The sequence below is a fragment of the Orbicella faveolata genome, unplaced genomic scaffold (genome assembly GCF_042242905.1).
Source record: "Orbicella faveolata isolate gen_17 unplaced genomic scaffold, um_ofav_v1 contig_5, whole genome shotgun sequence".
Taxonomy (NCBI): domain Eukaryota; kingdom Metazoa; phylum Cnidaria; class Anthozoa; order Scleractinia; family Merulinidae; genus Orbicella; species Orbicella faveolata.
In genome coordinates this window covers 655,804-780,000 of record NW_028301580.1, presented here as the reverse complement: position 1 = coordinate 780,000, position 124,197 = coordinate 655,804, and the positions used below count along the sequence as shown (strand labels likewise).

General features: G+C 39.5%; 7 protein-coding genes, 2 long non-coding RNA genes and 2 pseudogenes across 10 annotated transcripts in view; 4 read left to right on the top strand and 7 right to left on the bottom strand.

The window, feature by feature from the left end:
- Positions 1 to 4,615: 4,615 nt before the first annotated feature.
- Positions 4,616 to 17,648, bottom strand: LOC110066129 (collagen triple helix repeat-containing protein 1-like). The gene is made up of 3 exons (XM_089281849.1): positions 17,547 to 17,648; positions 16,877 to 17,296; positions 4,616 to 5,120 (listed from the first exon to the last, which is right to left on the bottom strand). The coding sequence occupies exons 1-3, from the start codon at positions 17,646 to 17,648 to the stop codon at positions 4,770 to 4,772; spliced, it is 873 nt and encodes a 290-aa protein (XP_089137975.1). The 3' UTR covers positions 4,616 to 4,769.
- On the top strand, positions 7,313 to 7,858 carry LOC149095650 (uncharacterized). The gene is made up of 2 exons (XR_016204797.1): positions 7,313 to 7,589; positions 7,729 to 7,858. It is a non-coding gene; the product is annotated as an uncharacterized LOC149095650 (long non-coding RNA).
- Positions 17,649 to 22,905: 5,257 nt separating the features above from the next.
- Positions 22,906 to 56,769, top strand: LOC149095648 (uncharacterized). Its single transcript, XR_016204796.1, has 2 exons — positions 22,906 to 23,546; positions 56,740 to 56,769. It is a non-coding gene; the product is annotated as an uncharacterized LOC149095648 (long non-coding RNA).
- LOC110066155 (uncharacterized) lies at positions 32,534 to 37,141 on the bottom strand (annotated as a pseudogene). Its single transcript, XR_016204794.1, has 3 exons — positions 36,829 to 37,141; positions 35,639 to 36,095; positions 32,534 to 33,262 (listed from the first exon to the last, which is right to left on the bottom strand). The product of XR_016204794.1 is annotated as an uncharacterized LOC110066155 (transcript).
- Positions 43,997 to 51,741, bottom strand: LOC149095649 (uncharacterized). The gene is made up of 3 exons (XM_089281773.1): positions 51,534 to 51,741; positions 50,874 to 51,293; positions 43,997 to 46,427 (listed from the first exon to the last, which is right to left on the bottom strand). Exons 1-3 carry the CDS (start codon positions 51,648 to 51,650, stop codon positions 46,074 to 46,076), a joined length of 891 nt encoding a protein of 296 aa, XP_089137899.1. The 5' UTR covers positions 51,651 to 51,741; the 3' UTR covers positions 43,997 to 46,073.
- Positions 55,416 to 62,992, bottom strand: LOC149095647 (uncharacterized). Its single transcript, XM_089281783.1, has 3 exons — positions 62,741 to 62,992; positions 60,949 to 61,332; positions 55,416 to 56,688 (listed from the first exon to the last, which is right to left on the bottom strand). The coding sequence occupies exons 1-3, from the start codon at positions 62,843 to 62,845 to the stop codon at positions 56,332 to 56,334; spliced, it is 846 nt and encodes a 281-aa protein (XP_089137909.1). The 5' UTR covers positions 62,846 to 62,992; the 3' UTR covers positions 55,416 to 56,331.
- A 2,073-nt stretch (positions 62,993 to 65,065) lies between these two features.
- Positions 65,066 to 67,218, top strand: LOC110040496 (uncharacterized). Its single transcript, XM_089281848.1, has 2 exons — positions 65,066 to 65,151; positions 65,829 to 67,218. Exons 1-2 carry the CDS (start codon positions 65,066 to 65,068, stop codon positions 67,216 to 67,218), a joined length of 1,476 nt encoding a protein of 491 aa, XP_089137974.1.
- Positions 67,219 to 81,802: 14,584 nt separating this feature from the next.
- Positions 81,803 to 87,556, bottom strand: LOC149095646 (uncharacterized). Its single transcript, XM_089281768.1, has 3 exons — positions 87,324 to 87,556; positions 86,268 to 86,861; positions 81,803 to 83,133 (listed from the first exon to the last, which is right to left on the bottom strand). Exons 1-3 carry the CDS (start codon positions 87,426 to 87,428, stop codon positions 82,780 to 82,782), a joined length of 1,053 nt encoding a protein of 350 aa, XP_089137894.1. The 5' UTR covers positions 87,429 to 87,556; the 3' UTR covers positions 81,803 to 82,779.
- Positions 87,557 to 92,534: 4,978 nt separating this feature from the next.
- On the bottom strand, positions 92,535 to 98,039 carry LOC149095645 (uncharacterized). Its single transcript, XM_089281774.1, has 3 exons — positions 97,789 to 98,039; positions 97,129 to 97,548; positions 92,535 to 93,548 (listed from the first exon to the last, which is right to left on the bottom strand). The coding sequence occupies exons 1-3, from the start codon at positions 97,903 to 97,905 to the stop codon at positions 93,198 to 93,200; spliced, it is 888 nt and encodes a 295-aa protein (XP_089137900.1). The 5' UTR covers positions 97,906 to 98,039; the 3' UTR covers positions 92,535 to 93,197.
- A 20,419-nt stretch (positions 98,040 to 118,458) lies between these two features.
- On the top strand, positions 118,459 to 119,543 carry LOC149095644 (uncharacterized; annotated as a pseudogene).
- A 3,810-nt stretch (positions 119,544 to 123,353) lies between these two features.
- LOC149095643 (uncharacterized) overlaps positions 123,354 to 124,197 on the bottom strand; it is a 6,509-nt gene continuing 5,665 nt past the window's right edge. Inside the window, exon 3 of the mRNA XM_089281770.1 lies at positions 123,354 to 124,197. This exon is cut by the window's right edge and continues 512 nt beyond it. The gene's annotated coding sequence lies outside the window, so the exon portion shown is untranslated.

The following is a 124,197-nucleotide window of genomic DNA, read 5'->3' as shown; positions in this document are numbered from 1 at the left end:
GCCTTTACACGAAATGGGACTCCTTCAGACCTCGCAAGTACAAGATAAACCTCATCCGCACCCTTACTTATCGTTGTCTTCGCATCTGTTCATGGTCTTCCTCATTACAGTCTGCCTTGGATGATCTCAGGAAGCTATTGTCACGCAGTGGTTATCCCCGTGGTATCATTACGTACAACATGAACGATGTAGTGAATAGACATCAAAACAAACCTAAAGACCCTATCACTACAGTTCCCAAGAGAGAAATCTTCATTGTTTTACCATTTTTAGGGTTCCAAAGTAAAGTAATTACCCAGCAACTTAAATCTTGTATCTATAAGTTTTATGGTTGTTTTAACGTTAAAATAATTTTCCGAAACACCTGCCGAATTAAGTCTTTTTTCCCGTACAAGGACAGGTTCAGCCGTTCTCAGATGTCTAAGGTGGTTTACAAGGCAAGCTGCTGGGACTGTGATGATTTTTATATAGGAAAAACAAAGCGTCGACTACACGATGGAAAAACTGAACATTTTAAGGCCCTTGCTAAAAGCGGTCACACCTCAGCCATTGCGGATCACGTTACTTCCACGGGTCATAATATTAAATGGGACAATTTTGATATCTTAGCAACTGGTAGGTCAGATATACATTGTAAAATTAAGGAAACATTGTTAATTCGAGATTTAAAGCCAGCCTTGAAATGAAAACGTTGACAGTGAAAAACTTTTTCTTTACTAACATTTTGTATTGTTATTATTATTATGGTAATTTTTTTTTCTCTCCCGCAGACTCATCTGTTTGTTATTAACTATTAGTCTTGTTACATATTATTAGATACCAGTCTTTTTCTTTTTCTTCGCGTTTAAATTTCGATTGTAATCTAGTTAACGGTCACTTCTGAAGATGTATGTTGTACATACGAAACGTCAAGGAAATTAACTTTGTTTAACATGCGTTTTGGTTCCATGTTTGTCACCACGGTTTGTGTTTTGTCTCTTCTATTGCTACGCATGTTCAGTTTAGGCAGTGTCTATACTAAGGCCCAGTTCAGACGCCGAACTTTTCATGAGCCGAACTTAATTCGAATTTGGACCGACCCAAATTATCAAAATTACACCTGTTGATTCGAACTTAATTCGCCGAACTTTATTTAGTTTAAACCAAATTACATCGAGATGTCAGCGATTTTCAGGCAAAGTGAAAACTGCTTGTAAAATACGTCTTAATAATTTATGCATTAGGTTCGGCTCATGAAAAGTTCGACGTCTGAATCAAAGCCGTTCCAAGGCCGAAATTTCCCGGCTGAGCTAGGCGGGAAGAACGGCTGGGCTGATCCAAATTCAAATAACCGTTCCTAATTGATTCAAACGCCGAACTTTTCATGTACTTAATTCAATGTATTTGGTTCGGCTCATGGAAAGTTCGGCGTCTGAACTGGGCCTAAGTAATGTAACTTGCCTTGTAAAGGCAAGTGATAAACAAATTGCGAGACAACTTGCACGAGACATTCCCTAGCGAAACAGCGCCTCAATCAATCTTTCATCAGCCACAAAAAGAAAACTGGGGACTGATCTGGAAGTCATCCCTGAAAGGTCTCACGGATTATAAGAAACAAACTAAAACTACAAACTAAAACGGATTACACAGCGCTGTGTAATCCGTTTTAGTTTGAAGTGTTTTAAAAAGTTTCTTATAATCTGTGGAAGCTTTCAGGGATGATCAGATCAGTCCCCAATTTCACCAAGTTATTTTATTATTATTATTATTATTATTATTATTATTATTATTATTATTGTTATTGTTATTATTATTATTAATTAATTTGCTAATATCGAAGGCAGAGGTAAATTATTGATCTGCAGGGCCTGACAAGTTAAGGACGTTCGCGAAAATTTTCCGGTTGATAGATTTTTTTTAAATTTTTACTGTAGTCAGATAATGAGTTACTTGTGTCAGAAATGCAAAAAAAAAAAAAAAAAAAAAATTGGGAGTCACTGACTTCGATTCAGAGATAAAGCATTTGGAAAACTACCCTGATTTGGAAAAATTGGCGCACGTAATTCAGCATGGTCTACAGGGCTTATAGTTAAAAATATCGAAGGTGAGTCAACTATCTTAGTCATATTTTGTAGAAGTGGGTCTCTTTCGTAAATAATTCCAAATGTTACCAACGTTTTCAAACTTAACCCTTCAAGAGGCATTTGAAACCGTCGCACAGATAAACGAAGAGCTAGAGAAAACGGAATTGGATGGTGCATTTGCAAAAAAATCAAACTTCTAGTCGATAGACTTTCTACATTTTTTCGCTAAACGTACAAAATCGGTAGCGAAATTGATCCATCAAAAGAAAAACAGGGGTCACCGAAAGTGCAAGCTCGTTAAATCCAAGTAAAGCTATAGCAAAAGCCATCTGCCCTATCATTGTTTATTTTATCACTTAGCGTACGCGCGCTCTCATGCATGACGTGGGGGGTAAATTTGCGTGCGCAGTAAGGATGCGCAGAAACAATTAGCACGAACGTCCTTAAATCAACTTAAGTATTGGTTTTGTCATAGAAGCTACATTTTAATTTGAGAGCTCTTAAAATTAGCGACCTTGTACACACATGCACTTGCAGAAGCAAGGATTTGGTCCCTGATTTCCTTCCTAGAGTTAAAGAAAGAGCATGCAGTCAGGGGTTTATTGTTTTCCGCACTTACTAAAGCAGTTTCTACTGTGTCAGGAAAGCACGCGATAATAATGTCTTTGTCATAGTTGAGAAATATTCCTTTAAAGCTGATGTTTTTTATGTAAAATGTCTCCCGCTCGCTAAAACTAAGAATAGCTAGTTATGAGAACATTCCTCGTTTTCGCCGAGCGGGAAACATGATTCGAACGACAATCCTGCTTCAGGAAACAAAAAGAAAATATGTTTTGGAAATAATTGACAAACAGTTTATTATTTCTGAAAAACAAGACTTTCGTTGGAAACGCTCATTGGGAAACATCGAGTTGTTTTGCACGCTGATGCGCATGAGCAGATTCAAGAGAGCAGAATGTTCCCTCATTTATCGGTTATTCGTATGTGATATCCTTTGACCGATCAAGAAGGGGAAAATTATAGTCGAATGACCTCAGTATAACAATGATTGTAGATGATCAACCCTATTTTCAGTCTAGCGCTCGTTCCATGTCCCGCTCGAGAGAGAACGTCTGTCACTGCAGCCGAAATTTTCAGTGCTAATCATGCTGATGACGTTTTACTAGAGAAGTCCATAGTTGGTTGACTGAACAGGCGTATATGAGTTCCCTGGATCAGAGAGAAAATAATACTGATCTAGAGAACTTATTGAACTGGCTTGGTCGGTCCGTATTGGAAAATATTGGTTGAGTTCTTTTTCTTTCGTAATTTCATGGACTTCGCCGTCCATGAACCTGTAAAATAAAAGAATTCGACCGATATTTCTAGTTTCTCACGCTAGTTTTTTAACAATTATCATGGTGTCCAGCATAATGTAAGACCGCTAAAATTTGAAGCAGCTTTTATCTCCAAGATGTCTCGTGATTTATCTCCAAGTTTTCTTGTAACGTTCATGGGGGATAAACGTGCAAAATGTTTTGTTTTCTTAAAATCTTGGCAGCAGGTAAAACGGCTTAACAACAATTTTCCAATTGACTTTTTTTTGTTTTTTTTTTTTCTATGACTTACCGCGTGATTTGGAATGGTTTCTGAACCTGACTGACCAGTAAAAATAAAATAATTATCTTATTAACCTCGTCTTCTGGCAGTCATCAATAAAAGAAATTTGTAAATAAAATGTTTGAATAGCTGGTATTGCGGTTATCAGCGGTTTGACACACAAACTAGGCAAAAGGGTCAATTCGGCATTGCATTGACCCTTTCGCTTCGTTTGCATGCCTTTTAAAACAAAAGAATATTTGACCGCAGACTCAACTGCAATACGCCGAAGCACGGTAGAGAGAAATAATTAAAAATAAATAAAAACTCTTAAATCATCTGGTGTTATCTTTCATTGTCGATAAAAATCTCTAGAAAACGAACTAGGAAGAAGAATTACGCGCACACTTTGTAAAGAGTGAACACATTTTATTCTATCTATTTAGGCACTGTTTAAACTGCTTAGCAACAAAGTAAATATATATCAATATTTTACGGGCGTGGTCAATAGCATAACTTCCGTAGCTTCAGTCTGTGAGTTCATCTGTTTTCGTTTTAAAAAAAGCTTAAACTTCCAGTAACACGAATCCGTAGAATGTAGCTAAAACTACCAAACTTATTTCCCACTATATTTTATTTAATACGTGATTCCCTGTGGGCTGCATTACAAACAAATAAACAGAATTATTTGTGAGAAATGATAAAGTTTGGATATGCATATCAAGTTCTTCCGTCTATTACATTTACTGCCTCAGAGGCTAACTTTTTCCAAGTTTTGAATACAAACAGCACCACTGGGATGGCAGTACTGCTTCAGTCATTATCCAGACACTGGACCCCATCTTGCGTCATTCAGTGTAAGAGCGCGTTAGCGTCAATCAGCTTAGTGGGTACCCAGAGTTCAACGCTAACACGCACAATTTCTCGCAAAATAAGGGCGTGGTCAACCGCATAACTTCCGTAGCTTCACTCTGTTATTTCATTTTTTTTTTTTTTTCAAAATAGCTTCAACTTCTTGTTACATATGAATCTAAAGAATGTAGCTTTCATTAACTACCACACAAGGCATATTTCTTCAAAGAAGCATTCTAACATCTCTACAGATCAAAATTTAAGTTTCAAACAGCACTATTGGGATGGCGGTACTTCTTCAATCATAATCCGGGACACTGAATTGAATCCTGTGTCAGCGTTACCCAGTGGTTGGCCATAGCATTTGCCTATCCAGAGTTCAACGCTGACTGTGCCCCGTGCGAGGTTCTCACAATAACCTTCAAAGGAATGATTACGATAAATATTGGAACGCCCACCAGGCCAGGAATTGTAAACGACTGAATCGATCGGCAAGGGACCACTACATTCATTGCCGTTAAACTTAAAATACCATCTGTTACATTTGGCATTTGCAAAGACATTAACGGTTCCCTGGTAGGAGACTTTAAGAGCGGTATTGTTGTGCAGCTTAATGAAAGAGCACTCCTGAAATAGTAAAAAAAAAAAAAAAGTGATTAAAGATGTTTGAATACTGATACAGCTTACAAAGGAATATTTGCATGCATGAATTAAGGAGGTTTAGACAAGAGTTGTACTACCACGTAGATAGCTTACTATTCGAGATAGTTCCTTTCACGCTCGCTGAGCTGATAAGAGATGGAGAAACGACCCGAAACAATAGCCAGTACTCAAAAGCGAAACCCAAAACTTAAACTAGAAATCCAAAGCGCTATGTAATTGTAAGGGAAGAGGGTGTGAATAAAATATCGAAAAGCTGCCAGCCCTTGAGTGGTAAAAATAGGATGAAATACTAGGGATAAAGGCACATGATTAAGGAGGAAAAAATGGTGCAGAAGAAACCCAGCCAAGGGATGGCAGCCTGAGCGTCACTGAGTAATCCGAGCAGGGCATTAGACACCCTTTCAGGCTACCATGGGAAGAGGGGAAACGATGCAATAGCACGTGCATAATAACATAATTCCAAGGTAATTACACGAGTTACAAGAACAAAGGTGTACGCAGTAAAAACAAAACAAGGGAACATATTACTGAATAGTATAATCCAAGAAAACAAACGTGTAATAATTACGCCTGAGTTAAAGGAATAGTGCTTCACAAGACAGGCATTTGCGAGGCAAAGCAACCTGAACAAAAACAGTACTGAATAGTACAAAACTTAATAAAGCGTACGACTTAAGGGAGCCAAGGGAACAGCACTGTACAGACCTGATGTTTATGAGGTAAGCACGCGTACGAAAACAATACTGAATGTAACAAAGCGGGCAACTAAAGTGAGAGGAGGGAAGAGCACTACACAAACACAATGTTTGTGAGGCAAAGCGCACATACAAAAACATCCCTGGGCATGAATGTAGCAAAACCTGCAAACGTGAAGGGAGTCGAGGGAAAGCCGGAAAGGCACTGCACAAACCCGGCGTTCGTGAGGCAAAGCCACACGAATGAAATAACAAACAGTTCTGCAAATTAACAGTAAAAGCGTGGAAATACTTAAAGGGCGTACGGGAAGGGAAAACGGCGGATACAGGCCAGGCAACGGAATAAGGAACATTACGTGCGCAAAAACAAGCTTGTAAACGACTAAAGGCAACAAACCACAAGAAATAGTTCCCGTTATACCAGTAAGGGTGTCGGATTTGGGTTGCCATTAACTGGACCTGCTGTACGGGCTTAGTTAAGTTGAACGAATCAGGAACAGTGCAAGCAGCTTGATCATCTGACATAGGGTACAACACGTGAGATTACGAAGCTAAGGATTCTTGCGCAACCTGGGCTGAAATGAGATGCAGTACCCTTATTTATACTAGTTTAGTAAGGGACTGGAGCGAATAATAGACTATCCTCTTTTTTGATAAGAATGTATTTTATAAGAATAACAAGGAGATTGTGAAAAGAATGTAATATTGTGCTTTGAAAATGTGTAAATACAATACAATAAGTTGTTTTTAATTAAACCATATGCAATTATTCGTTTCTCTAAAAGGTAAAACTAGCCAAAAAGCAACAACAACAAAAAAAAGCACTAGCCGTATATTCGATATGCTAATAGCATTTTTGAAAGAAGTTATGTGCGTCATCAAGAGAAAATGAGGTGGATCGTAGTCTCTTGGCGTCATATAAGGCTTTAGCGCCCGTAGGCTGGCTCCAAAATTACTTCAACACCAACCAGACGGCAAATACATTTGAAAACAGAAATCAGATCATACGCTATAATCTACGAATATTCACTAGAATATTTTCAATCTAAAATCGGCAGAAAATAAATAATATTTAGGTGTGCGACGCCTTGTTGGAATGTTTATCTAGAAATCTTTGAAATCGAAGCGTTGGAATCGCGTCACGCACGCCGTGATGTTCTTGCGATTCTGCCAATAGGCTTTGAAAGGAGTTTCAGAATCTATCAAGGGTTCTGTTTGGCTTCGACCCCAAATGCAAGTGGGTTTAGTGATTTCGCCGCTCAACAGCATAATCGAAGAACAACTCAGTGAACTGACTGAGCTTGGTCTTTCTACATACATCATACATACATACATAACTTTATTTAAGCTCGAATTTCAGAGTAGCTTGACAAGCTAATATTTCCGAGAACAAAATATTTGATAACGAAAAATTAAAATAGAAATTGCTATTTACATATTTACAATTGACTTATATTTGTTACTTTCGTAACTCGTTTTCCTCTTTGTTTTGTTTAAATAACTATTACTTATTAACGATTATGTACATTTTTTAAGTTTTGCTATTCATGCTGTGATTGCTGTGATCAATGCAAGTTTCGCAATATAACCTTTGGAATCATGTAATTAGAGACACCACATTTTTGTCAGTTTAGTTACGCCATCTACGTTTTCGTTGTTATTTTATGCTATCGCTATCATCGCTATCGTGTTAAGCTATCGTTCCTACCATTGCTACCCTCGCAGGAGCAAGATCAAAGTAAGTCTTTGCTACATATATTTTAGTTGTAATCGTGTCGTTATAGTTTAAGATTTATGTTCATTGGTATCCTTGATTTATGTTTTGTATCTTAACTAGTATTAGCTTACATAAGCCTTTTGTATCGTGTTGCTTTTAGTTCGAACCACACAATCACAACCGTTACTACGACTTCACATCACAAGTTCATCTCTATTTTGTTATCCTGATTTCTATATTGTTGATTCATCGCTCCTTCTAATAAACGCTAACTATTGATTTTACTGTGACCTGGTTTCTTTGAATTGCAATGTGCGTTCGAGTGGTTCAAGCTCCTGTTAAGGCATAATCTACACGTGGCTTCGCTCCTGGAAAGTCACAATATTAACTAATTATAAAATTGTCATTTACATGTTTCATGAATTGGCTTTACTGATGTGCTTTGAAGTATTAGGCCGTCCTAGGAAGAAAAGAAAGCCATGGATAACAGAAGAATCATGGGCGCTTATTGACCAAAGAAAAGAGATAAGCAAGAAGATTCTAAGTACTCGTTCAGAGAGGATCAAAAAACGACTAAGAACAGAATACAAGGAAAAGAGTAAAGAAGTTATGAAGAGCATAAGGAGTGATAAAAGGAAGTGGATGGATGGCATCGCAAGTGAGGCAGAGGATGCTGCAAGAAAACAAAAAATGAGAAAATTATACGGATTGACGAAAGTGCTATGCAATGAAAGACCTAAGAGCAGCACAGCCATCCTTGATAAGAGCGGTAATCTCGTGAGTGGAAAGAAAGAAATGCAGGCAAGATGGACAGAGCATTTTAGAGAAGTACTGAACAGAGAAGAACCAACAGATCCTATAACAATGGAAGATGAATGTGACTTCGAGCTAGGCGAATTGATTGAAGAAATCGCGATCACTGAACCAACAATTGGCGAGATAAAAGTAGCAATTGAGCGTTTAAAGAATGGGAAATCTCCAGGCGTCGACTCCATCACGGCTGAATTGTTAAAGGCGCACAAGGAATTCTCGGCAACGAAAGTGCATCAGCTACTGAAGAAAGTATGGAAACATGAAAAGATCCCGGACAAATGGAAAAGAGGGTTGATCATCAAATTGCCAAAGAAGGGAAACCTCAAAGAATGTAAGAACTGGAGGGGAATTACTCTACTTTCAGTAGTCGGCAAAATACTTGGACGGATTGTGATTGATCGAATACAGAATGGAGTTGATATCAGACTGAGGAACGAGCAAGCAGGGTATAGAAAAGGCAGGGGAACAACAGAACAGATTTTCATATTAAGGAACATCATTGAACAAGCAAACGAGTGGCAGGCAAGCTTATATATTAACTTCATAGACTTTGAAAAAGCATTTGATTCCATCCACCGTGAAAGTCTATGGTTAATTATGCGGAAATATGGAATCCCGAACAAGATAGTAAGGATGGTAAAAGTGTTCTATGAAGACTTCAATTGTGCTGTAGAAGATCAGGCAGAAGCATGTGAGTGGTTCAGCATCAAAACAGGCGTCAAGCAAGGATGCAATATGTCTGGATTTCTATTCTTGATAGCTATGGATTGGATTATGAGAAGGACTGTAGGAAAAGGAGAAAACGGAATCAGGTGGAACTTTACATCTAAACTCGATGATTTAGATTTTGCAGATGATGTGGCACTTTTGTCTTCTACTAAACAGCATATACAGAACAAGACTACTAAAATGAATGAGGAAGCAAGACGGGTCGGGCTGAAAATCAACAAAGGAAAGACAAAGGTGATGAGGATCAACGGGAAGAGTCAGGAGAAGGTTGCAGTAGATGGGCAAGATATCGGCGAAATTGAGGAGTTTAATTATCTGGGGGCTACCATTTGTAAGGAGGGAGGAGGAATGAAAGATCTGAAAAACAGGCTGTCCAAGGCGAGAGGGACATTTGCCAGACTCAAAAGAATATGGAACTCAAGGAACATCATGAAGAGGACCAAGCTTAGACTGTTTAAAACCTTAGTTGTACCGGTGCTACTGTATGGATGTGAGACATGGAAGATGAACATGGGAGATGACCAACGAATAGATGTGTTTCACAACAAATGCCTCAGGAGGATTCTCAAAATAAAATGGCAAGATCACGTTACCACTAGAGAGCTCCTTCAGAAGGCAGAGACGAAGTTCCTTAGTGAAGAGGTTAAGAGGAGAAGATGGAAGATGATAGGGCATGTCTTACGACAAAACAGAAACAGCCATACCAACATAGCCCTATCATGGACACCTGAAGGAAAAAGGAAGAGAGGAAGGCCTAAGACCACCTGGCGAAGAACAGTTGAGAGAGAGAGGAACAGCGCAGGATGGCGTACATGGGATGAGGCAAGAGCTGCTGCAGCCAACAGAGAAAATTGGAGGCATTCTGTGGAGGCCTTATGTGCCACGAGGCACAAAGAAGCTAAGTGAAGTGAAGTGATGTGCTTTTTGAAGTCTGAGAAGTTACATAACCTTATAAAATTGGGTAGAGAATTCCATTCTTTTGTTGCCAGATAAATAAAGGAGTGGAGACCAAAAGTTGTAGTTTTAGGTTTGGGCATTTCCAGTATATTGTTTCCACGCATGTTGTATGAGGTAGAACGGAACGAGAACATGTTTCTCATATAGGCCGGATAGCTAGTGAAAAATAGACTTTTGTACAAAATAGTAAGGAATTTAAAGATGCGCTGATCATGATGTTGGAGACAGTTTACCCTGTCCAGCAGCACATTATAAGGCGATTGAAAATCGCTTAGAATGAATCTCAGAATCCTTTTGTTAAGAGCTTCTATTTTGTCCCTATTGTTTGCACTGCAAAAGTGCCAAACTGTTGAGCAATAATCAAAATGAGGGAGTATGTGGGCCTGCCATCCATTTGAAAGATTGGATCATTTTCAGTGTTGTTTCAAGAGCAGTCTACCTCTCCTTCAGAGTCAGTCTCGGGAGTGACTAATCAACGCGGGTCGCGGGTAAACAGCGCGGGTCGTGGGTAAATTGGCGCGGGTCGCAGGTAAACTAGCGCGAGTCCCGGGTAAACTGGCACGGGTCGCGGGTTAATTGGCGCGGGTTAACTGAGACAGTAATGTCTCATGCAGTAAGATGTCGTGAGTTAAGTACATTATCGTAGTAAAATTCGCTTAGTTGTCATAATATTTTTTTATAATTAAGTTTCCATTTAACGCGCGCTCTGATTGACTGAAACAGCGTGCTTTACCAGACAACAGACGCGGGTTGATGACGGTACGCTGGCTTTCAAATTGTTGCTTCAAAATTTTGACAAATTTGGCCCCAATTAAACATCCTCTGTGACTCAGACAAACGGAATTGGAACGAGCTATATTGTCTCCAGTAAATATTAATATCGCCGCAGGAGACCATTGTTAAGAACAGTAGAGTTAAAACTGCACTAAAATAACAAGTTTTTCTAGATTCCGACGAAACACGTAGCGAAATAGACCAATTCGCAACCTAGCGAATGCTTCAATAAAAGACATTGTATTTGCTACGAAGGCAGAAATTATACTTAAGGCGGGGGTCTACCTGAATGAGTGAAATTTTAGGACGTTTAAAGAGGGATTAAAAGGAAAAAAAAATAGTTTTGGAATGCCAACAGACAGTTGATTGCCACCGAAAGGGCACCCTGGGTTGGTGGGCAACTGTTTGGTGTGTCTATACCAATTTTTAACTTCAAATTCTAATTTTAAAACAACATCAAATCTTCCAAATTTCCTATTTCCAAAACTTTTACTAATCCTTCGAGAAAAACTATTTATCCCCAAATATTTCCCAAAATCTCCCAAAAATTTTCAAACAGCCTAAAACGTAGATATGTGGGATGAGCAGAGAGATTTTTGACTGCTTGAAACCTGAACGAGATATTTGCGTTAAAACCGTACTACCCAGCCAAAATACGGTCTTCATGTTAACCCACGCCTTGTGAAGTAAAACAGCGACAGAAAACACCAATTGAGCTATTTCTGTTTATGATGAGAAGATTTATTTTTGTAAAAATGCTCAAACAACACTTAAGCTTACATGCAGTGTAATGAACGCTCGTTTGCTTACTGGCGATCTCTGGCATCTCAGCGAAGTAAGCAGGTGAAAGCTTGTTCTGATATTCACTCCTGCACTCGGAGTAAAACCAGTGGGAGCAGTCTAGTAGAGTGTTTCCAACTTTGACGCTAGTTCGGGCAATCTTGCTGCAAGCAGCTGAAAGCCATAAATAACTGTAGCTGCTTTACAGTAACGTACAAATTTTATTAGCACTCCCCAAAGGGGCTTTCCTTTCAAATACAAGTCAGCATTTCGGATTTTCCATGCGCAAGCTTTTAGCTCATTGTTTCGTAATTTCCATTGCAAAAGTTCTCGTTTTCATGAGCCACAATGTGACCGGATTTCTCTGGACTAAAACCTTTAGATCCGAAACTAAAAAGTGAACTAAAAGGGGATCGTTCTTCTTTCGAAAGCCACTAGAAACTGAAAGGCTACCTGAAGGTTAATTTGTGATTGACAGCTGTCGTCTCGTTAGCCAATCAAATTATTTACATAATTCTAACAAGAATTGTGATTGGCTTATTTTATCGTACTTTATCAGAAAACAGAGCACGCTGACGTCACTTTTATTCGTTTGGAAAATAAATGCAGTCGAATGCTTCGGGGAATCAATGGATTCTTTATCATAAAACAAATAAAGAAACTTCGACAGCTGTGCTTAAAGCACTTAGCAAGCGGTAGAGCACTGAAGAAGTAGGGAGAAACACTCGAATACGTCTAGTGTTTTCCCCTACACTTCTTTCGTGCTCTACCGCTCCCTTTACAGAGGGAGAAGAAGCCTGTTCTACAGAGCAGGCTTCTTGATTTGTTACATTTCCCAGCGAATGGTAGTTAATCTTAACTTTAACTCGGCCTTCCTACGCTTTTATAATATTGAGAAACTAGAAATTAATGTTTTGAGTAAGACATCGCTTTACTGGGTCAACTCGTATTTGAAAATGCAAAAGCAAGCTGTATCCGTCAACTGGATTTTCTCGATATTTCCCGTGTAATGAAAACTATCACAAAATCTTCGTACGTGATTGGTTATTAGTAGCCCGTTTTAGCACCAAGAGGACAGTTTACTGGTCATGTTTGTAACTCTCCCTCTGTTGTTCAAAGGGTTAATTAAAATTAAGCGTTCTCCAGCCTGCGTAGACGTGTTTTCTTTCCAAAGCCCTTTACGCTCTCTCACAAACCAGAAATCGACTGTCACGAAGGTTAAGCGTTCCCAGGGAAAATGATGGAAGCGTCCGAGGTCATTTTCCTCAGCCTGTTGCAAACTAAACTCGTCGAGTTTGGTTCATTGGAAGGCTAGCACTGCAACAACCACTGATAAGAGACATTGAAAATTTATAGGAAGAATAGCTGGTTTTCACATAACGTCACTAAAATTCGAACTACAAAACTATTGATCTTCCTGAGATTTTTATAATTTACTTAAATGATGTATAAGAGCAGCTGAAAACTAATATTCATACAAATTTTCGCTCCGAATGGGTTCTTGGTTTTGTGATAAACTACGCTTGAATTTCTAAGCTTTTGCGTGACGCGGCATTTACATGACGGCCTAGAGAGCAGTCATGATGGTTAAAAAAGTGACTTATTTCGGGGAACTTGGCTATCTGAACAGTTCACGTCTTAGAAAAAGTATTATGTTAATGTTTTAGAGTTCCTCGAGGGATAAATTCACGCTTTTGTGGCAAAACTCAGTGACAGATGTTTCTGTTGGTTTCCTGCCGCCATGTTGGTGCCCATACGGATGGGCACCAGCATGGCGTCTCCATACAAATCTCTATAAATTTGGGTAAAAAATTTCTCCGCATATCTCGCATAAGAAAAATTGCTGTGACCAGAATTTTGGCGAGAGTCTTTGCATATTTACCTTCTTTCATTTCCCAGATTCTAGACTTTGTCTATTGACCGGTTTTGATTTTTATTTTGATCTATTTTGAATTGCGTGACACTGAAAACCAGCAATACATTTCGTTCCTCTTATTTAATTAAGTCTTGATAACTTTTTGATGAATTTTTCGAACACTTCAGCTGGCTTTTAAGTGTCTATAAATCCTTTTAAAATAAATAAACGTACATCAAGCTGAAGCGTTCGCATGCCAGAATGTCTGTTGATGAATAAGCTGTAAGTCTGGAGCTAACCATGACCGAAGACCAAGTCTTTTCGCGCCTCGAGACAAAGGAACAGGTGTTTTAAAAATATTGAAGATAGGTCTACTAAAGATCATCCTTTATTGGTCTATCAAAACTTTTATTTCACGTTTTTTGCTCATGATTATTTTCTGCGTGACCCGCGATGTATACCCGCGACCCGCGCTGTTTACCTGAGACCCTCGACCCACGTCCCGCGCTGATTGGACACCCCAGTCACACTGTCACTCACACTGAAGCTGTGTACGTATTCGTTAGGAGATGTAAAAAGTAGTCTGCATACGAGCCTAGTGGCTCATTGGGCCGGAGTTTATCCCAGGTCCTGAAGCATGAAGCGACTAGGAGTATTTCCTCTCCCCTCTGGATGGGATGCTAATCCATCGCAGGGTTACCCCCAGCATAAAGGTCGCCGGTACCCATACATACACCTGGGTGGAGAGAGACTCTGTGAGAGTAAAGCGTCTTGCCCAAGAACACAACACAATGCCCCCGGCCAGGAATCCAATCCGGACCGCTCGATCCGGAGACGAGCGCACTAACCATGAGGCCACCACTAGGAGACTCTGGTGGTAAATTTGAACATAGTTAGTAGATTGAATGAGCCGGCTCATTACTTTCGCCTGGAATTCTCTACGCGTTACAGTGAACTCAAATTGACTGGTTTCAAGACCGTTTCAGCTTTATATAAGCTCAGAGGTCAAGTACCCGCCATGTTCATTGTATTGCCTTGTTTGGCATTTCTTTGTCTAACAACGGATTAACCATACTCTCACAGTGCCCAGGCCCTCATTTCAGCTTGAGCTTAGCTTTGAAATTTTGATGCGAGGCAAGGAAACTGTATGTGATGTTGGCGGTTTTTAATATGAATTTGGATGCGTCAGGAGCTTAATCGGGGTTTCCCGATTAAGGCTCCTGGATGTGTGTAGTATGCTGCAGCCCACTTAGAAAAATTGATGTGCCAAAAATTTCATATTCACACAATGTAAATGTCTCTAACAACGTGAAGGTTACGGCATGCTCATTTTCAACATGAGAGGTTAAGATCGAGTACCTCCACATACGATCTCATTTTGTAACCTGGAAATAGTGACAAGTCGTGCACATGCTGAATCTGGATAAACATGCTCAAAATTGGCACTTTTAAGGGGCTTGAAACATTTTCTGACGTTTCTCGATCCCAAGAAATAAGTGATGCCTTCACTGCTCATGGCTACAAAATGCTTGTCTCATTCACATTTTTGACATTTTTTTCCTATTCCCAGTGATCAAATCCCAGTCCTAGTGACCTAAATCCCATTTTCCAGGGCAAAGGCAGGCCAATCTCAGTTCCTATTTTACCCTCTCTGTTGGATACGGTTAACAAATTTAGTTAGATATTCACATCGAAAACTCACTCGGCCGGCATTGGTCAAACTCTCGGGCTTTAATTCTCGTGGTTTTGTTTCGCGTCACGCACGACGCACAAAACGAAAGAGGACTACTTGTAGTCTTCATTAGCCTGCGGAGCAAGCGTTCCAGTAAGAAGAGCCTTCGCGCATTCTGGCCGCGCATATAAATTAGAGCGAGAGCAAAAATTGACGAAGCAGGGGCGTGGTGCGGCGAGAGAGGGAACGCTTGCCCGCAAACTCCTCGATTTTGAAATACGCCCACTGGTTTTCACGGTTGCGTTCATTTATTGATTGACAACTTATCACCGAGGGCTAAAATTTGACAGCAAGCTTTTTTGTGAAAATCAAATAACGGATCAATTTACCGGGCGCTTTATGGTTTTCTTTTGACCGGCAAAGTTGCTTTTAAAAATCATAATAGTGCTGTCTACAAACTCTTTTGTAGGGCTATATCAAAGCCAAATGTTCGGCTTAAGACTAGTTCATTAGCTTGACAGTCACTTCATTCTCTTGCTGCTAGAAAAATATTTAACCGTTGAATTATAGAACCGACCGGAAAGCGCAGGCCTTTGTCAGTGAAAATTATCATTGCGACTAAATTCAATTCGCAGGGAAAACAACATCCAGTTGCTGGCTTCATTCGGTCTCACGTTATCTGGGCACTCAGTAAAGCTAAGTGAGGTTGCCAAATGAGACTATCAAAGATTGGTTCTCCTTCTCTGGTTCCGGTTTGATCTTCGCGCACTATCGATTATTAAACTGCAGCTGAAAGATTTAAAAACTTTCGCCGAAATCCAGCGGGTAATACAGCCACCAAGTCTTTACTCTTTAAAAAATGGTGTCTTCTGAGTAAAATCGAATACCATTCACCTCAAGTCTAATAAATATTTGCTGAGGCTAGCACGATCTCACAAACCTTCCTCCACGACATTGTGCAAGTCACACTGGAGTTATTTCTGGAATCATTCAAGCTGTTTTTAGGAGTATCCAGTTAAAGCATTAAAGCGATGACCACGCCGCACCAATCAGGAACCCCGTTCGTGGGCGAACGGGTTTTTCAAAATCGAGCGTTTCCTCGCTCGCCCCACCAACCCCTGCTTCTTCGATTTTTTTGCTCTCGCTCCAATTTCCGAGCGGCCAGAATGCGGAAAGCTCTTCGTACGGGAACGCTTGCTACGAAGGCTAAGTCAATCGATTAATTAATCAATCAATCAATCAATCAATCAATCAAGCAATTAATCAATCAACCAATCTTTCGAGCAATCAATCGATCAGTTGATCGATCAATCCAACACTCGATCGATCAATCTATGAATGAATAAATCGATTAATAGACAAGTATAAGGAAAGGACTTCAATTTTAGCATTTGTAGTGTAAACGGACAGAGTTATATTAAGAAGACAAGTTGCTTTTTTTCATCTCGGGGAGCGTTTCCATCTGTTTGTGTATTAGTAGTTCTAGTTCGAACACTTGACGTGGTTTAAGCTTCCAGTGCAGTGCGACTTGGTTTTACCTTTCAGCGACAGCGGTTATCTACTACGGAAATAATCTTTTATCGATTTTACTAAGCTTCCTACCTCTACATAACGACGGAGAACTTTAATAAAACGCAATATGCCCTAGAAAGATATCATAGCAATTTTACCTCCTCAATCGTAGACCGCAAGCCAAGAAGTTAAACAGATCCTAATACGATGACGTACCTTTATTTTACCGTTGTCAAGACCCGTGTTTTGTCGCCATGCGCATTGTTTCCAATTAGCTCTCTGTCTTGGATCCATATTTGCTGCGTCTCCTTTCTCTCCCTTTGTTCCGATGCCAATTTCTCCCTTAGACCCTTTTGAGCCCCTGGGGCCAATGTTCCCAGGGATACCCGTACTTCCTTTTGTTCCCATCGTACCATTTTCTCCTTTTTCTCCCATCTCCCCTTTAGATCCTTCAGCGCCTCGCAAGCCAATTTTCCCTGGGATTCCTATAGCCCCTTGCAAACCACTCTTTCCGATGCTGCCCTTCTCTCCTTTGTAGCCATCTCTGCCCGGAGCACCGGGAGTTCCTGGTATTCCTGGGGCGCCATTAGTTCCGGGAATTCCCGGTATTCCTGGTATTCCAGAAGGTGGATATGGCTAGTGAAATAAGAAAAGGAAATGTTTCATTAAGCCGTACAATTTTCGTGATCGGCTGCTTTGAGAATTAATCTCAGTTCCCCTGATGCTTTAATGATAAAGCTCTGTGCTTACTTATAAATAAGTTTTCAGTTGTTAAATTAATCGCGATCCTTTATTTTCGCCTTACTCTTCTTGTTCACCGTACGTTGTAACTAATACCTTCAAGTCGAAAATAAAGGCGGTCCTTAAGAAATAGCCCCGTGCCTACCTTGCATGTAGAAGTCGAAGCGTTTGACTTCAGTTCCTTGGCGTGTGTGCTTGTCGAGGAAAGCAGGAAAACAGCAATAAACAACGAAGAGAAGACATCCATCGTGTCTAGTTGCTTGTGGTTGTTACGAACTAGCTTGCCTTCAAAACGTTGAGAAAATGACCTTTGGAAGAGGCTGTGGAATGTCCTTTATCATGTTATTGCTTCCCTTTAGCTTGATTCCGCAAAACAAGGACATCATTCCAATCTGAAACGAAACGATTGGTTACCTTCCGAGCGAAAACAAGCTTGATAGATCACGTGCAGCGCGCGCTTCAGCGGTAGCATCAATTTGGCATAACACCTTAGCTGCAATGATCACGTTTGTCGCAATTCTAATCTTCGTTTTCATTTTAAAGGTAAACCTATAACGATGAGCATCTTTGGACTAAACTTGTCCTTCTATCCGCATTTTTTCTTTGAAAATATCTAACTGAATTGTATGCTACAGAAATGTAATTACTCTAAGACTAGGCCGCATTTCTCCGCTCCCGGAAATAAAGATCTTTCGGAAAAAAGGACTCATCTCGAAGCAGCCTGTCCCTCTTTGCCCGCGGAGCCTTGGCATGCGAAAATGGTGGCTCAGGAGATACATTTTATTATTATATGGCCAGCTCCGTGAGCGGACAAGATTAATCAAATCCTGCGCTGTGGTTGGCTACCCGAGCGGGCAAGATGGAGCTATCTTGCGCGCTCGGGACTACCCGCCGTGTCCCGCAAGAAAAATTTCCGCGAAAGCCATATAATAAATCCTTTATTGACCAAGCTTGTTCGGTCAAAATGGCTTGATATTGGCCTCGTTCTTTTTTAGCGAGTTTATGGGCCGAGACGGAGTCGAGGTCCATAAACACGCAAAAAAAGAACTTGGCCAATACCCAGCCATCTTGACCTCACACTTGGTCAATAACCCATACTTATTGACTAGACTCTCATTAATTGAAAGCTGATTTCCCAACCGAAAGAATTCACGGGTTGATTTCTCGCTAGCGCTGAAAGTTTTGGATACCAATATGTACTAACAAAGGGAATATTAATTTAAATCAGCACAAAGCTGCCTAGCGTAAGTGGCACATCTATATATTTTTTGTTAAGAATTGCTTCGCAGAAACTCCTCATAATCATTAAATCTTTCGTGCAGTTTGGCAACAATCTTGCTGAAGAAAACTTAAGATATTGTTCAACATTTTCTTAAGGTGTACAATTTTAGTTCAAAAGGATAGTAAGTTTGAAAAAGAAATATTTCTGGCAATTTTCTTTTTTTCCACTCTTTTTAGGTTCAAGTTTTAAGCAATTACTGTGAACTGAAGAAAAATTGGTTTATTCGATACGCATTACTTGCGCGAAGCAAACCTTACAAGTTTTACCGTACGCGAATTTTATTAGCGTGTCAGTTTCGCTGCCTTAATATGAAAGTGGCTCAAAACTACTGTGGATCACCAAGAGTTTAGTGTTAATAGCGGCTATTTTCAATTTGTCATTATCTTGTCCTTGGACGAATTCAGCCCGTACGAGACCCATATAAAACCTACGAGGCTCACGGGGTCAAATTTCGCTGGGATTTCTGCGGCGCCTGGTTAATTATTCCTGTGTTCCCTCTATTTTCTTCCTTAGAGCTCTCCGTAACGGGCAATCCGGGGCTCCTGGCCGTTTAGCCCGGGCATTTCCGGCACTTTACTAGAGGAATTTGACCATTGAATTTCACTACAAGGAAACTGTTTCACAACTCAACAATAATTCTTCGTCGTTGTCATTGACAGGGTTTAATTGTGTTGCTCTCCTTTAATTTATAATACGTAAAGTTTGCCCGAGGTATTAACAAGCTCAGTTATGTTCGACGAATTTCCTTTTATTAGGCAAATTACTCTTCACAACTCGTTCAATAAGTCAAGCCAACTGTCAATTATCTCATTATTTTGTCACTGTCCCCTTCTATACTTTTTACAACAAATATCAAGCCCAGCAGCCTGGTTGCCCTTTGACTCCTTCCCCTTCGGTTATATATGCCTCACTCTAAAAATTATTTTATCGAGTTTTCTGTAATAAGTCATAGGTTGACGTCCATACAATTAAGTAATTCCGTGTGGCGATTAAGAAAACCGTCGTTGATGCAATTTAAAACTCGAGATTCAATTTTTATATACTTCGGTGAAAAGCTCGCTAGGATTTCGCTCCCTCCCCTCTGCCCCTCGGTTATCATTAACCGAGCCCACTTATTAACTCTCTCGCGAGTGGATAGTTCCGGAGCTTTGCTAAATAAAATCTTATTTGATTTAGGTCTTGCGTTTGCTAGTATTTTTTAACGTTTGTCTTCTTCGATTTCTCACGGTAGATAAACGAGTTGCAACTGCATCATTTCACTAAATATAGTCTTTATGTTGCAGCTTTGGTTTGTCGATATCAACATATTGACGAGCTTACCAGAGCAAAACAGAAAACCGATGAAGAGAGGACAGCTCGCATGTTTTGGTCACCTTACAGCAACAACACTTCTTCAACGCTTAAGAGTGATTTTCTGAGAGTGTCGAGAATCGGAAGACACTCACGAAAAATCGATTTTTCTTTTATTTCGCCAAAACATACCTTTGGGTGAACTTATTCATGGAAAAATAGTTTAAAGTTCCAACGATTTATTTTACGGCCAAAATTTAAGAAAGTTTGAAATTTGCATATAATGGCGGTTTTCGCGGCTTAAAATGTTCAGAATTTCACGCTTCTTTACGAAAACAGCGGGGGCGTGAAAGCAATCCTATGAAAACAAAACTTGGCACAAATATTATTTCATTCTTATACTTTAAAATCGTGTAATAAGTTTCTTGAAGTTTTGTTTGTAGCTTTGCAACGAAGGGTATTTGTACAGCCGCCATTTGTGTCTCTCGGCAAGGAAGAAACAAAGGCCAACTTTGACTAGTATAAATGGCCTCTGGTATATATCATTTGGTCAAAATATCTACATTTTAGGAAACCTTGGTTATTGTTTTTTTCACCCGAAAAGGTATAGCTCTGGGAATTAAAATGTTCTCCGTCAGAAAAATAAAATGTTACGGCATGTAAGCGAGTTCAAATTTATGCAAATCACAAGGTTATTCTTTGGAAGTCAACGGTTTAAAACAGGAAACAACGACTCACCGTTACTTACGTTCCTTCTGCTGCTATACAAACGATTTTAACTTCTCAGTGTCCTTGTGAGCTGTTCTGTAAAATATTTCCAGTAAAACAGCGAGCATAAATGGCCATAAAATTCGACAAGGTCGACAATGTTTATATTTAAGATGAGACACTGAGTGGCATACACAGTCCTAGCTGTTTTCATCGTCTTGCTCAGTCGAGAGTCCTTTAAAAATATGATAGAATATTCGCTTCAAACCGGAGCAAATTAGTTTCTCATATCCATATCCCTCATGTCGACTCATGAATAAATAAATCAGTCCCCGCACAGTGAATAAACAACTCGACTGACCCCTGAGGTCAGGAGGTCACCTGATGTGTCATATTGTGTTACTTTTCCCCGGTTTCACATTACACGCGTAACATTGAACATTACGGTATTTAGTTAAATTACGGTATTCAAAATCTCTTTGACGACATTTCGATTTAAAAAGAAAATTGAAAAAGCAACATTTTGACATAATTGCTAGCTTCTAACATATCGTTCATAGATGCATGATACCCTGACATAATTTCAACACTGGATTGATCTTTCTGATGTCGACGTGATTCATAGTTTTGCGCTTAGTAACATTTGGCACACATCTAAACGTGCGCAAAGATAAATACTCAAAAATAAGAAACCGCTTATCTGCAGGAAAAGCTGGACTGCCGAAGATAATAATGTTTTAAATTCTGCATATTATTTATTCAGTAACGTTTCGTGTCGCTTAGCAAAAGTGACAAACTTACTAAAACTTACTAAGTCTGCATGCGAGCCAAGTGGCCCATCAGGCCGGAGCTTATCCCGGTTTCTGTAGCGAGAAGCGACTAGGAGTATTTCTCCTCCCCCCTGGATGGGATGCTAGTCCATCGCAGGGTTACCCGCAGCATTAAGTTCGCCGGTACCCATTTATACACCTGGGTGGAGAGAGGCACTGTGAGAGTAAAGTGTCTTGCCCAAGAACACAACATAATGTCCCCGGCCAGGGCTCGAACCCGGACCGCTCGATCCGGAGACGAGCGCACTAACCATGAGGCCACCGCGCCTCCCTATGAAAATAAAGGCTTACTTACATTTGTTTTATTCTTTTATTTTTCTAATCTGAAATTTATCTTATATAGGCTTAAGATTTTCTTTCCAAATTTACCGTTCAATTTCCTATTCCGGCCATATTTGAAGACATTCCTTCTCATTTGATTACTGTAGAACTTTACAATCACATATCTTGCGGAGGTTCAATATTTGCCTGTGTCGTTGAAGGCGTCATAAAAGTGTCAGACATTTATTACTTACTTGTTGAAGTTGTACTCTTAATAGTTTTAAGTTGCGCTTGTTAATGCAAATCAAACATGTTCACTTCCTTATAAAGTTATTGCGATATCTGTCAAGAGCAGCATGACATTTTGCGTGAAAAATTAAACAAACATTTAACCCATGATCCTCAGTTACAGCAGCACAGAGTTAATCCGTTTTAATGGTAATATGGCTTTTTTAAGTATGTCCAGGTAGATTCGTTTAAGGTGAACAGGCTTGGGTGGCACTTCTAATTCCCTTTTTCCGTTCCTTCTTTCTCTTCTCCAATATATGCCTGTTCGCAGGCTAGTGCCTCTCAATACAATTCATGCAGATTGCATTCTCCTTTCGGGAGTATTAGCCGTCACGATCGACTTTTGAAATTACTTTTCTTGGGAGTGGGGTGGGGGTGGATTAGCGCTACTTCTAAAACCTAATCATAACAGCAAAATTGAGCGTCATAAGTGACTGAAATGACTAAAACACAGAAACAAAGGCTGTTCCGTTTTAGTTAGCAAAGGCTGGTGATATACGAACAGCGAGAGCAAAGATTATTTTTTTCGCGTGAGATTTGCGTATTCAGCTCGTTCCTTCCGTGTCTCTAAATAACGCATTCACTGCCAAGGGCATTATTCATCTCCACTTATTAGTCCGTGTAACTGACGATTTCTGGAGATCTGACCCGGATAGTCACTGCTTTAAAAACCACAGGCGGTGGTGCTATCCAGTAAGATCGTTTGCCTCCTTTGACTCACATTCGATATTTTTAACCATAAACGCCTGTAGACCATGCTGAATTTTCAAAATCAGGTCGTTTTCTACACGCTTTATCTCTGAAACGAAGTCGGTGACCCCCATTTCTTTCATTCTTTCTTTTTTTGCATTTCTGACGCAAGTAACTCATTATCTGACTGCCGTAAAAATTAAAAAAAAATCTATCGACTGGAAAATTTTCGCGCGAGCGTCCTCAAAGACGCGTTACGCGTGTAATGTGAAACCGGGGAAAAGTAACATAATGACATATCAGGTGACCTCCTGACCTCAGAGGTCAGTCGAGTGGTTAATTCGATGTAAGGGGACTGATTTATTTACTCATGAGTCGACATGAGGCATATGGATATGAGAAACTAATTTACTTCGGTTTGAAGCGAATATTCTATCACATTTTTAAAGGACTCTCGACTGAGCAAGACGATGAAAACAGCCAGGACTTTGTGTGCCACTCAGTGTCTCATCTCAAATATAAACATTGTCGGCCTTGTCGAATTTTATGGCCGTTTATGCTCGCTGTTTCACTGGAAATATTTTACAGAACAGCTCACAAGGACACTGGGAAGTTAAAATCGTTTGTATAGCAGCAGAAGGAACGTAAGTAACGGTGAGTCGTTGTTTCCTGTTTTAAACCGTTGACTTCCAAAGAATAACCTTGTGATTTGCATAAATTTGAACTCGCTTACATGCCGTAACATTTTATTTTACTGACGGAGAACATTTTAATTCCCAGAGCTATACCTTTTCGGGTGAAAAAGACAATAACCAAGGTTTCCTAAAATGTAGATATTTTGACCAAATGATATATACCAGAGGCCATTTATACTAGTCAAAGTTGGCCTTTATTTGTTCCTTGCCAAGAGACATATGTGGCGGCTGTACAAATACCCTTCGTTGCAAAGCTACAAACAAAACTTCAAGAAACTTATTACACGATTTTAAAGTATAAGAATGAAATAATATTTGTGCCAAGTTTTGTTTTCATAGGATTGTTTTTACGCCCCCGCTGTTTTCGTAAAGAAGCGTGAAATTCTGAACATTTTAAGCCGCGAAAACCGCCATTATATGCAAATTTCCAACTTTCTCAAATTTTGGCCGTAAAATAAATTGTCGGAACTTTAAACTATTTTTCCATGAATAAGTTCACCCAAAGGTATGTTTTGGCGAAATAAAAGAAAAATCGATTTTTCGTGAGTGTCTTCCGATTCTCGACACTCTCAGAAAAATCACTCTTAAGAACTTTCGCGCCTAAAGACTAAAAAGTTCTTAGCGGTTCATTCTAGATACACCTTTTATTATCATAGCAGGATTTGCTCTGCTTTGATTGGTTGTTATCGTTATGATTGACATATAAAGCTAAATGAATCATGTTTCGAGAAGCAAGCAGCCTGCATTAGAATTGATACGTAATAGATTGCTACATGCTCAGCCCCCCTCCACACTACGCCGGAGAAATTCGGAAACGCAGCCTTATTTCTAGGGTTAGGCCTACCGTCCATAATAATCCGTCACGAAAACGGAGCTTTTCGAAAACGCTCTTCAAACTGGAGGAATTTGAAAACTCCGTCGTTGCGTTTTAGTGTGGACGTGAAACATTTTGAAAGAAGAACTTTTCGGAAATGATGACGTTGCGACAATCATGTGATTTCCCTACGTATACCCGAAATCTCCGTTATCAAATTCCTCCGGGGTACTGTGCACGGGGCCCGAGAGCTATGAACTGGTTTTATTCACAATTGAATAAAAGGAATATATATCAGGCTCCCAAAATGTCATAGATTGAGAAAGAAGAAGAAGAAGAAGAAGAAGAACTAGCTAGATATTCGGTAATCCTCAAAACTCTTTATAGTAATCTTCCGAAGCTTTCTAACATTTTCGATGGCCTTCGGGGAACCTTGGTAATTTAATTTCAGAAATCTCTCGACTTGTTCGGTTAATCTTCGGCAAATGCAAATTTTATTTATCAACGCTGACTTAATATTTTCTAAGCATTGTGCACTGTCCTGAATGATCTCTCATCGCCATTATTGACGAGTTCCTTGTTGTTTTGCGACTTACCCAGTTTGCCAAAAAAATTAACTTACAAGGAACAAATCATTTTTTTTTTCTAATTCTCCTGTCCTTCCAGTTTCTTTTGAGAACCTCAAACGTGAATTAACGCCAAGTCCAATCTCAGCCGAGAGATTACGTGCTTGAAGTTTACGATGCCTTTCTAGTCCGTGATCGCGGCATTTTCTTTCCGAGTTTTTCTTCAAAGAAAAACGCGAAGATCACAAACAGGTAAAAATTTCATGTTTTGCCTAATTAACTTTGAAAAGTGGGTGGGATCGGGATTTCCAGGCAAAAAAGGGCGGGATGGCGGGATTAACAGGAAAAATTGGGCGGGAAAGCGGGATCTGAGAGCCCTATATATATATTTCGCATATTCAAATTCTGTCGTTATGTAATATGTAGTATGTGCCACATGTAACGTTTTGCGGAACGCTCGCATAAAAGTAAAAACAAAATATATGTAACTCCTGACATCGTGAGCTTGGGACGTGCAAAATGCCGAATAGAGTACCATGCCGACAACTGTACGGCGCATAAATTATGTTATTATGCAAGAGCACGTGGCAGCAAATGTCAGCAAGACATTCCAGGGTCTCACTGACTGGGAGAAGGGTTTAATTTCATACTGTAAACTTGACAACCGTCTCTGCAATGTGTTGTCATCACCATCAAGAACAAGGTGTGTTAACGAATATCCAATCCCATTTTCGCTTTCATGAAAACAATCATTCCCGCGATTCAAGACGAAACCTATACTGTGGCGTACGTACCTCCTCCAGTTGATAGAAGGCAAATCATGGATAAACACTTTATGGACTCAAGTAACACTTCATATAATCATCTACTTCATGTATGCATGGAATCAAGTAATACTTCATACGTCTCTCTGAGTGGACAAGTCGAAACGATGAAACGCCACATCGAAACGATGAAATGCCATAGTGAAACGACGAAACGACAAAACGACAAACGACGACGAACAGTTGTGGTCAGCGATGAGTCGAACTCATAAAACGACAAGTCCAAGAGGTCAGTCGACGAATCGAACTGACGAGATGACGAGACGAACTCACGAAGCGATGAGCCGACTTCTTGAAACGGCGAGTCGAACTCGGAAAACAACGAGTCGACTAGAAGTATCGGTGTGCCGAAACGATGAAACGCCATAACGAAACAACGAAACGCCATAACGAAACGACGAGTCGAACATTTTGTCCACGATCTACCTTCATAGGTAATTCCCTTGAAATTGTTCTACCAACAAACTTGTTTTGAAAATTTGCATAATTAACATTCATGATATGAACATTAAAAAAATGCAATAAAAAAATGGGGTCACCGTGCTTGTTTACGCGTCAGCAGGCTCTTAAAATGGGGTATTTTTACTGGTTGCGCGTTAAAAACTCGAATCATCTTCATACAGAATTAAGTCTTGGTTACTTGAAAGACACAGAATTTTATCTGGAAAATAAAGCTTCTTTTATTCACATAAGTAGTATTGCTTCATTTACGCCGTTTTTGATTGCCTGGTGGTGGGAATATTGCGCTTTTCCGGACAGTTCCGTGGTTAGCTTGAAGTCCTCGCCTTGGCCAAAATACACCCAGTACGGAAATATTTTCCAACAAAAATTCTACTATCAAGCTTTCTTTCGTCTTCAAATATGTTCTTTATTAGACTGTTCTTAGCAAACACCTGAAAAAAAAAAAAAAAAAAAAAAGATCGGGGTTCACCGTGCTCGTTTGAGAGAAAAGGAGCATTTATTTCGTTATCGAGCTTAATTTGAGGGAAATCTGTGACGTTTTGGACGCGCACGTGTTCATGTGCGCAGTAGAGATGCGCAATGCAATACTAAGGAATAACCTTGAGAACCAGTGTCATTAAAAATCATACATGATCATCAAAATCGCGGACACAGCCAAAAAAATCGATTTCGCTCATACTTTCTATATTGATAGACCCTTGTATCAAAGTAACCAAAACAGGGTTAGTTTGTTCTAATATTAACTTTTTTGAGAGTAACTAAATAAAAACGGTTGAGTCCAGATCGAGCCAAATTTCGATATTTGGCTTGTCAGCGTAAATCGGAAACTATCTTTGAATTTTCCTTTGCGATAACGTTATAGTTAGAGCCTTGAACAATTCGTTGATGACATGAAAAGGAGATATTCTATAGTTAAAAATATTTTATGAATTTTTTTCTTGAAGACACCTTGCGGCTGTTTTTTAATAGCTCTGTGGTACCCTAAAACAACTGCCAAAAACGCTTGTTGGTACGCCAAGAAAAACCCGATAACTATATTGCAGATACAGTTTAAGGATAGACGTTCACAGATGTACTTTAAATTTTGGGGGATAAGTTTTAGTTTTGCGGTAACCCTTGTTTGAAGTTTGCTTATTTTCGAGATTTGCTGCAGCCGCCGTATTGAAGTTTCAACTAACTTGACCATCAAGAAACAATTGATCGCATGTCGAAGTTCATTAAAAATTAAAATATGATAAGCTAACTTAAAATAAGACTTGGTTTCTGCATATACCGCTTAATCTTATCTTTTTCCCAGTTATGAATGTAAACTGCACTACTGGGATGGTGGTACTTCTTCAATCATAATCCGGGGCACTAAATTCCACCCCGTGTAAGCGTTGCCCTTTGTGCTGTACCCACAGCACTCGTCCACCCAGAGTTCAACGCTGACTGTGCCCCGTGCGAGGTTTTCACAATGACCATCAAAGGTATGATGACGGAGGATGTTAGAAATTTCTCTCGCCCAGTTAGTGTCAACGACTGAATCGATCGGCAAGGGACCACGACATTCATTGCCGTTAAACTTAAAATACCATCTGTTGCTGTTGCCATTCGAATCGAATCGAACGTTATCCTGGTAGGAGACTCTAAGAGCGGTATTGTCGTGCAGCTTGTTGAAAGAGCACTCCTGAAATAGTAAAAGAAAGAATGACTTAAGATGTTTGAATATTGAGACAGCTTACAAAGATATAATTGCGTGCATAAATTTGGGTTTGGTCAAAATTTGTAATACCATATCGATAGCAGACTCTTTTTTCAGAAGAATATATTTCATATTATTTTATGGCTCTGTCTCACAAGGACTAGGAACTACCTAATTCACGAATTTGACCGGCTGAAATCAATGTTGACCGCGGTCTAAATTTTCCCATATAGACCGGCATCTAAACCGGCAATGTTTTGCATGAAAAAGTTGCAAACTAAATGCAAATTGACTATTTTCTTCTAAAGATGTTTATTAATGGGAGTACCAAAAACCCTGATGAGAAAAAAAAAGTAAAGAGGACGAGCAAACGTTTTCAGAATTAACTCATCACTCTTCGCAAGCAAAATGTCAGTTAGTACAAACCAGTCATACTGAACGAATTGAATTGTTCTTGATTGCCAGGCTGAAATTGTGAAAAGAATATAATTTTGTGTGTTGAAAATGTGTAAATACAATAAAATGATATGTCGTTGATCAAACCGTATAAAATTCATCGTTTCGCCAAACCAGAGAACTAGCCAATACCAAGAAAGGCATCAGCAGTATTTTCGATGTTAATAACATTTCTGGAAGAAGTTATGTGCGTCATATCAGCCCGCAGTCTGGCTCCAAAATTGCTTCAACCCCATACAGACACTAAATACAGTCTATTCTCTACTAAGCGGCCCCTCTCGGGGAAGAGATAACTGGCCGCTTAATAGAGGAGGCCGTACAGATTCACGCGAAAACAACGTTAAAGTTGAGCGTGGTGCAGTTTTCAGTTTATCAAATATAAGTACAAAGAAACGCAAGTGGAGGAAAAGTAGAACAATGATGGCTATAATGCGGTCCATAACGTTAGCAAACGCCAAAGAAACAATTACGTGTAAAGACGCGAAGTGTCTGTCGAACCAGCACTGACTTGTGTGCTGTATAAACAAACTAAAACTCTACTAAACTTTGTTTTGCGATTGTTTTGGTTTAATACTGCTGAAAATGTGTTTTTATAGTATTCCACATTGTCATTCTTTTACCTTAATCTGGCTAAAAACGTCCAACTTCAAATCTTCCTGGCGGTTTAATAGAGGTATAAAACAAAACAAAATCACCTTTGGGACGGCAAGAAGCTGGCCGCAGCCACGAAATAGAGGTGGCAGTTGTTGAAGACCTAAATGTAATAACTGACCTTAAATGTAATAAACTCCTAAATGTAATAACATTTGGCCTTAAATGTAATAAACTCCTAAATGTAATAACATTTGGCCTTAAATGTAATAACACCTAAGTGTGACAACATTTGGACTTAAATGAGATGGTTTATACTCGCGTCATCATTGACGTCATTAAAGGAGTCATTAATCAACTCACTGTTATTGCACTGTTATTGCACCATTTGTCATCTCATTAAAAGGGTTCTTTTATCGCAACGAGTAACATGTGTTTTCGGGTTTGTCACCTGACTGATGACGTCATTGCACTCAGTTATGGCGGAGCTCTGCAGCGGCCCGAATCTAAGGACTACAGAGCGGAACTTGGCGGCCATACTCCAGAAATATGTCACCGTTAAGATTATCGTCAGCTTATATCCTATTTGATATTGGGCATCCATGTTATGGCCAATTGACAGTTGTCAAAAAGGTATTCGCTGACCAGTATCACATGACTATTTCACGGGCTTACGTATTCTTTTATTTTGACCGCTGATTAGGTAATTGTTCTCCACTGGATCGCGGGCTCAAGTCCTATTTTTAATCTGTCTATGGTCTCTAAGTTCAGATTTAAATTAAAAATAAAACGGGAAGCACTGCTTTTAGGCTTGGCTAAATCTATCAAGCATTGGAGTGATATTTTATGGTTTCATTTTCGAATGATGAGATATCCTGGGTCTCAACTGGACAAAGTTCTTATTGTAATTATATATGACTTTATTAATTTTAGTTTATTAATTTTGAACTCAAGGCTATCAAGGATATAAAATTTATAACAGCTAACATGCATCAACGGAGGTAATTTTTTAAACAAATTATGTATTGAAACAACATCAACATTTAAACATTAACAGTTCTGTCCATTTCTTTTGCAGTGAATGGTTACTCTTTTGTCTCTTTTCCTCTTCAGCTTTGTCAAAAAGTCAGTATTTGTTACTTTTCTCTAGACACAACTAACACTCACAAAAAAAGTATAAAAGGTTGTAACGATACAACATCAGTGTTTAAACGTTAACAGTTCTGTTGACTTCTTTTCATTGAAGCTTGTTTTTTTAGCCGGTTTTTTTGCTTCATCGAAAGGTCACCATGAGTTACTTTTTTTTCCAAAAAATTCTTTTGATGACATACCAATCGTATCCGTCTTTCCTAATCTCCAACCAGGCATTGGCCCATTTTGGACCGGAAATGATGCTTTTTAATTCCATGATCAGACCGCTTGAGGTACCATATTTCTTGATAAGGCTACGGACACTTATAACAAAAGGAATTGTTGTTTCATTTGAGTCCAAATGTTGTCACACTTTGGAGTTTATTACATTTAAGGCCAAATGTTATTACATTTAGGAGTTTATTACATTTAAGGTCAGTTATTACATTTAGGTCTTCAACAGCAGTGGAGTAGAGGTTTTTATTACAGAGTTTAGCTAACAATTTTTCCTGTACTTTGACCACTGGCCGCCAATTTAAGGCTGGCCGCTAAATAGGGGAACGCTTAATGGAGGCTCGACCGTATAAGAATTCGATCTTGGATTTTCCAAACCTTTATGGCTAATTCATTTCCTTGACGTAGCCGAGAGGTACGGCCAGGAACCACGTGATCCGTGTGAGATTTATCACGAGGAAATATCGTCGAGACATAATAGGTATTGTTAAATGAATGACCTGGTCCGCCGTGAAAGGGAGAATTATATCTTATTGGTTCCAATTTAATGTGGACAAAAGTAACACGAGAAACGTAAATAAATGCGTATTTCCAGCGCGTTAGTCGACAACTTCATAAAGATATTTACCTATATCAGGAGCGCGTTTTTGACAATTTCATCAAAATCAGAATCTTTTGCGCGGGAGTAAACGGGCTCTGAGAATTGAAAGCTCGATAGACATTCCCCCTTTTAAATCATGGTTAAGACTAGCATGTGGAACAAAATAAACAAGTACCTTTTGAACTGTCGGGTTTTTTTTAATCCCAGCCTTTACTCGCCAACATGTTGCCCCCCGAAAAAAATTGATCCTGAAGCCGAGTTTCAAGGCAGTACTGATTAGAAAAATTTGAAAGGTGAAATTTTTGTAAGGGGAACGGTCATTCTAAGAGGTGATTTTCCTTGTTTTTGTTGCTGGGAAAGACAGGAATTTTGACCGCTGTTGAAGGAAGATAAAGTCGTTAGAATGAGACAGAACAAACTGACACTTTTATATACTGTCCATTTTCTCTGTCAGCTTAGCAGTCCTTTCGGGAAGGATACCGAAAGCTTATTTGCCGTCTTCTACTTGGCAACGCACCGCTATGATGAAAATCTTCTTTACTATTAAGATCATCCGGCCGGAGAACCAATCTTGTCAGAACTGTTTTTATTTGGCTCTAGTGTGAAATTAACGGAAGTGAGTTCGCCGTTTAGATCAGAACAAAATTCCTCTAAGTACTTCTCATATAAACTAAGTAACGTAAATTACAATGATTTGTTCACCTGAGAAAAATCATGCCTTTCCCCAGCAAAAAGAAAGTATATTTTTGTTTCTCATGGAGGTGACAATCAATGACTTCATGTTAGCTGGTGAGTTACAACGTACGCTGCGATTCCTCAATTGAGTGGGCGTGACTGTTGAAATGTGAAGCTGTTTTTGTCACTAAAATATCTTATAATTTAACCAAGTTTAGTTATCATTTATGGCAAATAAACCTGTAAAACGTTTCGTTTTTCTAAACTTTTTAACGTCATGTGTTCAAACGTTAACGTGCTAACGATTTATCAACGATTTCCAATTGACTCCTTTTGTTTTTGACGTATGTCAATCATTTGGCACCATTCGGCGTGACTTTAATTCCTTTCTCAAAACCTTCTGACACACGCTAGAGATATAATAAATATCTGACTTATTTCATCTTCTCGGTTTGTGCTGCAAGTTATGGATCCTCTTTTTGCTCCCTTCGACTTCTGGCTTGCGGGCTTAACGCTTAATTGGGCCATAAATCGAAGAGGAGAATATTGGTTGGTAATGGCTGGTTTCCCTGTGATCTATACTGAAACAGTCACAGCCAGCGATTATAGGGATCGTTGCGACAACGATCGCTGAAAGACATATGAGTTCTATCTAAACGATCCCGTAACTTTTTTTTGCAGTAATCCCAATAATGGCCGAGATTGTAGCTCGATAGCGATCATATGGAATCCAGCCTAGATCTTTTCTTGGAGGTATCTGTGAAGTCTCTGCGTCAAAAATTGAAGAATTCGAAAATAAACTGTTTGAATACGCCAAAACAAGTATAAAGAATAATTGGCAGCAAATAAGCCCATTTATTCATGCGGTGTTTTCGTTATCGACAGCAAACTGGCGCCAAGAACTGAGTTCGTACTTTGTAAATAAACCAGAAATGAGAGTGAATAAATTTTATTTTATGTATTTAAGAGGCACTGTCCAGTAAGCCATTAACAATATGAATATTTTTGCAAAAACAAAAACTAAAATAAGAGCAAAGACAATCTCACAACTCTCTGTATAGCTTCAGTCTATTTCATTTTTTTTCTTTTTCAATAAAGCTGTACCTATGGAATATATCTTTAACCACAACACAACCTCAAGATTAACTTTTCTTCAAAAAGAAAGTGAAGATCGCATACAATTCCATGTTACGCAATTAATGTATTTTACATTGTATTATATCAGTAACATTTCTATGCGGTTATCCGCTGTATCACTCACAAAAAAAAACTGTAATGAAAAGTATATAAAGTTGGATATGCATATATGGAATTTTCAATATTTAAATCTAATAATTAAATCCAACTGTATTTCTTTCAAGTTCTAACGTTGATGGCATATACCGCTTAATCTTATCTTGTTCCCAGTTATGAATATAAACAGCACTACTGGGATGGCGGTACTTCTTCAATCATAATCCGGGACACTGAATTCCATCCTGTGGTAGCGTCACCCTGTGTGCTGTACTCGGGGCACTTGCCTACCCAGAGTTCAACGCTAACTGTGCCCCGTGCGAGGTTTTCACAATAGCCATCGAAGGAATGATGACCGAGGATGTTAGAAATCTCTCCAGCCCAGTTAGTGTAAAGGACTGAGTCGATCGGCAAGGGACCACTACATTCATTGCCGTTAAACTTAAAATACCATCTGTTGCATTTGGCATCTGAATAGACTCGAACGTTTCCCTGGTAGGAGACTCTAAGAGCGGTATTGTCGTGCAGCTTGTTGAAAGAGCATTCCTGAAGTAGTAAAAAAGAAAGTGACTAAAGATGTTCGAATAATGATACAGCTTACAAAGGAAACATTGCATAAATTAGGCAGGTTTAGACAAAAATTTTAATATCACGTATTCAGTAGACTACACTACTTTTTATAAAGAATATATTTTATAAGACTATCGACGTTAAAATTTGCGAAATATTTAAGAATAAACTCGAGGCTGAGATTTTGAAAGGAAAATAACTTCGTGTGTTGAAATTGTGTAAATACAATGCAATGATATGTTTTATACTAAAGCGTATAAAATTCTCCGTTTCTCTAAACGGTAAAACTAGCCAAAAAGCAGCAAATAAAAAAGAAACAAAAAACAAAAAGCACTAGCCGTATGTTTTATACTAGTAACATTTCTGAAATAAGTTATGCGCGTCATATCAGAGTTTAATGCCGGCAGGCTGGCTCCAAAATTACTTCAGCCTCATCCAGACACCAAATACATTCGAAAACAGAAATCAGGTCGTACGCTATGATCTAAGAATATTCAAAAAAATATTTTCAGTGCGAAATCCTGGTCTGACGTCTTGTCTTAATTCTGCCAACAGGCTTTGGAAAGAGTTTAATTTATTAAGTGTTTTGTCTGACAAAGCTTTTCCGCCGTGAGTGTGTAGGTGATTTTTCCGCTCAATAGCATCAGATCATCGAAGAGCAAGTTAGAAACTAACTGAGCTTGGCCTGTCTGCCGTCCATCTGAAAAATTGAAATAAAATAAAAAAAAAAAACGATGCAGAATGCATTTGGGCTTGATTTCCCGCTGCTTTCTCGAATCTGGTAACCGAGCCTAAATGCATGACAGCCATTTCTGAACGAAAGTTTCGCCTCATTTTTTGTTGTGCGTCTCGCCGAAACGATATCTGTCGGAAGAATTTCAGAATTTGTTGACATCAGAACACATAAGGCCTGACACCAAAATAACATTTTCTTTGACTCTCCTAAAGGTAAAGTTTCTTCTTGGCAAATCGGATATTTACTTGAAACGTTCCGCAGAATTCAGTAAAAAATCCCAGTGTTATACATACCAGCTCTTTTCTCTCGGTATCCGCAAAATTACGGCTTCTAAATACGACCCAACAAAGACCCAAGAATTCTCTAAGATTTGCAAAGATGTTCTGAAGACGATAGGATTCTTTGAGACTGTACGAAAACGTGCAAGTAGGAAAGTGCCTGCCACTTCACATTCCTGTCATTCCTGCCTGCAGGAAATCTGTTTTCTGACCCGTAACTGTTTTTATCCTTTCTTTGTTTCAAGAGCGGTGTACCTCTCCTTCAGAGTCAGTCACACTATCACTAGCACTAAAGCTGTGCACCTCTTTGTTAGGAGAGGTGAAAAGTAAAGTCTGCATGCTAGCCTAGTGGCCCATCAGACCGGAGAAAAATTCCATATTTACGTGCACCGATGTATCATCCTCTATATACCTCAAGAATTCAACAGTGATCCGAATTTTAGTGGTACATTTTCCAAACTCTCGGTTTTGATTCAGATACGTTTTTTCGTCGGAAGAGAAACCAAGTTCTGTGACCCAACTGGCCAGACGACATTTTTACAATCCTGCTCGTTTGAACTTGAAACACATAATATAAATTATCGGTTGAAATTCTGCGTTTGAAATCTACGTTATAACTTCAAAAGTTACACCTAGAGATGTACCAAAATTAGTTGCAAAATGACCCTTTTGCCTTCTTCTTTTCACAGCTTCTTTGGCAGTTTCGCTTAACGTAGCCTGAGAGTAGGATCTTCGAGTGGGAAGAAAGCCTCGTTACTTGACGTGTGGAGCGATTTTCTTGAACACATCTTTCGGGGCTAGACGATAATCAAAAGACGTCAAGATGAGGAATCCTATTAGATACATGTACAATTAATAAACTTAGAAACTCGCATCGAAAATCACTCGGCCGGGAAAGGTCAAACTCTCTGGCTTTGTCGATATTCTCTCCTCTAGTGCCCAGCATTTTGCGCGGCCATTTTTTCTCGCTGTTTCTTTCGCGTCACGCACGACGGACTAAGCGAAAAAGGGACTACTGGTGGTCTACATAGGTAGGGTGCAATCCTATCAATCAATCGTTCAATCCATTAATCCATCAATCGATTCATCAATCGATAAATACGTTAATCGATCAATTGCTTTTCGTCATCTAACTTGGTTTAAGCTTTCAGAGCAGTCAGACGGTTTTATCTTTAAGCACAGGTGATAACTGTACTACGGAATGAAAGATTTATCGCCTTTATCAGGCTTACTATCTTTGGTGCCCTACACCTGATGGGATCATAGTCATTTTATTTCCTCATAGACCGTTTGTTTTAAGCCAAGAAAATGAATAGGTTGTAATGGCGGATGACTTACCTGTATTTTACCGATGTCAGCATAGTCGGTTCTTTTCCATGCGCATTGTTTCCAATTAGCTCTCTGTCTTGGGTCCATATTTGCTGCGTCTCCTTTCTCTCCCTTTGTTCCGATGCCATTTTCTCCCTTGAATCCTTCTGGGCCTCTCGGGCCAATGCTGCCAGGAATACCAGTATTTCCTTTGGTTCCCATTGAACCTCTTTCTCCTTTGGATCCTCTTAAACCCCTGGGGCCAGTGGTCCCAGGGATACCTGAACTTCCTTTTTCTCCTATATCCCCTTTGGATCCTTCAGGGCCCCGTGGTCCAATTTTTCCTGGGATTCCTACAGCGCCTTGTGAACCCCGCTTTCCGAAGCTGCCCTTCTCTCCTTTTGATGCCATCTCTACCCGGAGCACCCGGAGTTCCCGGTATTCCTGGGACGCCGGGCATTCCTGGCATTCCAGAATGAGGATCCGGCTGTTCAAACAAAACAAAAAACCCTCATTGTTAACGAGCTGCATGCGAGGTCTCGCTTTACCAGGTAGCTCAAGAAGTTAATTTTTAACCTTATTCACACCAGTGGTACGGAAAAGTGCCAACGCTAACTTAAATCGTCCATATCTTTTACAATATTTGAATAAAACGTGCCAGACTAATTTCTGCCTGAATTTTAGTTGGGAACTATATGTCACGACGCTTCATTGTTCTTGTGAACGTGATGTCTCCATTACAGCTACACTCACATAGCAGGCATGTATTTGTATATTTGGAATTTCTTGTTTTCATGGACACAATTATTTTTCATGCACTGATTCGTTTACATTTTTGATTGATTTTGTTTACTTTTGAGTCCCGTTTGGTGGTTTTATGACGTTTCAGAAAATAAACGCGTCTATGAGGACGGATCCAAGACGGTGGCTGTTTAGATAAGGTGATTACATTACCACGCGATATGACACCATACAATCAAATTGCTTTCTTTCCGAAAATCATAGCTGCCCTTTTTTTCAGTTCCCAAAACGAAATATTTATCAATCCGAAAACAATAGGCATTCATATCATGAAAGTTTGAAGTGACAATTCTAAGAAAACTGGAGGGATTAAAGACCTTCCGTACATGTACTGATAATTTACAGAATCGATCCGTTGGTTGGCCCTGCTCAGTACTCGCTAATAACTTAATTGTTCTTAAACGAAACTTCGTATCTACCTCGCATTTGGATGTCGAAGTGTTTGACTGCAGTTCGTTGGCGTCCATCAATGACGAGGACAGCAAGAAAACAACCATAAGGATGAAAGAGAAGGACCCTTTCATATTCAGCTCAATCGCTCGTGACTGCTGCAAACTTGCTGCGCTCCGCAAACTTGCTCCGAAACACTTCACTGCAAAACAGATCTTTGGACAACGCACGACGGAGTCTTCCTTTTATTGCTTCCCGTCAGCTCGTCTCCGCAAAACAAGAATTTCATTCCACTGAACTGAATGAAACGATTGGCTACTTTAAGCTGTACGTGACAGATCGGATGTAATGCTTTCAAGGCATAGTTATATATAGCTCGGTATAAGAGTTCAGTTGACACACTTTCAACCCAGATCTTCTGTTTCATTTTACACTGATTGGTTACTTTAGACTAAACTTGATTTTCTATCTTTTAATCAGAAAGTGTTTATACCATACATGGTTATTTAAACTGTATTTCATGCAGTGCTAAAGGATATCCTGAATTGGCACAAAATTATTGTAAACTGCCAAGATTTCTAGTGGAATTACTTTATGTCGTGGCAGTGTTTAAGGGATTATTTATAATTCGGTACTTCTCCTTCGATGGCGTAAGGTAGGGAAATTTTACCACTTGGAAACAACCGGCTTAAAACATGCGACGGTTATATTGAGTTTCTTCAAGTGAATCTCCAAAGGTCATGTATAATCAGCTGAACTCTGAGACTTTGGACATCGAGACAGACTAATTCCTTTTATAGCTCCCGGCCAGCCTGTGTCCCCAAGACAGGAACTTCATTCCACTGATGTGGAATGCATAAAAGTTTGGTTATTTTAGACTAAGCGTGATCTTCTATCTTTTTATCAGAAACTATTTAAGCCATATATGGATATTTAACCTGTATGGCATTCAATGCCGACGGATATCCTGAATTAGCTCAAAATTATTGTAAACTGCCAAGATTCCAAATGGAATTTAAATATAAAATGGGTTTTAAATCGCAAACATAGAAGCACACAGAGCACTGATACATCGACACAGTGGATTTTACAGCCCATGACGGCAGAGACCTTATACAAACCACAACGGCAGCTAGCAAAAGCGACGCAAAACAAAGGGTTAATGAGTGGCACAATGGCTCTGCACGCGTTATAAATCTTTACACATTTCTTAGACAACCTAAGCAAAACAAACAAGGACACCACTAGGGCTTTATTTTTATTGGAGTTAAACGCTTTCTTGACGAATTTCAGCTAGTATTTATGGACAGACAGATGGCAAGTAAAATATTAATCCATTTTCGAATACACATTTCCGTCATCTTTGCCTGGGATTATAGTGGTGATCGCGGCCAAAAGAACTAGCGCTAAACAGAAAATTGCAAATTTACATAATTTCCGAAAAAGAGGACAACCTCGCGAGGTATACCCAAATTTTCGAAAACAATTTCCGGGAAATTTCCGCTCCATCTGATTTTCATTCCGGAATTTCCAAAACTTTCGGTTGAATGGTTCGCTTTTCGGAAATTGAACAATTTCCGGATTTTCTGAAACCTTTTCGAGAAAATTTCCGTACTATTTGTCCCCGTTTCGAAAATTCCGGAAGTTCTGGTTGAATGGAAAGCACCTTATGCCACGGTATTAGTACAAGGGACCATTAATAAATTCGGTATTTTCCCTTCGATGACCTATGACAGAGGAATTTTACAAGCTGGAAACAATCCGACTTAAAACAGGAGACGGTTATCGCGAGTTTCTTCAAGTGAATTTTCAAATCTTGTTTGCTAACGCTATAAATAAGCTGCGTAAACTATTTAAAAGAAAAAAAAACCCTCCGCAAAGGTTATGTATAATCAGCTGAACTCTTCTTTCGCTTTAATTAAACTGATTTCGTTGAATTAGTTTTCAGATCGGATGCAATGCTTTCAACACATACTTATAGAGAGAGCGGTTTAAGAGCTCAGCTGGCACGTACACTTTCAACTCAAATCTTCTGTTTACTTTACACTAAACTTGATTTTCTGCCTTTTTGTCAGAACGTATTTAACCCATATGTGGTATTTAACCTATGCGTCACTGCAGTGCTTTTTATTTAACAGATTTCTCTTTATTGGGCACAAAATTATAGTCAACTGCCAAGATTCCTAATGGTATTATTATAGTTCATGGTAGTATTACAAGGGACTATTTATAATTCGGTATTTACCCTTTGATGGCCTTAGCTTGCGCAGGGGAATTTTACCAACTGTAAACAATCCGACTTAATGCACGCGACGGTTATCGTGAGTTTCTTCAAGTGAATCTCCAAATGTTTTTTGCCAGTACTTTAATTAATTTGCGTATTTAAAAGAAGAAAAATATCTGCAAAGGTTCTGAAAAATCAACTGAACTCTTCTTCCGCTTTAATTTAACTGATATTCGGTTGGAGGAATGAAGTATTTTAGACTTCGATGATTAGGTATTTTAGCCTTTGGTCTCGGACAACGACAAAGCTATTTTATTTAACAGATGTCAGACATTAAACCAACATAACTACTAGTTCCTTATTTGTTTGTAAATGAGTGCAGTTCTTTACATAGTTATGATTGAATTATTTACTTTCTCTTGTTCTCTTCTTATTCGTATTTTAGTCGCACATAAATGGAACAAAGTTCAATTGATTATAACTGAAAAAGGAACGTTCTAAATTCAGTACAAGGTTCCATTTCTAGCTTGGTTTCCGTCGTCGGTGAATGGCTGCCAAGCATAAAGCCGTGAGTAGCAATGGTTTCGTTAATTTCTACTGGTGTAGAGTCAAGACATTTGACTGGAGCGGAAATAATGTTACAAATTATGGATTCTAGATACGTTCGCAAGCAATTAAGAAATTCAATGCTACAGCGGGTAATACGGAGTTCAAAGGGACACGAAACACTGTCTGTAATATCCGGTTTCCTTATTAATTATGCGTGCTCTCAAAATGAATTAAACGTTACGGACGCATGCATGTTTTATCATTACAAAGACTCAATGGATTCTTCAGTTTGATGCACCATGATCCGAGCGATCTTGAATTCATCTGTGTAGTAAAGAAACCAAAAAGAAAAAAGAAAAAAAACGTTTTGGAATTTAAAAATTCAATCTTCGATCCCCCCCACAAAAAAAGCATTTTTGAACGACTAAATTGTGTTTCAAACTAAACTATAAACCTTAACTCAAAACTCAAAACCGTTGCCTAGGCAATACTCGATTTTATTGTAATCAGGCCTCATTTACATTTTTATCTTCTAGCTTTTTTCACGCTTGTTTTTATTCTCAATTTTTCGCACCCCATTCGTATATATTTTCGCTTGCGCGCCACATTTTTCATTCGTTAAAGGCTATAGACTGATAGCCGAAAGCTTATGTTTTTAATATATTTTTAACCAGAGAACGTTTTTATTCCAATATGTCTTATCCTGGTTACAGTTCTATTTTTACTTATAAACCTTACGCTCATTCACATTGTCAAGTGTCCCGCATCGAGGTTTACAAGAGTTAAACACAGTAGGAAATAGAAGCAGATGTTAAACATGTCACGTTATTATACTACTGTATTGGTAATAACATCATTAACATTTAACACCTGCAAATCATAATATAAAGTGCACAGATGATCATAGTCGGGAAATTTCGTCGAGAAATAATTGCGGAGCTCCGGCGGCCCGAAGGGCCGCCAAGCGGAGCCCCATACTCATATAGGAAAGAAGAAGAAGCCCATGAGTTGATTTTCTCACTAGCGCTATTGCTCATGGGTGCGTACGCACAACGACGACAGCGACAACGGCGACGGCGGCGGCGACGGAGTGGCGCAACATGGCAGCCATACTCCAAACAAGAAGCTATTTCTCAGAGATAAATAGTGTTTCGTTTCCGAAAAGATATTCAAAGTCTGAGAAAGGCTGGGGTTCTGATACCTTGTGCATGAGAAGTCCTGGGGTGAGAGGGATATGTGCTAATACGCCGCTTTGTACCGCACTGATCTGCTCAGTTGCCCGCAGAAACTGGGGTTTTTCGTCCAGGTGGGGTTTAGTACTGAACCTATTGTAAAAGGGCAAGGGCTAATTAATTTAAGTTGTCTACACATGTATCAGTCATCACAGTCAACGCGCTTCGCTCTGCTCTAGGGGAGGGGGTGCCCCCTTATATCGGCTATATAGGTATGTCCAGCGTCAGAGGGACATGTTTGTTTTAAGACATTTTAGTCAGAATTAGAGTATCGATTTTGGTCATTTTGGCCTCAAACTGGGTATGGTTTTTGCACTCTAGTCTTGAATTAGGTATGTTTTTTAGAAGAAGCTACTTTTTTCATCATTATCGATTAAGACCAGCAACTAAAGCCATTCACAATACCTTTAACATCATTCTAAAATAGAGAACTACGGCAGGTCTGAAACAAGGTATTAATTTAAGGGCCAGACCATAAATAGGTTAGAAAAATCGCAGACTTTGGTCTTAAATACGGTAAGTGCTTTGGGAAGCGGGCCGCACAGTTCCCCCAAATTTTTCAAAAATTCAAAGTATTGTGTGTGTGGCTAAATAAAGCTGAAAGGCAAAAGCATTTGACGCGTAATATTTCATTTCCGTGCCGGGCAGTCCTTGATTCGAGTGGATGCGGCACTCCACGTTTCGTTGTCAGTGACGCATGCGCGCAGTATACTTTTCTTTTCAAAAAGGACGTCTCATGTGTGATGACAGTTGTGCAATTATTCCTCCACTTTCGCTTGAATATTATGAGGCTAAAATACAAATGCTATTGGTGTTTTCATGGAAACCAGTTCTTGAAATGCCGCGGTATGTCGAAATACAAATTTTCTTATTTTTAAAAGTGAAGTCAAGCTAGTGGAATTGTGGCGGAAAATTCGAGAAATTCAACTAAATCTGCAAAATGCCGACACCTGCGATATGAAGAAAACCTTATAAAAAAAGCCATATTGTGCCCATTTTGCATTAGGCCAACGTTAATTAAATTACAATATGATGAACTAGTTACCTTCCACAATGTATCGTCCAAACGCTCCAAGTGCGTGTTCTTTTCTTATAAACAGCTACAAAAAAGGGGCGGGATTGTTATTCCTGACAAGTGTTCTGATTGACCAAAATTATGTCGTTAATTTTATCACATTTAAATCAAGCACGGAAACAGATATCTTCGTTTCTCTAGAATACATCGTTTCAGTAAGACTTACGAACATTTAAGTCGCCAATTATTTCTACCTGTATGACATTTTAATTTCCTTTTCTTTCCTTGTCACGAAATAAAATTTAGTTCCGAGAAGTTATTTTCGCTGAACATGTTTACCTTGTGAATTACAAGCGTTACTGGCTGATAACATTCATGACTCTGAAACGGAAAACAGTACCATTTCTTCGTTCTAAACAAAACGAACTGCTTTCATCGGCTTAAAATATCGCATTAGTGGACAAATCGCTTGGTCTAGCGGTCCCTCTACCTCCAAAATAAACTTCCTTTTGACTATTACTATCCGAATAGAAGTCCAATGTGTAGTTTTCTTGTGTATTTTAATCACGAGAAACGAGAGTTTAAGTCATAATTCCCCATTTTCGAATAAAGCAGTAATTGAAATGTTCGGAACGCCACATTTTGTTGCGATGACCGAATTTCCTCCTTATTTACATTACTAATTACGAACTTTACTCTGATTGGATATTGCAAATCACTATGTAGATAGTTCACCCCTGAACTGAAAACAATGCCATATCGTTTCTGAGGAAACGAAACAAGAATAGGTTGACAGAGACATGCAGCCTTGGTTTACCGTGTACTTCTTTGATATTGGACATCCATGTTGAGATCAATTGACACCTGTCAAAACAATGTATCCGCTGACCAGTATCACGTGATCATATTGCGGGCTCAAGTTTACAGCTCATCGAGGTCACGTGCTTTTTGAAGTTGACCGCTGACCAAGTGCTGGTTTTTCGATTAGATCGCGGGCTTATGTCAGGTTAACTTGTTGAAAACAGGCCAGGATTGTTGGGAAGCCGATTAACGCTAACCCAGGATTAAAAGATAACTGAATTATAACTTTTTGTTCTATACAAATGTTTTTTGCTGCTTTGTTTTGTTTATGTGATGATTATTAAAACTCAAAACAGAAGGCCAAACAATATACAGAAAGCCTCACCGCAAAGTTACAAAGTTCTACCTTTTCCTGGGTTAGCTTAATCAGGCTCTGAACAACCCGGCCTAGGAGCTACGCTTTTAGGCTGGCCTAAATCTATATATAAGGCATTATTAAATGGCTGAACTGGTCCGCGATGAAAAAGAAAATTCTACCTGTTCAGACCGCTAAGATGGACGGCTCAGGAATTAATCTCGGGGAATTCCTTTTCTTTTCACTCATTACAAGAAGTATATAAAAAAGTATTTTGTTAAGTAGAAGACTTTGTACCTTCAGGTTTGGAGGACAATTTCAGTTAAATGACGACGAAAGCAACGCGAGAAACGTAAATAAATATGACTATTTCGCGCGCGTTAGTCAACTTCTTAAAGACATTGAGCCATGTTTGATGTTAATTTGACCCCTGCAAATGATAGTATACAGAGCACTGAGAATTAGTGTCTGTGGTAAAGTGAGGTCAACCATTCACAATGCGAGCGGATGTCCGTTTAGCGGGGTTCGACTGCCGAACCTGTGCATGGCTTGTAATCTCTACATTTTCTTGCGTAGTCCCTGTAGGCTTTCTTTCCAGGTCTTTATGGCTATTTCATTTCCTTGACGTAGCTGAGAGGTACGGCCAGGGACCACGTGACACGGAAGGGACATTGATCACGAGAAGTATCATCGAGACATAATAGGCATTACTGAATTCATTAAATTGGTCGGTCATGTACAGCGAAACACAACCAAAGCCTCGGCAGAACCCAGAAGCATATGTGTCAATTCGATATGTTAAAGGGGTGTCGGGAGCGAATTAGACGGATTTTGAATCGCGAAAACATCACGACGGTTTTTAAACCACTAAAAACATTGGGTAATGTTTTCAAGAACAGTGACGTCTTAGCCACGTATTTGTTTGCATTCCGTGACTCTTGCAGAGTACATTTCTCTGAAGAAGACCGCAGAAGGCTGTCGAAAATTGAGTTTAACGTTAATTTTTAGATCTGTTTAAATCTCCGTTTTTAGAACTTTAATGTATATATAGTTTAACATTTTGTTTAAGGGGATTTCCCTAGTTTGTTCACCTCCAGCTCGAGCTCCTGTTCCTATAATTTTCATCACTATTTTTGTAAGTATGGAGCAAATGTAATAAATCTAGGACCAAAATTTCCGGGAATTTCGATCTAAAACTGAATGGATCGATTCAGTCAAACCGGAAAAGTTCGAGAAAGTCGGTCCACCTTTCGAGGTGGACTATTTTTCTCGGTTGGACCGGTCCGATCGAAATGGCCCGCTCCATTTGACCATTCCGACCGTCCCATTCTCAGTCCCATGCAGTACCTCGCTGTTCGGTATTTCCATGTACAACATAGAGGAAAACACTTATCATTGCAACTTTTATGGATTGTTAACAGCAGATCTATCGGTTCATCCATGTGTAGTTACAACAGCTCGCAAGCTCGTATGTTTTGGCTGTTAACGGCTCTTAAAGACGATTTATTTCCCGAGAGAATTTGGAATGTTCTTTTCGTCATTCGAAATTGGTGTTTGAGTTCATACGGCACATTTTTGTGAACGGTCTGCTCAAAATTACCCGTTATACTGGTTATACTGCATGGTTAAATTACTACGCATGCACCTCACTCAATATCATTGATATCACCTTCGAAATCGACATCTAGCTCTAATATGAGTCCCCAATTAGCCCACATAAGCTAAATACATTGAAACGTAAATAAAGTTCTTACTTACCTACTTACTTACTTACTTACTTACTTACTTACTTACTTACTTATTTAACAGTGATCCAACATCCTCCATTTTAAATGAGGGCGAAACTCGTTTTGCGAGTGGAATGGCACGAGACCGTTCTTACCCGTCGCGATCCATTCGACACCGAGAAATTTTCGAACCTCGCCCCGGAAATTTTGGCTGAATGGATCTCGCCCCTAATTTCCAATCGACTCGTATTGCTTTTGAGGTACGTCAATCACTGGGAACCATTCGGCGTGATTTTAAATGTTTTCTCAAACCCATCAGACACTTAGTAGATATGTAATAAATATCTTAATAACAACCCCGTCCTCTCGATCCGTATTGTAAGTTTCAGATCCTCGTTTTTTTCCTTTTCGATTTACGGCACGCCAGCTCCTTGCTTCGGACATGAATCCAAGGGAAAAATATCGGTTGGTTTCCATATGATTGCTACCGAACTGGTCGCAACCATCACTACATTACAATCGTTGGATAATCGTTGCGACGACGATCGCTAAGATCAGTTCTACCTCAATCCCAATGATGGTAGAGATTGTAGCGATCATATAGAAATCAGCCGTAAACTTCTCTTAAAGGTAAATGTGAACTCTGCCTCAAAATCGAAGAATTCGAAAAAAAATATATTTGAATGCGGCAAAACAAGTTTTAAGAAATAATTGACAGCAAATAAGATGACTGGCGTGAAGAACTGGGTCCGTGCTTTGTAAATGAACCAGAAATAAGAGTAAACAAATTTTATCTGTCTATTTACTTTATCTATTTAGAAGGCACTGTCCAGTAAAGTGTTAATTAATACTAGGCACAATAATATTTAGAAACTAAATAGAAACTAAAATAAGGGCGAGGAAAATTGCATAACTTCCGTATAGCTTCAGTGTGTTATTTCCTTTTCTTTTTCTCTTAAATAAAACTTTTTTAATTTGTAACATGTGTAGCTATAAAACCTATAGAATATAGGTTAAGCCACTACACAACGTTAAGATACACTTTTGTTCAAAGAGGACAGTCAAGATCAGATACAGATTAAAATTTTCATGTTCTGCCATAAATGTATCTTACAATGTATTATATCAGTAACATTTCTATGCGTATCACGAGCAAACAGTTATATCATGAGTTATATCACAGTTATATCACGGCTGTTTCACGAGCAAACAGTTATAATGCCGGACAGTATATAAACTTGGATATGCATATATGGAATTTTCCCTAATTAAATCTAATAATTAAATCCAACTGTATTTCTATCAATTTCTTACACTGATCCCTTATACCGCTTAAACTACACTTCTTCCCAATTATGAATATAAACAGCGCTACTGGGATGGCGGTACTTCTTCAATCATAATCCGGGACACTGAATTCCATCCTGTGAAAGCGTCACCCAGTGATTCACCGTGAGCACATTTGCCTACCCAGAGTTCAACGCTGACTGTGCCCCGTGCAAGGTTCTCACAATAACCTTCGAAGAAATGATTACGATGAATATTAGAAAGCCCTCCACGCCAGTAGGTGTAAACGACTGACTCGATCGGCAAGGGACCACTACATTCATTGCCGTTAAACTTAAAATACCATCTGTTGCATTTTGCATCTGAATAGACTCGAACGTTTCCCTGGTAGGAGACTCTTAGAGCGGTATTGTCGTGCAGCTTGTTGAAAGAACATTCCTGAAACATTAAAAAAAAGTGACCGAGGATCGGTTTGCATACTGACACAGCTTACAAAGGAATAACTGCATGCATAAATTAGGGCGGTTTAAGCAAAAGCTGTAATACCACATAGATAACAGACTACACTCTTCTTTTATAAGAAAATATTTTATTAGAATATCGAAGCCGAAAATTGCGAAATATTAAGAATATTTTAAGAATAAACCCGAGGATGTGATTTGAAAGGAATATAATTTTGTCTGTTGAAAATGTGTAAATACAACACAATGATATGTTTTTAATAAACTGTATCAAAATCTTCGTTTCTGTAAACGGTAGTAGAGCTAGCAAAAAAAAAAAAAAAAAAAAAAAAAGGCACTAATCATATGTATCATGCTAATAACACTTCTGAAAGAAGATATGTCCCTCATTTCAGGCTTTAATACCCGCAGGCTGGCTCCAACATCCAGACACCAAATACGTTCGAAAACAAAAGTCAGAATATTCACTAGAATACTTTCATCCTAAAATCGGCAGGAAAACAAGAATATTCAGCCTCCGCTGAAAAAAAAAAACCCTTATTTAAAAAAAAAGTGTGTACTTGTAGTTCCTCCGTCGTTCGTCACGTGAAAGAACACCGCGAGAAAAAAAACTTACCGTGCGAAATCCTAGGGGCGCACAGGAGTGTGATGTCCTGCAGGAATGTTTATCTTGATCTCCGAGAAATGAAATCTTTCAAATCGAAGTGTTGGAATCGCATCTCGCAGGCCATGATGTTGTTGGATTCTGCCAACAGGCTTGGAAAAGAGTGTTGAACTCTGTTTACACTAGAGGAGTTTCCGAATTCGTAAATGTTTCCGGATTCATCAATTTTAGAGTATTCGGATTCGTAGGCGTTTACACTGAAAGGATATTGGGATTCCTGATCATGAACACACAAGGACAACTCAGGGAACATTCATGATGGAATGGTTAACAAGCTGTTTGTTGCCTCCACAACGAAAAACAAAATGCCACCAAAAAGAAGGCTAGGGGTTGCTTGAGACAGTCTGAAGTTTCCTTTCCACTCGCTGACTTCGCTATTGTTACTCCTCATGTTGTCCCACCAGTCATTTGTTCTGGTCTTATTCAGAACCGTCGAGGTTTTCGATCGCGTGCCATCGTCGTCGTCGCTTTTAAAGTGTGGAGGACGTCTACAATGTTTGCGTCGAAATTTTCGGTTTCTGAGGAATATGGCAGAGACCATAATAAAAGTGATTGGCTGGACCTGTAGCAGAATGAGGCAACCAGCGACCGCCATGAATGTGACAACGACTATATTACCAGATCCGCCATTTGGTTCTACTGTAAACTCAAAAGATCACAGGCTGAAAATATTCGTATTCGAGAGAAAATCGTCGAGAAAATCGTTTACACGACAAAACTCTCCGGATTCAAAGTTCCTACTTTAAATTCCGGATTCAAAATCTCTGGAGACACGACCAAACCGGGGAGTTTTTATATCGGATTAGTCCACTTGTGTGTAAACGGGAAAACCAATGAGGTAGTAAAATGTTCCGGATTCGTCACGAATTCGCAACAATTTCCTCTAGTGTAAACCTAGTCCTATTTATCAAGTGTTTTTGAAGGTTTTCGCCTCGAACCAGAATGCGAGTGGGTTAATGATTTCGCCGCTCAACAACCACAGAACCGTGAGTCAGTGAACTGGCGGTGCTTGACCTTGCTGCACGGTACAAAATGCCTGATAGGCTCGATTCCCGCTACGCTCTCAAATCTGGTAATCGAGCCTAAATGTATGACCCTTATATGGGCTATATAGGTATGTGTGGCCCCAAAGGGTATGGCTTTTCAGCTGTTTTGGTCATAAATAGGGTATCGAGTTTAGCTGATTTTGGCCATTTTGGCCATAAATAGAGTATGGCTTTTGCATTGTAGCCCTGATATGGGTATGTTTTTAAGAAAAAGCCACTTTTTCGTCATTACCGTAAAGAAAATTAACAAAAGCCCTTAACAAAATATGTTTACGGTAATTTAACATTGCTCTGTACTAGGGAACTAATTATAACGCACGTCTGAAACAAAGTTTTGATTTAAGGGCTAGGTCATAAATAGGGTTTCGAGTTTTTCTGGGAGTACCCTCCCCCCCCCCCCCCCCCGGATGTATGACAGCCATTTCTGAGCGAAAGGTTCGTTGTGCGTCTCTCCGGAGCGATGTCTGTCGGAGAAATTTCAGGATTTGCTGACATCCGAATTCTTGACGCCTTACATCAAAATGTTTTGTCAATAAATCATTGCACACGCTTGAAACATAGTAAATTAGATGGGATGCTGAGTTACTTGTAATGAGTTTGAACGATGTATTAGTGAGATTACCATGTAAACGTAAGCTTATCTCGTTTTCAATGTGCTTACTAACCTCTTTTTCTGAGATAAAAAAAAAATAATAAAACCTAAGTCAAATCGGTGAATGGTGAATCTGTTCTGATTAAATTTCCAGAATTTCCTAAATGTGGCAAACCGGATATTCGCCTGAACTTTCCGTTATCGGCAAATATGTCATCACAGTTGGGTGATCTTGCGGTGCACGAAATCCACTCCCTTCAGATATAATATTCACCCTTGTCACACGGCGGCCATATTGGATGTGACGTATGTTCTTTACGCACGAAATCGAGGCGATGCGTGTTTAATCTGTGAGTTTGCAGCTAATCATGCCAAATAAAGATCATTGTAGTGTGCCCTGGCGCTCAAATGACAGATCAAAAGCTCAGTTAGGAATTACCTTCCATCGCTTTCCAGTCGACAAGTATACGAAGAAAAGCTGGATTGTAAGAATTCGTCGAGATGTTGGCAAAAACTTCCAGGTTAGTGATTGTGTTTTACGACCTCAAGATAAGCAAGCTTTATCTGTAATCAATTTGTTCGGGTTTACAAAGTAATTAATTACATTTAATTTGATCGACTAGAATTAAGTGTTGAGCCGAGCTGCTATTTTACTACGTTGCTTATGTACTCTTTATTGCCCGTAATGATAAAACGTTCCAATTGCCCTTTAGATTTCGAGAAGCACAAAGGTTTGCTTGGAATATCTTAAACCATCGGACTTTGGAACGACCTTCTCTGGGAAACGCGTATTGAGGAAAGATGCACTTCCTTCTGTATTTCGCTGGACAGTACCTTCTCCGAAAAAATGGAAAGCAAGAATCCATTTTCACCTTTCCTCAATACGCGTTTCCCAGAGAAGGTTGGCATGATTAGCTGCAAACTCACAGATTTGACACGCATCGCCTCGATTTCATGCCTAAAGTACATAAGTCATATCCAATATGCCCCCCGCGTGACAAGGGTGAATTGTACCTCACGAATTTAACAACGATCCAAATTTTAGTGACACATTTGGCACTCGCTCGGTTTTGATTCAGATACGTTTTTTGTCGGAAGAAAAACCAAGTTCTGTGACCAAGACTACATTTTTACGCTCCTGCTTGTTTCAATATCTAAACACATAATGAAATTCTGCGTTTAAAATCTTCGTAATAACTTTTGAAGTTACGCCTACAGAAGCGGCAAAACGTGTTGCGAGATGCCCATTTCGCCTTCTTTTCACAACGTCTTTGGCAGTAGTGGACTTGTGGAACGATTTTCTTCGACACATCTCCCGAGGTTAAGCGGTAATGAAAAGAAGTCAAGATGAAGAATCCTATTGAATACGGTTAAGAAGAGCAGAAGTTTACATGGAAAAACTCTGTCGGCCAAGAAAGGTCAAACTCTTTGGCTTTGTCCGTAGTTTCTCGCCTCCAGGATTTCGCGTGACCATTTTTTTTTTCACGCGGTTTTCTTTCGCGTCACGCATGACGGACTAAGCGAAAGAGAGACTACTCGTAGGCTATATACATAGGAAAGGTACAATCCTATCAATCAATCAATTAACCAACCAATTAACCAACCAACTAACAATCAATCAATCAATCAATCAATCAGTCAGTCAGTCAATCAATCAAACAATCATTCAAGTAATTATCAATCAGCGAATCAGTCAATCACGGAAATCAATAAATCAATTCATCAATTAATCGATCAATCGATGAATAAATCATATCAACCATCAAGTCTAAGAAAAAGGACTTCAATTTTATTATTTGCAGTGCAGAAGAAGACAAGTTACTTTTCGTCATCTCGGGGAGCGTTTCCATCTGTTTGTATATCATTAGTTCCAGTTCGAACATTTGACTTGTTTTAAGTTTTCAGTACAGTCAGACAGAGATTTTACTTTTCAGTGCCAGCGATCATGTAGTACAGATATAAACATTTATTACGTTTAACAAACTTCGTACCGGCCTACACAACGAAGAAGTGGGTTCAAAGAGAGCAATATGCCCAGTAATGGGATCATTGGAATTTACTTCCTCATAGACCGCAAGTTTTAAGCCGAGACGTTTACTAGATCCTAATACGATGACTTACCTTTATTTTACCGTTGTCAATACCCGTTTGAGATTGCCATGCACATTGTTTCCAATTAGCTCTCTGTCTTGGGTCCATGTTTGGTGTATCTCCTTTCTCTCCCTTTGTTCCGATGCCAATTTCTCCTTTGGATCCTTTTAAGCCCCTGGGGCCAACATCCCCAGGGATACCTGCACTTCCTTTTGCTCCCATCGTACCATTTTCTCCTTTTTCTCCCACCTCCCCTTTGGATCCTTCAGGACCCCGTGGTCCAATTTTCCCTGGGATTCCTATAGCACCTTGTGAAGCCCGCTTTCCGATGGCGCCCTTCTCTCCTTTGAAACCATCTCTACCCGGAGCACCCGGAGTTCCCGGTATTCCTGGGGCGCCATTTGTTCCGGGCATTCCCGGCATTCCTGGTATTCCAGAAGGAGGATATGGCTGTTGAAATCAAAAAGGAAATGTTTCAATAAGCCGGAAAGTGTTCATGATCGGCTGCTCTAAGAATTGAGTTTTCCTTGATGCTCTACTGATAAAGCTCTGTGCTAACTTATGAACAAGTTTCAGTTATTTAATCTTGTTCCTTTATTTTCGCTTTGCTCGTCTTGTTCACCGTTTGTCGTAACTGAACACCCTCAAGTCGAAAATTACGCGCTCTTTAAGAAATAGTCCCGTACCTACCATGCATGTAGAAGTCGAAGCGTTTGCCTTCAGTTCCTTGGCGTGTGTTCTTGTCGAGGACAACAAGAAAACAGCAATAAACAATGAAGAGAAGATATCCATCATGTTTAGTCGCATTTGGTTCTTACGAACTAGCTTGCCTTCAAAACGTTGAGAAAATGAACTTTGGAAGAGGCAAGGAGATGTTCTTTATTATGTATATTCCCGTTCTTTCAGCTCGATTCCGCTAAACAGGAACTTCATTCCAATCTGAAACGAAACGATTGGTTACCTTCGGCTCACGTGTAGTGCGTACATTAGCAGTAGAATCAACGATCGTGTCGTGTCCTTTCAGCTTGATTCCGCAAAACAGGAACTTCATTCCAATCTGAAACGAAACGATTGGTTACCTTCGGCTCACGTGTAGTGCGCACATTAGCAGTAGAACTAACGATCGTGCCGTTTCCTTTCAACTCGATTCCGCAAAACAGGAACTTCATTCCAATCTGAAACCAAACGATTGGTTACCTTCGGCTCACGTGCAGTGCGCACGTTAGCAGTAGAATCAACGTGGCATAAGAGCTTAGCTGAAACACGTTTCAATTCTAATCTTCATTTTCATTTTACAGCTAAACTCATGACATTCAGTAACTTTGGACCAGGCTTGTCGTTCCGTACGCGTCCGCCTATTCTGTGAAACTATTTCAATTATGACAGGCTAAAGAAAATATGGAAATAAAAGGCTTTACTTCTATATATACTCTGACACTTAAAACTGTCAGCCATTCAGATCATGTTATTTTACCCGAGAGATTAAGCGCAGTAACATTGCTACTACTGTAGCCGGGTAACTGGTAATCAATAACTCCATCTATTTTATGGATAACCGCATGTGGTATCATTATCAGCCGATCGTGCCAGATGTCAATACATTTTCCCGATGGTATTTTATTGTCGCATTCCTCATTGCATTTTCTGTGTGAGGTGTCGGAGGATGCTTATTACGAAGTCGTGGTTGGTCGCTTTTTGCTATTAATACTTTACGGCACTTTCGCTTGACCTCTCTCACTTGCGACCCTACGCTGATTATCCTTCGAGCCGGTTCACGTTCTGTATTTTACACGAGTACAGCCCGCCCGCCCACCCTCTTTCAGATATGTTCCTTTAATCTGTTCCTGTTAATCCATTGCCTGATACTGCATTTGGTTTCACGTATTTCCAGGCGGTCGATCGTGTCAGATGTAGAAACGCGAAAGAACAGTAATAAAACTTCAGGAACATCGCCGAAACAAATAAAAGTACACGAGTGCATGTGTGATGTTGTTTATGTGCTTCGATGTGAATCTGCTATTTTTAAAGTAGCAACCCTTCGTGAGCTATTGTTGTTATTATTATTTTTCTTTTTTCTTAGCAACAAAACAACAATGAAACTGACTTGTGTTAGACTTATTATTATAGTGCAACTAAACTAACTAGTTCACAGTGTAAATTAAAGTTTACCCGCTTTAGAATACTAACAACCAGGGCGCTAGCTATGAAAATAATGGCTCCAAATTTTAAAAAAAAAAAGTCGCCACATATGTGTTTTATCTGGCTTGGACTAAAAGTGAAACCTAGACAGAGATATGTATGTGGCAAGACACCGACTGATCCGGAAGTGAACAAAAACAAAAAAAAAAGCAAAAAAAACAATGCAGGCTAGCAATGAATAAGGTTACTACATCGAACCGGAACTATCTATTTGAGCAATGGACCACAAGTTTTTATGGTTTATCACACCTCTAAACCATGGAAACTTGTAGTATATTGCTTTTATATAATAATTCAGAAGACACGCGAAATTTCCATGAGTTTACTGGCACAATAAACCATAGCTGATTGATCACTCAGAGAGTGCACATTCATTTAATTATTATATAAACGAGCAATACCCACCGTAAGCTCATCCTGTGTTATGTTAAGCTCGACAACCATCAGCGTTTTCAGCGATAGAATCAGCGTCGCATCAGAGCTTAGGTGAGAAAGGTATCAATTCTAATCTTCAGTTTCACTTTTCAGCTAAACCTGTGACGGTAGGCAACTTTGGATACAACTTATCGGTCCGATTTAAGTCATTTACAATTCTTTAACTACCCTACGACTATAGGCCAATGTTTTCCCATTTTTGCTTTAGAGATGATTAAGAAAGCCTTTAAGAACGAGGATTCCTTTGGAGTCCACACGCCACAAAAATGGATTGATAGAGTTTTTATACAAAATTACCGTATTCTAGTCCCCAGAACCGCTTGTCCCTCTTAGCCGGCGGAGCCTTGGCACGAGGAGAAGATGGCTCTGACCCGAGACACATCATTTGATTGGCTAGATTTTCACTAAAAGAAAGTTGATTTCCTAACTGAAAGAATCCTCTGGTTGGTTTCTGGCTGAAATCTTTCGATTACAGTACCTTAACAGATATATATAAGATAAATAAATGAATAAATAAAAAATAAAAAAAAATAAAAAAAAAAACGAAGGGAATTTAAAACAGAAGTAAACTTTTGATTGCAATTGGCATTCATTATTTTTCGTTATGGAGGACTTCGCAGAAAGGTTTCCCCATAAGTCCGAGATTTGCTCCGTTCAGTGAATCTTTCGTTTGGCAACATATTCAATTGGAATTCTCGCTGAAGAAAAAACAGTTTGGCTCAAACAATAGGGCCCTTCTTGTTTTTAAAAGTCGTATAATTACGGTTAAGAAACATAGAAAGTGTTGAAAAGTCTGGCGGTTTTTCTTTTCGCTTTTATCCAAGCCTAAATTTTTAAAAAGTCGCTGAGAACTGGAAAAAAGAACGTTCGCAAAATTGGTTTATTTTATGTTTTTTTTTTTTTTTTCTGAGTTTTTTTTTACGAAGAAAACACTGCAAGTTTACTGTAGACTTAATGACTGATTCCAAGTGAATTTACTTTACTGGTAAGGATAAGCATTTATGTCAGTTTTTCGCTGCTTGTTTCAATTTTGAAAGTGGCTACTGTGCCTTAGCAAGATTTCTCATGGCATCGTCTAATGTCAACGTATGTGTTTAAAGCGCGCTCTTTACAATTTGCTACTACAGTTGTCCTTGGATGAATTTGGCAGGAAATAACCCGCGTGAGACTTGTGGTATTTATTTCACAGCGCATTTCGGAGCATTGCAAATAACACTTTCATACAAACTGAGATTGACTTGAACAGATTTGTGCCGCTGTCTTTTAGCTTACCCTAACGAAATTCCTTTTGATATTCTCCAATTTTGCCTATCCACGCCTGCTTTTGGCTTTTCATTTTTTTTTTTTTTTTCTGAGTTAATCTTTTCTGCTCTTCCACAATTTTAGGTCGTTATTGTGATATTACAGTTAGTTGTAGGACCAGAAAGAAAAAGCTTAAATTGAATTGCCTATAAGATTGGGTGACCTAGCCCGTGTAGTCTCACTTGCTTGATGCAAGCCGCGTTAATAAGATGTCGGTAATCTGATAATGCGTTTGCCAAGTTAACAGTCATTCAATGGCCTATGTTAAACTGAGTATAAACGCCTCTGATTCCTTTGTTGTAATGAGCAGTATGCCCTCGTGTGCTGCTTACGGAAAAAAGGTAACGTGGCATGCAGGTGATAAATAAAAGAAAAAAAAAGGAACCATGTGAAACGCAATTGTAAGGTTAAGAGGTAAAGTCTGGGTACGAGCGAAGTGGCCCATCAGGCCGAAGCTTAACCTGGTTACTGTAGCATGAAGCGACTAGAAGTACTTCTACCTATAAACATGCAACAAAAATAAATAAATAAATAAATAAATAAAAAACAGAGCGAGACCAATATTCTCCCATACAAGCAGAGCAAATTCAATAAGGTATTTATGATAATGCCTTTTTTTTTTTTGATAAATTGATGCGTCTTGGCGATCCATTCTCGGTAAATGCGCGAAAGTTAACGCATTTATTTGCGTTTCTCGCGTCGATTTTTGAACTTTTAAATAAAATTGTCCTTAAAACATGAAGGTGAAAGTTCCTACCTAACAAAAAAATCTGTTTACTTTGAGCAATAGATTGCAAACGTTTTGTTAACGCGTTTGCAACTTCTTCGCATTATTTTAGTTTGTTTTATTTTACTTATCGGAAGACTGCTGCTTATTCACAATATTTTAATATCATTCCATGTGATGGCAACTCGTTAGTAAAGCACTTGACTACGCCACAACAAGTTTAGTCACAATTTTAAAGAAACATTTCAGAGTTAAAATCACTGTAATCGTAGACTCTTTTGCCGGCTAAGTAAGGTACGACCTCCTGTGTTTCAATTGAAGGTAACAGTAGTCATTTTTTGTTCAAAGAAAAAAAAAGGAACTAGGGCTAAGAATTACATCAGTAGTTGGTAATAAATTACTAAGAATTACCGAATCAGCAAAGCAACTATGAGATATAAATTTGGGTTTGCCATCAAGTTTGACGTCGAGTGTAGGGTGTAATACTTTAACCAATCATAGTTACTAGAGTGAAAGCGTTAGGAAGTCTGGTAAACATCAAAGAAGCAAGCAAACAGGTTAAGATTTATGTTAAAGGGTCCTTGACCCTGCACATGTTTTGTTTGAGCTCATTGACTACAGTACATGAATTACATAATCGCAATGCTTCTATTAGTTAGTTGTGTGAGCACATATAACCACCTTTTGTATTTTTGCCGGTTTTGTGCAGGGGCAACCCCCAAAATAGCCAATAAAAACATACAACAAAGAACTTTGCCAGGTTTCCTAACCATTTCCTTCTATTGACTATGTAACAATAAAACTCGTTTTTTTTCTAACGTCTGGCTACTGGGATGGCGGTACTTCTTCGACCATAATCCGGGACACTGAACTGTATCCTGTGAAGGCGTCACCCAGTGTAACACTACGGCACTTGCCTACCCAGAGTTGAACACTAACTGTGCCGCGTGGAATGTTTTCACAGTAACCTTCAAAGGAATGATGACGGTGGTTGTCTGGAATCTCTCCACTATTAACCCAGTCAGTGTAAAGCACCGAGTCAATTGGCATGGGACCACTACATTCATTGCCGTTAAACTTAAAATACCATCTGTTGCAAGCATCATCGCCGTACACTCGAATGCTTCCCTGGTAAGAGACTTTGAGTGCCGTATTGTCATACAGCTTGTTAAAAGAGCAGTCCTAAAACAAAAACAAAAGATTGTAATAAAAAAAAATGCAGAAAAGCTGTAGCCAAAAAAAAAAAAAAAAAAAAAAAAAGAATGATTAAACGTTAAGATTAAAGCTGTAAAGCCGTATGAGTAGTTACAACATCAGTCATATAACAATCAACAGAGTTCAAGTTAGGAAACAAGTCGTTGTCTTTTGCCATCTCGTAGCGGAGTCCTTTCTGTCCGTTTGTGTTAAGGCTGGTTTTCAATGCCGCATAAGCGTAAGATTCAACAACATACGGAGACGCAGCAAAATGTTGATCGACATAATTATTGTTTTTTGTTAGGATAATTTCCAGAACTTCACAGCCCCTTTCTGCCTCTGCCCATTTTGCTTACGGTTATATACTTATATTGTTGTAAAAAAACTACCTTAACGAGCTAAATATATAATTATTTAGATAACAGCCCTAAGAAAATACGTGCGCTGATTGGTTAATAATCGTGTTTCTATTTAACAGTTAGATTATCAGCTCGAGATTTCTATCACGTGATAGTTGACTCGGGCTGCGAGTCAATCTCAATCTCAATCGAGAGCGAATTGTTTAGTATAAATCTGCTATTCTTTCAAAACTTTATCTAAATCCTCTTCACAAACACTTCGAAAACGCCAACAAGCGGTCGTCATTTTGTTAACAAGGGCACACTGCTGCGCTACTCAGTATCTATCACAAAATAGATAGTGAGTAGCGTACCCAATCAGAGAACGGCATTTGTGATAGAACGCTAGCAGATTTATACTAAAACCCGATAGAAACACAGAACTAGCACGAGCTGTTGACGTAATGATAGCGCGAGCAAAGAGAATTTTCATTTTGATAATCAAAGTAAACAAGTTGTTTTACTTTTTTTTTTCGTCGCGGTGTTTTCTAGAAGAATTAGAAAACGTGTTCTCCGCATTTCTATCGAGTTTTAGTATAAATCTACCAGCGTTCTATCACGAATGCCGTTCTCTGATTGGCTACGCTACTCACTATCTATTCTGTGATAGCTAGCGAGTACCGTGGGAGTGGGTCCTTGTCAACAAAATGACGGCCGCTTCTTGGCGTTTTTGAAGTGTCTGTGAAGAAGATTTAGATAAAGTTTTGAACGACTAGTAAATTTATACTAGAACAATTGGATTATTCGCTTTCGATTTCTATCGCGCGATAGTTGAAAACTGGTGAAAGTTTGGGAGAACTCGAAAGAGCTTTGGAAACACAAGCCAGCGGCTCGGGTTCCCACAGCATTTCTCGGTTCTATTAAACTTTCACTCGTGTTTCTATAACTCGCAGATACACGGAAAATGTTTTCTATTTCCTAAATATTAATACAATTCATCATGATCAAATACAAGAGACACTTTCTTCACCTAGGGGAGAGATGCAAATACCATGCGCAATGTATTATTTTTTTTGGAAAATCTTTATTTTTTATGTGTCCAGTGTTTCATATAATATCTTGAAAACGAAAGACCGTTCAAAGGAAATCATGAGCATGACGTACAGGTGGCCCAAGCTTGCAAATGAGCGTCCCTTGTACTTCATACACTAGTACTCAGGCTACGCGACAGTCGAAATATTAAGGATATTTATGGAAAAACGGTTGTATTCTTAAGCCTGAAAAATAGCAAGTATGAATAAAGATAAACCTGCATCGCTTTAGGTGTGTGTTTCTTTGGTTCCCGTGAGGTTTTCTATGCCAATCAGAGGCAATTTAGGTCTTTTTTAGCTTCACCTCTTCATATGCTTTCCCAAGGTTGGGCCCCTCGGGTGGGCGGGGGTACTCCCAGAAAAATCGGGTGGGGATGTGCGGCTCGCTTAACAAAACCCTCACCCTATTCATGACAAAATCTGCGATATTTCCTTGTACCCTATCCTGATGACCTGACCAAGAATTAGATACCCTATTAATGAGTTTTCAGGCTGGCGCAGTTGCCATAAACATAATTTACGAAGGGCTTTTGTTGATGACCTTATGGCTGGTTTTCACATGACGTCACTAAAATTCTAACTACAAAACTATTGGTGGTTTTCAGTGTCACGCAATTCAAAATAGATCAAAATAAAAATCAATACCGGTCAATAGATAAAGTCCAGAATCTGGAAAATGAAAGAACGTAAATATGCAAAGCCTCTCGCCAAAATTCTGGTGACAGCAATTTTTCTTATGCGAGATATGCGGAGAAATTTTTTACCCAAATTTATAGAGATTTGTATGGAGACGCCATGCTGGTGCTCATCCATATGGGTACCAACATGGCGGCCGAAAACCAACAGAAACATCTGTCACTGAGTTTTGCTACAAAAGCGTGGATTTATCCCTCAAGGAACTCTAAAACATTAAAATAATACTTTTCCTAAGACATGAACTGTTCAGATAGCCAAGTTCCCCGAAATAAGTCACGTTTTTAACCATCATGACAGCTCTCTAGGCCGTCACGTAAATGCCGCGTCACGCAAAAGCTTGGAAATTCAAGCGTAGAGTATCACAAAACCAAGAACCCATTCGGAGCGAAAATTTGTATGAAAATTAGTTTTCAGCTGCTCTTATACATCATTTAAGTAAAATCTCAGAATGATCAATAGTTTTGTAGTTCGAATTTTAGTGACGTCATGTGAAAACCAGCTATTGATCTTCCTGAGATTTTACTTAAATGATGTATAAGAGCAGCTGAAAACTAATATTCATACAAATTTTTGCTCCGAATGGGTTCTTGGTTTTGTGATACACTACGCTTGGATTTCTGAGCTTTTGCGTGACGCGGCATTTACGTGACGGCCTAGAGAGCTGTCATGATGGTTAAAAACGTGTCTTATTTCTGGGAACTTGGCTATCTGAACAGCTCATGTCTTAGAAAAAGTATTATTTTAATGTTTTAGAGTTTCTCGAGGGATAAATTCACGTTTTTGTAGCAAAACTCAGTGACAGATGTTTCTGTTGGTTTCCGGCCGCCATGTTGGTGCCCATACGGATGATCACCAGCATGGCGTCTCCATACAAATCTCTATAAATTTGGGTAACAAATTTCTCCGCATATCTCGCATAAGGAAAATTGCTGTGACCAGAATTTTGGCGAGAGTCTTTACTTATATTTACTTCCTTTCATTTCCCAGATTCTGGACTTTATCATTGACCGGTTTTGATTTTTATTTTGATCTATTTTGAATTGCGTGACACTGAAAACCAGCAATTGATAATGATGAAAAAGAATCTCTTCTCATAAACAGATCAAATACATAACTACCTTATTAAAGAACATTTTAAAACGATGTACGTGGACAACGCGTTAATAAAGTCTCTATGATAAGTGCAAAAACCGAAACGGCTGAAAACCCATACCCTTTGAGGACGCACCTACCAATATAGCCCATATAAGAAAGTACCCCCCGTGGAGGGAGGGCTGGTCGCTCTCTGACCCAAGCCAAACGAGTCCAGTTACATTTGCTCCAAATAATAGCACAGCACTAAGTGTCCTTCAGAAGCACGTTTGAAGCAAAGAAAGGTCAAGAGACCGTAAATCAAATGAAAACGGCAAATGTATAAAATTTCACCAACCACAAGAGCCGCTTAGGCCAATCCTATTTTGCGCTAATGTCATGCGGAGCGAATACACGTGCTCCCACCCCAAGCGTGAGTAATTTCAACCTTAAAGAGCACGCGGCTTTTGCGTAACGCGTCATTTGACGGCTCTCAGGGAAACATTTGCAGAAATTTATTCCATCTCAGTGTAAGTGAACCTCGGATGCGGATTCTGATAAACTACAACGCCTTATTATCCAATTTCCGCTCAATTATCTGTCAAGTGGTCGTTTACGGGAAGTTAAAAACAAAAGTTCTAAAAGTGGTCCCGGTCGCTGACGAGAGGTGGTCGCATACAAGAGGTTCCAAGTACAGTTGATTGACTGGGACACTAGCTCTTTGTACGTTGGAAAACTGGTCGCCGATGAGAGGTGGTCCCTTACGAGAGGTGATAGCAAACGGAGGTTCGACTGTATTTCCAAACACCCAAGCGATTTTAATTTTTTGTTGTTTGTTTGTTTGTTTGTATTTTTTTCTTGTTTTCGATAGCTGCGAAAAAAATGTGGCGCTTTAAACCTTAAGCGCCAACAATTATTTATTGCGGAAATGAGTTTTAACCAAGATTTCTCAGCCTGCACAACGTTGAAAAAGGTCAGAAATCTGAGAAGAACAATATTCCCTAAAATGACCTGACCTAAAAAAGATTAATTGAAACTGAGCTGTTACCAACCGTTATTTTACTGTTATCCGTGTGAGCTCCGCCTCGCCATGCGCATTGTTTCCAATTAGCTCTCTCTCTCGGGTCCATGTTTGCTGCATCTCCCTTCTCTCCCTTTGCCCCGATGCCATTTTCTCCCTTGGACCCTTTTAAGCCCCTGGGGCCAATGTTTCCGGGGCTACCCTTACTTCCTTTAATTCCTATCGAACCTATCTCCCCTTTGGATCCTTCAGGACCCCGTGGACCAATTTTCCCTGGGATTCCTATAGCGCCTTGTGAACCCCGCTTTCCGATGCTGCCTTTCTCTCCGTTAAAACCATCTCTACCCGGAGAACCCGGAGTTCCCGGTATTCCTGGGACGCCAGGAATTCCTGGCATTCCAGAATGAGGATTAGGCTGTTGAAACAAAGCAAAAAACCTCATTCTTAATGTGCTGCATATGTGTTCTTGCTTTACCGGGTAGCTCAAGAAGTTAATTTTGAAACCTATACAAACCAGTGGTAGGGAAAAGTGCCAACGCTACCTTTAACCGTCCATAACTTTTACAATATTTGAGTAAAACATGCTGAACTTATCTTCACCTGAAATTTATTTGGAAACTATTTGGCACGTCACATTATCGTTCTCGTGAATGTGATATCTTCATTGCAACCACACTCACACATGGCAGGCATGTATTTCCAACTTTTGAATTTCTTGTTTTCCTGAACAAAAACTATTTATAACATAGCGCGCGCGCTGGTCCTACCTAATTCCTGTTGAGCAATAATGAATGAAATCTCTGTTTACGGACGGCCGTGCGTAAATAACATGACGTGTGCAGTTTTAGTTTTAACAGCAAAATTTCCGTCGAGTTTAGCCGCGAGTGTTGGTAATGTGAACACCATTCTGAACAATCCAAACACTATTGGCTTCGAGTCTTTGACCTTTGCCAAGCTGATATGCTTACCAAAAGTTAAGTATTTTGACTTTGTTTGCCTACCTTATGACAATTTTAGGAACTAGATGAAGCGTTTTCGTTCAACTGTTGCACAACTGATTGTGGAGTGTTTTTAACCAGGCAATATAATCCTTTGTTTCCCTGCGCCGCGCATTGTGAGAACTTGATAGTCAATCACAAATAAAACATGTTTAAGCGACCAAGTTGTTGTCGCTATGTTGTAAAAGAATTGGTTCATGCTTTTAACTGTGCGTATATCAAGTTATGGGTGCACGCGGGAAGTATGGAGAGCACTCAAGAAGTTAGAGTTGCTCTCGGCCATCGCCTCGAGCAACTCTTACGCCTCTCTCGCGCTCTTCAAACTTTCCGCGTGCATCCATAACTCGATATATACACGCTGAGCATGAACCAGTTCCTTAATTTTGATGCATTGATTTTTTTTTCCTTTTTTCTTTTACATTTTTGATAGTTTTGCTTTCTTTTGAGTCATTTTTGGTTGTTAGATGACGTTTTCAAAACTAAAGACATCTAAGATGACGGATCCAAGACGACGGCTGTTTAGATAAGGGGAGGTAATTACCACGTGACATGACGTCACACGACCAAATTGCATTCTTGAAAGAAAGGTCTTGCTGCCTTTCCGAAAGTCCTGGCTGACCTTCTGTCGGTACCCAAACGAAACATTTATCAATCCGAAAACAACAGGATTAAAATAACTCGTAGCACAAAAGTTCGATATGACAATCTAGAGACAATCGAAGGGGTTGAAGACCTTCCGTACAGATAAGTTATAGAAACGATTTGTTACGTGCCCCTAATCAGTGATCGCTTATAACCTGTCCTTGAACGAAACTTCGTCCCTACCTTGCATTTGGATGTCGATGTGTTTGACTGCAGTTCGGTGGCGTCCGTCAATGTCGAGGACAGCAAGAAAATAACCATAAGGATGAAAGAGAAGGCACCCAGCATGTTCAGCTCAATGGCTCGTGACTGCTGTGGACAAACTTGCTTTACGGAAAAATTCACTGTAAAACGGATCTTTGGACAACGACGAGAACTTTCTTTTATAGCTTCCCGTCAGTTTGTCTCCTCAAAACAGAAACTTCATTCCACTGATCTGGAATGCGGAAAAGATTGGCCACTTTGAGCTGTACGTGACAGATCAGATGCAATGCTTTCAATGCATAGTTATACTGATATAGCGTGGTTCAAGAGTGCAGTTGACACACGTTAAACTCAAATCTTCTGTTTCAGTTTACACTTATTGGTTACTTTAGATAAACTTGATTTTCTATCGCTTAATCAGAAATTATTTAAGCCATATATGGTTATTTAACCTGCATGGAATGCAATGCTAAAGGATATCTGAATTGGCACAAAATTGTTGTAAGCCGCCAAGATTTTTAATGGTTTCAATTTATGTCATGGTAGTATTACAAGGGATTATTTATAATTGGGTATTTGCCCTTCGATGGCCTTGGGTAGGGGAATTTTACCACTTGGAAACAATCCGACTTAAAACATGCGACGGTTATATTGAGTTTTCTCAAGTGAATCTCCAAATATCCTTCGCTAAAACTTTAAATAAGTTGCGTATTTAAAAGAAGAAAACTCTGCAAAGGTTATGTATAATCAGTTGAACTCCCCGCTTCTTTAATTAAACTGATTTCGTGGAGTTAGTTATTTTAGACTTTGGACAACGACGATGACTTCCTTTTATTGCTTCCGTCAGCTTGTGTCCTCAAAACAGGAACTTCATTCCACTGATCTGGAATGGGGAAGAGATTCGCTACTTTGAGCTGTACGTGACAGATCAGATGCATTGCTTTCAATGCATAGTTATATGAAGCGCAGTATAAGAGTTCAGTTGGCACACGTTGAACTCAAATCTTCTGTTTCAGTTTACACCGATTGGTACTTTAGACTAAACTTGATTTTCTATATTTTAAGGTGGCTCCCTATAGTTTTACAATCGCGCGAGCGCTGAGGAAGTAATCTGCGCGCGCTCAAAGGAAAACGTCAGTGTTTTTCGATATTTTATTACGTCAAGATGAGCACAAAAAGCAAAACTGACAGTGAATTTTCCTGGGTTTCCTTCGGTGAAACTCTGTAAAACTTGGCAGATTGGTAGTAAACATTTTATTTTAGTCGGAGCTCTTCTTTCAGGGAAATCTATAAAACCAGATTTTTTGCAGCGGTAAAATACATAAATTTGAAAATATAAAAAAAACTGCCTTTACAAACCCTATTTTTTTCGTGTTTAAAATTCGTATTCCGCCATATTCAACGTACCGAAAAAATCTGGAAAATTTCACCGAAGGAAATTTAAGAAAATCACAAATAAAGCCCTAAAAACAGAAAACAACGCATTTGTTTAGGCATTTATAATTCAACATTAAAAGCCAAGATTTTAGCAGAGATGATAGTAAAACAGCATATCATCATTGCTTATTACATTTAATAAGTTTGAAAGGACTGGGTGTAAAAACGAATGCAAAAACACCATTCAAAACATAACATTAGCGCGCGCAACGTGATAAATGATTAACCTATGGAGCCCGCGACCTTAATCAGAAAGTATTTAAGCCACGTATGTTCATTTAACCTGCAGCTGTGTGGAATGCAATGCTAAAGGATATCCTGAATTGGCACAAAATTATTGTAAACTGCCAAGATTTTTAATATATTACTTTATGTCATGGTAGCCTACAAGGGATTATTTTTGACAGGGTATTTGCCTTCGATGGCCTTTGGTAAGGGAATTTTACCAGCTGTAAATAATCCGACTTGACCTGTGACAGTTATCTTGAGTTTCTTCAAATGAATTCCCAACTGATCTTTGCTAATACAATTAATTGAATTGCGTATTTAAAAGAAGAAAACTCTATAAAGGTTATAAAAAATGAACTGAACGCTTCTTCCGTTTTAAAATTTCGTAGGAAAAGCCATTTTAGACCTCAACAATGATCTTCTGTTTTCGGAAAAATCGGAAACATAACTGTTATCTCTATTTGTTTGTAAACGATTGCAGTTCTTTACTTTCTCTCGTTCCGTCGATCTTATTCTTGTTTTGGTCGACGTACATAAATGGAACAAAGTTCAATAAGTCTAACCGAATCATAACTGTAGAAAAAAAGTTCTAAAGTCAGTGGAAGTTTCCATTCCTAGCTTGATTTCCGTCGCTGGTGAATGGCTGCCTGGCATAAAGATCCAGCAATGGCTTCGTTAATTTCTACTGGTATAGAGTCAAGACATTTCACTGGAGCAGAAACAATGTTAGAATTTGTAGATTTTAGATAGTTGACAAGCCATTGAGAAATTTAATTCTACAGCAGGGATACCCGGAGACCAAAGGGACACGCAAAATTGTCTGTATTATCCGGTTTCCTTATTAAGCGGGATCGCGTGATCTCAGACGCATGACAATCCCACGTAAAACTTGGAAAGGTTATCGTGAGTTTCGTCAAGTGAATCCCCAATTATTGCATGTTATTATATGGCTGTCTCACAAGGACTGGGAACTACCGAATTCACGAATTTAATTGGCTGAAATCGATATTGAGCGCGGTCTGGATTTTCCCATCTAGACCGGCGTCTAGACCGGTATCATTTTGCGCTGAAAAGCAGACTAACGTAGCAGTGCATCCTGAACAGTAAAAATAGTTTAAGGTATCTTACATCACCGTCCCTACAAATAAAGTGCCCACCCATATTCCAGCATCATAAATTTGAACTGGAACGAAGAATTTCAAAACGATTTATAAGAACTCAGTGTTTTTAACGAATTGCACCCACAGCCTTAGAGAAAACAGCCCTATTCTCATAGAATAATAATAATAATAATAATAATAATAATAATAAACAAACAAAAACAAAAAAAAACAAAAAACAAAAAACACCGGGAAGAGATACTTACAGTAGAAGTCATTTGCGTTCCCACATGGGGTGAGAGATTTTCGCCCATATCAAGTGAAGAAAGTGTTTCCATTAGTCAATTTACTAGCACCGCGGAGAGTGGGGACGTCCCAGATGCGAACCTGGTTGATTCTAATCTGAGTGAATCGTGGGCGGAGATCACACCTGAGGTTCCAGTTCCAGATGTGCTTAGGAATTTGGCTAGCAATGGTTTGCGATTTAAATGTGTGCCGTTCCAGAGTGCTAGAGATAAGTCTAGGCTCGTTAAAAATCGCTCGGTCTATTTTGGGGTGGATACGGTAGTTACTAGTCAAACTATCCTCGAGGCATTTCACGCTGCCGGTATTGATATTGATGAGATCACCAGCATCCAGGGGAAGGCTTCCAACAAAACCTGGATTGTAACGTTTGACTCGCAGTTAGCGAAAGAAACAGCGTTGGAGGTCGCGTGTGTCGAGATTGGTGGTTCGACAATTTTCCTGGGCGACTGTGAAAACCACCTAGTTCTTGTTAAGCTGTATGAAGCGCCGGCTGAGCTGCCGGACACGGCCTTAATTGGCCGTTTAAATCACTATGGTCGTGTTTTGAGCTTTCGAAGGGATAAGATAGCGCAGTTTATTGATAATGGTGTGCGTACTGCTCGAATGAGTTTGTGCCGACATATTCCCTCGACCATCAACCTGGCCGGTGAATTCATTCGAGTGTGGTATCCAAGCCAACCTAAAACATGTCGTAATTGCGGTTCTGAAGACCACCTCGTCAAGGACTGTTCGTCCGTTCGTTGTTTCAATTGTGAACGTCCTGGTCACCGCGCGGAGAACTGTGAGGAATCGGCTAAATGTACCGTTTGTAAGGCCGATGACCATCAACTGGCCGATTGTCCGTTCGTCCTTTATAGTGCCAACGTGGACAGCGCTTTAAAAGAGGGTGCAGAAAAGACGGAAGACGAAAAGCAGAAGGAAAAGCAGAAATTTCGAGCGAAAATGGATCAGGCGAAGAATAAACAGCAAGAAACGGAACAACAACAAGCCCGTATGCAAATGGAGGGTGGGTCATCGCACGAGGCGCGGCAGGAGAAAGACAAGGATAGAGAAAAGAACAAAGGCAAAGAACAAAGAGGCGAAGAGAAAAGAGGTGAAAAGGTCCGGGACTCAAGGGAGCGTGATGATAAACATCGGCGGCAGGAATCGGAGAAAAGTGACGATGAAAGGGAAAGAGAGGATCGAAGAAGATACGAGTCATCGAAGGAAGAAAGGAGAAGAGATCGAGAAGACCGTGATCATTATCGCGATTGTGAGTATTCGCGAAAGGACTATAGGCGTGACCGTTCTTCTCGTCGTGATTATTCGGACTACGACGACGACGATGACCATACCGGTTGGACTCGCGTTTCTTACAGGCGTAGACGCCGGTATGATTACTTTTAATTTTTTTCGCAGTGGATAAGCTCAAGATCATTTCCTTGAATGTACGAGGACTCGGGTCCTCTGATAAATCTGCAAAAATCATTCGTGAGCTAGGTCTTTTAAATTGTGATATTGTGCTTTTGCAAGAGACGCATGTCTCGTGCAAGAAACAAGCTGAGAAATTTGAAAAGCTTTGGATGGGCAAGTGTTTTTGGTCCTTTGGGACGGGCAAATCTGCTGGTGTTGCCGTCCTTTTCTCTTTGAATTTTTCCGGCAAAGTTATTCGTTTTTTGACCGATTCTGACGGCAGGGTTTTGAGCTTATTAATTGATGTTAATGGTTTTAGGCTTAATGTTGTTGATATCTATTCTCCTAATGTCATTTCTGATCGCAAAATTTTTTTCTCCTGTCTGCATGATTATTTTCTCTCCCAAGGCGATTTGGTAATCGGGGGAGATTTCAATTGTGTTGACAATGTTCTGGATAAATTGAATTGTTCTTTTGTTCCTTTGTCCGATCAAAAGCTTCTTGGTTCTTTACGTGCCGATTTCTCACTCACTGACATTTGGCGTAAACATAATCCGCGCGGCGTTGTTTTTACTTGGTTTAATAATGATCACACGCAAGCATCTAGAATTGATCGCTTTCTCGTTGCAAATAGCCTAGTCTCAAAGGCTAGTTGCAACATTTTGCCGTGTGTTTTATCGGATCACGATTTTGTTAAAATTGAATTTACTGCTAGTTCCTCCAAGCGCGGTTCTGGCGTTTGGAGGTTTAATAATTCTTTGCTTTCTGACGTCGACTTTCGGAATGTTTTGTCCAAAGCGATTGCCGATTTTAAGCTTAAAATCCCTGATTTCGCTTCCTTGCGAAAGTGGTGGGATAGTTTAAAGACTGAAATTCGTCGGATTAGTATTTTTGTATAGCACCCGTAAGCGTAGGGCTGTAAATGCTAGGAGAATTGCCCTTACTAGGCAGCTTGTTCGCACCAAAAATGCTTTGCATTTGAATCATTCTAATGACTCGAGCGTAATTAGCGATCTTGAAAGCCAGTTGTCTTCTCTAGTCTCAGGGGAGGTCGAGGGCGCTAAGGTTCAGTCTCGCTCGCAATGGTTTGAAGAGGGTGAGAAACCGACGCGCTATTTTTTTCGCCTTGAAAAGAAACGTGCCGATGTCAATACCTTTGAATCTCTTTTCGATGCAAATGGCCTTGTTAAAACCTCTCAGAAAGATCTCGAGAATATTTTAGTGCTTTTTTACAAAGACTTGTTTACCAAAGACTCCCTTAATTTGCATATCCAAACTGAAATAATTGACGATCTCGATTTCTCTCTGACTGATATTGGGCGCGATTTGTGCGAGGGTTTTTTCACTAAGGATGAGTTGTTTGCCGCCTTGAAAGGCCTTCACACCGGCAAATCGCCTGGGTCTGATGGCCTTTCAACGGAATTTTTTGTTTTTGGAATGATCTTGGCGATTCTCTACTTTCTGTTCTGAATTAGTCCTTTCGTGCTGGCTGTCTTGCTGATAGTCAGTATGAGGATCTCTTACGCCTTATTCATAAAAAGGACGACCGGCGTCTTCCGAAAAATTGGCGCCCAATTTATTTATTGAACACAGATTACCAATTAGCGTCTAAGGTTATTACTGAACGTTTGAAGAAAGTGATGAGTTCTATCGTTCACCAAGATCAAACGTGTGGTGTTGTGGGCTGCACTATTTTTTCTAATTTGTCTTTGCTTCGTGACGTTCTTGATATGATTGACAAGACTAACGAGCCTGGTATTCTTGTCTCCCTTGATCGGGAAAAGGCCTTTGATCGTGTCGATCATGACTTTATGATGCGTGTTTTGCGGAAGTTCGGCTTCGGCCCTTCCTTCTGCAATTGGATTGAATTACTTTATGCAAAGGCTTTTTCCCGTATAATTGTTAATGGCTCCCTGGTCCCCCCCCCCCCCTGTTTTTCTTCAGAGGGGTGTTAGACAGGGTTGCCCGCTTTCACCTTTACTTTATGTTTTAGTTTCCGAGGTCTTATCGACACAAATTCGTAAATGTAAAGATATTGAAGGTTTCCTGCTCCCTGGAGCAGGAGGCCTTCAATATAAAATTTCACAGTACGCCGATGATGCCACTAGTATTTTAAAGTCCGAAAGATCTCTTTGTTCTCTTCTCAAAGTTGTGCGTAGGTTTGAACAGGGTTCGGGTGCCAAATTGAACACCTCTAAGTCAGAAGCAATGTGGCTTAGGGGATGGCGTGCGAAGGGGGATTCCCCCTTCGGCCTTAAGTGGGTCAATAAGATGAGAGTTTTGGGTGTCTTTTTTTCCAACGGTTTAGTCAGTGTTGATGACGATAACTGGCGGTCTAAGCTTGATAAACTTAGTTCAGTTTTGAATCTTTGGAAACAGAGAGATCTTTCTTTTGTAGGCAGAGCCTTAATCGTTAATGTCCTGGGCGCCAGTCGCCTATGGCATGTCGCTAAAGTCATTCCTCCGCCCCACTGGGTGCGCGATAAATTCAAGTCTATCGTGTGGCCCTTTATTTGGAAGGGAAAAATGGAAAATGTCAGTCGTGATCGTTGTTGTGCGCCCCTAGCATCTGGGGGCCTTAACATTGTTCATTTCGAAGTTAAGTGTGCTAGTTTACGCCTTTCCAACTTTCTAAGTCTTAGGGATGATTTTGGCACCTATAAGTGGCATTATCTTGCGCGTTTTTTCTTAGGTCGTAGATTAACTATTCTTGATTCCCGCTTTTGTTTTCCAAGTAATTTATGTCCTTCTTCGTCTCTTCCTTCTAATTATTACCGTATTTGTTTAGATAGTCTTCGTTTCTTACATCAAAGGGCTGGTACCTTACCTGACGTTTTGACTTGCAAGAATTTGTATCTCTTGCTACTTGATCCTGTTCGCGTAGCACCCCGGTGCTCTGGTTTTTGGGGCTCTGTAATAGGTCGCCCCATTAACCGTTGGGCCTGGGTGTGGCGTAAATCTAGACTCAAATTAATCGAAAACAAGAACAACGATATCATTTGGCTTCTAATTCACAGGGTAGTCCGGGTGCGTTATTTGCTTAAATCTTGGGGCTACATTGATAATGACAAGTGTGCGTTATGCAATAGGCCTGAAACAATCGAGCATTGTTTCTTGGAATTTCCCAGAGTTGTAAAAGTCTGGGATCATTTCTCCCCCCTCTTTTGTACCTTGCTTGACTCTCCTTTTTCTGTTTCCCCCATATCGGTGTATTACCCTTTTTCTTGTGACCAGTCTTCTACTGGTACTTCTCTTTCTGAGTACCTAATAGCGACGATCATCTATTGGTGTTGGTTCGCTAGAAATCGTGCTACTTTTAGACGTTCAATTTTAAATTCCGATGCGATAGTTAACCTTATTAAGAAAGATGTCCAGATTAGAGTCCGTAGTAGTCGCGCTGATGCTATGAGGAATTTCTGGTCTTTCAGAAATGCCTTCTGCTCTGTTAACTCAAACAGGGACCTTTCTTTCTTTCCGTCTTTATAATTTTCTCTTGGAACTTTTTCTTCTACTTCTGTAAATAGTTTTTGCTTATCTTTAATTTATCATTAGTGCTACTTACTAGGCGGATGCTTACTCCGGGCCCTTGCGGCCTGTGCGCTGTTTGCGTCTGCCTGTAGGAGAAAATGGACATTGACATTAATAGATTTATACATCGTAGCTAGCACAATTGAACTCTGTAATATTTAAGTACTTCTTAATTTACTTACCGTTGGACATTTCCATTAATGGATTTATACATCATAGCTAACACAATTGAACTCTGTAATATTTAAGTACTTGTTAATTTACTTACCGTTGTAGCTTTAGGATCATGTCAATTTAAATAAAATCGCCTGGTCTCCAGGCTTTTATATTAAAAAAAAAAAAAAAAAACAGGGGTCCCAACCACTTATTACCTAACTTTTTAAAGATGCTACTTTTCAGCTGTCCCCCAAATCTACACACGTGTATTTCACTTGTGGAAAACTATCGATTTGCACAGTGTTTGGGTTACACATTCTCGCGCATATAAACTCTCTTTTCTTTCGTAAGTTCTTGCGCGTTTAGAGATGCACCGCACTCACGTTTTAAGTGCGGGAATCCCAACCAATGCTTACCTAACTTTTTAAAGATGCTACTTTTAGCCCTCCCCCGAATCTGCACACGTGTATTTAACTTGTAGAAGTCTATCGATTTGGACATTGCTTGGGTGAGAGATTCTCGCCCATATCAGCTTTCTTTTTTCTCGTAAGTTCTCGTGCGTTTAGAGATGCGCCACACTCGCGTTTTAAGTGCGCTAATCAAAACCAATGCTTACCTAACTTTTTAAAGATGCTACTTTTAGCCCTTCCGCAAATCCACACACATGTATTTTACTTGTCGAAGTTTATCGATTTGGACAGTGCATAGGTGAGTTTTCCTCGCCCCTATCAATTTTCTTTTCTCTCGTAACTTCTCGCGCGTCTAGAGATGCGCCACACTCAAGTTACATGCGCAGGGATCTCAACCAATGCTTACCTAACTTTTTAAAGATCCTACTTTTAGCCCTCCCCCAAATCTACACACGTGTATTTCACTTGTGGAAAACTATCCATTTGCACAGTGTTTGGGTTGGACATTCTCGCCCGTATCAACTTTCTTTTCTCAAGTAAGTTCTTGCACGTTTATAGATGCACCACACTCGCGTTTCAGTCTATCTATTTGGACAGTGCTTGGGTGAGAGATTCTCGCCTTATCAACCTTCTTTTCTCTCGTAACCTCTTGCGCGTTTAGAGTTGAGCTACAGTCAAGTTTCAGGTGCAGGGATTCCAACCAATGCCTACCTAACTTTTTAAAGATGTTACTTTTAGCCCACCCCAAAATCTACACATGAGTATTTCACTTGTGGAAAACTATCCATTTGCACAGTGTTTGGGTTGGACATTCTCGCCCGTATCAACTTTCTTTTCTCAAGTAAGTTCTTGCACGTTTATAGATGCACCACACTCGCGTTTCAGCTGCAGGGATCCCGGCCAACGCCTACCTAACCTTTTTAAGATGTTACTTTTAGCCCTCCCCAAAATCTACACACGAGTATTTCACTTGTGAAAAACTATCGATTTGCAAAGTGTTTGGGTTGGACCTTTTCGCCCATATCAACTTTCTTTTCTCAAGAAAGTTCTTCCACGTTTACAGATGGGCCACACTCCCGTTTTAGGTGCGGTAATCTCAACCAATGCTTCCCTAACTTTTTAATTTAAAGATGCTACTTTTAGCCCTCCTCCAAATCTACACACGTGTATTTTACTTGTGGAAGTCTATCGATTTGGACAGTGCTTAGGTAAGATTTTCTCGCTCCTATCAACTTTCTTTTCTCTCGTAACTTCTCGCGCGTCTAGAGATGCGCCACACTCAAGTTTCAGGTTCAAGGATCCAAACCAATGCTTACCTATTTTAATAGCTTTAGCTTTGGAAAATGCAAAGAGGACTGTAATATACTTAACAAATATTATTCTGGTACAAGATTTTTGTTACGTTTGCCAAAAACTGAAATTGCTCCTCGAAATCCTATCGGATTTCGTCTTAAAATGATGACGTCAAGGACAGCCACAGTCCGTGGAGCACTAGTAACCAATAATGATTTTCTAATAAGGTTGTAATTGAATGAAATCTTTGAATTCATGGTCCAGTCTTAGCATTCTCTTGAAAATAGTCGAGGAATCTGACTAAGTGAAGAATAACAACAGTAGAGAGATCTAGAAAGCATAGGCAAAAGATCGCGAAAATCTTTAGTTTGTCACGGTTTTCTACGCTTCCACACATAAACTAGAGACTGTAGAACTAAGTAAAAAAAGTGACAACAGTGGAAAAGATGGGGGAAAGGTTGTGTGAATTCCTAGTTTGAAACATTATTCTACACTTCTACGCATAGAGAGAAGTGTGGAATTATAAGGAAGCACACAATCTTGTTAAGTGGAAAGATAGTAAATAAAGGAATGAAAAGAATGAATAGTTTACCTTTGTCTCCTGTTGTTATATCTCTCACGCAACGTTACGGGAAAAACTGCTACCTATATCACTCCTGCCCAGCGCTGTAGCACTAAGCTCGTACCTAGGCTCAGGTTTACTCTCTTCCTACTTGACAAGATTGTGTGCTCTCTGTGATTAGATCAAAGTGTAGAAACCCGGGATCTCATGGCCAGTACTGGACATGGCTCGACGGAGTCGAGGTCCATACACAAGCAATTAAAAGAAAGAGGCCAATATCCAACCACCTTGACCGAACAAGCTTGCTCAATAAAGAATTTTTTACATGGTAAACCTGCTCCCAGCTGACTTGATAGCTCAGTTTGTGAAGCCAGACTGCACCGGTATCGCAGAGGTCATGGGTTCGAATCCCGTTCAGACTTGAATTATTTTCAGGCTTTCATTTCACAACTGCTTAATTGTATAAGTTGGGCGTATGATGATGGCACTTCTTCTACCAAGATCCGGGACACTGATCCCCATCCTGTGATGGCGTTACCCGGGGTACACCCACTGACTTCTCCAACCCAGAACTCAATAGTTATTCTACCCGCTCCAAAATTTTCGCAGTAGCCTTCAAAGGAAAGAGGATAGCGAGTATCAGAACGAGATTCATGGATCCAGTCTTCATACATAGCTGCATCGATCGGCATAGGTCAACCACACTCATGTCCATTAAACTTAAAGAACCATCGTCTACAGACGTTATCACCCTCCAGAGAAAGGGTTCCTTGGTACGATACTTTCAGAGCTGTATCACCATGTCGCTTCTCGAATACACATTCCTGCAAATGATTAAGTATAAGGCAGTTACTAGGTTGACAACAAGAGGCACACTACATTGTACCTGAAGGCTACAACAAATGCTCAGACTCTCCCCCAACCTTCGTGACTTACTAGTTACAGCTTAAATCCCTTCTAATTGTGCGAATTCCTAACTTCCTTCCGGTTCTTCCCGTGTGGCAAAAATTGCGCTACCTGTCCTTACATTTCTCATTGACTAACCACATATACCTTGTTTTCTAACGGGGAAACACGTCCCATAAAATCTAACCTGACCTGTGACACTAAAAACCTCCGCTACATAGTACATAAAGACCCGTCCGAATGTAAAATTCTCATTGTACCCGAACAAGGCTGGTTGGCCAGCCGAAATATAGTACATCTTAAAAAATCATCCTACGTTTTGTCGGTTTCTACTTTTATATTCTTTATTTTCAGTTGAAGCCGATTAAATCACTATTAAGTGACTCAACGTAGAGCGGCAGGATCATCGTTCGCGGTTGCTTGCTTAAACAAAGCTAATTCAATTCGTGCGATTTCCAGTTTTAAGACCACCTATATTCAAGTGTAAAATCTGTGGCAGTTTGAAAGTTGATAAATTTAAAGGATTTGTGTGCTAGATACAATCCAGAATTTTTTTCCATAAGCCTTTAATTTTTAAAACCCTCAACCCGCCATAGAATTTTACATCTGGACGTAAATGGCCTTAAACTTTTTCTTCTCGTTCTAGTATCTGTTTCTTACAAGGGGCACTGTTATCATCAGCAAGATCACGTCAATTAAGGACGGTACCTATTTAATACAAGATAAGGACCATATAGGAAACAAAATAGATCTTAGCAAGGGCTATTGGAATCCACAAAGAAAACTGAGGGTAACCATGCATTTTTCCGAGAAAATAGGCCTTGAATCTCAACAAATATGCTGACGTCATCGTTTTTGCTGAACAACAAGGAAAAGATAATTCTTAACAGATTTCCTCAGAATTTGCCTTTACACACAGAAAAGCAAACACGCTCATAAAGATCTTTAAACTTCAAGGTAAATGGTAACATAAAAACTGCTTTTGGTAAATGTTTAATGACAAAACGTCGCACAGCGCTTTTAGCGTCCCTGAAAGCTAAGTTCTCCTTGGGTTGAGCTAAATAAACTTTCCTCACAACCAGAAAGTAATCACTTGCCACTTCCATTTCCTAACATAAAATGTAGGGGTAACCACGCATTTTTTAAAGTTAAATTAGTTATTCTCTCCTTTTTTTTTTCGAAAAAAAAAAGAAAAAAAAATTTCCAAGTAGGGTATAGAATTCCTTACCAAAAAAGTAAACCTTTATGCTTTAGTTGCATTATAATTAATAGCATTAATAATATATTAAATCAATATTTTAAGAGGAGGCCTCCAATCACCTAAGGGTGGAAGGTACTCTAAAAACTAAAAGTAAACTATCTGATAGGCATGAATCGTGATTAAACACGGAGTGGAGCTGTAGATCTTAAACAATACTGCGTGACTAACTACAGTGGTGGAAACATGATATTTATCTTCTCTAGGTTTGAATTCTATTCTCCCCACCTTGATATTACCACTGTCTATGTTTGATTGCGCTTTCCACGCGCATTGTTTCCAGTTGACACGTTGAGTAGGGTCATCGTAACAGGCTTCTCCCTTCCTGCCAGTTGCTCCAGTTTTTCCAGTTTCACCTTTCGTTCCCTTGATACCATCTCTAGCCGGAGAGCCTGAAACTCCTGGAATTCCCGGTATGCCATTAGTCCCAGACATTCCGGACATCCCACACGTAGTAGGTGAATGCTAAAGAGAGGACCAGAGTATCAGAATGGCCACACTTTTCCTTAGAAGATTAGCAAGGAGAAGAGAACTCTATAATTAGGTTTCTACAGCGTGTAATTTACCATAGAATTTCGAAAGTTATACCCGCCCCCCTCCCCATCCCCGAAAGTAACGTTACTGTTGAACCCCGAAAGTAACGTTCCCTAAAAAATAGGGGTCCACCCGAAAGTAGCGGCCCTTTGAAGAAATCACTAAAAGAGATATTCTTTGATCTCAACCGCAATGCGGATGGAACAGCCTTACTCCAAGACTGAACAACTTGAAGAGCTATTTGTGATTTTATTTCGAACTTAGCTGATTTTTTTCTTTTTTTTTAACTACGATTTATGAGCTGTAGCAGAGTCAAATGATACAGTGTAATTAGTTGCCTTGCGATACAATGCGACCATTACTTTCGCCCTACAGTACTAACATTTGCGGGCTTTTTCATATACATATCATTCTGCTGTCTTTATGTGGGCCGAGTTAGTAACATGCATAAATGAAACTTTCAATTTCATGATAAAATAGAACAAAGCGTCTTCTAGTAAAATTTACGAAAAAAAAAATATGGGTTTCGACAGCCAGTCTATACCTTCTTCGACGGATACAGATTAGTTATAAAGTGAAACATTAAAAATTGGAATATAAAGGGTAATTCGCGTAAATTAAACAGACATTTAAAAAGAATGTTCGGAAGAACATTTTTTCGTTTTTTTTTTTTCAATTTTTCAATTTATTTCTTTTTTTAATTGCAGTGCACATAACTATTTACATGACTTTCAGTACAATACTTTACCTAACATAATTAACAGAACTTTCGTTATAACACAGCTTACTGCTCACACTCACACACGCACACGCACACACACAACAAGTCCACATAGCAAAGTACCACCTTTTTGAGCCTGACATGTTCTAAGTTGTTCAATACTTCTGGTATTTATATTGCCCATTTCTTCCTAAAGATATCTAAATTTTTTTTTTTTTTTTCAGATGTATTTCTCAGTCTCATTTGACTTTAGATTTAAAATCTCGTATATTTTGAAGTTCTTTATTCCGCCATTATTTATTGTTTTTGATTCACGTTTGCAGAAAGAACACACGTTATCTGCAATGTACCCAATTTTCTGCAATTTTGAATTCCTGTAGAGTATAGAGTTCAATATTTTGAACTGAAAGGCCTTGACATATGGCTTAAAAGCAGCTGAATGGGGAAGAGAAAGAGCATTTGTCAGTGCTAAAGTGAGCGGTACAGAGTGACCAGTACCAATCCATTCCAGAAAGTTCGTCTTCTGTACGTGTTTTGCGATTAGTTCATAAGAATCGATGTTGTTATGATCAAAGCGCAAGTCAAATACTTAAAATTATTATGTACGGATCACGTGAAGTGGGAATACTGAATTGACCAAAAGGAAGTATAACTGAGTATATCTATAGTACTATCTATATCGGCGTATCGCTTCTAGTATCAGTTCTTGTTGAAAAAAGCAAGCTTCTAGAACAAAACCTCAGTTTGTAACGAAATCACTTTGACCTTACCTACCTTACATGTAGAAGTCGAATCGTTCGACTGCTTTTCCTTCGAGTGTGTTCGTGTGAAGAACAAAAGAAAAACGGCAACCAGGGAGAAAGAGAAGATGTCTTGAATTTCTGTTAGCTCAATGTACCCGTGTTACGGACTAACTTGCCTTCAAAGTTATCAAAATCGATTGCAAGAAGAGAGAGAATTGCCTGTATTTATACGTTTTCCTTCGGCTTGTTTAAATCTGTCAAAATGCGATTGAATTGGCTACTTTTGTCTCGACAAGACACAACAGATGCAGTGGTTTCAGCACAGATTCAGCACAAATTCAACGTGGAATAAGGGCTCCGTTGAAACACGTTTCCTCTTAACACGTGTTTAGTTCTAATAAGGATTGGTTACTTTGTGCTGAATTTGACAGATCACATGCGGTACATTCAGTTATTGTATCATGCGTGATCAGCATGATATTAGTGAAGAGCTCAAACATTGTTCAATTCAATTCTTTTTTTGTTTACTGTCAAACACATGACGGCTGGTTCGTTCACAGATCACATACATATACCTGCCAGCTCTCACGTCTAAAACGTGATTGTCACGCCTTTGGTTCGAAGACCTCTATCTTGCGTTGACTCACGCTTATAGCCAGGGAGCAATCTCTCTCATCCAGACGAACATTGAGGTCAGTTACAGCCTTTAATGACACACGTTCCGAGAAAAAAAAAAGTAATCAAGATCCAGTAACAACGTTTAGCCCATATAAATTGACGAAACACATCCTATCGGACTTTGCCCGAGAAACGTTTCGAACATCGTCGTGAGCGTTCTACGTCATCGTACGGTCGGGTCATTTTGAAAATTCCAGTACTTTCAGGATAGTAAATTAAACTCATGTTTAATCGATGCAAAGACTAACGCTGCGTTACTTTGGGAAAACGAAGATTTGATTCCTAAATCCCAAAACGGATTTTGTGTTACTTTAATAAACAGATTATTAATCCAAGATCACTCGGATCATAGTGCATCAGCATTCTAGTCCAAAATGGATTCTTCGGTTCCTTTGATGCACCATAATCCGGGTGATTTTGGATTAACCTGTTTAGTAAAGAAACGCAAAAATCCGGCTCTCGGATTTAAACTTCAATCTTGGATTTTTTCAATGAAACGCACCCTTTTAAACCAGACAATTAAAAGCACCAGTACAATCTTTAATTATATGCATGGAAATTGATTTCAAACTAACGTGGAAGCCTTACGCTCATTCAAATATGTCGTGTTTCGCATGGAGTTTTGCCAGAGTCGAACACAGTAGGAAATAAAAACAGTCGTTAAACATGTCACGTTATTATACTACTGTATTGGTGATAAAATCATTGACATTTAACCCCTGCAAATGATAATATACAGTGCACTGAGAATTAGTGTCGGCGGTAAAGTGAGGTCAACTATTCGCAGTGTGAGCCGATGTTCGTTTAGCGGGGTTCGACTACTGAACCTGTGCATGGCTTGTTATCTCTACATTTGCTTGCGTAGTCCCGGTAGGCTTTCTTTCCAGGCTTTTATGGGAAATTCATTTCCTTGAAGAGCCGAGAGGTATGGCCAGGGAACACGTGACCCGGAAGAGATATTGATCACTGGAAAATATCGTCGAGACACAATAGGCATTATTAAGGACGTTCGTGCGAAAATTTCCCTGTCAATAGATTTTTTTAAACTTTTTACTGCAGTCAGATAATGAGTTACTTGTGTCAAAAATGCAAAAACAGTTGAGGGTCACTGACTTCGTTTCAGAGGTAAAGGGTGTTTAAAACTACCCTGATTTTGAAAAATTGTCGCGGGTAATTAAAGGGGTGGTTAAAAATATGGAAGAAGAGTCAACGAAGGCAAACGATCTTAGTCATATTTTTTAGAAGTGGGTATATTGCGTAAATAATTCCAAATGCTACCAACGTTTTCACAGAGCTTAACCCTTCAAGAGGCATTTGACATCTCCATGGAGATAAACAGTGGTTCATTGTGCAAAAAATTCCAACCTCTAATCGATAGATTTTCTTCCTTTTTTCGCTAAACGTAGAAAATCGGTAGAGAAAATGATCCATCAAAAGAAAAATAGGGTTCACCGAACGTCCAAGATCGTTAAATCCAGGCAAAGCTATAGCAATGGCCATCATCCCCTATCATTGTTCATTTTATGAGTTAGCGCGCGCATCGATGCATGACGTGGCGTGTAAATTTGCGTGCGCATTAAGGATGCGCAGAAACTATTAGCGTGAACGTCCTTAGATGGCTTAACTGGTCCGCGATCGAAAGGCAAATTCTATCTGATTGGTTCTCTTAGCGGTCCAAATTTTGCAACACGGACCGCTGAGATCGACCGCTCACGAATGGAGAAATGCCCTCTATGAGACGTGCTTGCAGGGAATCACGGTAGCTGTATTCATCAAAACAATTATCCAGTCAGAGATGATGAATACAACTACAATGATTCCTTGCAGGCACGTCTCAAAGAGCGAACTGACCATTAATCCCAGGGAAAGGGGACTCTCATATAAAAAGGACAGGGGTGCTCGTCGGAAACTTTGTAAAGAAACCCTAAGAGGTACCAAGATCCTGCTTTGTGGGCGTGGCTTACAATTTTTTTCACCCCGTAAATCCTTAAAAGGTACTGTAGAGGCTCCCGCCTTGGACCTTTTGAGGCTGAACACTCTAAGAGGCACCAAAACCGCTCCCCCACCCTCTTCCTTCTGGGCATTAATCTCGGCGAATTGCTTCTTTAATTCATGGTGCAAATGAGATAAAAGTATTTTGTTAATTTGAAATCTTTGTACCTTCATGTTTGAAGGACAGTTCCAACTGATTTAATGTTCACAAATGGAGCGTGACAAACGTTAATAAATGTTTTTTTTTCGCGCGCGTTAGTCAGCAATTTCTTAAAGACATTGAGCCATGTTTGATGTCAATTTGACTCAATTGGCAATGTCATGACTACACCAGTGTCCTTTGCGCGGGACTAGACGGTCTCTGAGATTTAAAAGCTCAATAGACATTCCACCTTTAATATCATGTCTAAAACAAGTATGTGCTAAAAATAGACAAGCATGTTTTAAATAGTCGCTTTTTGAATCCCAACGTTTATTCGCCAACATTTTGCCCCCAAAGAAGTATGACCCCGAAGCCTTCAAGACAGTAATGGTTATAAATATTAAAAGATACCGCTTTTAAAAGATGAGTGACGATTCTAGGAGGTGATTTTTCTTGTTCTTGTTGTCCCGAAAGACCGGGATTTTGATTTCAGACGATGGAAAATGAAGCCTTTAGACGGCAAACTGACACTTTTATCTACTCCTTTTCTTTGTCAGCTTAGCAGTCCTTTAGGGAAGGATACCAAGCGCTTACTTGTTGTTTTTTACTTGCCAACGCATCGCTCTGATTAACTTCCGAGCGGAGATTAAGCCACGCTTGTGAAAACCATATTTAATTGGCTCTATTGTAAAATTAAAGGAGGTGCGAGGCAGCAGAACAAAATTCCTATAAGTATTTCTCACACAAGCCAAGTAACATGAATTGCAATGATTTCTTCAGCTGAGAAAAATCATGCCACTCCACTGCAAAAGTTAGTATATTTTTGTTTCTCATGTGAAGAGACATAATCAATGACGTCATGCTTGCTAGTGAATTACAACGTACACTGTGATTGGTCAATTGAGCAGTCGTGGCTGCTGAAATATGAAACTGCTTTTGTTGCCAAAATGTCACGTGATTTATCACCAAGTTTTGTTAACATTATTCACATCAAATAGACCTGTTAAACTTTTCTTTTTACTAAAATTTTGACCTCGTGTATTAATCCGTGATAACGACTTAGCAACGGTATACAATTGACTCCTTTTGTTTTTGACGTATGTCAATCATTTAGAGATATAATAAATATCTGACTCATTTCATCTTCTTAGTTCGCACTGCGAGTTACGGATCCTCTTTTTACTCCCTTCGACTTATGGCTTGCGGACTTCCTGCTTAGTTGGGTCATAAAAGTCAAGGGGGAAAATATCGGTCGGTAATGGCTGGTTTCCATATGATCGCTACCGAAACAGTCACAGCCAGAGATTATAGCGATCGTTGAACCGACAACGGTCGCTTAAGTAGAAATTAGTTCTATCTCGATGATCCGGTAACTTTTTTTTTTTGTAGCGATGTCAATCATGGCAGGGATTGTAGGTCGATAGCGATCATATGGAATCCAGCCTTGATCTTCTCTTGGAGGTATATATGAAGTCTCTGCGTCAAAAATTGAAGAATTCTAAAATAAACTATTTGAATACGCAAAAACAACTTTAAAGAATAATTGACAGCAAATAAGATGACTTAATCATTTGGTGTTTTCGTCACCGATAGCAAACTTAAGAAAAAGAACTGGCGCTAAGAACTGGATTCGTGCTCTGTAAATGAACAAGAAATATGTGTAAACAAATTTTATTTATTGATTTATTTTATCTATTTAGGAGGCACTGTCCAATAAAGCATTAATACTATGCTCAATTTTGCAAAAATAGAAACTAAAATAAAGGCGAGGAAAATCGCATAACCTCCGTGTAGCTTCAGACTGCCATTTCACCTTTTTTTTTTCTCTTTCAATAAAGCTTTTAGTAACATATAAAGCTATAAAATGTATAGAGTATAGGTTTAGCCACTACAAAACGTTAAGATACACTTTCTTCACAGAGAACAGTCAAGATCAGATAAAGACTAAAATTTTCATGTTCTGTAATAAATGTATTTTTTAATGTATTATAAATAATTATTATTGGATGAGTTTTCTGTAATATCCAGAGTAATCAAGGTCAAGGTAGGGATTATCAGCCGAAGCCGAAGGCTGAGACTGATAAACCTTACCGAGATCTTGATTATTCTGAATACCACAAAAAAACGAATCTAATAATTGTTTTATTATACATTGAACGAAAACAAAATGTAACTCATGTTTTTGCTTCTTCACTGACACAAAGCGCGCGAACTTGACATAATTACCTTAGGAAATCATGCACCGCGGTCATACACGACATGATTACCCGTGACCTTGAATGTCCTTCACATGATTATTGTATAATTTGCAGCCAGATAACGTCACAGGCGCTGATTTCGAAAATTTACTGTACGCTTTCGGCCAATCAGAAAAGAGAGAGTATAATTATCAGTAACATTTTGATGCGTATCAAGAGCAAACAGTTATATCACGAGATATATCACAGTTATATCACGGCTGTATCACGAGCAAACAGTTATAATGAACTGTATATAGACTTGGATATGCATATATGGAATTTTCCCTAATTAAATATAATAATTAAATCTAACTGTATTTCTATCAAGTTCTAACGTTGATAGCATATACCGCTTAATCTTATCTTTGTGTCAGTTATGAATATAAACAGCACTACTGGGATGGCGGTACTTCTTCAATCATAATCCGGGACACTGATTTCCATCCTGTGTAAGCGTTACCCTGTGTGCTGTACCCGGGGCACTTGCCTATCCAGAGTTCAACGCTGACTGTGCCGCGAGCGAGGTTTTCGCAATAACCTTCGAAGAAATGATTACGGAGATTATTAGCAATCCCTCCAGGCCAGTTATTGTAAACGACTGAGTCGATCGGCAAGGGACCACTACATTCATTGCCGTCAAACTTAAAATACCATCTGTTGCATTTGCCATTTGAATAGACTTGAGCGTTTCCCTGGTAGGAGACTCTAAGAGCGGTATTGTCGTGCAGCTTGTTGAAAGAACATTCCTGAAATAGTAAAAAAGTGACCAAAGATGTTTGAATACTGAGACAGCTCACAAAGGAATAATTGGATGCATAAATTAGGAAGGTTTAGACAAAAATTGTATTACTACATAGATAGTAGACTAAACCCTTTTTCTTTTTATAAGAATTTATTTTATAAAAATATCGAGGCTGACATTTGCGAAATATTAAGAATAATTTAAGAATAAACCCGAAGCTGGGATTTGCTAAAGAATATAATTTTGTGTTTTGAAAATTTGTTAATACAACTCAATGATATTCTTCGTTTCTTTAAACGATAAAACTAGCCAAAAAGCAATAAAAACATGGCTAGCCGTATGTTTCATGCTAATAACATTTCTAAAAGAAGGTATGTGCGTCATATCAGGCTTAAATACCCGCAGGCTGGCTCCAAAATTACTTCAACACCAACCAGACAACAAATACATTCCAAAACAGAAATCAGGTCGTACGCTATGATCTAAGAATATTCACAAGAATATTTTCAGGCTAAAACCAGCAGAAAAATAAGAATATTCAGCCTTGGCCGGAAAAGCAAGATCCTTATAGAAAACCAGTGTACGAATATAGCCTCTCCATCGCTCGTGACGCAAAAGAAAACCGCGAGAAAAAAGTTGCCGCGCGTAATCCTGAAGGCGCGAAAGGAGTGTGACGTCTTGCGTCTGTCTCAATATCTGAAAATAAAAATCTTTGAAACCGGAGCAAATCGAAGGGTCGGAATAGTGTGTAGTAGTTCGTGATGTTGTTGCCATTCTGCCAACAGGTTTTGGAAAGAGTTTCATTTATCAAGTGTTTTGTTTGGTAAAGCTTTCCACCTTGAACCCGAATATCGGTGTGTTAGTGATTTTGCCGTTCAATAGCATCATGTCATCGAAGAACAAGTCAGTGAAAGATTGAATGAAAACGAAGCAGAATGCATTAAAGGTTCGATTACCGCTGTCCTCTCGAATCTGTTTATCGAAACTAAATGTATGACAGCCATTTATAAAGGAACGTTTCCCTTCATTTTTCGTTGTGCGTCTCGTCAGAGCGACATCTGTAGGGAGAATTTCAGAATTTGTTGACATGAGAACACGTAAGGCCTGACATCGAAATAGTGGTTTTTGTTGGTGAATCATCGCACGCGGTAGAAACATGAAAATGAGATCCAAAAAATGGATCTTAAAATTTCCCTTGGATTGGCCTCGTTCTATCTGCTCATATCAATCAGTTGCCACGCATCGAGCGTGGTTTTCTCGATGGTGTAGTGAATATCACGACACCCGGTGTAGTGGATATCACGCCCGACTAGTATGCGGGGAGACGCGGGTTCGAATCCTGTTCGGGACACGGGTTTTCTTTCCTTTCAGAGACGTGTGTCAAAAGCCGCCTGTACATCTTTCTATCATTGTTTCTGATTCTTTCCTGACTCAAATAGTTTTTATTCTACTAGTCGATTAACATGTACATATAAGCCTAACCTGTTTTCAATATGCCCACTAAACTCTCTTTTTGAAATAAAAAAATAAAACCAAATAAAATAAAACATAAGTTATATGGACTGTCGAACCGTTGAAATTTCTTACTTCTTCGGTGAATCTGTCCTGCTTAAATTTCAAGAATTTCCTGAATGTGGCAAGCCAGACATTCGCTTGAAACGTTCCGTTATCAGCAAACTTGGATGATCTTGCAGTGCAAGAAATTCATGCCCGTCAGATCGATATAATGTTATACTCTTAAGAATTCAACAGTGATCCGAATTTTAGTGAAACATTTTTTCACACACTCGATTTTGATTCAGATACGCTTTTTGTCGGAAGAAAAATCAAGTTCTGTGTACAAACCGGCCAGATTTACACTGCTGCACGTTTGAATACCTCAAATACGTAATGTTAATTCTCGGTTGAAATTCTGCGTTTGAAATCCCCGTAATAACATTTAAAGTTACACCTACAGACGAGCGCTGAAAAATCGTTGAATTGCACGATGACCCCGTCGCCATAATTCTTCTTTTCACAAGTTCTTTGGCAGTTTCGATTAACAAAGATATACTTCTCAAGGCATGTATTTGCCTCGCTACCTGACTGTCGAGCGACTTTCTTTGACACATCATCCGAGCTAGGCGATGATGATAGAACTTCAAGATGAGGAATTCTACCGGATACGGTTAATAAGCTTAGAAGAATACAAAAGCAAAAACCGACACAACGTAGAATGATTTTTTGAAGGTGTACTATATTTCGGCTGGCCAAACCAGCCTTCTTCAGGTACAATGGAAGATTTTACATTGGTGCGTGTTTTTATGTAGCCGATATTTACGTAATACCGGAAATACGCAAAAGTAATAGATAGTGTAAATTGAAGATAAGCATACGGTAAAATAAAATAACATGATAAAAGAACATAATAAAAGAAAGCAAATGGAAACAATTACTATGTTTCTTCGCGGATGTTCAGACCATTAGGATCAATTGTTCTGCCTTTTTGAATTAAAAAAGCTTCCCTGGCCTTACGGATAGAGACTCGGTTAGAAACGATTTTTTCGATGGGGATTAATTGCATGTCGTTAGTTAGAAATCCATGTCACACATTTTTCTCGTGGTTTTCTTTCGCGTCACGCACTACGGACTAAGCGAAAGAGGGACTACTCGTAGTCTACATAGGTAGGGTACAATCCATCAATCAATCAATTAATCTATCAGTCAATCAATCAATCTATCAGTCAATCAGTCAGTCAGTTAATCCATCAGTCCTTCAATCGATCGATAAATCTATAAATCAATCAATCAATCAATCAACAAGTCTGAGGAAAAGGATAATTTAGTCATTTGCAGTGTAGACTGATAGTTTTAGTTAGAGCACAAGTAGTTATTGTTTTTCGTCATTTCCATCTGTTTGTGTATTATTTATTGGGCTCGAACATCTGACTTGGTTTTACCTTTCAGCGCTAGCCATCATATACCACGGAAATAAGCTTTAAACGCTTTTACAAAGCTTCCTACCTCTAATGACACAACAATCAAGGGGGATAGAGAAAGAGCGAGATGCCCTGTAATTGGATCGCTGGAATTTTACTTCTTCATAGACCGCAAGTCAGTAAGCCAAGAAGTTTAATAGATCCTGATATGAGGACTTGCCTTTATTTTACCGTTGTCAATACCCGTATCCGATAGCCATGCGCATTGTTTCCAATTAGCTCTCTGTCTTGTGTCCATGTTCGCTGCATCTCCCTTCTCTCCCTTGGACCCTTTGGAGCCTCTGGGGCCAATGTTTCCAGGGATGCCCTTACTTCCTTTTGTTCCTATCAAGCCTGTTTCTCCTTTGAATCCTTTAAATCCCCTGGGGCCAATGTTCCCAGGGATACCCGCACTTCCCGTTGTTCCCATCGGACCTTTATTTCCTTTAGATCCTTTTAAGCCTCGTTGGCCAGTGTTCCCAGGGATACCCGCACTCCCTTTTGTTCCCATCGTTCCATTTTCTCCTTTGGTTCCTTTAAAGCCCCTGGGGCCAATGTTCCCTGGGACACCTGAACTTCCTTTTTCTCCCATCTCCCCTTTGGATCCTTCAGGGCCCCGTGGTCCAATTTTCCCTGGGATTCCTATAGCGCCTTGTGGACCCCGCTTTCCAATGCTGCCCTTCTCGCCTTTGAAGCCATCTCTACCCGGAGCAGCCGGAGTTCCCGGTATTCCTGGCACACCGGGCATTCCTGGTATTCCAGAATAAGGAACCGACTGTTGACACAAATATAAGCGTAAATCTTCAGAATCTCCACCCTTGCTCAAATAAGTACTGTATTGCTGCGATCAGTTACTTTTGAGCTAAACGTTAGCAATTCGTGTATTTTTTAACCAGATCCATTTTTTTTTATTTCTGGCGATTCATGGTGCATTCGACTGTTCGTCACATCTTAATACTTGTTTTAAGATTTCAATTATTCCTGAATTACAAAGGTCCCGTAACTTACTTGACAGATTAGCTTTTCATCAAAATTTTGATTGTGCGGATCCTTAAAAGTATAATGTACGGATCACGTTGAGTGGAAATACAGAATTGACCAAAAGAAAGTACATCTGAGTATATCTATATTACTATCTATATCGCTGTATCTCATCTAGTGTAAGGTCCCAATGAAAACAAAGCAAGTTCTTAGAACAAACCTCAGTTTGTAACGGAATCACTTTGACCTTACCTACCTTACATGTAGAAGTCGAATCGTTTGACTGCAGTTCCTTCGAGTGCGTTCGTGTGAAGAGCAAAAGAAAAACGGCGAGAAAGGAGGCAGAGAAGATGTCTCGCATTTCTGTCAGGACAATGTACCCGTGTTACAGACTAACTTGCCTTCAAAGTTATCAAAATCGATTGCAAGAGGAGGGAGAATTCCCTTTATATATATACGTTTTCCTTCGGCTTATTTTAATCTGTCACAAAGCGATTGGATTGGTTACTTTTGTCTAGACAAGACACAACAGATGCAGTGGTTTCAGCACAGATTTAGCACAGATTCAGTGTGTAATAAGAGCTCCGTTGAAACACGTGTCATCTTAACACGTGTTCAGTTCTCATAACGATTAGTTACTTTGTGCTGAATTTAACAGATCACATGCGGTACATTTAGTTACTGTTTTATGCGTGATCAGCGTAATATTAGCGGAAAGCTCAAACACTGTTCAATTCATCTTTTCTTTTCTTTTTTGTTTTGCTTACTGTCAAACACACGACGGCTGGTTCCTTTGGATTGAATTTCACAGATCGTATGCGTATACGCGCAGCTCTCGCGTCTAAAACGTGACTCTCGACCCGTGGCGTCTAAAGCTTTGATCTTTCGCTCACTCACGCCTATAGCTAGGGACCAATATCTCTCGTCTAGATGAAAATTTGAGCTTTCACAGCCTTAAATGGCACACTTTCGAAAAAGAAGGAAACTATAATCAGCAAGAAATGTTTACTCCATATTAATAGCATTGCTGCCCTCGATTCTTCATTTTTTTTTTTTTCTTTTTTTGCACTGAATTACTGGGACAACATTATTTTGATGAAACAAATCCAAAAGAACCGTGCCCGGGAAATATTTCGAACGTCTTCGGGAATCTTCGGAAGTCATCGTACGGTCGGGTCGTCTCTGAAAATTCCAGTACTACTAGGATAAAAGTCTTGAACGTTGTCGGGGTTTTGATTGAGGTACTTTCAACGCAGACTTATGGTGATATGAGAGCTTACATGTAGCTCACTTGACTGCGCGGGATTGCGTCCTTGACCCTAAAAGTTTAATGGTTTATTTTGCAATTTGTTTAGTTCATTATATCATGTATCTTAATTTCCGGTGATTTATGACGGTTAATTTCGACTATCCGTCGGGGCTGACCACTTGCACAAGATTTCAATAATTCTTGAATGGCACAGCCCCGTACATGCCCTGACAGAATGGTTTTAAATTATTTCATAAGTTTAAACACACGTAGCGGCTTATAAATATAATTATGAATTAATGGACCACGTCAGGGTCGAAGCCAGAGAAAAATAATACCTGAGGCAATGTTCGTGGTCATGGGCTCCTGTCGTGGTTAAATTATCTTCCTCGGTATTTAGGGTGTTTATGATGACTATAAACAACAAAAACGAAAACAATGACTGAGGCAAGTGCCTGGGTTTGCCTGTAACTGGCTACGGCCCTGCATGTGGAATTGATTACAGAGTTAACCAAATAGATGTACATCTGAGCTTAGTTTAAATTCCCGTTAAAGAGAGCTTGTTTTCTGAACGATACCTCAGCTTGTAACGACATTACCTACTGTCTTACATTCAGAAGTCGAGTCGTTCGACTGCCATTCTTATGAGTGCGTGCGTTTGAAGAGCAAGGGAAAAACAATGCCAAAGGGAGAAACAGAAGATTTCTCGCATTTCTGTTGCCTTAGTACTCATGCGTTACGATCTTGGTTGCCTTCAAAGTTATCAAAAACGATTAGAGGAGGAGAGAGAATTCCCTGTATATATATGTTTCCCTTAAGCTCCTACACGTTTTAATCTGTCACGAAGCAATAGGATTGGTTACTTTTGGCTTAACGTGGCTCAACAGCCACAACGTGGCAGCGATTTAACCACAGATTCAGCGTCGAATAGGAGCTCCGTTGAAACACGTTACCTCTTAACACGTGTTCAGTTCTCATAACGATTGGTTACTTTGTGCTAAATTTGACAGATCACATGCGGTACATTGGGTTACAGAATCATACGTGACCAGCGTGATATTAGCTAATTGATGAAACACTCTTCAATCCAAACGTTGTTTTTTTTTTTTAGTTTACTGTCAAACACATGACGGCTGGTTCCTTGGGATTAAAATTCACAGATCACATGCATATACCTGCCAGCTCTCGCGTCTAAAACGTGACTCTCAACCCTTAGCGTCTAAAACTTTGATCTTGTGCTCCCTCACGCCTAGGCACCAATCAGTCTTGTCTAGACAAAAAATTGAGGTGTTACAGCCTTTGATGACACACTTAAAAAAAAAATGTAAACTAGACCCATCGTTACTTCCTTCAATTGTTCAAACTTTCCACTAAATTACTAGCGACAACATTATTTTGACGAAACTCATCCTATCCGGATTTTTTGCCCGGGAAACATTTCCAACGTCGTCGAGAATCTTCGGAAGTCATCGCACGGTGGGGTCGTCTTTGAAATTTCCAGTACTTCCAGGAAAGTCCCTCGCCTTGGTCTCGTAAAACGTTGTTGAGGGCCTCGATTGCAGTACTTTCAGCACAGACTAAATGTGATACAAGAGCTTACATGTAGCTCACTTGACCGCGCGGAATTGTGTTCTTGACTATCTCATATCAAACGCGCGCTCATGGAATAATTGTTAATTATAGATCTTAGGTAGTTGGCAAGCAATTGAGAAATTTAACGCTACAGCGTGTAATACGGAGATCAAAGGGACACGAAAAACTGTCTGTATTATCCGGTTTCCTTATTAAGCGCGATCGCGTGCTCTCAGAATAAACGTTACAGACGCGTGGTTTATCGATCCAAGATTTGATTGCTAAATCCCAACATGGATTTTGCGTCACCTTGATAAACATATTAATTCATGAACACTAGGATCATGGTGCATCAAATGAACTGAAGAATCCTAGTCCAGAGTGGATTCTTCTGTTCCTTTGATGCATCATGATGCGAGTGAGTGTGTTAATTTGTTCAGTAAAGAAACGCAAAAATCCGTTTTTGGATATAAGAATTCAGTCTTGGATTTTCCAAAACAAACGCACCCTTTTAAACCACACAATTAAAAGCAACAGAACAATCTTTAATTTGTTATGGGAATTTGACTTGATTTCAAACTAAACTGGTAACTTTACACTCATTCTCACTGTCAAGTGTCTCGCATCGAGGTCTACAAGAGTCAAACACAGTAGGAAATGAAAACAGTTGTTAAACATGTCACGTTACTACACTACTGCATTGGTAACACCATCTTTAACATTTAACACCTGCAAATGATAATATACAGTACACTGACAATTAGTGTCGGCGGTAAAGTGAGGTTAACCATTCGCAATGTGAGCCGATGTCCGTTTAGCGGGCTTCGACTACTGAGCCTGAGCATGGCTTGTGATCTCTACATTTTCTTGCGTAGTCCCTGTAGGCTTTCTTTCCAGGCCTAACGTACCCTAACCCTAATTTATTTCCTTGACGTAGCCGAGAGGTACGGCCAGGAACCACGTGACCCGTGAGAGATTTATCACGAGGAAATATCGTCGAGACATAATAGGTATTGTTAAATGGCTGGTCTGGTCCGCCGTGAAAAGGAGAATTATATCTGATTGGTTCCGATTTAATGTTGACAAAAGTGACATGAGCAACATAAATGAATGCGTATTTCCAGCGCGTTGGTCGACAACTTCAAAAGATATTGACCCATATCAGGAGCGCGTTTTTGACAATTTTATCAAAATCAAAATCTTTTGCGCGGGAGTAGACGGGCGCTGAGAATTGAAAGCTCGATAGACATTTCACCTTTAAAATCATGCTTAAGACTAGCATGTGGCACAAAATAAACAAGCAGCTTTTGAACTGTGGAGTTTTTTTTTAATCCCAGCCTTTACTCGCCAACATGTTGCCCCCCCCCCCCGAAAAAAATGATCCTGAAGCCGAGTGTCAAGACAGTACTGATTTGAAAAATTTGAAAGGTGAAGTTTCTGTGAGGTAAATGATCATTGTAAGAGGTGATTTTCCTTGTTCTTGTTGTCGGAAAAGACAGGCATTTTGACCTCTGTTAGAATGAGACAGGATAAACTGACACTTTTATCTACTACACATTTTCTTTGTCAGCTTAGAAGTCCTTTCGGGAAGGATACAGAAAGCTTATTTGCTGTCTTGTACTTGGCAACGCACCGCTATGATGAAAATCCCCTTCACTATTAAGACCATCCGGCCGGGGAACCAATCTTGTCAGAGCTTTTTTTATTTGGCTCTAATGTGAAATTAACGGAAGTGCGTTCGCCGTTTAGATCAGAACAAAATTCCTCTAAGTACTTCTCATATAAACTAAGTAACGTGAATTACAATGATTTCTTCAGCTGAGAAAAATCACGCCTTTCCCCCGCAAAAGAAAGTATATTTTTGTTTCTCATGGAGGTGACAATCAATGACGTCATGTTATTTGGTGAGTTACAACATCCGCTGCGATTGGTCAATTGAGTGGGCGTGACTGTTGAAATGTGAAGCTGTTTTTGTCACTAGAATATTTCATAATTTATTACCAAGTTTAGTTAACGACTTAGCAACGATTTCCAATTGATTCCTTTTGGTTTTGACGTATGTCAATCATTTGGCACCATTCGGCGTGACTTTGATTCTTTTCTCAAAACCTTCTGACACACACTAGAGGTTTAATAAATATCTGACTCATTTCATTTTCTCGGTTTGTGCTGCAAGTTATGAATCCTCTTTTTGCTTCCTTCGACTTATGGCTTGCAGACTTGGCGCTTAATTGGTCCATAAATCGAAGGGAAGAATATCGGTTGGTAATGGCTGGTTTCCCTATGATCTCTACTGAAACGGTCACAGCCAGCGATCATAGCTATCGTTGCGGCAACGATCGCTGAAAGAGATACGAGTTTTATCTAAACGATCCCGTAAGTTTTTTTTTGTAGTAATCCCAATATTGGCAGCGATTGTAGCTCGATAGCGATCATACGGAATCCAGCCTTGATCTTTTCTTAGAGGTATATATGAAGTTTCTGCGTCAAAAATTGAAGAATTCGAAAATAAACTATTTGAATACGCGAAAACAAGTATAAAGAACAATTGACAGCAAATAAGATGATTTAATCATGCGGTGTTTTCGTTACCGACAGCAAACTGGCGCCAAGAACTGAGTTCGTACTTTGTAAATGAACGAGAGATGAGAGTAAATATATTTTATTTATTAAAATATTTTAATACGCCAAAACAAGTTTAAAGAATAATTGAGATCAAATAAGATGACTAAATCATTCGGTGTTTTCGTTAACGATAGCAAACTAAAGAAAAAAAACTAGCGCAAAGAACTGACTTCGTGCTCTGCAAATGAACCCCAAATACGAGTAAACAAATTTTATTTTACTTATTTAAGAGACACTGTCCAGTCAAGTAATAACAATATAAACAATTTTGCAAAAATAAAAACTAAAATAAGGGCAAAGACAATCACATAACTCTCTGTATAGCTTCAGTCTATTTCATTTTTTTTTTCTTTTTCAATAAAGCTGTACCTATGGAATATATCTTTAACCACCACACAACCTCAAGATTAACTTTCCTTAAAAAAAAGTGAAGATCGCATACAGATTAAAACTTCATGTTACGCAATTTTACATTGTATTATATCAGTAACATTTTTATGCGGTTGTCCGCTGTATCGCTGGCAAAAAAATGTAATGAAAAGAATATAAACTTGGATATGCATATATGGAATTTTCACCAATTAAATCTAGTAATTAAATCCAACTGTATTTCTATCAAGTTCTAACGTTGATCGCAAATACCGCTTAATCTTATTTTTTTCCCAGTTATGAATATAAACAGCACTACTGGGATGGCGGTACTTCTTCAATCACAATCCGGGACACTGATTTCCATCCTGTGTAAGCGTTACCCAGTGAGGCACCAGGACACCTGCCTACCCAGAGTTCAACGCTGACTGTGCTCCGTGCAAGGTTCTCACAATAACCTTCGAAGGAATGATGACGGAGAATACTGGAAAGCCCTCCATGCCAGCCATTGGAAACGATTGAGTCGATCGGCAAGGGACCACTACATTCACTGCCGTTAAACTTAAAATACCATCTGTTGCATTTGTAATTTGAATAGACTCGAACGTTTCCCTGGTAGGAGACTCTAAGAGCGGTATTGTCGTGCAGCTTGTTAAAAGAACATTTCTGAAAGAGTAAACCAAAATGACTAAAGATGTTTGAATACTGATACAGCTTACAAAGGAATAACTGCATGCATAAATTAGGGAGGTTTAAGCAAAAGCTGTAATACCACATAGATAGTAGACTACACTCTTTTTATAGGAATATATTTTATGAGAATGTCGACGCTGAAAACTGAGAAATATTAAGAGTATTTTAAGAATAAACCCGAGGCTGTGATTTGAAAGGAATATAATTTTGTCTGTTGAAAATGTGTAAATACAAAACAATCATATGTTTTTAACTAAAGCGTGTCAAATTCTTCGTTTCTGTAAACGGTAGATTTAGCAAAAAAGCACAAAAAAAAAAAAAAGCACTAGGCGTATGTTCGATACTAATAACATTTCTGAAAGAAGCCGTATGTGCCCATTTCAGACTCTAATGCCCGCAGGCTGGCTCCAACATCCACACACCAAATACGTTCTAAAACAGAAATCAGAATATTCACTAGAATGTTTTCATTCTAAAATCGGCAGGAAAACAAGAATATTCAGCCTCGGCTGAATGAAACAAACAAACAAACAAACAAACAAAACAAAACAAAACCATTATTTAAAAAAAAAAAACTGTGTACTTGTAGTTCCTCCGTCGTTCGTCACGCGAAAGAAAGCCGCGAGAAAAAACTTACCGCGCGGAATCCTGGGGGCGCGAAAGGAGTGTGATGTCCTGCAGGAAAGTTTATCTTGATCTCCGAGAATTGAGATCTTTCAAATCGAAGTGTTGAAATCGCATCTCGTAGGCCATGATGTTGTTGCGATTCTGACAACAGGCTTGGAAAAGAGTGTTAAACTCGGTTTACATTAGAGGAGATGTTTCCGAATTCGCAAATGTTTTCGGAATCATTAATTTTATAGTATTCAGATTCGTAAGCGTTTACACTGAAAGGATATTCGGATTCCTGACCATTAACATACAATGACAACTCAGGGAACATTCATGATGGAATGGTTAACAAGCTGTTTGTTGCCTCCACAACGAGAAACAAGAAACTAGATCCGCCATTTTAGTTCTACTGTAAACTCAAAAGATCACAGGCTGAAAATATTCGTATTAGAGAGAAAATTGTCGGGAAAATCGTTTACACGACAAAACTCTCCGGATTTAAAGTTCGTACTTTAAGTTCCGGATTCAAAATCTCCGTAGGCACGACCAAACCGGGGAGTTTTTATATCGGATTCGTCCACTTGTGTGTAAACGGGAAAACCAATCAGGTAGTAAAACATTCCGGATTCGTCACGAACAGTTTCCTCTAGTGTAAACCTAGTCCTATTCATCAAGTGTTGTCGAACCTCTCCGCTTCGAACCAGAATGCGAGTGGGTTAGTGATTTCGCCGCTCAACAACCGCAGAACAAGTCAGTGAACTGACGGTGCTTGACCTTGCTGCACGATACAAAAAGCATGATAGGCTCGATTCCCGCTGCTCTCTCGAATCTGGTAATCGAGCCTAAATATATAACCGCGGGGGGGTACTCCCTCATATGGGCTATATAGGTATGAGCGGCCCAAAGGGTATGGTTTTTCAGCTGTTTTGGTCGTAATAGGGTATCGATTTTAGCTGATTTTGGCCATTTTGGTCATAAATAGCATTCTAGCATTCTAGCATTCTAGCATTCTGTGCATTCTAGCATTCTAGCATTCTATGCATTCTGGCCTTGATATCGGTATTTCTTTTTTTTAAGAAGAAGCCACTTTTTCATCATTACCGTAAAGAAAATAACAAAAGCCCTTCACAAATTATGTTTACGGTAATTTCACATTGGTCTGTACCAGGGAACGAATTATACCGCAGGTCTGAAACAGGGTTTGACGGTAAGGTCATAAACAGGGTTTCAAATTTTTGGCCAGGTCATAAATAGGGGGGGGAATATCGCAGATTTTCGTCATAAATGGAGTGCGGGTTTTGGGAAGGGGACCGCACACCCCAACCCGATTTTTCTGGGAGTACCCCCCGGGATGTACGACAATCATTTCTGAGCGAAAGGTTCGATGTGCGTCTCTCGGGAGCGATGTCTGTCGGAGAAATTTCAGGATTTGCTGACATCCGAACTCATAACGCCTGACATCCAAATGTTTGTTGTCAATGAATCTTTGAATCTTAGATCGGATGCTGAGTTACTTGTAATGAGTTTGAACAATGTACATGTATTAGTGAGATTAACATGTAAATGTAAGCTTATCTTGTTTTCAATATGCTTACTAACCTCTTTTTCTGAGATAAAAAAAAATAATAAAACCTAAATCAAATCGTTGAAAATTTCTTCCTCATTCGGTGAATCTGTTCTGCTTAAATTTTCAGAATTTCCTGAATATGGCAAACTGGATATTCGTCTGAAACGTTCCGTTATCGGCAAATATGATCTTGCGGTGCAAGAAATCCACTCCCTTCATGGATCAGATATAATACTGTACCTCACGAATTCAACAACGATCCAAATTTTAGTGACACATTTGGCACTCGCTCGGTTTTGATTCAGATACGCTTTTTGTCGGAAGAAAAACCAAGTTCTGTTTTACACTCGTGCTATTTGCAATATCTAAACACATAATGAAATTCTGCGTTTGAAATCTCCGTAATAACTTTTAAAGTTATGACTACAGAAGCAGCAAAACGCGTTGCGAGATCCCCACTTTGCCTTCTTTTCACAACATCTTTGCAGTTTCTCTTAACGTAGCGAACTTGTAGCACGATTTTCTTCGACACATCTCCCGGGGTTAAGCGGTAATGAAAAGACGTCAAGATGAAGAATCTTATTGGATACGGTTAAGAAGAGCAGAAATTTATATGGAAAAACTCTCTCGGCCAACAAAGGTCAAACTCTCTGGCTTTGTCGGTAGTTTTTCGCCCCCAGGATTTCGCGTGGCAATTTTTTTCCTGCGGTTTTCTTCCGCGTCACGCACGACGGACTAAGCGAAAGAGGGATTAATCGTAGTCTAAATACATAGGTAAGGTACAATCCTATCAATCAATCAACTAACCAACCAACTAACCAACCAACCAACCAACCAACCAATCAATCAATCAATCAATCAATCAATCAATCAATCAATCAATCACGAACTAATCGATCAAACAATCAATCAAGTAATTATCAATCAGCCAAACAATCAATCAAGGCAATCAATCAATCAATCAATCCATCAATTAGTCGATCAATCGATGAATAAATCAATCGATCAATCAATCAACAAGTCTAAGAAAAAGGACTTCACTTTTAGCATTTGCAGTGCGGGAGAAGACAAGTTATTTTTCGTCATCTCGGGGAGCGTTTCCATCTGTTTGTGTATCATTAATTCCAGTTCCAACATTTTACTTGGTTTAAGTTTTCAGTACAGTCGGACATGATTTTACTTTTCAGTGCTAGCGATCATGTAGTACGGAAATAAACATTTATTACGTTTACCAAACTTCCTACCGGGCTACACAACGTTGAAGTGGGTTAAAAAAGAGCAATATGCCCAGTAATGAGATCATTGGAATTTACTTCCTCGTGGACCGCAAGTTTGACGCCGAGACGTTAAGTAGATCCTACTACAATGACTTACCTTTATTTTACCGTTGTCCTCATTTGTTTCTCCTCGCCATGCGCATTGCTTCCAATTAGCTCTCTGTCTTGGGTCCATGTTTGGTGTATCTCCTTTCTCTCCCTTTGTTCCGATGCCATTTTCTCCTTTGGGTCCTTTTAAGCCCCTGGGGCCAACATTCCCAGGGATACCCTTACTTCCCTTTGTTCCCATTGTACCGTTTTCTCCTTTTTCTCCGATCTCCCCCTTGAATCCTTCAGGACCCCGTGGTCCAATTTTCCCTGGGAGTCCTATAGCGCCTTGTGAACCCCGCTTTCCGATGGTGCCCTTCTCTCCTTTAAAACCATATCTACCCGGAGCACCCGGAGTTCCCGGTATTCCTGGGGCGCCATTTGTTCCGGGCATTCCCGGCATTCCTGGTATTCCAGAAGGAGGATATGGCTGTTGAAATCGAAAAGGAAATGTTTCAATAAGCCGGAAAGTGTTCATGATCGGCTGCTCTAAGAATTGAGTTTTCCTTGATGCTCTACTGATAAAGCTCTGTGCTAACCTATGAACAAGTTTCAGTTGTTTAATCTTGTTCCTTTATTTTCGCTTTGCTCGTCTTGTTCACCGTTTGTTGTAACTGAACACCCTCAAGTCGAAAATTACGCGCTCCTTAAGAAATAGTCCCGTACCTACCTTGCAGGTAGAAGTCGAAGCGTTTGACTTCAGTTCCTTGGCGTGTGTTCTTGTCGAGGACAACAAGAAAACAGCAATAAACAATGAAGAGAAGATATCCATCCCGTTTAGTAGCATGTGGTTCTTACGAACTAGCTTGCATTCAAAACGTTGAGAAAATGAACTTTGGAAGAGTCAAGGAGATGTTCTTTATTATGTATATTCCCGTTCTTTCAGCTCGATGCCGCTAAACAGGAACTTCATTCCAATCTGAAACGAAACGATTGGTTACCTTTGGCTCACGTGCAGTGCGCACATTAGCAGTAGAATCAACGGTCGTGCCGTCTCCTTTAAGCTCGATTCCGCAAAACAGGAACTTCATTCCAATCTGAAACGAAACAATTGGTTAACTTCAGCTTACATGCAGTGCGCACATTAGCAGTAGAATGAACGTAGCATAAGAGATTAGCTGAAGCACGTTTCAATTATTCTAACCTCATTTTCATTTTACAGCTAAACTCATGACATTCAGTAACTTTGGACCAGGCTTGTCGTTCCGTAGGCGCCCGACTATTCTGCGAAAGTATTTAAATTATGAGATGCTAAAGAAAATATGGAAATAAAAGCCCTCACTTTCATAATTACTCTGACAGTTAAAACTGGCCGCCAATCAGATCATGTTATTTTACCCGGGAGATTAAGCGCAGTAATATTACTACTAGCCGGCCAATCAATAACTCCATCTATATTATGAATAACCGCATGTGGTAACGTTATCAGCCGATCGTGTCAGATGTAAATACAGTTTCCCCATGGTATTTTATTTTCGCCTTCTTCATTGCATTTTCTGTGTTAGGTGTCGGAGAACGCTTATTGCGAAGTTGTGGTTGGTTGCTTTTTGCTATTTATACTTTACGGCACTTTCGCTTGACCTCTCTCACTTGCGACCCTACACTGATTATCCTTCGAGCCAGTTCACGTTCTGTATTTTACAAGAGTACAGCCCGCCTGCCCATCCTCTTTCAGATATGTTGATATGTTACTTTAATCTGTTCCTGTTTATCCATTGCCTGATACTGCATTTGTTTTCACCTATTTTCAGGCGACCGATCCAGTCACGACAGATGTAGAAACGCGAAAGAACGGTAATAAAACTTCAGGAACATCGCCGAAACAAAGAAAAGTACACCAGTGCATGTGTGATGTTATTTATGTGCTTCGATGTGAATCTGTTATTTTAAAAGTAGCAACCCTTCGTGAGCTATTGTTGTTATTATTATTTTTCTTTTTACTTAGCAACAAAACAACAATGAAAGATTGACATGTGTTAGACTTATTATTATAGCGCAACTAAACTAACTAGCTCACGGTGTAAATTAAAGTTTACCCGCTTCAGAATACTAACAACCAGGGCGCTAGCTATGAAAATAATGGCTCCAAATTTAAAAAAAAAAGTCGCCACATATGTGTTTTATCTGGCTTGGACTGAAAGTGAAACCTAGACAGAGATATGTATGTGGCAAGACACCGACTGATCCGGAAGTGAGCAAAAAAACAAACAAACAAACAAACAAAACAATACAGGCTAGCAATGAATAAGGTTACTACATCGTACCGAAACTATCTATTTAAGCAATGGACCACAGGTTTTTATGGTTTATCATGCCTCTAAACCATAGAAATTGTAATCTATAGCTTTGAAATAATAATTCAGAAGACACGCGAAATTTCCATGAGTTTACTGGCACAATAAACCATAGCTGATTGACCAATCAGAGAGGGCACATTCATTTAATTATTATATAAACGAGCAATACCCACCGTAAACTCATCCTGTGCTATGTTAAGCTCGACAACCATCAGCGTTTTCGGCGATAGAATCAGCGTCGCATCAGAGCTTAGGTGAGAAAGGTATCAATTCTAATCTTCAGTTTCACCGTTTCAGCTAAACCTATGACGGTAAGCAACTTTGGATACAACTTATCGGTCCGATTTAAGTCATTTACAACTCTTTAACTACCCTACGACTATAGGCCAATGTTTTCCCATTTTTGCTCTAGAAATGATTAAGAAAGCCTTTAAGAACGAGGATTCCTTTGGAGTCCACACGCGACAAAAAGGGATTGATAGAGTTTTTATACAAAATTACTGTATTCTGGTCCCCGGAGCCGCTTGTCCCTCATAGCCGGCGCAGCCTTGGCACGAAGAGAAGATGGTTCTAACCCAAGACACATCATTTGATTGGCTAGATTTTCACTAAAAGAAAGTTGATTTCCTAACTGAAAGAATCCTCTGGTTGGTTTCTGGCTGAAATCTTTCGATTACAGTACCTTAACAGATATATATAAAATAAATAAATAAATAAATAAATAAATAAACGAAGAGAATTTAAAACAGAAGTAAACTTTTGATTGCAATTAGCATTCATTATTTTTCGTTATGGAGGACTTCGCAGAAACGTTTCCCCATAAGTCCGAGATTTGCTCGGTTCAGTGAATCTTTCGTTTGGCAACATATTTAATTGGAATTCTCGCTGAAGAAAAAACAGTTTGGCTCAAACAATAGGGCCCTTCTTGTTCAGTTAAAAGTCGTATAATTACGGTTAAGAAACATAGAAAGTGTTGAAAATTCTGGCGGTTTTTCTTATCGCTTTTATCCAAGCCTAAATTTTTAAAAAGTCGCTGAGAACTGGAAAAAAGAATTTCGCAAAATTGGTTTATTCTATGCTTTTTTTCTGAGTATTTTTTACGAAGAAAACACTGCAAGTTTCCTGTAGACTTAATGACTTATTCCAAGTGAATTTACTTTACTGGTAAGGATAAGCATTTACGTCAGTTTTTCGCTGCTTGTTTCAATTTTGAAAGTGGCTAGTGTGCCTTAGCAAGATTTCTCATGGCATCGTCTAATGTCAACGTATGTGTTTAAAGCGCGCTATTTACAATTTGCTATTACAGTTGTCCTTGGATGAATTTGGCAGGAAATAACCCGCGTGAGACTTGTGGTATTTATTTCACAGCGCATTTCGGAGCATTTCAAATAACACTTTCATACAGACTGAGATTGACTTGAACAGATTTGTGCCGCTGTCTTTTAGCTTACCCTAACGAAATTCCTTTTAATATTCTCCAATTTTGCCTATCCATGCCCGTTTTTAGCTTTTAATTTTTTTTTGTTGAGTTAATCTTTTCTGTTCTTCTACAATTTTAGGTCGTTATCGTGATTTTACAGTTAGTTGTAGGACCAGAAGGAAAAAGCTTAAATTGAATTGCCTTTAAGATTGGGTGACCTAGCCCGTGTAGTCTCACTTGCTTGATGTAAGCCGCGTTAATAAGATGCCGGTAATCTGATAATGCGTTTACCAAGCTAACAGTCATTCAGTGGCCTATGTTAAAATGAGTATAAACGACTCTGGTTCCTTTGTTGTAATGAGCAGTATGCCCTCATGTGCTGCTTACGGAAAAAAGGTAACGTGGCGTGCAGGTGATAAATAAAAGAAAAAAAAAGGAACCGTGTGAAACGCAATTGTAAGGTTAAGAGATAAAGTCTGTATACGAGCGAAGTGGCCCATCAGGCCGGAGCTTATCCTGGTTTCTGTAGCATGAAGCGACTAGAAGTACTTCTAACCCCCCCCCCCCCCCCCCCGCCCTTCCCTTGAATGGGATGCTAAGCCATCGCAGGGTTAACCCAGCATTAGGTTCACCAGTACTCAGGTATACTCTTGGGTGGAGAGAGACTCTGTGAGAGTTAGTTGTCTTCCCCAAGTAACACAATATAATGTCCCCGGCCAGGTCTCGAACCAGGACCGCTCGATCCGGAGACGACCACACCAACCACGAGGCCACCGCGCCTCCACAAAACGCAATTGTAACCCAACTTTATTTTCCCGTTGCCTGTACTCGTTGATCCTCTCAATGCGCATTGTTTCCAGTTAGTTCGTTGTCGTGGGTCCATGTTCGTTACCTCTACTTTCTCTCCCTTTAAACCTGCCGGACTCACTGAGCCAATATAGTTTTCGTTATTTTTTTCTTTCGCGAAGGATATTAAAAGCTATATTCTTTTTTTGTTTGTTTGTTTGTTTTGTTTTGTTTTTTTTGCAGGTTTATGGACCGAGATGCATGTAAGCTCTATAAACATGCAAGAAAAAAAAAAAATTAAAAAAAAACAAAATAGAGCGAAAGCAATATTCTCCCATACAAGCAAGCAAATTCAATGAGGTATGTATGATAATGCTTTTTTTTTTTTTTTTTTTTCGATAAATTGATGCGTCTTGGGATCCATTCTCGGTAAAGCGCGAAAGTTAACGCATTTATTTGCGTTTCTCGCGTCGCTTTTTTGAACTTTTAAATAAAACTACCCTTAAAACATGAAGGTCAAACTTTCTACCTAACAAAAGAAAAATCTGTTTACTTTGAGAAATGGATTGCAAAAGTTTAGCTAACGAGTTTGCAACTTCTTCGCATTATTTTAGTTTGTTTTATTTTATTTCATCGGAAGAAGTAACACTACGACACTTGCCTACCCAGAGTTGAACAATAACCGCGCCGCGTGGAATGTTTTCACAGTAACCTGCAAAGTAATGATGACAGTGGTTGTCTGGAATCTCTCCAATATTGACCCAGTCAGTGTAAAGCACCGATTCAATTGGCATGGGACCACTCCATTCATTGCCGTTAAACTTAAAATACCATCTGTTGCAAGCATTATCACCATACACTCGAATGCTCCCCTGGTAAGAGACTTTGAGTGCCGTATTGTCATACAGCTTGTTAAAAGAGCAGTCCTAAAGCAGAAAAGGAAAATTGTGAAAAAAAAAAAAAATGCAGAAAAGCCGTAGCCAAAAAAAAAAACAAAAAAAAAAACAAAATGACTAAAGGTTAAGATTAAACCTGTAAAGCCGTATAAGTAGTTACAAAATCAGTCATATAACAATCAACAGGATTCAAGTTAGGAAACAAGTCGTTATTTTTCGCCATCTCGTAGCTAGCGGAGTCCTGTCTGACCGTTTGTGTAAAGGCTGGTTTTCACTGCCACATAAGCATAAGATTGAACAACATACGGAGACACAGCAAAATGTTGATCAACAAAATTAGTGTTTTTTGTTAGGATGATTTCCAGAACTTCACAGCTCCTTACCCTTACTGCGTCTGCCCATGTTGCTTACGGTTATATACTTATCTGGTTGTAAAAAACTGCCTTAACGAGCCATATATATAATTATTTAGAAAACAGCCCTAAGAAAATACATGTGCTGATTAGTTGATAATCGTGTTTCTATTAAACAGTTATATAATAATCCAAGTAATTCTCGCATTTTGATTGGTTCTCGCCTGTGATCTATTAGAGGACAGACGCACGATTGACGTCATCATCTCAAAGTTTTTACCTCTGTGTTTTGAAATGGCGGAAAGTTTTGAGAATTTAGATAATGTTTTACATGACTGGGCAAAAGATAAAGTACAAAAAAGTCTTGTCGAGGCATTGAACAAGAACGAGAAGCATAGTCTAGCAGGAAGGAGAAAGATAAAGCCGTTTCTTTTTTAGAAAATGACCCAGAAAAAATACTCGAGCAGTCTCAGTCGGCAGTCGAGCGAGACTAAACCAAACACAAAGTTAGTCTTGGTAAGCCGAGAGCCATTGCTTCATCTCAAATTTAACAAACCCAATAAACAAAATGTTTACGAGATTAATTTATTTAAAACACTGAACTTTTCTCAGTCTCGAAATAATTGTTGACACAGTGATTGTCTGGAATAAAACATCAAAACCACTTCTTAAAATCAGTTAAAATAAAGACATAACCTTGCTTTCCGATGCGAATGTTCCAGTCCGTTTCAGGGCGCAACAGCGAGCAAAGTATAGCTCACTACAGCTCACGGCCAACTGTATCGCAGCTAAAAGCTGTCTCCGACACTATTTCAAACTGATTTGAGAATCACCAACCACAGAGGACACATTTCCACCATCACTAACGCTCCTTTCATTCAAAACTAGAATCGAATGGCCTACAGGTTGACAGCAACCGCAAGTTTTCCGAGCGCAGTTTTTCAACTCCTGCAATATTCGAGGCAACATCCAAGCTTTTCAGCTCACAGGGCTGCTGTGATGGCAAAACCTGACTTGACTTATCCAGCATTTTCTTAAAGATTTGTAGATTTCGCAGTCCAACTCTGCTTTCGCTGTAAGTTTTCATTCCACGAGAAGCGACGCTCGAGATCAAGTTTGACAGTGGCGTGATTTTCCTGGACCAATTACAATTCTTTCCTACGCGTAGCAACCAATGAGATTGCTTCAATTTGTATAGACAACAGATTAGGTCAAATGGCTTTTTTCGTGTTTGCCAAAGTGGGCAAAGGGGGGTTTTCGAGTTATGTTGAAAGATTTTGAAATAAGAAATAAGCTCTATCTGTAGTAGTTTGTTGCGTTATTATATAAAACAAATAGATTCCATGTTGCGGTGCGTCTGTTCAGTAATAGATCACAGAAGACGTCAAAATGTGGTAAGAACATCAGTGACACACTCGGCTGTCGCCTCGTGTGCCACTTTTTTGTTCTTACCACATTTTGACGTCATCTGTGATCTATTACTGAACAGACGCACGGCAACATGGAATCTATTTGTTAATTAGATTATCAGCTCAAGATTTCTATCGCGTGATAGTTGACTCGCGCTGCGAGTCAATCTCAATCTCAATCGAGAGCGAATTGTTTAGTATAAATCTGCTAGTCTTTCAAACCTCAATCTAAATCCTTTTCACAGACACGCCAAGAAGCAGCCGTCATTTTGTTAACAAGGGAACACTGCTACGCTAATCAGTATCTATCACAAAATAGATAGTGAGTAACGTAGCCAATCAGAGAACGGCATTTGTGGTAGAACGCTAGTAGATTTACACTAAAACTCGATAGAAATACGGAGAACATGTTTTCTATTTCTTATAGCAAACACCGCGACGAAAAAAAAGGAAAACAACTTGTTTACTTTGATTATCAAAGTAAACAAGCAAGTAGCGTGATAGCGAGTAGCGTGGGAGTGGGTCCTTGTCAACAAAATGACGGCTGCTTCTTGGCGTTTTCGAAGTGTCTGTGAAGAGGATTTAGATAAAGTTTTGAACGACTAGTAGATTTATACCAAAACAATTAGATTATTCGCTCTCGATTTCTATCGCGCGATAGTTGAAAACTGGTGAAAGTTTGGGAGAACTCGAAAAAGCTTTGGAAACGCTCGATTGTGACTTGGGCTCCCACAGCATTTCTCGTTCACCCAAACTTCCACTCGTGTTTCTATAACTCGATAGAAACACGGAAAATGTTTTCTATTTCCTAAATATTAAAATAATTCATCATGATCAAATACAAGAGACACTTTCTTCACCTAGAGGAGAGATGCAAATACCATGCGCAGCGTAATATTTTTTGGAAAATGTTTATTTTTTATGTCTTCAGTGTTTGATATAATATATCAAGAAGGAAAGACCGTTCAAAGGAAATCATTAGCATGACGTACAGATGGCCCAAACTTGCAAATGAGCGTCCCTTGTACTTCATACACTTGTACTCAGGCTACGCGACAGTCGAAATATTAAGGATTTTTATGGGAAAAAAGGTTGTATTCTTAAGCCTGAAAAATAGCAAGTATGAATAAAGATAAACCTGCCTCGCTTTGGTGTGTGTTTCTTTAGGTTCCCCTGAGGTTTTCTACACCAATCAGTGGCAATTTAGGTGGTTTTTAGCTTCACTGCTTTAACCTCTCAATATGCTTTCCCAAGGTTGGGCCCCCGGGTGGGTGGGGGTACTCCCAGAAAAATCGGGTGGGGATATGCTTCTCGCTTCCCAACACCCTTACCCTATTTATGACAAAAATCTGCGAAATTTCCTAGTTCCCTATCTGTGATGACCTGACCAAGAATTCGATACCCTATTAATGACCGTTGCGGCTGGCGCAGTTGTCCTAAGCATAATTTATGAAGGGCTTTTCTTGATGGCCTTATTGATAATGATTAAAAAGAATCGCCTCTAAAAAACACGTCCAATTCACAACTACCTTATTAAAGAACATTTTAAAACGATGTACGTTGACAACCCGTTAACAAAGTCCCTATGGCAAGTGCAAAAACCATAACCAATTTATGACCAAAACGCCTGAAAACCCATACCCTTTGGGGACTCACCTATCTATATAGCCCATATAAGGAAGAACCCCCAGTAGAGGAAGGGCTGGTCACTGTGTGACCCAAGCCGAACGAGTCCACTTGCATTTGCTCTAAATAATAGCACAGCACAAAGTATCCTTCAGAAGTACGTATGGAGCAAAGAAAGGTCAAGAGACCGAAAATCAAACGAAAACAGCAAATGTACAAAATTCCACGAAGTACAAGGAGAGGTGGTCACAAACGGAGGTTCGACTGTATTTCCAAACACCCAAACAATTTTAATTGTTTTTTTTTTTGTTTTGTTTTGTTTTCTTTTGTTTTTTCCTTGTTTTCGATAGCTGCAAAAAAAAAAAAAAAAAAAAATCTGGCTGCTTTAAACTTTAAGCGCCAACAATTATCTTTTGCGGAAATCAGTTTTAACCAAGATTTCTCAGCCTGTACAACGTTGGAAAAGATCAGAAATCTAAGAAGAACAATATTCCCTAAAATGGCTTGACCTAAAAAAATTAATTGAAACTAAGCTGTTACCAACCTTTATTTTGCCGTCATCCGTGTGAGTTCCGCCTCGCCATGCGCTTTGTTTCCAATTAGCTCTCTGTCTTGGGTCCATGTTTGCTGCATCTCACTTCTCTACCTTTGCCCCGATGCCATTTTCTCCCTTGGACCCTTTTAAACCCCTGGGGCCAATGCTTCCAGGGCTACCCTTACTTCCTTTAATTCCTATCGAACCTATCTCCCCTTCGGATCCTTCTGGACTCCGTGGACCAATTTTCCCTGGAAGTCCTATAGCGCCTTGTGAGCCCCGCTTTCCGATGATGCCCTTCTCTCCTTTAAAACAATCTCTACCCGGAGAACCCGGAGTTCCCGGCATTCCTGGGACGCCAGGAATTCCTGGCATTCCAGAATGAGGATCCGGCTGTTGAAACAAAACAAAAAATCTTACTGTTAATGAGCTGCATATACGGTCTTGCCTTACCAGGTAGCTCAAGAAGTTAATGTGTCACCCAATGCCTTTTCCAGCTCGCGCTCTTGAAAAACATTTTCTTTATTAGTTGATATTATGGTAAAAAGAAAAGTCAAATGTGGTTTAGCGTTGTCTGTACTCTTATCGACAACGAAACGGCGTTATCCGTCAATGACGAGGACAGCAAGAAAATAACCATAAGGATAAAAGAGAAGGCACCCTGCACGTTCAGCTCAGTCTCTCGTGACTGCCGTGGACAAGTTGTTTCACGGAACACTTCACTGCAAAACTGATCTTTGGACAACGACGAGGACTTCCTTTTATTGCTTTCCGTCATCTTGTCTCCTCAAAACAGGAACTTCATTCCACTGATCTGGAATGCAGAAAAGATTCGCTACTTTGAGCTGTACGTGACAGATCAGATGCAATGCTCTCAACGCATAGTTATATATTTAGCTCTCTTTAACCAAGCATGCAGGAAGTCTGTATCGGAGACTCTTTACCTGAGAACGAGACCGTGAGTACAGACCGAACGAAGTGGGGTCTGTACACATGACCGAGGTCAAGATTCTCCCATACAGACCGAGTAAGCTCGGTTAATAAGATGTTTATTATATGGTAAACAAGAAAACTTGGTTTGTACTAGCTGACATTTGGCCTGCGAACGGCGATGAGCTGAACTTTAATCTGCCAAAGTTTGCTCGTCCTTTTTACTTTTTTTGCCAATCAGACTTTTGGCACAAAATTTATGAAGAATATAGCCAATTTTTCTTGTATTTTAGTTTCTAAATTTTTCATCGCAGAAAGTAACCGATGTAAATGGGAAAATCTAGACCGCGGTCAATCATATTCGCGATTTCGGTAATTCCCAGACCTTGTAAGACACAGGAATAGAATAAGAACTCAGCTGACACACTTTCAAATCAAATCTTCCGATTCAGTTTATACTGATTGGTTACTTAAGACTAAACTTTATTTTCCATCTTTTTATCCGGAAAGTATTTACGTTTGTGGCAAGCAATGCTTGATGATTATTTAACGGACATCATGAACTTGGCACAAAAATTATTGTGAACTACCAAGATTTCTAATGGTATTACTGTGTCATGGTAGTATTACTTAGCTCTTATTAACCGAGCAGGAGGTCTGTTTAGGAGAATCTTGACCGAGGTCGTGAGTACAGACCTGACTGCGTTTGGTCTGTACACACGATCGAGGTCAAGATTCTCCCATACAGACCGACTTAGCTCGGTTAATAAGATGTTTATTATATGGCAAAGAAGAAACCTTTAATTCGTTTAATGTAACTGGTTTGTACTAGCTGACATTTTGCTTGCGAGCGGCGATGAGCTGAACTTAAACCTGCCGAAATTTGCTCGTCCTCTCTACTTTTTTTTTTTTTCTTTTTGTCATCAGGCTTTTTGGCACTTCCATGAATGATTGAGAAGAAAATAAAAGAAAATAGTGGATATTTTTGTATTCTAGTTTGCTACTTTTTCAACGCAAAATGAGACCGATCTAGATGCTGGTCTAGATGGGAAAATCTAGACCGCGGTCAATATCGATTTCAGCCAATCAAATTCGTGAATTCGGTTGTTCCCAGTCCTTGTGAGACACAGCCACATAATAAAAGGGATTATTTAAAATTCGATATTTGCCCTTGGACGGCCTAAAAAAATCCTCTGCAAAGTTTATGTATAATCAGTTGAACTCTTCTTCAGCTTTAATTAATCTGATTTCGTGAAATTAGTTATTTTCGACTTTGGGCAACGAAAAAGACTTCCTTTATTTGCTTTCCGTCAGCTGGTCACTGAAAAACAGGAACTTCGTTCCAGTGATCTGAAATGCGGAAAAGATTGGCTTCATTTAGCTGTTCGTAACAGATCAGATGCATAGCTTTTAAGGCATACTTACATATAGCCCAGTATAAGAGCTCTGGTGATACACATCCAGCTCATATCTTTTGTTTCAGCTTACCCTTATTGGTTACTTTAATTTAGACTACACAGTTGATCTTCTATCTTTTTATCAAAAAATATTTACCCATAAATGGTTATTTAACCTGTCTGGCATGCAATGCTAACGAATATCATGAATTTGCACAAAATTATCGTTAACTGCCAAGATTCCTGATGGAATTCCTGTTGTCATGGTAGTATTACAAGGAACTATTTATAGTTCGGTATTTGCCCTTCGATGGCCTAAGACAGGGGAATTTTGCCAGCTGTTAACAGTTCAACTTAAAACATGCGACGGTTGTCTTGAGTTTCTGAAGTGAATCTACAAATGTTGTTTATCAATACTAGAGTTTAATTGTGTATTTTTTTTTAAAAAAAGAGAACTCTACAAAGGGTATAAAAAATAAACTGAACCTTTATATAAATTGATATCGAAGAATTTTAGACTTCGATAATAGCTTTTTTTCTTGGAAAAGTGAGACATTAAACCCGGCATAGTCAATTGAACTCAATCGAACTGTAGGTATTTCAATCTAACTCAATCGAACTAAATCGAACCAAGAGATCGAACTCAATCCATGGATTGAGTTCAATTGAGTTCGGCAATCGAACCAAATTGAACTCGCACAAAAATAATTGGGCATTCGAACTAAATCGAACTTTTGATTTCTGAACCCTTGATTTTTTGTAAAACTGGTGTTGAAACAGTCAATAACGAGTTTTTCGAGGCTCGAGTTACTTCGGTATAACTCGTGTTTTACGAGTTTTCAAGACCACATAACATAATCTTTGTTCAAGCGAGTTTACTCACCGAAAACAATCGAACGCAATCCATTGGATTGTGTTCGATTGAGTTAGTCTGCCGAACCCAATCGAACAAAATTTGATGGATTGAGTTCAGTTCGGTTCCATTTGTTCGACTGACTTTGATTGGTTCGGAGATCGAACTCACACAAAGATCGGTGTTCGATTTGGTTCGATGGCCAAACTCAATCGAACTCAATCCACAGATTGAGTTCGATTGAGTTCAATTTCCCAACGTTCGATTGACCGTGATGCCGGGATAAAAACAACATAACTACTACATTTGTTTAAAAATTGAGTAACTACTACTTCTTCATTTGTTCGTAAATGATTGCAGCTCTTCACGTGGTTATGATTGCAGTTATTTATTTACTCGTGTTCTTTTCTTATTCCTTGTTTGCAAGTTCATAAATGGACTAAAGCTAAATAAAGCCTGATCAAATTATGACTGAAGAAAGGAGGTTCCAAAGTCAGTGGAGGGTTCCATTTCTAGCCTGATTTCCGTCATTGATAAGCGCCTGCTGACATACAGAAGCAAGGTTTTGTTAATTTCTACCGGTATGAGGTCAAGACATTTGACTGGAGCAGAATCAATATTGTAAACTATGGATTTTAGACAGTTGGTAAGCAATTGAGAAGTTCAATGCTACAGCGTGTAATACGGAAATTAAAGGGACATGCAAATCTGTCTGTATTATTCGGTTTCCCTTTTACGCGTGCTGTCAGAATAAATTAAACGTTACAAAACGATGTTTTATCGATACAACCGCTAAAGCTTACAGTAGTAAAAGTAACCGAACAAACTTAATATGTTAAGTGTATATAACTGGATTTCAAACTGAACTAGAAACCTTACGCTCATTTACATAGACAAGCGTCTCGCATCGAGGTCTCAGAGTCAAACAAAGTAGGAAATAAAAACAGTTGTTAAACATGTCACGTTATTATACTACTGTATTGGTAATAACATCATTAACATTTAACGCCTGCAAGTAATAATATACAGAGCACAGATAATCAGTGTCGGCGGTAAAGTGAAGTCAACTATTCGCAATGTGAACGACCTGAACCGGCTGTACATGGCTTGTGATGTCTACATTTTTTTTGCCTAGCTCCTGTAGGCTTTCGTTCCAGGCCTTTATGGCCAATTCATTTCCTTGACCTAGCCGAGAGGTACGGCCAGAGAGCACGTGTCCCGTAAGAGATTTACCACGGGGAAATATCGTTGAGGTATCATAGGCATTATTAATATAAATGGCTGAACTGGTCCGCGATGAAAAGGTAAATTCTATTTTATTGGTTCCCTCAGTAGTCTAAATTTTGGAATATGGATCGCTAAGATGGAGCGCTCACGAATTAAGGTGGAATGGTCCCTGAAATGGACCCGGGGTGGGGGGTACTCCCTTATAGGGCTATATAGGTATGTGCGTTTCGAATTTTTGGTCAGGTCATAAATAGAGTAGGGAATATTGCAGATTTTGGTCATAAATAGGGTAAGGGTTTTGGAAAGCGGGCCGCACACCCCGAGCCGATTTTTCTGGGAGTGTCCCCCTGGAAATGGACCAAAAAGTTTGGTTAAATATAGTGAAGAAAGATCAATTGCATGCGACTGAACTCATAAAAAGACAATACAATTTTGAAGGTTTTACTGAAAATGGTTGCTATGGCAACTAGCCAAAGCATTTTTGGGTGTTATTTTGTAGCATTGACGCCAAAAGCTCCTGCTCTTTTACTAAACAAGATATGATTTTTAAACAAGCATAACTTCATGACGGGACGCACGGGGCTTCTACTGTAAGTAGCGTAGAGAAATGGTAGGAAATTTTCCTAGCATTCCTTACATACTCTCACTAGGGTTCTTCGTCTTGCGGCCAGGGAAGGTGTCATAATCTGTTTCAGTGACATGCCGATGATATTAAATAAAAAAATAAACCAGAAAGGGCCGATGGAATATGAGACAAGCTTTAAAATGAAGTCACTATACTAATAGTGCTTTAAAAGTAAATGGTGCGTTCGAGTCATTCCCCATGCTTTCAAATGATGGCGGACTCCACCGACGCCAATAATCTGGAACAAAACAAGGTCATTATATATCGATCACGTCTAAACCGGCACACGTGAAGAATGACTTGAGCAGGAAAAAACGTGAGCGGACAAAACCGGGGAATGCCGATAAATCAAGTAATCCCGCAGTGATGAACGAATTACACAACATGAACCTTCCTCAGCTTCTCCTCCTGAACCAAGTTCAGATCTACGAACTGAACTTAAAGATACCAAAGTGCCTACGAATGGATGTTGAGCGCGGCGAGCAGACGTAAATATCTTGTTTACCCAATGAAAGCTATCACAATAAAATCTGAGCTTGCGTCGAGATGCTTGTCCAAGCGTAAAGAAGCGTTTGATTAATCAATCTAAAACAGATCTTAGGGAATAAAAACCCAGATGATCTAGAATGCTTGTCTGAGTATATCGTTGGCAGTGGGAGCCACGTGCAGTATTATGCTTGGCAATTGAAGTTATGGTGTAGAAAATATCGCACAATTACACAGCCAAAGGGGAAAAAAAAAAGCGCGAGGAGAAACTTAGTACATGGAGCTAAGATAGATTGTCAGTGCTTTAGGTGACCATGCACGGCTACCAATGGCTTTGCCAATCGCTTGGCCAATGGCTCGTACACGCAACGAGTCGTAAAAGTCCGTAAGTAACGACCTCTGAAAGAAGTGAGCCCACCCCCCATTCCCTGAAAATAGAGGAACTAACGTCCAAAAGTATAATTATTTTTCCAATCAATAACCTGAACAACGTAGGATAAAGTGATGACGATTCAACTAGGGAAGGTACAGCTTATTCCAGGAGGCGTCATGAAGCGCCCTGGTAAAACAAACCTCGCAAGATTTTCTTCAACTAACAAGAAGATGCTAACAGGACCTTTCCTTCAAATTAAAATTGCTAAAATTGACAACTTTGCATCATTTTTAACAGGAACGCAAAAAAAGAACGTTTAATCATATTCAAATTAAAAAGTCGACCAGAGCGGTTAAATATTTATAAAGCAGACTAACGTAGCAATGCATCCTGAACAGTAAAAATAGTTTAACACCGGGAAGGGATACTTACAGTGGAAGTCATTTGTGTTCCCAAATGAGGTGAGAGATTTTCGCCCAGATCAAGTTTCCTCTCGCTCGTAAGTTCTCGCGCCTTTAGAGATGCGCCACACTCGCGTTTTAAGTGCAGGGGTCCCAACCAATGCTTACCTAACTTTTTAAAGATGCTACTTTTAGCTGTCCTCCAAATGTACACACGTGTATTTCACTTGTGGAAAACTATCGGTTTGCACAGTGTTTGGGTTGCACATTCTCGCGCATATAAACTTTCTTTTCTGTCGTAAGTTCTGGCGCGTTTAGAGATGCGCCACACTCACATTTTAGGTGCGGGGATCCCAACCAATGCTTACCTAACTTTTTAAAGATGCTACTTTTAGCCCTACCCCAAATCTGCACACGTGTATTTAACTTGTAGAAGTCTATCAATTTGTACAGTGTTTGGGTTGGACATTCTCGCCCATATCAACTTTCTTTTCTCTCGTAAGTTCTTGCGCGTTTAGAAATGCGCCACACTCGCGTTTTAGCTGCGGGAATCCCAACCAATCCTTACCGAACTTTTTAAGGATGCTACTTTTAGCCCTCCCCCAAATCGTCACACGTGTATTTCACTTGTGAAAGTCTATCGATTTCGACACTGCTTGGATGAAAGACTCTCGCCCCAATCAACTTTCTTTTCTCTCGTAAGTTCTCGTGCGTTTAGAAATGCGCCACACTCAAGTTTCAGGTGCAGGGATCCCAACCAATGCTGAACTAACTTTTTGAAGATACTACGTTTACCCCTCCCCCAAATCTACACACGTGTATTTCACTTGTGGAAGTCTATCGATTTGGACAGTGCTTGGGTAGGAGGTTCTCGCTCATATCAACTTTCTTTTCTCTCGTAACTTCTTGCGCGTTTAGAGATGCGCCACACTCAAGTTTCAGGTGCAGCAATTCTAACCAATGCCTACCTACCCTTTTAAAGATGTAACTTTTAGCCCTCCCCAAATCTACACACGTGTATTTAACTTGTGGAACACTATCGATTTGCACATCGTTTGGGTTGGAAATTCTCGCCCATATAACTTTCTTTTCTCAAGTAAGTTCTTGCATGTTTAGAGATGCGCCACACTCGCGTTTCAGGTGCAGGGACCCCAACCAATGCTTACCTAACTTTTTAAAGATGCTACTTTTAGCCCTCTCCCAAATCTACACACGTGTATTTCACTAGTGGAAGTCTATCGACTTGGACAGTGCTTGGGTGAGAGATTCTCGCTTATATCAACTTTCTTTTCTCTCCTAAGTTCTCGCGCGTTTAGAGATGCCCTACACTCACGTTTTAAGTGCCGGAATCGCAAGCAATGCGTATCTAACTTTTTAAAGATGCTACTTTTAACCCTTCCCCAAATCTGCACACGTGTATTTCACTTGTAGAAGTCTATCGATTTGGACAGGCTTGGGTGAGAAATTTTCGCCCATATCAACTTTCTTTTCTCTCGTAACTTCCTGTGCGTTTAAAGATGCGCCACACCCAAGTTTCAGGTGCAGGGATCCAAACCAATGCTTAACTAGCTTTTTAAAGATGCTACTTTTAGCCCTCCTCCAAATTACACACGTGTATTTCACTTGCGGAAAACTATCCATTTGCACAGTGTTTGGGTTGGACATTCTCTCGCATATAACTTTCTTTTATCAAGTAAGTTCTTGCGCGTTTAGAGATGCGCCACAATCCCGTTTCAGGTCCAGGGCTCCCAACCAATTCTTACCTAACTTTTTAGAGATGCTACTTTTAGCCCTCTCCCAAATATACGCACGTGTATTTCATTTGTGGAAGTCTATCGATTTGGACAGCGCTTGGGTAAGAGATTCTTGCCCCTATCAACTTTTTTTTCTCTCGTTAGTTCTCGCGCATTTAGAGATGCGCCGCAATCGCGTTTAAGGTGAAGGGATCCCAACCAATGCTTACCCAACGTTTTCAAGATGCTACTTTTAACCTTCCTCCAAATCTACACACGTATATTTCACTTGTAGAAGTCTATCGATTTGGACAGTACTTGGGTGAGAGATTCTCGCTTATATCAACTTTCTTTTCTCTCGTAAGTTCTCGCGCGTTTAGAGATGCGCCACACTCGCGTTTTAGGTGCAGGGATCCCTACCAATGCCTACCTAACTTTTTAAAGATGCTTCTTTTAGCCCTCCCGCAGTTCTATACACGTGTATTTCACTTGTGGAAGTCTATCGATTTGGAGAGCGCTTGGGTAAGAAATTCTCGCCCATATAAAGTCTCTTTTCTCTCTTTAGTTCTTGTGCGTTTAGAGATGCGCTACACTCACACGTTAGGTGCGAGAATCCCAACTAATGCTTACCTAACTTTTTAAACATGCTACTTTTAGCCCTCCCCCAAATCTGCACACGTGTATTTTACTTGTAGAAGTCTATCGATTTGGACAATAATTGGGTGGGAGATTCTCGCCCATATCAACTCTCCTTTCTCTCGTAACTTCTTCTGCGTTTAAAGATGCGCCACAATTAAGTTTCAGGTGCAGGGATCCAAAGCAATACTTACCTAACTTTTTAAAGATGCTACTCTTAGCCCTCACTCAAATCTACACACGTATATTTCTTTTGTGGAAAACTATCGATTTGCACAATGTTTGGGTTGGACATTCTCGCCCATATCAACTTTCTTTTCTCCAATTAGTTTCTGCACGTTTAGAGATGCGCCACACTCATGTTTTAGGTGCAGTGACCTCAAAAATGCTTACCAAACTTTTTCAAGATGCTACTTTTAGGCCTCTCCCAAATCTACACACATGTATTTCACTTGTGGAAGTCTATCGATTTGAACAGTGCTTAGGTGAGAGATTCTGGCTCCTATTAATTTTCTTTTCTGACGTAAGTTCTCGCGCGTTGAGAGTTGCGCCACACTCAAGTTTCCGGTGCAGGGACCTCAACCAATGCTTAACTAACTTTTAAAAGATGCTACTTGTAAACCTTCCCCTAAATTTCCACACGTATATTTCACTTGTGGAAAACTATTGATTTGCATAGTGTTTGGGTTGGACATTCTCGCCCATATAACTTTCTTTCCTCGAATAAGTTCTTGCGAGTTTAGAGATGCGCCACAATTCCGTTTCAGGTCCAGGGCTCTCCACCAATGCTTACCTAACTTTTTAAAGATGCTACTTTTAGCCCTCTCCCAAATCTACACACGTGTATTTCACTTGTGTGAGTCTATCGGTTTGCACAGTGCTTGGGTAAGAGATTCTTGCCCCTATCAACTTTCTTTTCTCTCGTTACTTCTCCGGCATTTATAGATGCGCCGCACTCGCATTTATCGTGAAGCGATCCCAACCAATGCTTACCTAACTTTTTAAAGATGCTACTTTTAGCCCTCCTCCAAATCTACACACGTGTATTTTACTTGTGGAAGTGTATCGATTTGGACAGTTCTTGGGTGAGCGATTCTCACTTATATCAACTTTCTTTTTTCTCGTAAGTTCTCGCGCGTTTAGAGATGCGCCACACTCGCGTGTTAGGTGCAGGGACCCGAACCAATGCTTACCTAACTTTTTAAAGATGATACTTTTAGCTCTCCCCCAAATCCAAACACGGATATTTCACTTGTGGAAGTCTATCGATTTGCACGTGGTTGGGTGAGAGATTTTCGCCCCTATCAACTCTCGCTTCTCTTGTTAGCTCTCGCGCATTTAGAGATGCGCCGCACTCGCGTTTTAGGTGAAGGGATCCCAAACATTACTTACCTAACGTTTTAAATATGCTACTCTTAGCCCACCCCTAAATCTGCACACTTGTATTTCACTTGTAGAAGTCTATCGATTTGAAGAGTGCTTGGGTGAAAGATTCTCGCCCACATCAACTTTCTTTTCTCTAGTAACTTCTCGTACGTTTAAAGATGCGCCACACTCAAGTTTCAGGTGCAGGGATCCAAACCAATGCTTACCTAACTTTTTAAAGATGCTACTTTTAGCCTTCCCCCAAATCTACACACGTGTATTTCTTTTGTGGAAAACTATCGATTTGCACAGAGTTTGGGTTGGACATTCTCGCCCGTATCAACTTTCTTTTCTCAAATTAGCTCTTGCACGTTTAGAGATGCGCCACACTCAAGTTTCAGTTCCAGGGACCCCAACCAATGCTTAGCAAACTTTTTAAAGAAGCTATTTAGCCCTCTCTTAATTCTACACACGGGTATTTTACTTGTGGAAGTCTATCGATTGAGACGTGCTTGGATGAGAGATTCTCGCCCCCATCAACTCTCTTTTCTCTCGTTAGTTCTCGCGCATTTAGAGATGCGCCGCACTCGTGTTTTAGGTGAAGGGATCCCAAACAATCCTTACCGAACTTTTTAAAGGTGCTACTTTTAGCCCTTCCCCAAATCTACACACGTGTATTTAACTGGTGGAAGTCATCAATTTGGACAGTGCTTGGGTGAGAGATTCTCGCCAATATAAACGTTCTTTTCTCTCGTAAGTTCTCGCGCGTTTAGAGACGCGCCACACTCGCGTTGGAGGTGCGGGAATCCCAACCAATGCTTACGTAACGTTTTAATGATGCTACTTTTAGCCCTCTCTCAAATCTACACACGTGTATTTCACTTCTGGAAGACTATCAATTTGAACAGTGCTTAGGTAAGAGATTCTGGCTCCTATTAACTTTCTTTTCTCACGTAAGTTCTTGCGCGTTGAGAGATGCACCACACTCAAATTTCAAGTACAGGGATCTCAAACAATGCTTAACTAACTTTTTAAACATCCTCCTTTTAGCCCTCTCCCAAATCTACACACGTGTTATTTCACTTGTGGAAAACTATGGATTTGCAGAGTGTTTGGGTTGGACATTCTCGCCCATATAACTTTCTTTTCTCAAGTAAGTTCTTCCGCGTTTAGGGATGCGCCACAATCCCGTTTCCGGTGCAGGGCTTTCAACCAATGCTTACCTAACTTTTTAAAGAGGCTACTTTTAGCCCTCTCCCAAATCTACACTTGTGTATTTCACTTGTGGAAGTCTATCGATTTGGACAGTGCTAAGGTGAGATTTTCTCGCCCCTACCATCTTTCTTTTCTCTCGTTAGTTCTCGCGCATTTAGAGATGCGCCACACTCCCTTTTTAGGTGCAGGGATCCCAGCCAATGCTTACCTAACTTTTTAAAGGTGCTAGTTTTAGCCCTCCCCCAAATCTACACACGTGTATTTCACTTGTGGAAGTCTATCGATTTGGACAGAGCTTTGGTGAGAGATTCTTGCCCATATTAACTTTCTTTTTTCTCGTAAGTTCTCGCGCGTTTAGAGATGCGCCATTCTCGCGGTTTAGGATGCAGAGATCCCAGCCAATGCTTGACTAACTTTTTAAAGATGGTACTTTTAGCCCTTCCCAAAATCTACACATGTGTATTTCACTTGTGGAAAACTATCGATTTGCAAAGTGTTGGGGTTGGACATTCTCGCCCCTATCAACTTTCTTTTCTCACGTAACTTTTCGCACGTTTGGAGATGGTCCACACTCAAGTTTTAGGTGCAGGGCTTCCAAACAATGCTTACATAACTTTTTAAAGATGCTACTTTTAGCCCTCCCCCAAATCTACACACGTGTATTTCACTTGTGGAAGTCTATCGATTTGGATAGTGCTTAGGTGAGATTTTCTCGCCCCTATCAACTTTCCTTTCTCTCGTTAGTTCTCGCGCTTTTAGAGATGCGCCGCACTTGGGTTTTAGGTGCAGGGGTCCCAACCAATGCTTACCTAACTTTTTAAAGATGCTAATCTTAGCCCTCAGTAAGTTTCTGTACTGTTCTATGCAATAAAATAAAGTTTTGACAGGTAACTCTTGTTTTCAGTGCTTTCTATTCTTGGGTTTCACGTGACCTCACAAGCGTTAATCAAATCAGTGTCCGCCATGTTGGTGTCCCTCGGGTGCCAAATTTATGCTAATAATAGTCCATTTCTACAGTGAAGCTTCTCTATTATCGCTTTATTATTTCGACAACTACATGAATTTCCAGAAAGAAAAAAAACGATAAAAGTACCGGGCATTCATCTAATGGTATCCCAGTGTTCTCTGAGTATGCCAAAAGCTTAGAGTCGAGTAAAGGAAAGATATTCGCAAAAGATCTCGGTCATCGGGTTTTACCCCGCAAGCATAACAGCCGAGCAGCTCAGTCCAGAATGCTTGCCTCCTGTGGAAGTCTCGGACCTGCTGAGTTACCTCGTTCTTGAGACCAGCTTCTACACCAACAAGCAGCTCAAGGCGTTCAAGAGTGTGGAGGCGTTTAATCAAATGGTGTCGGGATTTACAACCTCAGTTGTAGGCAAGGTAATCGCCGGCAAGTATGTCGTGAGAGCAAGCGTATGAATGATCCTTTAACTAGTGAACATTTGGGTTATTTCCGAAAACGATGGGACTATCTTGTCAGCCCTTTGCTTGGGATGCAAAGCTGGACTGGCTGAGTTATGCTCACATATCGCGAGTGTTTTATTTTGTTTAGAGGCAACTACACGAATTCATGGCAAGCTCGCTTGCACACCGGTAAAATGCTCATGGATTTTGCCGACATATGTCAATGAAGTGCCGGATGCAAGGGCTAAGTTCATCGATTTTCATCGGCTAACAAGCTCAAAGAAAAGTTCGACCAGAAAATTGAGGATCTACAACAGCCGCAAGCCTCGAAGCATGCAGCAGCTTCTAGTTCTGGGACTGCATCAGCCGGCGCCTCAGCGCATGCAGCGTGCATCGGCGCGGCCTTCGAAAGAGGAAATAGATCAGCTTTATGCCAAACTCAACCAGTGCAAAATTAAAGCAGAAGCTTTAAGTTTAATTGATCCTTTTGCTGACCAATTTATCAACCAAAGCCTCTCTGTTCCGGTAGTTTCAGAGCGAAGTGTTTGCTACAACCTTGTTCACTCTCTTACTAGCACTCTCTTGTTTGTAGTGTCGCCGCGACTCACCACATAAATCTATTCGTTTCTCCTCCTCCTCCTGATCTTCCCCTTGATTTGTAATAATCTTACGTATACAAAAAACCCCTAAACCTTTACGATTTCCACTTTTGCTCGAACAGCCAACAACAACGCATAAAACCATCCCTTCTTTCTCACATGAACTCTTCCTTGGATACGCTTTGTTTACGCTTGAGGGACACCAAGATGGCGGATAGTAAGCTATTGGTCACGTGGGTGAAACCCAAGAATAGGCTTTATTTGGAAACAACCCTATTTTGCATCAAACCCAGTGAACAAATTATCTAGTGTCACGTGACAGACGTTAAAATGTTATGATTTTTTTTAGGTTATTGCATCACGACACTGTTGGTCTTTGATTACCCCAAATATCAGGAATTTCTCTCAAATACCTTTCAACGTAGAAATGTTGGCACTTGGTACAAAAGTAGACCTTTGAAAAAATTGCACTTAAAGTTTCTTACATGATGGAGTAAGCAATTAACAAGCCAAACATTGCGGGGGGTTGCAGACTGGATCTTGGGAGTGGGGGGGAGGGGGGTGTGTATGGATGTTCTAGTTTGTAAATAGGTTTCCGCAGTTGTAGGAAATGTTCCTTTTCATAAGGGAAATGAATGAGCCTGTGATGGTAAATCAGTCGAAGTAATTATACCAATCCAGTTGTGCATCTCTTTACAGATTTACTTTAAAGTAACGGTCATATATGCTAAAACTAATCTATATTTTTGGTCATTCTCTTACCGTAAACAGCCGTTGCTGTGGCCGTTGCTACGTAAAAAAGCTTTGACCACTGTGTACTCTTCTTAAATTTCACATTTTCCTAGAGGCAAATTCGGCAAGATCGTTTCAAAATGTTTTTAAAAGGTGTTGTTTGTTTGTTTGTTTGTTTGTTTGTTTGTTTTTTAATGGAATTTTTCATCAACGTTACCATATTTTTTGGTATGAACCACCTGAAAGGGATATTGTCACGATACATTTGCTAAAACTTTATAAATTCACGAAATGGTCCCTAAATGTTATGTAATACGAACTTAATTAGCTCTAACGAAATGATCAAAAGCAGTTTCTTGAAGAACATCCACACTGCCGCAACATTTTTGCAAAATTTCAACGATTTTCGAGCCAAACTGGAACTTTTGAAAAACTGACAACCTGACGCTTTTTCAAAAATCCATATTACAATTCGTTTCCATTTTCTCCATCGTTAGCCATCCTCAGTTCCTAATGGGCTTTAATCATTGTCGGGTACTACTCTAGAAAATGAAACCATTATTGTTCAGCTTCCAATGATCGACATATGTTTTTGAGATTTTCAAAATCATGCTAAAAATGGTGACAATGTTCCTTTAATCTCGGCGAATACCATTTTTTCTAATTGATTACAAAAAAAAATAGAAAAAAAAAGTAGTTTTTTAAGTAGAACTTTATGTATCTCCATGTTTGGAGGACAATTTCATGTTGACAAAAGTGATCTGAAAAATGTAAATAAATGCGCGCGTCTTTCGAGCGCGGTAGTCGACAACTTCATAAAGATATTGACCCCTATCAGAAGCCCCTTTTGACAATTTTATCAGAATCAGAATCTTTTGCGCGGGAGTAAACGACCTGTGAGAATTGAACGGTCGATAGACATTCCACCTTTAAAATCATTCTTAAGACAGCTATGTGTAGGCACAAAATAAACACGCATCTTTTGAACTGTGGTTTTTTTTTTTTTAATCTCAGCGTTTACTCGCCAACATGTCGTCCCCAAAAATTGATCCTGAACCTTTCAAGACAGTACTGATTTGAAGAACTTGAAAGGTGAGGCTTTTTTAAAGGTGAATGATCATTCTAGGAGAAGATTTTTCTTGTTCTTGTTGTCAGGAAAGACCTGAATTTTGACTTATATTGAACGAAGATAAAGTCGTTTGACTGAGACAAAACAAACTGACACTTATCTACTACACATTTTCTTTGTCAGCTTAGCAGTCCTATCGGGAAGGATGCCGAAAGCTTACTTGCCGTCTTGTAATTGCCAACGCACCACTCTGATATTAAAATCTCCTTCACTATTAAGACCATCCGGCCGGAGAAACAATCTTGTGAAAGCTCCTTTTATTTGGCTCTAGTGTGAAATTAACGGCAGTGCGTTCGGCGTTTAGATCAGAACAAAATTCCTCTTAGTAATTCTCATATAAACCAAGTAACGTGAATTACAATGATTTCTTCAGCTGTGAAAAATCATGCCATTTCACTCCAAAAGATAGTATATTTTTGTTTCTCATGGGAGGTGACATAATCAATGACGTCATGTTTGCTGGTGAGTTACAACGTGCGCTGTGAATGGTCAATTGAGCGGGCGTGGCCGTTGAAAACTAAAACTGCTTTTGCCGCCAAAATGTGGCGTTATTTATCACCAAGTTATATTAACCCTTTGAAATCCAAAGAGCCATACGGCTACTTATTGGTCGTGCTCTTTGTACCACATGTGACGTCATCAATTTAAATGTCACCAGATATTCTTGATAAGCAGATAATAGAGCTAGGAAGATCTATCCGCACAACAGTCGGTTTTGGATATCGACGACATTCTGACGTAGCAAATTGAAAAACGTTATCAGTTTTGGTACAAAAATGGTGGTAAAATGGCCCATTCTACCTATAATTGATCAAGATCCCATTTCCAGGCTTTGCCCATAATTAACAATCAACTTTTTAGGCCAGCCAGAAAGCACATGAAACGCAAAAGGCAGCGAGAGTAAGGACGAAAAAGGGCAAAAAAATTCGGAACGGGCAATCGCAAAGAAGGCCAAATTTTGGCTTATGCCCATACACCAAATTAAAATATTGTACATTTTTGTACCTAATCTCAGGGAAATTTATGTATTTGGTAAAAAAAAAAGTAGCTTTTTCAGCAAAACTAAGGCCCGATTAGCGTCATGGCAGCCAAAATACTAATTTAACAATTAAAAACGGAATTTTTTTGGTGTAGATTTGGTCGTCAAAGCGCTAGCATTCACATCAAACAGACCTGGTAAACTTTTCTTTTTCCTAAAATTTTGACGTCATGTATTAATCCGTGATAACGACTTAGTAACGGTATGCAATTGACTACTTTTGTTTTTGACGTATGTCAATCATTTAGAGATACAATAAATATCTGACTCATTTCATCTTTTCAGTTCGTACTGCAAGTTACGGATCCTGTTTTTACTCCCTTCGACTTATGGCTTGCGGACTTCGCGCTTAGTTGGGTCATAAGTCGAAGGGGATGGCTGGTCTCCATATGATCGCTACCGCAACAGTCACAGCCAGAGATTATAGTGATCGTTGAACCGACAACGGTCGCTGAAGTAGATATTAGTTCTATCTCGCCAATCCGGTAATTTTTTTTTTTGAAGCGATCCCAATCATGGCAGCGATTGTAGGTTGATAGCGATCATATGGAATCCAGCCTTGATCTTCTTTTGGAAGTATATATGAAGTCTCTGCGTCAAAAATCGAAGAATTTGAAAATAAACTACTTGAATACGCCAAAACAAGTTTAAAGAATAATTGACAGCAAATAAGATGACTTAATCATTTGGTGTTTTCGTTACCGATAGCAAACTTAAGAAAAAGAACCGGCGTTAGAAATGGGTTCGTGCTCTGTAACTGAACCAGAAATAAGTGTAAACAAATTTTATTTATTTATTTATTTATTTTATCTATTTATGAGGCACTGTCCAGTAAAATATAATTACTATGCACAATTTTGCAAAAATAGAAACTAAAATAAAGGCGAGGAAAATCGCATAACTTCCGTGTAACTTCAGACTGTCATTTCACACTTTTCTTTCTTTTCCAATAAAGCTTTTAGTAACATATAAAGCTATAAAATCTATAAAATATAGGTTTAGCCACTACAAAACGTTAAGATACACTTTTCTTCAAAGAGAACCGTCAAGATCAGATAAAGATTAAACTTTTCATGTTCTGTAATAAATGTATTTTTCAATGTATTATAAGCAATTATCATTGGATGGGGTTTCTGCCATAATTATGCAGAATAATCAAGGTCAAGGTAGGGATTATCAGCCGAAGCCGAAGGCTGAGACAGATAATCCTTACCGAGACCTTGATTATTCTGAATATCACAAAAAAAAACTAATCTAGTAATTGTTTTATTATACATTGAACAAAAACAAAATGTAACTCGTGTTTTTCCTTCTTCACTGCCCGCGAGCAACACAAAGCGCGCGAACTTGGCATAATTACCCTAAGAAATCATGCACCGCGGTCATACATGACATGATTACCCGTGACCTTGAATGGTTTTCAGATGATTATTGAATAATTTGCAGCCAGATGACGTCACAGGCGCTGATTTCCAAAAATTACTGTACGCTTTCGGCCAATCAGAAAGGAGAGAGTATAATTATCAGTAACATTTTAATGCGTATCACGAGCAAACAGTTATATCACGAGATATATCACAGTTATATCACGGCTGTATCACGAGCAAACAGTT

What these genes read in the sequence shown, in the direction of transcription:
- LOC149095649 (XM_089281773.1), bottom strand. Translation starts at nt 51,650, where the DNA reads ATGCGACTAAACATGATGGATATCTTCTCTTCATTGTTTATTGCTGTT. An exon ending in CTTCGACTTCTACATGCATG is followed by an intron (nt 51,294 to 51,533) that starts GTAGGTACGGGA and finishes TGATTTCAACAG; the next exon opens with CCATATCCTCCTTCTGGAAT. An exon ending in TTGACAACGGTAAAATAAAG is followed by an intron (nt 46,428 to 50,873) that starts GTAAGTCATCGT and finishes TTAATGTTTCAG; the next exon opens with GAATGTTCTTTCAACAAGCT.
- LOC149095647 (XM_089281783.1), bottom strand. Translation starts at nt 62,845, where the DNA reads ATGCTGGGTGCCTTCTCTTTCATCCTTATGGTTATTTTCTTGCTGTCC. An exon ending in CATCGACATCCAAATGCAAG is followed by an intron (nt 61,333 to 62,740) that starts GTAGGGACGAAG and finishes TTGTTTCAACAG; the next exon opens with CCTAATCCTCATTCTGGAAT. An exon ending in CGGATAACAGTAAAATAACG is followed by an intron (nt 56,689 to 60,948) that starts GTTGGTAACAGC and finishes TTTTTGTTTTAG; the next exon opens with GACTGCTCTTTTAACAAGCT.
- LOC110040496 (XM_089281848.1), top strand. Translation starts at nt 65,066, where the DNA reads ATGGCTGCCTGGCATAAAGATCCAGCAATGGCTTCGTTAATTTCTACT. An exon ending in TTCACTGGAGCAGAAACAAT is followed by an intron (nt 65,152 to 65,828) that starts GTTAGAATTTGT and finishes ATGGGGTGAGAG; the next exon opens with ATTTTCGCCCATATCAAGTG.
- LOC110066129 (XM_089281849.1), bottom strand. Translation starts at nt 17,648, where the DNA reads ATGGATGTCTTCTCTTCGTTGTTTATTGCTGTTTTCCTGCTTTCCTCG. An exon ending in CTTCGACTTCTACATGCAAG is followed by an intron (nt 17,297 to 17,546) that starts GTAGGCACGGGG and finishes TTATTTCACTAG; the next exon opens with CCATATCCACCTTCTGGAAT. An exon ending in TTGACAACGGTAAAATAAAG is followed by an intron (nt 5,121 to 16,876) that starts GTACGTCATCGT and finishes TTACTATTTCAG; the next exon opens with GAGTGCTCTTTCATTAAGCT.
- LOC149095645 (XM_089281774.1), bottom strand. Translation starts at nt 97,905, where the DNA reads ATGCTACTAAACGGGATGGATATCTTCTCTTCATTGTTTATTGCTGTT. An exon ending in CTTCGACTTCTACCTGCAAG is followed by an intron (nt 97,549 to 97,788) that starts GTAGGTACGGGA and finishes CGATTTCAACAG; the next exon opens with CCATATCCTCCTTCTGGAAT. An exon ending in AGGACAACGGTAAAATAAAG is followed by an intron (nt 93,549 to 97,128) that starts GTAAGTCATTGT and finishes TTACTCTTTCAG; the next exon opens with AAATGTTCTTTTAACAAGCT.
- LOC149095646 (XM_089281768.1), bottom strand. Translation starts at nt 87,428, where the DNA reads ATGCGAGACATCTTCTCTGCCTCCTTTCTCGCCGTTTTTCTTTTGCTC. An exon ending in ATTCGACTTCTACATGTAAG is followed by an intron (nt 86,862 to 87,323) that starts GTAGGTAAGGTC and finishes TTGTGTCAACAG; the next exon opens with TCGGTTCCTTATTCTGGAAT. An exon ending in TTGACAACGGTAAAATAAAG is followed by an intron (nt 83,134 to 86,267) that starts GCAAGTCCTCAT and finishes TTACTATTTCAG; the next exon opens with GAATGTTCTTTCAACAAGCT.